Source organism: Molothrus aeneus, chromosome 6, assembly GCF_037042795.1.
Source record: "Molothrus aeneus isolate 106 chromosome 6, BPBGC_Maene_1.0, whole genome shotgun sequence".
In the NCBI taxonomy this organism is placed as follows: Eukaryota; Metazoa; Chordata; class Aves; order Passeriformes; family Icteridae; genus Molothrus; species Molothrus aeneus.
In genome coordinates, this window is record NC_089651.1 from 6,328,788 (window position 1) to 6,472,966 (window position 144,179).

Sequence of the window (144,179 nt, forward strand, 5' to 3'; positions counted from 1 at the left end):
CTAATGGCTTCATCTCTTTTTATGTTGTGGCACCCAAAACTGCCCCAGCACTCGAGGTGAGGCCACCCCAGCTCAGAGCACAGCAGGACAATCCCTGCCTTGCCCAGCTGGCCATGCTGTGCTAAATGAACCCTGGTTTGGTTTTTTTAACCCTCTGAATGACAATATTTTGTAGTTGTATTTTGAAGTAGCTAATAAAGTACATCTAAACCACTAACATTTTCAAATCCTGATTCCTTGATCAGCCTTGTGCATGACTTTGCATGCTGCTCAGCTCCAAGATCCATGAGGATGAATCTCTCAAACCTTGCCTGCTCAGCTCATCCTCATTCAGAGACAAGATTGTGTCTTGTTGAAATGCAGAGGAGCTGCAGATGAAAGGTTCATCACAGTGTCAAAGAAAGAAGTTAATTTGGATGAAGGTGCAACAGCGTGTTGTGAGCCAGGACAGAGGAGCAATATCACTCTGTTAAATTGCACTAGTTAAATTCTGTGTCATCTTTGGTTCAAAATTACTTTCAGCTCTATGATTTAGACATTTCTGTTGCCCTATGACTGCTGTACTTCCTTTTTCAGATGCATCTCAGTAAGGTTTTTGCTTTAATGTGGCATTTGCCAAATTTCTCATGTGCTATTTGATAGATCTTTCTCTTGTTGTTGGTGTAAGTTGGCAGTGCTCAGGTAGAAGAATGTGTTTGTGTACTAGGAAGTGTAAAATGCCTCAGCTCCAGGAAGATGCCTTCACTGTCTCCTCCACGTGGTGTTCTTTCCTGAGAGCTGATTACCTTGATGGAGGATGGATGGCCCAGGTTTTAAAACAGGACTTCATCACATTTCACATAAAACAACCCAAGTAAACCCTTCTGCTGACAGCTCTGATAATTTCTTAGCTGGTGTAATAGTCACTTCCCAGAAAAGTGATTTCCCTTTGCTTAAGTCCCATGTGGCATATTTCAGATGAATCCACTGAGCTAAGCTCCATGTTCATAATAAAACCTTACCAGCAACAGATGCTTTCTATTGAAGCTTGGTTAATGTGGGATTTTTTTTTAACTTTATATGTTCCTTTTCAACGCTCATGGAACGCTTGTGTCTCTAAATATTCAGAGTTTGTTTAAAATATCCATGCAGCAAGCGAAACGTTCTTGTTCTATTTTACCTTCAGGATACAACTTTGCAGTGACTGGGAAAAAATGTCAAGCTTTGAAAGAGCATTTGCTGTGTCTATGAGAGAGAACTGCATGAAACTCAGGTAAGAAGGGTCTGGAGCCCACCCTGGTGCTGGGAATTTGTCTGTCACTCACATCTCCTAATTAGCCAGCATGATGCTCCCGGTGAACTCGGAGTTAGGAGCTATTCCCTGCAGAACTGGAGTCCAGCAGGAAAGAGCCAGGTAATGGCAGGAATGTGAGACACAGGCCTGGCAGCAAGGGCTCCCCATAGAGCAGGGCTGGAAGGAAGTGTTCCATTACAGCTCTCTGCTCTCACACAGCCACATTCCAGGGTGTTTGCTGCACCTTTGGTGACACAGAGCAACTTCCTGCAGCCACTGAAGAGAGTGGATTGGATATGACTCAAACCATTACCAATGCCTCCTAAAAATGGTGCTCATAGTTGATAGAAGAGTAATACAAGCTGGAACTTTGAACTGAGTTGGCTTTGCTCATGTTTTTGGGGTTTTTTAGCTGTAATGGCCTATCTGCTACCTACTGACTTGGCATCTCTTGAGATGATTCAGAGTAATATTTTATTTATTGCTGATTGCCTTGTGGTTTGTAATACTGAGTAATTCATAGAAAGAATAATCTTACCACTGTGACCTTAATAACTTTGGCCACCAGGGAAAGAAGTACATTCAGGAAAGCAGTTATGGAACTAATTGTTCAGATGGGTTTTTTTGCCTGCCTCCTATTTGTATTTACTTTTTGGAAAAGAGAAATTAAGTTTGTTTCAAATTGTTGTCTAAGTTCTGTTACAGGCTTTTTTTATCAGCAGTACCTTTGGGTTAGATACTTATTTTTCAAACTGGATGCAGAGATGGGCTGTAGTGGTTTTGCTTTGTTAATTTGAGATTTTATTGATTTTGAGATTTTTTGGTTAATGTATCAATGAGCGTGGTGGGTTTGGTGTTGGTTAATTACTAGTGTATTTATTTTTTGCTGTGAGCTAGGATTAGGACTAGGTAAAGTAGATTTAAACTTTTAAAGTTTTATTAATAATTAAATATTTTATAATTTTATTATTAAATTATTTCTATAACATCATTATTAATAAATAATAATGATAATTAAAATAAAATGTAGTAAGAATTCAAGTAAATTTTTTTACAATTTTTAATAGTTTCTTATTGATAATGTAAAGAAATAAAATGTCAAATTTTTAATTAGTTTATTATTTTGAATTTTTGGGGTTTTTTCGTTTATTTAGGGAGAGAAGTTTTTTGGGGTTTTTTTTTGGTTTTTTTTTTTTGGTTGGTTGGTTTTTTTTGTTAATGTTATGAAAAACTCTCTATGGAGAGCTTTTCAAAATAGAATACAGTTTTCCAAAATTATGACATGGGCCCAGTATCAAAGCTATGTAATATTTGCATGTGTTGAATGATTGATAATTCCAAACCCTACCAAAGAGCTGCAAACTGAATTAAATTCCTTGTAGGCTTGAGAAGGATTCTTTTGCCAAGGTGCAGGTGTTACACATGCATGACCTGTGGCACATGTGATGATGCAAACAATATAATAATGTGATAGTTTAAATCAAAAAAGGCATGCAAAAAAAATAAAAGTTCATTTAATGAGATCTCAGACTATGGAACACTTTAAAATTGCATAACCAGGCAGCCTATAACAAGCTGTGATTTTAATCAAATTAATGAGTCTACAGATGAGCTCTGCTGATGACTCAGAAAAGTCTTTCCCTACAGCACAACTTCCTAACAACCCTTCATGTATCATTCATTAAACTCACTGGAACACCACCTGAAGCAGAAGGAGACACAGGACAAGGGATTTTGGAAGTGTAACCATACACAATTTTGGAAAAAACAGCTTTATATCAAGTTCTATAAGAACAGTTCCTTAGTATGCTTGTTACAAAAAATCAACTCTTTGTCTTCACCCCTTCTGTGAGCACTGCACGTGTCCTCAAGTTTCTTTCTATGAAATACTCATATTCTCAGTATTGTTACTGCTTGTTTCAAACATGAGAATTTTGAAAATTTTATTCCACAACTTTTTTCTTTGTTTAACTAAGTTCAATATTGACATAAATTAGCCAAACCATCAGAAATCTGAGACAGCCTCTAGCCCAACAATGAAGCCTGAACTGAAAGAAACACCACCAATATGAAGAAAGCTTCCCTGAAGGGTGGTTATATTTGAAGAAGGAAGTAAATTATTTACATTGAATTCAGGTTTATTTAGGTTTTTTTATTGCCCCCCTGTGCTCTCTCCTGCTTCTGATAAGTTTTTAATTACTGAAGTTGCCATGAATCCTATCACGTGGTTAGATTTCCAAACACAGGGTACAATTACAGCAGCGCAGGCTCCTCAAAGGATGTGGAAGAGCTGAGTGCATGTCTTTAACTTACAGGCTGCAGAATTATCATCCAAGTGCTGAGATAAAGCTGTTTATTGTTGGTACTTCTCCAGTAAACAGGTTGGTGTTCGATTTTTGAATAACCAATATTTAATATAGAACTATTTTGGATGGAAAAGAGCAAGTACGCCTTGGACCCAGATCCATTTTTAAATCGTTGAGGGGGGTACTATCAGCTTCACCTCTGTGGTTTTGCAACCCTGGTTTTATTTGCCAATGTGAAGAGCTGCTTCTCTTCAGAACTGGCAAGGCAACATAGAGCAATGTCTTTGGCACCTTGCTGAGGTGATGTTTCCAACACCACTGTTCCACTGAGGCCTCAGGTTCAGCTTTTCTGTTTTTCCCATTCTGTGCTGCTTTAGTGTGTGGGCCTGAGCTTCATATTCAGGGATGGTGAGCTCTGTGCACAGAGCAGGGAGACAAAACAATTCCTGCTCCAGCTGGGCACCAAGGACAAATGATCCCAATCTCAGCCCAAGAGCACAAACCCCGTGGGCTGGAGAGAGAAAAACAAGCAGGGTGGGACTGCAGGGGCTAAAGCTGGAATGGGACAATGAACTGCAAGATGCAAATGGAGCAGAACTGATCCAAGGCAGAGAGCCCGGGAGCGCTGGGGCATTTTGGGGCCATTTTGGTTCATCTTGGGTGCAGGCCTGGCTGGGCTCTGGTGCTGCCCAAGGTGGATCCATGGAGGAGATGCTTTGAATCAATCCCTGCTTGATTCTGGAGCTCTGTCCAGCCCCTGCTCTAGGGCAGCCTGCACAAGGCATCCCCACAGTTTGCAGCTGCCACTGGCTGAGCTCCCTCCTCCCAGCAGGATCTCCCTGGGAATGTCCCCAACATTCACAGCCTCACATCCTTCCCCAGAGTGCTGCCTGACTGGGGAGCATCTCATAGAGTTTGCAGCTCTGGGGAAAATTACAGAATGTGCACTATTGCTGTGAAGGACTTGGTTAACAATGCCAGTGCACAGCCAAAGATGATTATCTTCCTTTTAGGATACTACAGAAATTTCACATTTTCCATAGAGGAAGGCTGAAAATTGTGTATGTGACATTTATACAGGTCTGTAACGTGCCATGGTCTCCAGAAATCTGCAGGTATGAAAACAAAAATTAATGAAACTTTATTATGTGATTCTCATGGTACAATTTATAAAATGAGCAGATTTTGAAGGTGGTATAAATTATGTGTTCCTCTTCACCATCCTCTGCAAGCATGAAATGTGCTCTGATTTTTGATAGCATTGCAGTGGTACTAAAATGATATATTTAATATTTGTTGTGTTTGGGTTCCTTTTTTTTTTTAAGCTAGTGAGAATTTATGCTATTTAAATTTGTATGTAACACTAGTTTAATTTTGAAGAAAACAAATATTTCTTAAATGTGAGCGGGATGTTCTTCCCATCAAAGACAAAACTGCAGTTTGTAATTCTGCAAAATTCAGACAAAACTGCAGTTTGTAATTCTTAATGGTTTTTTGTTGCTTAACTAGTCATCTTTTTGCTCTGACAAAATACTCTCATTTTATGTGTGTTGTAAACTTCAGATTAGGAGTGTAGGAGTCTAGTTCCTGAATTTCACTGCCCGCTTTTATACTGCATAAAGGAAGTGTTATATATTTGTTTCGTTGGTTTTTAACAAAAAATTAAACCAAAACCTAGTGTTTTTCCATTTCTGCAGTGCTCATCTGTTCAGGTTTCATTTGTCATTTTAAATCCAAGGTGACAGAATTCATGAGCTACACAACATTAGACTCTGAATTCTGAATTGTTAATTTTTATTTTGTTGTTGAGTAATTTTTATTTTCCTAGCAAGTGGAACTGCTAGGCATTTTTTCAGGAATTTTTGGCAAAAAAACAAAAGGGGATTTTTGGGGAAAATTGGGAATTGTTGGGACAAAAGTTGGGATTTGTGCTGAAACTTGTGGCTAAAATGACAGAAAAAGGAATGTACCATGCCTTCACAAGTCATGTTTCTGAATTGAAACAATGGTACTTTGCTTCATGGAAAAAGTACAGGAGTTGCCCTTTCTGACAGGTAAATATATTCTTCTTTATATTGATATATTCTTTATTGGAGTTCTGCATCTTTTCATTCTTGGCTAGAAACATTTTTTTGTGTGTTAGAAGCCATGTTGGAGAGAACCCCTCTCTTTTTTTTCCCACACACATTTTTTTGTCTCTTTTGATGTCACTTTCAGGAAGGTTGCAATTACTTTCTTATCCCAAATTCTAATTGCAAAATGCAATAAATGTAGGTGGAATAATGGCAGCTGAACAGGGAACAGCATACAGGGAGACAATATTTTAAGATGCTCTCCTGCTGTAATGAAATAAATCAGTCATTCTGTATTTAGTGAAGAAATTTCTAAGAATTACATCTCCCCTTTTCCATGGCAAGGAAGGAAAATGCTCTGAAATTTTCAGTCTATTTTATTTTTTTTCTGGTTTTGAATGAAGAAGAGTTTGTGATTGTAAGCTTTTGTGTCCCACACCATTATGTTGTGGTGTTGTGGGTTCATTTATTTTCTTTTTTAATTTTTTTTTAATAGTATAACATGCATTATGTTCTTCTATTTCTTATTATGAATAATCTTTTCTGAATGGAGCTTCATCATAATTCAAGTGCCCACTAAAATAAAGGTTAGATTCCCTGTATGTAACTTTGGTGGAGAAGCTTTTATAAATGACTTTATTGTTCCACAGGCCTTGGAGAGTGCTGCTGTGGATGGCAATGAGTGTGACTCATCTGGCTATAGAGCTGGAAGTGTAATATTAAAGAAAATAAATAACAAGGCTGCAAAGAGCAGTAAATGAGGAAATGAGGCATGGATGTGTGAGACGGAGGTTGGTCTGCTGCATGGAAGTAGGTACCACCTAATTACTTGGGAAAAGGAACTTAGTGAGGGCAGAGCAAGACCATGAATGCTCTGGAAGCACTGTAGGACATGCCTGGCCTCTCAAAGCAGTGTATATGGAAGGGATAGCTTGAAAATTCCAGTCTTGAAAGGAAATATGTTAGAATTGTTGAAGAAGAGATTTGTGCTATCTTTTTTTTTTTGGTTGATTTTACTGCTTTTTCATGTATCTGCTATTATAAGGAGGGTTTTGCATTGTGCAGGAACAGCTCATTTTATTCAGTGTCAAAAGCTATGAGGTTTACTTCTTTAAAAAAAAAAAGAAAAAAAATGCCCAGAACATTCCCTCAGTCTAAGTTTTTACTCAGGGAACTTTTAACAAACTACAGCTGGGAACTGTAATGTAAATTTTGTTGCATGAAAAACGGATCTGAGAGCCAGCAATGCCCCCTGTCACTCACTGCAGCAGGAAAGGCATCACCACTCTCATGGTAACCCCAAAACTGTGCAGGACTTTTGGGCAGTCCTTGCTCTCTTACCACGCTCTTTTTTTTTTTCTTTTCTCCCCCTGGAACTTTTATTCTTTTATAGAAGAGGAAAATAACTCTTCCTGCTCTACAAAGGAGCATTCCATGCACAAACTTCTTTTTTTTTTTTTTGTTTTGTTTTTAGTTGACCATTGACTGTGGGCAGAAATACTTTTCCTGTATCACTCAAATGTGTTTATGTTCTTAGGTTAAAGACCACCAACATCACCACCCTATGCAATAGAGAAATTGCTTGGCAAGTCTGAATGTATTAAACTCTACCTCCAGTAAGTTTATTTTGGTAAAAAAAAAAATAAATTAGGGCATTCTGTTGATGTGTGTTTGCACCAATATTGATGAAAGCACTGACGTGGCCAAAGCTCTAAGACATGTTACTTAGAGAAGATTGAAATCAGTGGCACTCAGATCTTTCCAAATTCAGTGCTCACATATTCTAGGAACTAAGGGCATACAATGAAACTGCTGAATCATTTCCATGTGGAACCTTGTGATCAAGTTGTGTCCACAAAAGACACAGACTGATAGGGGTGTGCTCATTAACATTTTGCTGTTTGAGTACAGTTTTTACTCCTACAACCAGATGAAATATTTTGCAGTTCATTTTTTGAGATTGTGAAACTGTCATCAGCAAAGCCTGCTGGGAAAACCAAGAATAAAATCTATATTATAATTTCATTGATTGAACATATTAATGTATTAATTATTTATTAACACATTGGATCGAATTATTTCTTATCAAAATGAATTAGAGGGAGACATTTATTCTGTAAATCGTGTTTTGGATTTTGAAATAAGCAAGAATAATATGTCTAGGTGTTATCTAAATATTATATCTCTGATATCTATTTTTACAAGAATTTTTTTTGTTAATGAGATGAGCTGTGGCAAATACATTTTCCAAAGCTGCTTCATACAAGCTACTGGAATATAACTAAATCTGGGGCCTTGACAGATAAAAAGATGAAGGTCTTATAGAGTTTGTTATTGGCCTTAGAAATGATGAATTATTTTCCTTATAATGATGCATAATTACATACATAAGTAATATATATATATGTATAAATATTATATATATAATACATTGTATGTTCAAGATACAATATTATATAATACATATATATGTATATAATAATACATATAATACAAATATATATAAATATATATTAAATATTAAATCTATATGTATATGTGTATATATGCACATACATTTATGTGTGTAAATATAAATAAAGCAAAAAGAATGGTTTGATTCTATCATTTTTATAGGAAGCGGACCATTTCTCAAGAACTAAATAAATCAGTTTCAACAATGTTTGTCAAGAACTGTAAGTTAGAAAGTAAATTTAGAGACACCAAGGGAAAATACATTTTATATTAAAGTATTGATAGTGGTTTCTGAAACCATGTTGTTTGTCAAGTGACACATTTCTAGTAAAGATTTGGCTATTCCCAGGGGGGGAAAAAATTCTAACAAATTGGATGATCTGGGGCTTGGGTAGAGCAGGATTATTGTGGCTGTCACTTCAGATATTTTCAGTGCTCAAGCTCAGGTAGCATCTGGATGGAGAATATCCAGGAGTTTTTACAGGCACAGATGCAGAGGATGATCCAAGTCTTGTGCTTCCTGCTGCAGTTTGTGATGGCTGGTGGCAGTTCTCCCAGCTCAGGAAAAATCACTGGACATATTGGAATAATTGCTATCTTGGAATAACTGTATATATTGGAATATTGGATGTTCACGTGAAAGGATGGTTTAAGCCTAGGAAGAGGGTTTTATTAAGGAGAGCTCTCCCCTATTCTGGCACTTCTCTCTCTCTCCCACCAGCATTTTCCATCATCTTGCACTTCCATGTGGCAATTTCCTCTGTGGTGGGAAGTATATGTACTATAAATCTATTTAATATATGGTGTAAATGTGCATGTTTCTTTTATTCTTCTTTTTGAAAAACATTCTTCTTCAATTCTGTTTGAAAAATATTCTTCCTCTATTCTTCTCATACTCTTCTTTTTGAAGAATATTCTTCTTCACTTCTTCTTTTTGAAGAATATTCTTCTTTAGTTCTTCTTTTTGAAGAATATTCTTCTTCAGTTCTTCTTTTTGAAGAATATTCTTCTTCAGTTCTTCTTTTTGAAGAATATTCTTTTTCAGTTCTTATTGAAGAATATTTCTTCCTCTGTTCTTCTTGTTGAAGAATACTCTTCTACTTTTCTTGTTGTTGAAGAATACTCTTCTACTCTTCCTGTTGTTGAAGAATACTCTTCTACTCTTCTTCTTTTTGAGAAATATTCTTCTGTTCTTTTTAAAGAATATTCTTCCTCTCTTCTGCGTTTGGAAGAATTTTCTTCTTCTACTCTTCTTTTTGAAAAATATTCTTCTCCTCCTGCTGAGGTACTGAAATCCAGCTGCAGAGGCCTGTAGGTAATCTACTGCTCATCTCCAGCAAGAGACTGTCAGTCAAATCCAGGTTAGGGAGTCCTGGTTTGACCAGCTACAAAAGTTACAGAAAGAACTCCCAGGAGTATTATAAGAAAGTAAAAATTCTGAAAAATAGATAAAAAATAATAGGTATGGGTCTGACATGTCTTTACACTTAAGGAAATGAAGAACTGATAGTATTGATAAAGAAAACAGAACTGCCAGTTTTGAAAGGCACTAAGAAATTTCACTGAGCTACTTAAAAACTGCTCTGCTCATAAAGCACCAGTCCCTGCTAAGTCCCCATCACACACAATGGGTAAAACCAGGGATGAGATATTTTCCATGTTTTTTGTGCTCTTCACCTGCTATTTTTCATTTTACTCTTTTCTCCCTGAGCTGCACAACAGCAAGCCAAGACCTTCTGAGCACCCTTGACTCGATCTCTCTTCTCAGAAAAGTGTGATTCAGCAGCAGAAAATGTTACAGGTAGGTGCTTTTATTTTATTTCTCCTTCTTAGAAATGTCAGCTGCAGCAAACTTGAGCGCATTGTCTTTATTCTAGCAAAGACACAACCAATTATTATGGATTTGACCTGGATGTTTTCATTTATAGAAGGATACCTGTCTAGGATTATTTTATTTGTAGCAGTGTTTGTTCTTGAATTCTTCTCAGCAAAAATTCACCAAATGCAGCAAACGTTCTTTCTTGTGTTCAGCAAGAAAAAAATCTCTGTCCTATTAGTGATAAACAAAACTGAGATTTGTGTGTACAAACCAAAACTGATCCAAATATTGTCACTTGAGTGTTGCAGTTAGTCTCTTCCAACAAAAGATGGCACTGCTCAATTTTCTTCAAAACTCATCTCCATTCATTGAAATTAAATGCTCCTAAAAAAGTTCCCTTGTCTTTGTCTAGAATCTGCACACTTAGATGAGTATTTGTTATTACCAACCAAGTAATAATTTGGCCTCAGATATTTCTAAAAATATGTTTCCACAAAAAATCCCAAGTGGAAAAAAACCTAAGTGCCAATAATTCGCAAATTACTCTTGCCACTTGTTGAGCTTCAATTTGAAGTCAATAATTATTTTATGGACGCAGTTTTTCTACAAATAGGAAATGAAAGGAAAATAGTTTCTAAGATTGTCTCAGATCTATTTTTGTTTTCTTGTAGGCAACACACATTAACCGTTTAGATATTAATTTAAATGCCTTTTGGTGAAGGGTTATCTTTTCCTCAGAAGTTTCTGCTTACATTTTGGTTGTACCCAAAAGCAGGGATTTTACTTAAATTTGAACTTCTCCAATGCCTTGTATAAAATTAGACAGCTCTATACTTCAGAGCTTTGCTAGATTCAGGTATAGCAACCATCCAATGATTATCATAAATTAAAAATTAGGGAGGCAATAAGGAGAATGTGGAATTTATTATTATTTATTACTTATAAGAACACATAGAATTTATTTAGTGTAAAAGTCCCCACAGACAAATTTGCAACAGGTCTGTCATACCTGTCGCCATGACTGGAATGTAAAAAACCAAAAGCCAAACCCAAAATATTACATATACAAATGTCAGAAAGTAATTTAATTAATTCAGGGAATAAAACCTGAGATACCTCAGCATAATGTAAAAATACACAAAATCATGCATGTTTTTTCCCTTGTCTTATTTTAATGCAATCTGAAGTGTCAAATATACAAAGATAACAGAAATTTCCCACAGTACCCAGAGTGCTCTGTGTTAAATGGCACCAAAGAGGTTCTGAAGGTTTTGGATAAAAGGTAAAATTTACTTCCTGACTTTGTTTTGGTTTTAGTCAGTTGTGGGGAAATTTCTGTATTTCAGGAATGGCATTTCACATAGTTTTTTCAGGGGTTTTTTGAGTTTTTTTCCTAAAAATACTGTAATGCTGTGCTTTGAGAAACACTCTGCATTGCTCTTTTTCAATGCTTTCCATGCTTCCCTCAAGGGGGAACAAAAAAAACCAAGAATGTTTAGATCTATTATTATTATTATCTTCTTATTACCTTTTAGAAATAAAATTACTAAGTGAGAGATGCTATATTTCCTAAGAAGCTTCTTCAACCTGACAAAATTACTTTTTTTTTTTTTAGAAAGAAAGAGTCAGATGTTGTTCCAACCACAAGAAATTATTCAGAGCACAAAAAACTCCCCAAAAATAAATGCCCTCCAATTCTGGTGGGCATCACTTTGGATGGGATCAGCAACAATAGCTGGGAAAACTAAATTTAAAAAAAAAAAACAAACATGACCAAATTGTAATCTGTAATTCAAACATGATTGTGGAAATTTATGATAATGGCTTCATAGCAATTCAAACAATGAAACAATTCAATTTCAGAAGGGCAATAATGAATTTTTTATTGGCAGAGGAGTCCCTAGTTCTTATATGTAGCTCACTAGGTCAGTCTTAGCAGCAAATAGGACAATGAAGCATTGATAAAAATTCATCATTATCCTCATTGGGTGGAAAGAAAATGGTGTTTTTACAGGTCTAGGCCCATTTTCACAGCAAGAAATCACCTTACCTCATTAAAAATACATTAGCACTTTGTTTATCTGCTCAGGAAGAAGGGCTTTAATGAGATTCATCTTAAATTACTGTTTTGAGAGAAACAGCACATTAGGTACTACACACATATTTCAGCATATATGCAGTAAATATAAAAACCCCTTTAACCAAAGGGAAAAAAACACATAATACACTAAAAATTAAGAGGCAGAAATCACTACCTTGTGGCTTTTATTCCCCATTGTGCATGTAGAATTTGTTCTAATATGCCACTCTTGGAGCTGGGAGTTTCCCCACATGTACACACTTCAATACATTTGGCTTTTTTTGCCCCACATCTCTTGGCTGCGCAGCGAATTCCACAGTAACTCTGTGCCAGCCCTGTCTCTGAGCTCTTTGCCCTTCCTGTGCTCTGACTGCATCACTGCAGGGCTCTCTCTCTACAAACACTCACGTCATGGCTGTGTTTATTAGAGCTGGAAATGAAAAGTGTAACTTCTCCCAAGGGACACTGCAGGAAAAAGTCATCCCGAGGAATTGGACTTTTTGCTCCCTCCTCGCTCATGGAGAACTCTGCTGACTCCTGTCACAACCCCAGCTGCCAAGAAGTGACCAAGCAGGGGCTCAACTCAGAAATTCCTACAACTTTATCACATCTGAGGTACTGAAAACATTCAATCTACTGCTGATGTGCTTTTGGAAGGAAAACCCAAGTGATAGGGAGTAACAGGAGAGAGCATGAAGAAGGGATTGAATGTGATGGTCAAGGTGAATGCAAAACTTTATCAGAAGGTCAGTCCTGTGTTGAGTGTGGATGGTAGTAAACTGAATTGCAAACTTTGCCACAATGGCTTAAAAATGCATCTGGCTCTTTCTAGGAGGGATGTGATTTTCCTGGCGTGCTGCTCCTTCATGGTTCTGCATCAGCAAGTGAAATTCAGCAATTTTATGAGGTGGGTGGCTTGCAGATGTTCTCTCAAAACTTGGGTTCTTTCACAAGTGGCGTCACAGTAATATGCAGTTAAAGAAGTCAAAATTTCATCTAAGTCATCTTTTTTTAATAAGCTAATTTAGATGTACCGAAAATAAAAAGCAACAGTTAAATTTTTATTCGTAAAGTGAACATTTTAAAAACAATGCGGAGATCATGAAGGTATTCCAGGCAAAGGTTGTTTTAATTTTATACATTCCAGAAAAAGAACAAATTGTGGAAATCTTTGAGACCACCTTAATTTCAAAATACCCCATCTTCAATGAAGCTACCTCACCATATACCTAAAAATATCATTCTGTGTTCTTCAGGATGTCAGCCAAATCCATATGGTGAGAGGCAAAGCACAATAAAATGTAATGGAAAGCAGATTTTGGAGTATGGTATGTATAGTATAGTATGTATAGTATAGTATGATGTTTGCAGCCAAATTCCTGAGTAAACCTTGGATCTCTTACCTTCAGCTTCAGTCCTGTGCTCTGGGGCTGCCTGCAGACCTTAGTGTAGGTAATTAAGGATGTTGAATAAGTGGTAAAAACTCTCATTTGGGCAGTTTGATTGCTGCTGCTTGTCACAAGATTCACAACTCTGTTCAGCAGAAATTACAGATTGAACAAGAGCTGTACCTTCCATGATGCCAAAATAGCATCAGCATGGGAAAAAAAGGAATTATTCTTAAGAAACATTGAGCACAATGTTCTTCCAATAAACCCTTCTGCTCTGAGAAAATCATGGCAAATATTTGTTAAATTATCAGAGGAAAAGTCGTTTTAATTCTTATTCCATCTACTGCTGCTCCTTAAGTTCAGGAGCAGTGCCTCTGTATGCTTGGTTTGCAAAAAGCTCCTCCTCTTCCTTGCTCCATATGTTTTGGCCTGAATACAGAAGGTTTTTGTTTTATCAGGAAAGCTCTTGGCACAGTCTGCCCTGCCCCTGATGCTTCCTGATAAATTTCTATTTGTTTTCCTCTGCCCTGTTTCCCAGCCCGGTTAAATTCCAACTTGATACACATCATCCAGGTATTTAGGGCACATTTGGTAAAGGCCTTAGCTGTCTAGGATAGAAATGAGAATTTAGATGCCTCCATCTAAACCCATTGCTTATGTGCTTTTTTCAGTTCTCTTTCTGGATTTTCTAAAAATACTTTGTTGTGCTTTGAAAAACAGTTCTTCAATCCTTTCAATGCTTCCCTGAAAAACAAGGTTTCTATTATTATTATCATTATTTTATTATTACTTTTTGGAAATAAAATTGCTAGGTGACAGATTCTCTACTTCCTAAGAAGCTTCTTCGACACAGCCAGTGCAGAAAACAGGAAAGCAAGGATAAGAAATCCAAGACTTCCAGGAGCACGTCCCAGCCCCTAGCCACAGAAATAGTTAAATAAGTGAGTAAAACCCACTCCCACTCTCTGCCATGTGGAAGCTGCAGGCACCTGACTGCACCTGAATCTGTAGGGTTTGGACCATGCTTGTGAAAAAAGTCAATAATAATAATAGGAGACCATAAGTCAATAATAATAATAATAATAAAAGACCATAAGTAAGAGAAAGGGAAAAAAAGTAATTTGATTTGCCCAATATGAGGTGTTCTCTGTTCTGCAAGAGTATTATTTGACTTGCAGAATAGGAAGAATATAGTAGGAATTCTCCCTTCCTACTAGAAACAGTAGAAAGGAATATTAGAAAATTTCTGAAGCAAAATCTGTTCCTCATCCTTTCAACTTCTATAATGAAAACAAAATTTATCTGGGCTGCTAAAAATCAAAGTCAACACTGTTTGGATTCGAACTCATTGGTATCATATAAAAGCTTTTTATCACTAGGAGCTTCCTGAGCACTTAAAACTGCTCATTATAGAGAACAGAATGTTCTTTCAAGTTCAGGTTCATTTAATGGAGGTAGGAGTTTCTTTGATAAAACCATTTTATTTGCTTCAGTGTTTATTTAAAACATTATGCTAACATTCTTTGACAACCCAAATGAGAAATATTGATAGTATAATACTATTAAAATAATAAGAAAAAATAAATATAGTCTTCTTCCATACTTTCTATTTTTATTATTAAAATAAATAATACAAATTAATGAATTAAAAATATATGATATAACAATATATAATGATATAACAATATATAATAATATATAAAAGAGTCATATCAAAAAGTACAGTATTTAGATTGCAATATGCAAAAATAAATCCAATTTCAAGTGTTGCTCACTTGCAACAGGCAATTAGGAGTCAGTCTCTGTTTGCATTAAATGCAATTTCCTTGTGGTCAATTCATAACTTTGTTTCTTTGATAAAACCATTTTATTTGCTTCAGTATTTATTAAAAACATTATGCTAACATTCTTGGACAATACAAACCAGAACTATTGATAGTATTAAAATAGTATAGTATTAAATAGTATGAAATAGTATTAAATAGTATGAAATAATAGTATGATAAATAACAGTGTGATAATAGTATTAAAATAGTATGAAAAAATAAATGTAGTCTTCTTCCACAGTTTCTAATATTTTTATTAGAAAAATAAATACTATAAATGAATGTATTAAAATATATAAGAAATATAACAATATATGATATGAGAATACATTTAAAAATAAATCATATTAAAAATTACAGTATTTAGATTGCAATATGCAAAAATAAATCCAATTCCTAGTGCTCGCTTGCAACAGGCAATTAGGAGTCAGTCTCCATTTCCATTAAATGCCATTTTCATGTGGTCAATTCATAACTTTTTCTTGTAAAATCAGGCAACCCTAAGAGTTTGGAAGCCTCAACAAATTATGTGATTCTGATTTCTATGCAGTCAAAGAGAATTACAACTTTAATTTTTACTTTTTTGAAAAATTTACATCATTAGCATTAAAAAGTTTTAAGGCGATAAAATACTGTAACTTTAAAGTACTTTGAAATCTGCCTGCATTTATTTAGTTCTGTGTTATAGCTTCTCTTATATTCCTGAATTTAGAGTGCTGGCTTCTATCACCTGAATAGAAAAATGAACTTTTTCCTCTGGAAAAGAGGAAGATGGATGAGATATATATATAAAAATATATATAAATATATATATATAAATATATATATATATGAAAGGCCTTGAAAGTATGCAGAAGAGACACCAAGTTCACATGTTGGGGTTTCACAAAATTGTTCCTGTAGTTTTGAAGACATTTGAAGGCAGGCTGTGGCAATGTAAAGAACTCATAGTAAAGCAAAGGAATATCAAATGTTCCATTTGTTATTCCTGCTTTACTGTTTCCCCTGTCGTTATGGCTACCAAACTGGCTCTTTGCTAGTTAAATAAATAAGATTTTATTTTTCCAGCATAGCCTTAAAATGTCATGTAGATTGTCCCCTACACAACCTGCCTTTTTGGAGCTTTTTAGGAGAAAGGAATTGGATGGTCCTTTCAGGACCTCATGAGTAAGGGTGCAATCCTGTTAAAGCTATGCCAGTGGGTCACTCTCCTCCTCCTCCTTAGGATCAAAGACCAGCATGTGCTGGTCGATGACACGGACCACCCTGCTGAAGCTGCCCTGCTTCTCCTTCTGGCTCTCTGGGCGCACCCGGACCACCACTTGGACATGGCTGCAGACATCTTCTTCCTTGGCAGGAGTCATCCCTTCTGCTCCCCAGCTCCACTCCCAGCACCCTTTCAGATCCAGCAGCCGAATCCTTTCTGCAGCACACAAGAGAGGTTTTATTTGCAAGAGGAGCCTTTCACTCTTCCAAGCAGTTCACGCGTTTGCTCAGGCCCCTGTGCTGGGCCCAAGGGCTGCCCCAAGGAGACTTTGGCAAACTCTGCAATGGCCTCGAAAGGTGCCTTAGCTCAGCACAGCTTCCAGAAAGGAACCAACCAGCACTGCCCCAGGGAATTCTCGAGTTTATTTCAGAATGTGAAGTACTACATGGCCTACAGGCTTTCCTTTATACAGACCAAGCTTTCAGAGGAGGCGCCGCATTTCTGTGGACCAAGGCGAGCAGTCTTTTTGCTCTTCAGCACAAAGAGGAGCTGCCCGTGTTGCCCTCCCTGGACTGACCCAAGCACGTCGCGCGTACATTTAAAGAGAGTTAAAGCGGGATTTACGTTAACGTGCCCCGCAGTACAGGGGATGCAGTAACCGGCCCCAAAGCCGAATTCCCTTTAAACAGCCCATTGCTGCTGTTGGCAGCGCGCTGCTGGCTCGCCCCGAGCAGGGACACGGTGCAGGCTCCCAGCGCCGCCGCTGCCGCTCCAGGGCCGGCTCGCCTCCCTCAGCCGCGCCCTTCCCAGACCCGCCCGGGCCGTGCCCTCGGCCGTTCCCGGTCTCTGTCAGCCCCGGGCCGTGCCCTCGGCCGTTCCCGGTCTCTGTCAGCCCCGGGCCGTGCCCTCGGCCGTTCCCGGTCTCCCCCTCTCTCTCACCCCCAGGCCGTGCCCGCACCGTCCCGGGCTCTGTCTCTCGGTCGCTGTCCCGCACCAACCACCATCCACCGGCCGCGCAATTCAAACACGGGCAGGCCGCGCTCCTCGCCTCCTGATTGGCTGTGCGCCGTGACGTCAGCTGAGCGACGGCGCCAGCGGTGAGTGCGTGGGACCGGGCGCGCAGCGGCGTGCGCGGGGTCTGAGGGGCGCGGGCGGCGGCGGCGGAGCCCGCGGGGTGGGCAGGGAGGCGGCACGTAGGGAAGGGAGGCTGGGAGGGAATGAGGGCGGCCGTGAGGGAAGGGCGGCGCTCCCGGTGCTGCCGGGGAGCGGCCGCCTGTGGCTCCGCGTGTCCGGCTCCAGACCCCCTGGGCTCTCCTCGCGGCGCTGCTCCGGCCGCCTCCGATCCAAAGCGCTTCGGGCTGGGGTTTCTGTCCCCGCCGCCTTTGGTTCTGCTCCAGCGCCGGTGCCGGCCCGAGGGAGCGGCCTGCAGCGGTGCCCCTCAGGCCGCCCCTCCGGGCGTGCGCTGTGTAAAATGAAATAAAACACAAACTCTGCGCTCGCCGTGAGGAGGAGATGCCCGGGGTGCAGGAGGAGGGGGCTCTCTGTGGGCAGAGTCCCTCGCGTTCCCCCAGGGCAGGGCAGGGATGGGGGCACTGCCGGGGCTCAGCCGCTCCTCGCCCTCAGCGGAGGGGCCGGGACAGAAGGGGAAGGGAGAAAAGGCACAAACTCGGCGGCTGCCATGGAGAGAGGCGAGCAGGTGAATCAGAAGCTGTGCAGACAAGCAGGGCAGAACAAGGAAAGCCTTGCCATGGGCTCAGCCATCTCCGGGAGAGAAGGGCCCATCTCAGGTGATAATTAATGGTCACCATTGTTGGGAACAGCGGTGCCACCACCCCGATCCTGCTCTGCCCCTTTCTGTCTGGAGCACGGTGTCCTTTGCTCTGGGGAATCCCTTCAGTGCCTTGGGTCACTGCCCCAGCTGTGTCTCCTCGCTGCTGTGCCCAGCAGAAACCCAAAGCAGCCCCAGCTCAGCCCCTGGGGAGGAAATGAACTCCAGCCCAGCCAGAGCCAGCAGAGCACACCGTGGTAATGCTCATGTTTTCTGTAGGCACACCGGGGATTGTTGCAAAACACACATCCGTGTGTCTGCTCAAAGTTAGTGATGTGCACTTTCAAATTTAAGGTGGGGGAATTATGGCCCTGTTAAAGCCTAAATGATCAGCAGAGTAACTTTATCAGCATATCCTTATGCAGGCAAAGTATTGGTAGCCTCTGGCAAGGTAAAGTCAACAAAAGCACATAGTAAAATCTGATGGTGAAAAGAATCTACTTACTGCTTGAACATTATTGATTTGTAGGTAATCTTAGAAGTTCTGAAAACATTTTGCTGATGTGACATATCTATAAAGCTGCCCAACTTTGAATGTGTATAGCTTTGCCTATAGCATTTCCCCTATGTTATTTAGACAAATGTTTGTTTGAAAGTAATTCCCAACATCTACTGCTCTTCTAGGCTGATCAGCTCCAAAATGTTACCTCAAAATCTGTGCCAACTTTGCAAATGTTTGTTTCTGAGTAAGTTGAAACTGAACTCAGTAAATGTGGCTGGTTTGGCCAGAAGGATCCATTCTTCATCAGAAAAGCTTTCTGACTCTGAGTCAGAGGAACAAACTGTCCAGAAATGTGAAACTGAAGAGCTGCCTCAAAATACAGAGAACAGTAATTCTGGAAGATTGCACGTTCCAGTGATGCTGGAGGAGGTTGTTAATTGTTTATCCCCTCAGCCAGGTCAGGTGAGTTAAATGATTAATTGTCATCTGTGATCCATTAACAGTGCAGCAGACAAATTTGTGGAGTGTGGACTTTTGTTTAGAGGAATAAAGGGATGCTCTTAAACAATCAGCTGTATCTTTCAAAGGTTCTCAATTGTTTTGAAGTTCCCATTAAAACTCTGTATTCAAACTAATAAAATTCTGGTGTCTGTGTGCCTGAATGCCCAGGTAGGTGGTGTTTATTAAAACTGTCATATTTGACTCTTCTGTTGCTCTTGTGCTTGTCTTTCTGAGTTGCACTTGTGTGTTCTTAAGGTGATGTTAATCACTCAGAGGAGAGTTCTCATGTGTGGTTATCTCATCAGTTTTTGAAGAGCCCTCTTCCTCTTGGATAAGAGGTTGTAAGTATGTAAGTTTTAAAAACTGTTTAGCCTCATTGGCATGGAGAGCTGGTTCAAGCCTTTTGGTTTGGGTATGGTACTGAGTGCTTTGCTTTTGGTGTTTGGGGTGGTACATGGTTACACCTGAAAAAAATTGAAAAAAAAATTATACCCAGGGAAATGTTTTTGTCTATGTGGTCTCAGTATTAATTTGAAAGGATTTTTTGAATAATGTAAATTCTTAAATAACGTTCACATTTCAGGTACTTTGGTCTGTGATTTTAGTGCTTATGTTAGCTTCATAGAGTCTTCTAGTTTAGGCTTACCAGTGTGTTGTTTTACTACAAAGACTGGAACAATAGGCCAAGAAGTAGAAAGGTCAAAGTGTGCATGTTTTTATTTTTATTTGAGAACAGCAGGATCCCACAGTGGCAAAGTGATGTAGCAAGTTTGAGGTGGATTCAGTGGTCAAAAATTTGCAGTCAAATCTTGTTGTGTTGCTTTGTGTATCAATTTTAAGTCTTTGAAGAAGCAGTGAAAATGCAGATAGTGTTGATACACATTAGCATACAAATTGCTTCAATTGCACGTGTTCTACTGTTGAAGACACCTAAATTAGAGAAATACATAAGGAACTTGGAGTTCAGATTTTATTCTGATGTCAGAACTGTGATGACATTTTCACACATTAAATGAATATATAAACTGTGATGCACTATGTGAAATATTTTTTCCAGTTGTGTAAGTTTTTTACTTTGATAAGAAGAGCCTGATGAAGTCAGTGTCCATTACACTCTCTTTGTTGATGTAGAAAATCTTACTTGGCAACAGGACTTCTAAAAGAAGCTCTCCAAGGTTGTGAACTGTGAAGAGTAACTGTTACTGCCCCTGGAGACTTTTTCTAATTTAAATATTTATGGTTGTAAAATAGCTTATTATTGGGATGGGATTTTTTCAGGTCTGTGTATGCAGATTTTTCAGATTCCTCAACTGGTTGTGAACCACTTATGACTGCTGTAAGAGAGCCCAAGTGTGTTTGCCTCAAACACAAGCATTTATAATGCTGCCAACCTGTTCAGCATGACTGCAATTGCAAACTGTTCAGCACTTCTGTTTTTCTTTTTCTGCATGTATTCACAGCACTTTCTGAAGCCTCGAAAAATAAGTCGTGTGCAGAAGGATGCAATGTGTCAGCTGAGTTTTGCTAGTGTCAGTGAAAGTCTAAACAAGTTGAGACAGTTCCTCACTAACCCTAGTGATGGTTATCAGTTTGTACTAACTTTCATGTCAGCTGGGAGAGTCACACCAATTTATATTTTTATGATTACAATCATGACAGGAAGTCTATGAACGCTTGGTTTTGTGGGCAGGAAAGGCAGTGCTCTGATCTTGAATTCAGTTTTTCTGCTTTATTTCCTCACACATAAAGATTTCCTTTGCTCAGCTTTAATAGAGTTATATTCTTTGTTATAAAATAGCTGATTTGGGCCTCTCGTTCTTCTTGTGTCTTAAGACAAGGAGGTACCAATATAAAAAAATCTAATTAGAAAGATGATGTTCTCCCTGTAGTTATGGTCACTGAATGGGATTTTCATTTTACTTCTAGAGGTTCTTAGGAAAGGAAATGTTACTTAAGAGTGAGTCACCGCTGAGATAAAGATGTTAGTGCCCTCCCACTGAATATTCTTGTTGACTGTCTCCTTTGGGGAATCTGTTTGTCAGGAGTTGGAGCAATAATACTTCCATTTATCTTTGAATCCTCTTTTATTGCCTTGTTTCACAAAATCCCTGTAGTAGTCCTGTCTTGAAGCAAGGACTACCAGTTAGGTTTTACCAATCCACCTCACTGCTCAATGAAAAGTCTTTTGCACTCAGTCCACACATAAGCAATTTCCTCTTGAAGTTTACTGTGTTGATTACACTACCTTTTCATCTTGTCAGTCCATGGGTGTTGTTATACCTGCAAATACCTGACCAATGTTTTTGCAGTTGTCTGGGCAGTTCTCTGTTCTCTTAAAGAACCAAACCTATTTTGAATCAATGTTTGGACATCCAGAAGCATGTTTCCCCAGTTTTCAACCTATTTTGTCCTGTTTTTTTCCTTTGCAATACTCATGTTTATTTTAACTTGAGATGTGGATCTTTTCCACATACTGTGGCTGTAATGTTAAGTAAAAGAACTTCAACAGCAAGGAGTTCTAGTATGAATGCCAGAGGATGAAACTCTGAAATTTTAACTGTTCTTATGAGAATCTTAAAGGTTTTTGAGTTGCAAAGGTCTAGGAAATGATAGTGTTCCAGCACCAACAAATACTTCTAGATATAAACTTTAAACTCCAACTAGAAGAGAAGCAAATATTATGCAAATATTACTCATTATATGGGGAAACCTGTAACCTGGTGACATCTGTGGTTTTATGTGATTGATTTTATCCATGGTTGAGTATGATCTAGAAGAGACTATAATGGAGATACTATAAGCTCTGCTAGTATGATTTACTTTATGATAGTTCTAGAAGCTGGGCTTTTTTTAGTACTTGTAAATTAAATGGTAGGTGGTCAAACTTAGGGTGAGAAATAATGAATGAGACCTTTCCATTTTCTCCAGTGTTTAAGTGGTTAAGCCATTAATAGTAGATGATTTTTTTACCTCATGATGTTAATTTGTATTAAAAAAAAAAAAGAAGGCAGGTAATTTGCCCCAAAGAGATCTGATCTGACATCATCTTGACTTAGCCAGGACTTACTGTGGATATTTCCCTTTTGATTCGCCATGATGCTATTCAGATTGGTTTTGCTACTTGGCATTCATTGAAGGAGGTACCCTCTTTGTCTTGGAAATCATGAGTTGCTTTCTGGAAAGAGACAAGTATTTCCTGAGAACATGCAGCTTTGCCATGAGCTTTCCTTTCACTCTTCCAGTTACATACTGCTTTGTTTTCAGGATAGTTACTATTTTCACACATCCAAACATCAAATTATTCTCTTTCAGAAGGAGTGTGAGCATGGACTTGTAAATTAACAGGAAGGAAGTGTAAGACACTGCTGACAGCCAGACATTGTTTTGTTGTGAGTGGAGTTCTGCTGGAGCTCTGGGGTTCAGGTTTGAAGGCAGCTTTTCACCTCCTGGAGGTCCTTTTGCTACTCTTGGGTTTTGATGTGGAGCATGGTTGTTTCCTTCCTTTTCTGCAGAGCTAATCAGGCAATAGAACACACCTGAAGGAAGCTGAGGGAGACTGCTGCTGGGAGAAAGCAGAGTCACTTCTGGAGTTGTTCTCTTTCTGTTTATTCTTGTCCATACATCAGTATTCCCTCTGTGCCTTGTACCAAGTGTAAAATGTAAGGCAGAACTAACCTTTCTCTGTACAGCACCCTGCAGAGGGGACTTCTGTTCTGTGGCAGAGCTTTCCAAGTGTTGTGCTGTATAAATAGTTACATGGTCGTGCTGGTGACCAGGCTTCTTCTCATAGCACCTCCCAAGCCATCTGCAAGTCATTTCTAACTGCAATGAGCCATTTATGCTAGAGGTGCTCAAAACTGAACTTTTCTGTTGGGTGCCCAAAGTAAAGAGGAATTGAAAAGGGATCTGGAAAAATTAATTCTGACTTCTCAAGTTGTAGGAGTGTTTTGGTAAAATGCAGCCAAAATACCAAGTTTGGAAGGGAATATTAGTTGCATCATCAGGTAAATGATTAAATACTTGTTTTGGAAAAGCACTACAGACACGTGGACGTAGTAAAAGTTTTTAATGTTTTAGCTTGTTTTTCACTGGACTTGTAAAATGAATAAGGTGACATAAAGCAGTCAAATTGCATAATGTTCTTTATTGTAGAAACAACATTTTTTATGGGAAGCATGCTGAAAATATCTTTCCATATGCAAATTTTTTGGCTAATTTTTCTCTGTCAGCAGCACAGTGAGCTTTGTAGTGTTTGTTGTAAAAAAGGAATGAAGATAGAGAAACTTGCGAGTCAATAAGTTAACATGGAGTAATTCTGAAAATATTCTGGGAATTCCAGAACACACTTTTTTCCCCGTGGTACTTGGGTGTTACTGGGGCATATTGAGAGCTGTTTCAGTTGATCATGTAGTTCCTGTGTGTTTTTTCTGTCACTCTTACCTTGCCTGATGTCCTGGCTGCACATATTGTACATTTACAGAAGTGGCTAGCCAGGCTTCAGATCACAGCCGTGTGTGGAAGTGTGTAATAAAATGTCCATGCAATAAAATGTGTATATATGCAAAATATCTTTATTTTTGGGTGTATCTACTAGGAAACTAGTTAAATGGATTCTCATCAGATAGCACTGTTTAAAATACTTGGCTAAAATCATACTTCAAGAGGGATGATTTTAGTCAAGTTAGCATTTGAAATTAGTGCATGAAATTGGAAAACATTCTCAAAATAGTTTTGACTAAGATGTGCAAAAGATGGTGCTTCAGGTCTTTATTATTATTTTAAATACTGATATTGTCTGGTTTTGCAATGGTAGTGTATGCATGCAGATTTGGAAGAGCAGACCCCATTTGCTTACGTTCCGTGACTTAGAACCAGTTGCTCTTTGCTGTGACATGCAGGCAAAATCAAATGTGCTAAGGGAGAAGGAGTGTTATTGAACAGTGTAATGCCAACAAATGTCATGTGTGTTTTACAGTATCTGCATCTGTGTGAGTGCCATCCCAAGGTGAGAGAGGACAGAAGGGGACTGGGAAGAGAACAGGACAGGAGGGGATACTCAGGAACAGCTTGCCAGTTGAGGAGGCAGAGGAGGTCACGCTCTTCAACTGTCTGCTTGTTTTACTGACTTCTCTAGTGGGCTCTCCAAAAGTACAGGCATCTTAAATTCCATATTGACGGGTGACTGAAAGCATGTGTGATTTATCTGAGAGCACTGCATAACTGTTCTCTGTGTTGAAGCTGGTACTGCTGAGTGATTAGACTGTGGTACCAGGAAATGAAACATGTCCGTGGGTTTGGATCTGACTGATGGCAGGATATGAATGAGGCATGCTGAAGAAGTCCTGGCAGATTTTACTTTTTTTATCCTTCCAGAATTAGGTCTTCAGAGAGGAAGTAACTAGAATACTTGGATGAGAGGAAGAAAAAGTTGATGGCTATAGCTGCAGAGGAAAGAATGTTCAGGCTCTGTAGTTGTTGCACATCTGCCTGACCCCCTCATCTTCCCAGCTGCATCCTGGCTCTCTGGAGCCATACCTAAATGTTACCAGTGGCCACAAGCAGAAGACCTCTCACCAACTTGCTTCTGCATCTTTCTCTGTGGCGGTAGAGGAAGGACAGCCTGCAGCTGCTGTATCCAGAGAGACCAGCAAGGGAGCAGGGGCTGCCTGCTGCAAGCAGCTCTGCAGATGTGCACATCTGCTTTGATGGAACATCTCCTTTGCTGTTCCTGCTCTATCACATAACAAATGACAGCCCTTCAGGAGGCTGCTTAAGATGCTGTGTTATAATAAAGGAAGATTCAGTGCTTTGGGGTGACTCAGCTTGCAGTGACGCTGTGTATGCTCTCCTTTGCTGTTGTGACAGCATTAGTCTTTGCACCTCTTGGGGAAAACTAATAAAATTCACCAGAAAGTAATCTAAGCCCTTTAAATTTTAACTTGAGTGAGCCTGTGTTCTCAGAAAGGGTGATAATTAATATATGTAGCTACTCATTTCCTCCTCATCTAGTACTGTGTGTCTTTAGTCAGCCTTTTGGCTAAGCTTTCTTATTAAATATTTGAATTTGAGTTTGCAAACAGAAATGCAGACTTTTTTTCTATCACACAGAATATTACTAGCAATTGAAGATAACAGGTGGAGTATGGGAGGTATCTGCAGATTTTTTTTTCTTATTTTGTGTTTTATACTGTTGGGAGTAGTTTTGCATAGAATTAACTTGGGTAAAGAGATGATTAAGAGGTTAAGCTACTAAATTTGTTGTTTAAACAGGTATCTGAAGGTTCATACACATATGTGATCTGATTTTTTTTATGTTTTTTGTTTTTTCCCAGACTTCCTGAGCATGTTATCTTCATTCCAGTGATGTTTGCTGATGCTCAGCATCTTGGCAAAATACTTTTCTAATAACTGTGTTTTAATAAATGGCAAATTCTTCTGTTTTAATAATGTCCCTGAAATAAATGGATATTGTTTCAGGCTGAGTCTGTATCAAAATGGTATTATTTAATGTCAAATTGCTGTAGGAACCTGGCAGCCAAGGCTTACCAAAAACACATCCATGGCTTTTTTGGAGTTGGCTAGCCATTAATGATAAAGAATTAGATTTTTACTTGAGCCTTTGTAAAATTTTCATTACATCTTAAATATCTCCTCAGTTATAATTGAGGAAAGACGTTTCTTGTTAGGCAGAGGAAGTCAGCTTTTTCTTTTTAAGTCTGATGATTAGCTGAAGTCATTGAGACACTGAAATTTTAATTTCCTATGGAAATGTTAATAATGGTGTGTTTGAGTCATAACGTCATTAAATCTAATTCCAGACAACATTACTCTTAGGAAAATGAGTGAAGTAAATAATGCATAGTGAGGCAAGGTCTGCCAGTGCTTTCTAAAAGCAGGTGGCAGAGGCAGGTGGTGGTTTGCTTCTCTTACCTCTTGTGCAAGGGGGAAGGGGCTCTAGAAAATGAGTAAGGAGTGCAAAACAGAGCAGAGGTAAAATGCCTTTTTCTATGTCTTCATACAAAACCTGTTCAGTTTTGTTCATGTGTTGTCTCATGCTTAGCTGTAATCAGAAAATGAAACCCTTGAGAAGAAAATACATTGGAAATTATTTTGAGGCATTAAGTGGTGGGTGGCATGATGGGTGCTGCAAAATGTGTTCGTAGGAATCTTGTTTCTCCTCTGTGTGAAATGATGAAGAGATGGTTGGTGGTGCAAGTTCCTGAAATTCTTGGATATGCCAACTTAGTGATGTTATAGATATTTCAGCTGTACACTAATACAATCTAGCAGCATCCTCTGTTGATGTACCAATGGGATGAATGGGAAAAATGGGAACTGATGCTCGCATTACATTGAATTGCTGAATAGGCCAATACTGGGAAATCATTTTATATTGTACTTAATGCGTGATCTGAGGAAGCTGTTTTCCTGCAAAATGCCAACTATTCATTTATATTCTCTTTGTGATCTAAGTTGTTAGACTTGGTGTGTAAACAACTTTTTTATCATTTCATAGTCTGTCAAAAATTACTTGTGGAGAAACATTAGTCCAGTTGTGTTTTACCTATCAGGCCGTATTTTTTGAAATTACAAGTGATAACTTTTTACGTAGGTGAAAGACGTGAACTGTACAGAACTGATAGGAGACATCTTTTGCTTGACACCAAAATTCTTTTTTGCTATGTACTTAATTTGATCACTTCCTTTTTGTAGGTGCTAGAAAAAAACCAGGTTTTTTGGTGTAATTTATTACCATTAGCAAAAATAGAGAACTGTAAATTTTTGCTTTTTTGGTCAACTTTATTTTCTGGCAGGCCATGTCATCCTGCAGAATACCTTTTAATCCCTTTATAATATTTTCACTGATAAGTTCAGCTCTTGTTTACTTGAGCAAGCTTTGGATGGGAATTATGCCTGTATGGGTCAGTAGCTGCTCATAATTTTCATAGTGGTGTTATCTAAAGCACCTTATTGGTTTCTGGGTCTACAGATTCGTATAAAGCTTGTTTACCTTGTGTAGGTTTAAAACATTTTCCAGTTTACTGCAAGGAAGCCTGTAGTGAGGCCTTGCTCTACAGGGTTACCTCAACCACTTCTTGCTGCAGATGTTTTTATTTTCCAGAAGTTGCTTTTTTGCTCCTTTTTATTGTTAAGGAGTTTTATGTTGCAGCATGGCAGTGTGTTGTTAGTGATTGACGTTGAGATGACATCAGAACGTCACCTCTCATTTTTAGAGTTCTGACAGAAGTAACAGAATGCAAATGGAAATTGCAGCATCTCAGGATGGGAGCATAGCACAGCAAGGTGTCTGTGGACCGTGTGTGATTCACTGGATTTGTAATATTATTTTCCCTTCTGATTTTGAACAGGTGATTAAAAATCAAAGTGCTCTAGTTGAAAAACAGCTATGTCTGATTTACTTCACAGAACTTATTTGCAAAATATTTTGAATTCTCCTAAGAGAAAGTGAAGGTTATTAGCATGCTGAAGCCTAAATATTGCTTCTTACTAAATTTGAATAAAATTGTATGAAAATGCAAGAATAACTTGGTCTCATTGACCTCTCATTTTCTTAGTTCTGGGATAGATTTTCTTTTTTGCATATGAATAGCAGCAAGGTATGTTTTAATAATGTTTTCTTCTGAGACTTTGGGTCTGTGTAGTTTCTTAGATCATTTGGAAAAACAGGACAACTCTTCCAGCATTTCTCTAAAAGTACATTTATCTACTAACAAATCTTTGTTGCTCTCTCACAAGTAATTTATGTATCATGTCTCACGATGCCAATAGATTTTAACAATCTGGTTTATTTCATGTAATTTCAAAAACCCTGCCTGTTGTCAGACATATAAAACAAGTATACTGTTTTAATTCTTGTATATTTAATGGGAATTGAGGACACATTCTTAGGTTGTTATGCAAAAATTAAAATACAAACTTTTCTCTACATGTTTGATCTGTGCATGCATTAGGTAGGACATAGTGGTAGGTGCAATAAATAATTTTGAGATAAATTGGGAGGACCCAGAATACTTACCCATTTTAAGTCACATCTTGAGTCAACTAAAGAAACAGTGCTTAGGATGGAGAAATGCAATGGCAATTTGTAGACACATGCTTTGGTCAGGGGTAGGCATGCTTTGAGCTGTAAGATTTAGTCTGCAGTCCTTGTTCAGTGGCTTTGAGAAGCTGCAGGTATTTCAGCTTACACAGGTCCTGTTCATTCAGCAGAGCTGACTTGTGGCAGAGCAGAAGGGGAGGAAGCTCCAAGGAAACTCGGTTTTCTCCCCCTGGGGGCTGAAATGCTAAGAAGGAGAAGATGTCCTATTGCTAAATCTTCTAATCAGTATTTTTGCTTTAGCAGAAGTAGTTCTAGATTTAGAGTAGTTCTAGAAACATGATCTGATTTAGTAGTTTAAGTTTTGATAGATGCCATTATTTACAACCAGCAGTATTGCTATTGTGAGTTTGGGAGTGGGCATACATAGTGTGTATTTTGTTTGTATATATTGTTTGACTTCTCTCTTTTTTGATGAAGAATTTTTTACATGGGTAATTGGTGAGCGGGATTGAATGCTGACCTCTGCTGGCATTGAATTTATAAGCAAACTGTAATCTTGGGACACTATTAAAAAAAGAAAATGACCTTGGAAATGATCTGGAATAAAACCTACTGGCCTTTTGTGCAAGGGCCCAGACAAAAGGGTGGTTCTGTCCTTTGAGACTCTCCTTCCACTGTTCAGGTAGGTACAGCCAGACAGTGCTGGGGAAATAAACTAAATATTTTGTGCATGGGCATGTCTTATATGCTGTTTACTGTTCAAACTCTGCTTTGAATTTAGACTTTTGTTTCTTAAATTATATCCCTACAACCTTTAAATCATCCACAGATTATCTTTATAGGTGAATTAATTCAAATTCATTGCACAGAATTTATGTTTACAGCTCTCTTATAAAGTAGCACAGTAGTATTGCTTCCACTTGGCAGAATATAGAGGCAGCAATGCTGAAATTCTGCTTTGAGTGCCCAAGCAGGAATGCCTCTGCCTGTTTTTTCCAAGAGGTCAGCATTTTGGTGGAGAGCTTTGCAGCACATTGGAGGGACATCCACCTGCAGCTGGTGAGGTCACAGCATGTCTGGGAAGCAGATTCAGAGTTTCTGGGTTTTACAGACAGAAAAAAGAGGAACAGCACGACCTACCTGCTTGGTGTGGTGACCTCCTGAGTGTCACAGGGGCTGTGTGGCCAAAGTTCCAGTGTCCCTCTCTCAGCTGGCTGCATTTCTCAGTTACTGACTTGAATGTTGCCATTTCCAGTGTTACTCCACTTTGGGAAAGAAAACTGGAATGGAGGTGATGGATTGTTCCTGAGGGTTTGCTGGAGGAGCCAAGCCGAGCACAAAGGCCAGCGGAGTGATGCCACTGAAGGGCCAGGTCCAGTGTCCCTGCTCCCGACTGTGTCACCACCTCCCTTCTGGGGTTTTGTGTTGCTGAAATGGCTCCTGAGGTGTTAGAAAGTCTTTTTTTCCCTGCCCCACAACCAAAGAAGAAGTTGAGATTCCTCAGTTCTGCTTTTCAAGGTTGTTTATTTGCTCTTATCTATTCCATTTTTTCTCTGACCTGCTGAGGTCTGTCCAGCAGGTTGGTTTGTGGCACAGTGACTGCCCTTGGGGTGGTGTTAGCTTTTTATACTAAAAAATACATGTACTTTATTTACAATAATTTTCCAATACCTATCACCTATGCTACACAGTTTGTCTCTACTCTAAACTAATCCAGAAGTGCCACAACCGCAGCAGAAGGTGGAGGACAAGAAGAAGAAGGAGAAGGACAGGACATGCCCAGATTCCTCCATCTTGCCTCCTGAATCCCCATTCTAAACCCCCAAAATTCTACTTTTTCACCCTGTGACAAACTCACTATCATTCTACTCAAACCCTTGTGGCTTGTAAATCTTCTCACAAAGTTGGGAATTGTTTCCATGGGCTAAAATCAAAGGCACAGGTGTTTGTGACTCCATGCCAAGGTCTCTGAGCCCCCTGCCAGGGTCTCAAGTTCTCCAGGGAAGCCAGAGGAATGTCCTGGGTCCTGACACTCCCTGAGCTCCTGTCTCTCCCTGACCCCTGCACATCAGCTAAACACACCCCCATGTCAGAAAAAAATGCAGCTTTCTCTCTGTATCTCTTTTTTTGGGCCATGTTGCTGAGTTTAATTGGCTTGTGAAAGTACACAGTAAACACCTGTGCTGAGAGAAATTAACTGCAAGAGGGAAAACACAGGAGAAAATAATGCCTAATTACTCCTACACCTACCACTTCACATCTTGTGCAACTTGGTAGCCTAACTGATTGGTCTTGTACCAACGTTAGGTAAGTTGTCCCTCTTTGTCTTTGCTCTGAGAAGATGACATGTGCCTGTTCTGAGTTACAGCTTTTTCACCTGCTAAAAACTCATGTTAAATACTGAGATTTGTAGGTTCTAGTGTAGTTCTGGAGAAAACATGCTTTAATTTAAAAATATTTCTTAATTGCAACATTCATGCTCATTTTAACCCTCAAGAGCCTTACCTGTTCCTCCAATTTCTTCTAGGCCTAAAATAAAACTCTGAAGTTCTTAGATCAGATGAGAATAATTAACACATCCTTTTCCAGGATCCTGCACTTGCAGCTTTGGCATCATAGCCTGGCACAGAAGTCTTGCTTGGAAATCTTAACAGGTTTCTGGAGGTCCATGTGAATATCACCAGAAGAATCTTTCACCCAGGATTATCTTCCTGTTGTTTTCACTGCCAAACTTGAAAATCCCATTACTGTTTAGTGCAATGGTAGAATTGTTCAAATTCAGAAATCTAACCACAGGGTTGGTTTTTTTTCCCCAAAACAAGGAGATGGCTGAAGACATTTTGTCACTCTTTGCCACCCCCTTCCATCAGCTTCCAACTTCCAACATGGAAGAAATTTCAGCCTTCAACTGTGCAAATCAGCCAGGACTCTTAAGTGACAGAAAACAGGATTTTTGATGGTAGATATTTTTATTAATAGTAAATAATGCTACTTGAGCAGCTTAAAAAAAACAAAAACAAACCCCACCATATTTAGAATGTGCTTCTTCAGCCTCAAACTGTACAAAGCATTATTTGTACTTTGATTTTTTGAGATGTTTATCTGAAATGGAGTTAAAACAGTGCTCCTGAAAGTCTCCCTTTCAGACAGCCTACTTGAGCACTTGTGTCACTATCTACTTTTGGTCATCTAAATTTAAAACAAGACTTTTGCTAAGAAGGTCAGTGTAAGTACTTTCCTTTTGATCTTGCATCCTTGTGGGTGCCCGGGTAGTTGTGTAGGAAAGTTTTCCTGAATGAGTCAGTGCACTGAGTCATAGCATGAAGCCTGTAGTGCTGCAGACTAACTAATTGGTAACAGTCTCAAATGTAATTAAAGCACAGTTGTCAGCTCTGTGTTACTGACTGCCATCCTACTCAAGTGTTTTGGTTTTAGCAACTTGGATTAATTGTTCTTTGCTGTTAAAGTTTGTGTGGTGTAAGATGTTTCTGTTGAATAGACCTGTTGTTGTCATTATCTTTTACTATCCTCTCTGATTTTTATCGTACTCAGTTTGGATTTTTTGCTCTGTTAGGTCACATATTCAGTAATTATGCTCTTTACCCTGCCTGTGCATTTACAGATGTTTAGAATCCTTTGAGGACCTTTTAAACTTGTAGTCATTAAGAACTGTCCTATTAGTACTGATTAATGTTTCTTCACTATTCCTAAACTCTTTAAAGCATCATTCGAGGCTTTTTAAAAATCAGACTTAAAAATAAATAGATTTTTTTGTGTTGTCTTGCTGATTATGTTTTCAGTGTTGGTAGTTTTCACATCTGATGTTCATCTTGTGTTCTGCCCTGTTTTATAATAATAAATGGCTTTTTTTTTGTCCATGTGTGTGCCCACCATCCCCAGGTAATGAGCAGTGTTTTCCAGGAGCATTTGGAGCCTTTCTTTCTCCTGTTCCTCATTTCCTTTGTGTGTGTGTTTCTTAGCATCATGCAGCTTGAGGCAAAGGGCTGGATGGGGCACATGGGACAACAGGACATGTCTTGAAGCTGTCTGTTTCATTAAGGAAAATAAAACTACCTTAAAGCATTGGGAGGACAGCAAGGTTTGATTTGATTTTTTTTTTTTTTTTGGTCATTTGCATTATTAGAGAAAACAGACCTTGCAGGCTTCGTGCAGGACTCCTGCTTGTTCCCACTGAGAGCAGAGGACCGAGAACATGAATGGATGGTTGCAGCTGAGTTTCTTATTTCTAAAAACTACTGAGACAGTAATTTTGATCTGTAAGAAAGGCATATACAACTTCCATAAGTGATGAATGCTGAAGCTGGGGTGGTGAGCAAAGGCCTCTTTAGTGATTGGAGGAGGTGGAAGATTCTTTGATGACATATTCTTTTTCTCTTGAACAGTTTTTCTTCTCACTGAAGCTCTTTAGATGGAAGGACACTGCTGAGTCACAGGAGCATCAGTGACACAGCACTGGTTCACATCAGGAGTGCGCCTGGCCAGGTGTCCAGTTCCTGGCACACCCAAATTCCATTGCTGCAGGTGCTTATAGAAGCCTGAAAGAAGGGGAAGGGAGAGAATTTTTATTTTCTACCCGGTGCTACCTTCACCTGACAAAAGTCATGGAAGGACTTCCTTGCAGGGGGAACTTTGAGGGTTGTACTTGTATAATATCATTTGTGGGCACTGAGTTTGTGGTGATTGGGAGTAGGGCTGAGTATATAAAAAGCAAATATTTAAAGTATTTTAATTATTTAAATTTCTTTTATTTTAATGCTTTAATAGATTGCAAGTCTGCACAGTGTGGGTTTAGTGCTGGTTAATGACTAGTGTGCTCACTAGAATGCAGTTGTAGGAATAGAGATGGTGGTGATCCCAGATTGGTGCAGCTGTGCAGGACAGGTGAATGCTATTGAAGGTGAGGAGCCATGGAGTGCCCAGGGGTGCTGAGCAACCACACAGGGAGCAGAGGGCTCACAGGGGCAGGGCATCAACAGGAGGGCATAAAAGGCTGGGCTGAGGGACAAAAAGCAGCCACTTGCAGCCTCCTGAAGAGGTGAGGTGTTCCTCTGCATGGGCTGACTCTTGCAGCCTCCTGAAGAGGTAAGGTGTTATTTTTATGAGTTGAATCTTTCTGAAGTTTTCTGGTGTGCATTGTGGCCCTCTTGACTGTGGCATGTGCTGGGACAACCACTGGCCCTGTGTTTTTTCTACTTCCATCTCTTTACAAAGTGTGTTATGTACTGGACTTCTCTCCACATTATTCATGGTTTCAGTATTTGCATGAAAGACACTTTTTTATTTGTTCTAACTTGATGCTTGATAATATCATCAAGTTCCCTGAGCTCTTTTATTTTGAGATAAGTGAATCATACCATCTGCTGCAGCTGTATAAAAACAATTTTAATAGCCCTCCACAGAAAACTGCTGGAGCCTTTGGATGTTTTATTGGACCAGAGAGATGTGTCCTAAGGGAATTCTTTTCCACATTTCCTATTTTCTTGTCCTCATCTAAGCCTGGTTTCATATAAAGCAGCAGTGATGGAAGGTGTTCTGCTCTCTCCTGAAATGATCAGTTGGCTCTGAAATTTGTTCTTTGAATGTGATTTTATTGTTTTTCTGGACTGGAGATTTCCCTCATACCAACTTTCTCCTAGGAGTGTGAGCCTTACTGATGCAGGTCTTTTTTCAGCCTCCCTCCTTTCTAAAGGATTTCCTTCTTCCTGCATTTTTCCTTTGTTGTCTTTACCTTGGTTTTATCTGGCTTTGCTCCTTTTCTAACAGGTTTTTATGTTTCTCCAATTTAGTTTTATTCTCTATCAAAGTTTTTATTATTTTGATTTTGCACGTTAGCAACATTTTAAAAACTAAATTTTTGAGTAGTTTTATGGCTGTAAGTCTTGTCATGTAGGTATTTATTCTATTTCATCAGTTGTGAAGAAGCTTAGATGTTTTGAATATGGTCACCAAAATCATATTTGTCCTAGAGACTAGCAATAGAATTAGTTCCTGAAGAGTAAAATGCAGCGTATTTCAAAGCATCTTTTTCAATTTGAAAGAAAGCAGTAAAGATTTAAAGCAAAGTATTCACCTGAGGAGAATAAAGTTCTACTTGGAAGTATTCTGTTTCTAGGTAAAATCAGATAAGTTTAGCTGAAATGGAAGATTTTTTTTTTCTTGCTCTGTGAAGGAGATGTAAGAGAAGATTGCTGTGGTGGAAAGTTGTAGCTTGGATTTTGAATTTAGTAATTTGGGAACTGTTGTCTTGTGGTTTGTACAGTAGTACAAGCTACAGCAGTAGTTTTGGTGATAAAGTTGATTAATTTGTAAAATAATATTCATGTAATCCTGGTTATAGAGGTAAAAGTGGTGATAATTCCCTATTTGTTCTCATCCCATTTCTCACACACCATTAGCACATATATTTTTTGGGTTTTAGCACTTCAAAATTCTTTGGATTAGGCAGAATTTGCTTGGCAGAATCAGTCTGGTCTAAGCTGGAGTACTGAAGATAAACAAGATTCCTCACCTGTTAATGGGATTTTTGTATGTCAGTAGAAAAGTCTGGAAAATCTCACCACTAGTGGGGTTGTCATTTGCTTTAGGTAGAGGAACTTTTCAGGAGTGTTCATGTACACTAATTAACAAACGATGTTTTTTTGAATTGTGTGGGACAATGCTTTCTTCGTAACACCACCAAATTAATGGTGATGACGTACTTGGAACACTTGAGTGCTCAGAGGTTTTCTTCTGTGTACAGGGACATATTGCATGTCGCAGCCAGTGCTTCTGCCTTGCTGTGGTCCATGGATTGCTTTTACAAATGGTGCACAAAATTTCTAGTGGGCTACTTTGTTCTTCCAGGCAGGAAGGGAAAAACTAAAATCACTAAGTGGCATCAGCAGCACCAGTCTTGGAAGTATTTGTTAGTCTTTTATCTGCTGGTGGAGAGAATAATTAGAGACTTGAGACTTCATTTCAGCAAAGGTTATAAAAAATTCTGTCTTGTTGACCTGGCTCTGAGTGGGCACGAATAAGTGCTCAGAACTTGGCATTTGGAAAATCCAGAAGATAAATTTTAACACTTACTAGGGCATGAAACTATTAAGGTACCAACTTTAGAATAGTTTCAAGGACTGTAATAGTTAAAATAATTTATCAAACAGTCCAGTAAGTGCACTTGGAAACATATTCTTAGTCCTGTGGTTTTTATGGTTCTGTAAAGCATTTTCCTGTACAGTTTAGCAATTTCATTATTTTTGCTCAGCAAGTCAGGTTGCTAGTTTTCTATTTGAGTAGTATATTAAAATATATACATGCTGAAAGCAAAAGAGTGGAATGCAAGGGCCAAGTTAGCAAAAACAACAACAACACGGAAAGAAAAGCAAGAAAAGCAATAATGGTGCTGGGTTTTGCATTGAGGCATTTGACCTTTCCATACAGAGATTTTTAGGGTGATGACATGTATTTAGAGTAGACATGACTATTCTTGAGTGGTTCCACTCATGGAAAGGGGGTGGAGGACAACTCAGCTGTGCCCTCATTTTTGTGGTGCTGGTATAGGCAGAGTGCCTGGGTGCATCCACCTGCATGAGGATGTTCTGTGTTCAGAACAGAAGAGTGCTCCCATCTTAAAATAAGCTTAATAACATAAGAAATTACGTGAATTTCAGTAGGAAAAAAATGTATCCCACTGAGATAAACTCTTAATCCTGTGTCCTGTTTGAGCTGTTCAATGTCTAACATGGATTAGAGCACACTTGGTGGCTCAGGTTCTGCTTGTTGAAGAGATGATTTAAAACTGTAATTATTTAATTATTCTCTTCTTGTGCAACTGACTTTTGGATGAAAATACAGGGTAAAGCTAACAGTTACAAAACTCACAGGCCCATCTAGCTGTGCATGTTGATTCCAAGATAGCTAAATAAACACAATTAATTGCTTTGTGCTGAAGGATGCAACTGCTTATCTGTAATTGCATGGAATTGGTACTGCTATCTGCATGGTCTTCCCTACTCTGTCATATTCATTTGTTTGATCTTGAGTTAGATAACAGGTTTGCTTGAAAAGAACTGCGTTCTGTGTGTGTGCAGATCATAAAGCAAGTCACTTTTGCTAATGGTAATTGCTTTGGTCTCTAATAAAGGATCATGGCATGCAGGCATCACCATAAAAAACTGAGTAAAACAACTTGTTTGCAGGCAATAAATACCAGACAAAGGGGAGCAAGCAAGTTTACTGGATTTATACTCTTCTTGTGGTAAAAGCTGTCTTATTTTCTGTGTGTTTGTAGGCATTTTTAAAGCAGCTTTTTGCAGTAGGGTGTTCAGTGTCATTGGGCCCATTTGTTGAGTTTTCCAGCGCTGCTGTGTTAGAACCAGCTAATTAAAATACTGTCTCTATCCAGTCTGTGTAATTAGATGTAATCCTTGTTTCAGCCACTGGGAACTAACAGGTAGGAGCCAAAGCCAGCTCCTCCTTGTGCAGCATGCTGCCACAGGCAGTGCTTTGTTGGTAAACAAAGTGTTCTCAGCAAGTGGAGTTGGCTCTGCTGCCTCTCCCCAGCTTTTGGTTCATGAGAGCATCTCCGCTGCCACATGGAAACACAACCAATTGGCTCAACAGCTTCAGCCCCAAAGTGTGGTTTCATGTGTATTGATCCACTTGTTTATGCTTTCTGCAACTCACAGCTGAACGTCTTGGTTTTTTAAAAAAATAAAACCTCCACTCCAAAAATTTGCTTGATTTCGTCGTGCCATTGCATTCTGGGATTTCCAGCATGGCATTCTGTAGTTAAGTGCACAGCTGGTGGAATTGAGGATGTTTTTGCCTTAAAATGGAAGCAAAGAGACCCTTGTTCAGATGGCAGATTGTGCATGCCCCTTTTTTTTCCACTGGCTTGCAACAACATTTTAAAGATATTTCATTGCTATAATTGCATTCTGCTCAGACTTTTTATGCCACTATTGAACCACCTGGGCAGTTTCCACAAGAGGCTGGGAATTCCTGGTCTTGGATTTTATGCTCTGAAGGGCCAAGTAATCAATAGATTACTTCTCTAATCAATAGATTATATGAAAACAAATATAAATATGAATATACTATGTAGATTATACTGCATAGTTCTACAAGGTTTTTATTCTCAGTATTTTTGTCAGGGGTGATTGACAGTTTTTGTTTTGATTGCTGTATTAATGTAATAAAGGGTATAAAAGCACATTACAAGTCATGCTGTTCTCACTAGGAGTTGGAACTCGTGTTTGTGGTAGGAAATTAATCTGGTTTTAATTGCCTGTGAGCCTGAAGTATGTTCCTTTTTGTAAAGCTGATCTCACATAAATATAAATCAGTAACTGCCTGTTCTTTAATTATGTATTAGTGTATAGTATCTGCATGCTGGATGAGAATATGAGCATCTCCAGTTACAGTGTACTGGAGGTCATTAAATCTTCCCTGTTGGATGAAGTTTAGTAGCACTGCATTTCTAAATACTGAAAAACGAGCTGTGCTGCCACTTGTTTTAGAGTGTGACTGTGTTCAGCTATAGTTAGTTACCTTATCAGTGAAGTTATAGGGTTTTTTTTACCATGTGGTAAACAATTGCTGTAAAATATACTATAAAATTGCAAAAGAAAATTAGGGTAGTTGTAAATTATTTTGAGATATTTTAATGCAAAATAAAGTAAAGCCTTTGAGAATATTTGTTGGTATTTCATAAATATATGGCTGAATTCTACCATGGTGCAAAAATATTCTATAAATTTTTTGAAAAGAGGGCTAATGTAACCTGCATTCTTACATGAGTTACAGAGAATGAAAGTAAGTGGAGAGAGAAGAGAATTCACTGAGTTGGTTTCTGGAAAAACAGTTAATAAACTTATTGCATGAATGATGTTAAAATCAAATTGTAAATTATTCCCAAATGACTGCCTTTTGACTTGCTCTTGGAGAAGAATCATGTATTTGAAAATATGTTGAGGTTTTTTGTTTCGTGGTTTTTTGGGGTTTTTTAATAGCCATTACTTAATCAGTTGGGAATGTTAAGTGAAATAATATTACTAAGAGAAAACTGTTTAAAATGTTTGGATGAGTAGTTTTTTTTGATGTTGAGGGCAAATTACTCTTAACAGCGACTTTCATTCATAGTATAATTGAGTTGGTAACTTTGTGCAAGTTATGATCTTGGATTTACACTTCAGCCCAAGATGAACACAGTAAAAATACATAATTTTTCAAGGAGAATAGGAGAATGTGTTCTTCTGGAGAGGCCTGGGGGTATTGGTTGAGGTTTTTTGTGCGTTTGTGATTTTCTTTTTTAATTGGTTGAAGCTTTATTACTCTGTTACATTTCAAATAAATTGAGCATTGTTAGAAGAACTAATAATGATGATTAAGATAATAAATAAATAAAAAGTCATTTTTATAGTAAGAATTTAGAATAAAGGTGATTTTTAGCTATTGGCAGGAGAATACTTGTGCGGCTTGTACACACCGTGGGGTTTTAAGCATGCTGGCCCGATCAGAGCTGTAAGCTGAGTCCAGCCATGAACTTGAGTTGACAGAAAAAAGACTCCATGTGTCTTTCAGAGGAAAAGTGATCCCACTTCCATTAGTCTCTCTCCAATGGATTGTTTGTTCCCATAATAAGGTGTCCCAAAGCCCACACTGAGCTGTTGGATTGCTCTGTGTAACTGAGCTGCTGGCAGTGGCTTTACCTGGCTGTGACTTTGCACTGGCACTGCATTAATAGCTTTGGGGTTTTTTTGGTTTGGAAGTGTTTGTTTACCTAGGTTTTTCAAGAATTGCTTTTTATTTTATTTTTATTTTTATTAATACATAAATATGTTCACAGGGAGTGGTTCAAAGTTCCTTTTGCGCCAAGTTCTTTTTTATTTGCTGCACACACTGACCATCACAGTTTGTTCAGAAATTATTATGAGCAACTTAAAATGCAAAATGATGCCTGAAATAGGTTCCATGTGAGGAGATTTGGAATGGTTTCCTTTCTATCTCTGACAAAATTATACCTTAAAGTTATTACACAATTAAAATTTAGCTTCCTGTTGGTTATTACAATTTTCTGGACTTGTTCAGAACATATTTTAAGAGAAGACAGTCCCATGTTTTTTTTCTTTTTCTTTTCTATTATATTTGTCCATGATCTGTCCAAACTGCTTCAAGACATGTGGCTTCAAAAGTGATGAGCTGCAGAACCAAGATTTTCTGCATGTATCTCACATAATAATTTTAGACTCACGTGTTTTGCTGTGCTTTGCAAAAACTGATAGAGAGATTTCTTTGAAAAAGCTCAAAGTCCATGTAGGAAAGGAGATGAAATGGTGACTCTGATTTAGTGGGAAATTATGGACAGAATTATATGTAGTGCACGTATAGTGCTGTAAGAAATGCAAATGTTGAATATGTGGTAAATGTTTAGGAGATTTTTTTTTTCTTTAATGTAAAAAACTTGATTGTTCAATTGCTGTTTTCAGCATATCTAAACAATACTTTTAACATGTTTGCCATGTCAGAGAGCTCCTGGGGATTATCAGTGCTGACATAAGTTGATTCACAATCAGCAGTTTGTGGAAATCTGGATTATAGCTTTGTGTTGTGCATGCCTTGGAGGTGACCAGGAGAAAGAGAGCAGGAGAAATATAGTGTTCATTTTGTTGGTGAACAACTTCAGCAGCAAATGAGATTTAGATCAGGTATTAGGGTCAAAATACATAAACCTGACGCTTTTGCTTTCTTTTAGAACACTTTGCTACAGAACAGGTTTTTTTTCCTTTCATTCATTTTTTGTGGAAGTTTGTGAATTAGAGCATTACATCCTCTGAGAATGTATTTTCTGTTAATTAAAAAGCATTTTCTGTAGCAGGTATGTGGTTTTGGTAGTGTGAGAATGTTTTAAATAACATTGGTCCCAGAAATATCTTGGCTGGCTTACATGTGTGTGTGGAAAATCACACTGTGGAAGGGCAGTGTCCACAGAGGAGCCCTGCAACAATCTAATTTATTTGAATAAAGCAAGAGATTCCACTAGGCCATAACCCTGAGAGGTGTCTCTCAAGGTTTTTGGGTGATGCAGCCTCCTTTTATCCTGAGCTCCTGGCTGCCTGCTGCCCTCCCCTTTTTCTGCTGCCAGACATTCCCGCTGGAGCACTTGGCATCTCCCTGTGCACGTCCTGCATGGCCATTCAAATGTGCCTTCAGCCCACCCTGGGCAGAGAAGGTTAATATTGCCCCCATTGAATTGGCCCCATTGAATTCATCCTAGGATGAATTCATCCTATTGAACCTGTGTGCTTTTGCCCCAAAACTTTGAAGTTCAGTGTGCTGGCCCCTGCTTGGCTTGATGGCCATAAAGACCCCATTTCTGCTCTTCCAGGGCTTTTGGAGTTGTGAATTTGGGTTTTTGGAGGTTGTGAATTAATTTGGATGAAATGTTTTTTTTCTGCTTTTTTTTTGTCGATATAGAAATATAGAATATATGTTGGGCTTTTTTTTTTTCCAATCCTGTAAAAAGTGGAAAGAATAGCATTTTCAAAACAAATATGTTCTGCAAGTTTCTTGAAAATATACTAATTTCATAATTGTAACATTACATGGTACTTAAAGTTACCAAACAGGATGATTTTAGAGTTTGTTGATAGACATGTCCTGAACAGAACTCTCTATATATATCATCTCCTTGTGCATTTCAAATAGCATTAAAAAGGGAATAATCGTATTTTTCTGTTCCTAGAATTGTCATTTAGGATGTTGCTGCATGCAGTGACCTGGAAAGTTTTTTTCTGAAAAAAATTTTTGCTTCTCTGTCCATTTGGACAATTATCTTAAAATGAAAGCACTTCAATATCTCCATGGATTCCTGCTTTTTAAGGTGCATCATGGTCAATCCAAAGTGGTTTGATGACATAATAAAGAGGTGGAATTAAAGAAAAACCTCAGCAATATACAAATCCTTGTACCTTTTGGCCATCTCCCAAAGAATAGCTGTTAGAAAAGCCTGAATGACATGTTAGTAACTCAATTTGGGTGAAAATTATGGATTTCAAAGCAATAGAACTTCTGCTCCTGTCTGGTGCCATATAGACTTGATGCGTTATAGGATGAAAAATCTTTGCTCATACACTGAAGCTGAAGTTGGTCTTGAAATTGGAAGAAAAGAGGTTGAAGTTTGGATGTATTTTTCCTTACTCTTAGAAGGAAAAGATTATAGATTTCATTTGTCCTTTGTATTAATTTTCTCTCTGTGTTTATTGAAAACATAGGTTCAGTGATGTTGGTCTTGACAAAGGCCAGCACTAAACATGAATTCTCAATTTTGAGCTTTGCAGAAGGAAAATAAAATCCTGAGGAACTGAGAAGAGATTGCCTTTTCTCACAGTGGACTTTCAATATATAGTCCCAAACAATAGTCTGTGTACTTTATTCAAGGAACACTGACAACAGTAACTATTTTTACAATGTCTCTATTCATACCTTTGCAGTAATTAGTTGTGAAAGAAGTGATAATAAAAGGATAAAGCAGATCAACTATTTCTTGGGGAAAAAAAATCACTGCTAGAAAAAGTTCCTATAGAATTTGTTGTCAATGCTCCCCACTTCAATTCAGCTTGTTCTGCCTAGTGTATATTAAATAGTTGAGTGCCTTAAAATAGTAAGCTGTAGAAAAACCCAAGGTGTTTGAACAAGAGGTCAGATGTCCTTTATTGCACTTAGAGTTGATATTTGGAAAATAAAGCAGAGTGGAAAACAAGTTGTGTTGTGACAATGACCAATTTCTGTTGTGAATACCAAGGAAATTCAGACAGCGAATTTAGAGAACATGACTCATCGTAGGAACACTAGAAAAATGAAGTAGCAAAAAGCATCTTGCAATGTGTTGATTGTTTTGTTTATATTGCTTTTCTGCTCTCAGGATTTTTTTTTCCACAAAGAGATGGAATAGATACAAATAAAATAAGAAGAAATACTTTGATACAGACCAACAGTGGCTGGCAATGCAGTAATAAATATTTATTGTTAGCCTTAACAAACATCCTCGTGTTTTGACCTTCTTTGCATTTTCAAGCAAACACTAGCTCTTATTTCAAGTATGAAAAATTTATTATTGTGAGAAATGTTGGCTTGTCATCCCACTGAGGAAGATCAGTAAAAACAGAGAGGAGCACTGTGATCTAGCTTTGATTGGCTTGGAATACACTAGTTGATGGTGGCTTTGATATTACAGAAACACTACAGAACCTAATTGTCTCATCATGTTTTTCTTCTTGTGCACTTACCTTTGTTAGACTACTCAGTATAATAATAATAATAATAATAATATTACTCCAAGAAAAAATATTGTTACTTTGACATTTGCATGAATGCCAATTGCATGAGAGAGTCTCCGTTTTATTTCTCTTTCTTCAGGCAGCAGTTTCCAGGTGTTTCCTTTTCTTCTAGGGAGCTGAAATGTTAGGCAGCATAGCTTGGATGCTAGCTAGCTATTCTCCAGTTTTTCCTTTGTAGTATGTTTTAAATAAATCAGTACTCTGGTTGTGGGTGCTTTTTCCAATCCTGTCAAAAGTGGAAAGAGTGCCATTTTCAGAACAAATAGTTCTGCAAGTTTCTTGAAAATATACTCATTTCATCATTGCTAAAACTGAAACTATACTCTTTTCATCATTGCTAAAACTGAAACTATACTCTTTTCATCATTGCTAAAACTGAAACTATACTCTTTTCATCATTGCTAAAACTGAAACTATACTCTTTTCATCATTGCTAAAACTGAAACTATACTCATTTCAACATTGATACAACTGAAAATATTCTTATTTCATCATTGTTGTTCTTTGTAACTTTTCTGGGAGATGAAACATGAGTGGTGAGGTGCTGGGGCTGGGTTCTCAGCTGTTGCAGCAGGGTTTGTGGCTGGATTTCCTTTCTCCCACAGCAAAGTTCTGGGTTTCTAGTTTATTTTCTAAAAAAAATCTGATTTCTGGTTTCCTAGTTTCTTGACTTGTGGAGCCCAGTTTTGGGTGGAAATTCTCCATTTGGATCACTGTTCAAGTGTTATCTATGGCATTGATGTGGTACTGGCTAAGGGTGGGGTTCTTGCAAGCTAATTTTTCTTCTGATCATATTTCAAACATGGCATTCATGTTGTTGGGTGATTCTTATGAGCATTTAAGTTGGGAGGAGTACTGCAAAATGCTCTGCTCACTGTTCTTGAATGGCTGCCATTCAATGAAACGTTTTTCTTAGGCAAGAAGGGGACAAATGCCAACAGCAGGAGCTTCAGAGGGTAGAGGAGTGATTGTGGGGCTGTCTCTTGTGGTTCTGTATTAAACCATTGCAGGAAGGAACAGCATTTTCTGGGAAGGTTGTTTTGAGGCTGATTTTTATTTATTTTATTTTTTATTAGAGAACTTGGAGGGAAAATGGTTTAGCTGATTGCACTTGCTGAAGGCACCCAAAGTGGTCACTGTCAATATGGATTTTTAATTTTTTATTTCATAGAACAAGTGTGGATAAACAGGACTGGGGATTGAATAATATAAATAGAATTAAAGAATCGAACTAAATAATATAATTAATTAATAGAATTAAATAAATTATATTAATAATAATTAATAGAATTAAAGAATTATTCATTGCATGGTCACTTTTTGGGGAAAACAGCCTTTCTGGTTTTAGAAGAAATTAATTCTGTGTATTGGAAAGAGCCATGGGAAATGCCTTATGTGTGCTTGCTTATCACAATGTGTTAATGATCTTTATCACAGTGTATTAATGATCCAGAGAGATTGCCTGGACAAAAGAGACATGGCAGGAGTTTGTCTCATGGAGTGGGGAGAGAGAGGCTGCTCATGGGGCACTGATGCCCAGGACAGGAGGTTGTTTGGGATGTCCTGTACCCCTAACTCAGCCTGTCTTAGGGGTTTTGTACAATTTGCCACAGTCGTTTGGGGATGTTGTCCAGTATGTCAGAGTCCTCTTTCAGACAATGTCAGGGTTGTGAGAGGAAGAAAAAACACTTTCTGAAAGATCATCTGCTGGAGTGCTTGAAGTAATTAGGGGAAAATGAAGTCATACATCTAAAGGATCAAATTACTTAAAAAAGAATATAAAGTTCTTGCCTTTAAAAAATAAAGAAAGAAGAGAGTGGAAAATACTGGAATTGTGAGCTTTTAAAAGCAAGCATTATGATGTTTCAATTTATGTGTCACATTTGAGTCTCAATTTTGTGTTAAGTTCTGCAATCTCATTTTGTTACACGGCAAAGGAAAAATAATCACAAAGGCTGTCAAGTGTGTGGAGTTAAGTTTATTACATGTGGAACATGATAATTACAGGAATTCCAGATCAGCCATAGTAAAATGAAATGCTTAAAAGGTATTGTTTATGGGAGCTTTTCTGTACCAAGTCTTGTATACCAAAATGGTGAACCCCAACTCTTTGTGTCTCTCCAACTGTAGTAGATCTAGCTGCAAAATGAAAGCTGGGAGATTTTAGTTTGTTGCTCTCTGTGTGTCATGAGAGAGCCAAATGCTTTCTAAAACGTGCAGTCACAAACTGATTATGAAATTCCCAGGGGGACTCTGATGGGACTATCGTAATTTAACAATGGAATGATGAGTCACTGCAGGAGAAATTCATGTAATAATCTTTCCCAGTATTTATAGGACCGGGAGGATAAAATGTCATTTAATTTCATTTGATTAAAAACTAGTAGGCAAGAGAGAAAGAGGAAGAAAAAAAAGATGTATCTTTTATTTCAGGTGTGAAAGATGGAGGGAATACGTTAAGAAGCATATTATGAAGCAGGATATTATAGTGATTAATTTCTAATCTGATCAATGCTCCAAAATGGACATGTTAATATCATAATCATTCTATTTGCTAACTTAAGGTGATAGGTTTTGGTTTGTTTTTTTTTTTCATATTCTAGATGCAGAGTGTAGCTTTTGAGTGGAACAGCTGGGTTGTGAGGAGGTGGATGTGGATTAAATCTGGTGCTCTCAGGTTAAAGACCATGGCTGGTGTTGCTTAAAGGTTTGGGGTGGAGTGTGTTGGTTCTTTCAGAAAGGGGAATTGAGTGAGTTTGTGTTCATTCCCAGCAGGTCAATGGCTTGCTTGGGTTCTTCACTGAAGCTTTCCAGTGCTGTCACAACATTGGGAGTTTGTCACTGTGCCATGGCACAACCACCCCATCCTCTCTCTTCTCCTCCACCTTGCATTGCCAATGTTTATTTTTGGTTTATCTTCAGCATCTTCTGTGTGGTTTGTTAAGAGGCAGGGTGTATAAAGGGCTTGTCAAGCTTCAAGCGTATCAAATTGAAAATGAATGAAAGCAGAAGCAGGTGTCTGTGAGGAAAGGTAGGACTATTAAACAAAATACAAGTATTCTTGAATGAGCTAGAACATCTTCAAAAATTCATCTGGAAATAAACATCTCAGTGTTACGTGTTGCTTAAAAAGCAAAATTGTCTGCAGGTTTGGCCAAAAAGGTCCCTAATTGACTTTTTCATGTTCTGCTGTTCAAACATGATGGAACCAAGGACTTTGTAGAAGTGGTGGTGGTGAAAGAAGCGTGACATGTGTTCAGTACTTTGTAGAGATGACCAAAGAAGAGTCAGATGTTTAGAAGACAAGCAGACATGCAAGAAGTAAGTAAGTAGTTAAACATATTAGTGGGAAAAGACTATCTTCTGGAAAGTCAGTTTGCTAGTGAGTTTAAGTGGAATAAAATTATTATTTCAAATTATTTTACTTTCAACATAGAAGTAACTCTTCTGACACTTCCTATCCCTTCCATGACTCTTCCTGCCAACACTGTAGGTCAGTTTTAGAAAAGAAAATACTGATTTTTTTCCAAGTTTTCATCCTAGTTTTCTAGCTATGATAGAGAACAAGAGCATTTGTTTGGTTTTTTTTAACAAAACAAAACAACCAAACCCAACCATGAAGATGTGACTCATGCTGATTAAACTTTTTTTTTTTTCCAAGAGGAATTATGATGTAGTTTAGGTTGGTTTTGATTGTAATGTGTTGCTGCACAATAAGTGCAATCCTAAATGACACTTGGGACTCCTGTGATTAAGTTTTTGAGTGCATTTCTGAGTGGGTTAATCTTATGCAAAAAAAAAGCTGGTTTTAATTTTCTGTTGCTCCTCCACATATTTCTAAAGGGATTTTCTAAATGGATTTCCCTACAGAGCTAGAATATAAAAGCTAGGGGTCTGTTTATTGCTTATGTACATTAGTTCTGGTAAGGATTAAATGGAAATAACTTGAGTGGAAATCAAAGCATGACAGATATACCCTGGAAATTTTAAAAGTAATTTAGGAGGATTTGTATTTTAGATATTTAGGATTTTTATTTTAGTTTTCTAGAATGTATGTTCATTTTTACAATTTGCTGAACTAAATGCAGAGTGAAAAATTACATTTTTATATTAATTTTCGTTGAAGGGAGATAATAGATAAGTAGCTAATTAGTTTAATATCCCACTCAATAGCCAGTGTTGGAATTTTATGGGTGCAGTAGATGTAACAGTTCAATGCAAAGAAATCCCAAAGTGATTGCAGTCTTTAACAAGAAAGCTTCTCTGAATCTTGCAGGTATGTGAGAACTTATAGAGAACATGCTTCGAGTTTTTAGCATATGCAAGTATATCTAAAATTTAGCTAAATTTTTCTGTTCAGTTGTGTTAAAGGAACAACCATATTTTTTAACTGTCTGTTTGGTGTTTATAAATTGGTTTCAAGGAGCATACTTTTGTTTTTGTCATGGCAGAAGATAAACCAGAATGCTTAAAGAGATGGTTTAGAATGGATGGTGTGTCTTCTGTAACATAGATTTGTCCTGTAGATACTGCTTACAAAACATTCTGGGGTCAGTGCTTTATTTCTTCATCTGAGTGATGCAATTTAATATTGGGTGATCACCCAGCTAAATTTTGTTTCCTTCATTAACTTTGTAAAATATTGTAGGGAACTTTTGCTCATAGAATGTAGGCTTAGGAAATGTGATAGTATAGCACAAAGAAATTGTGTTAAATAATTGTTTCAGCCACAGCAGAGTTAGATTATTAGTCTCAAAAGTATGTTATTTATTTTTTGGGGGGGAATTTCATATATAAGTCTCTGTTTCCTAAAAAATGTTTCTGGAAATATGTTTGGGTCTTCATTGCCTTTGAATTTCTGTTCTTATCCAATGGAGTTTGTGATTGAACCTTAGTTCTTCTTCATTGTCTTTGAATTTCTGTTCTTATCTAAAGGAATTTTTGGTTGAATCTTAGTTCTTTCAAGAGTCAGATTGGATGATTTCACTTAAAAGGTATTTTTACCCTTGGGCTCTATAATTTGTGAGAATAAGTTTAGTTCATATCAATTTCTGTTGAATATGATTGTAGCTGATAAATAGTTTTCAAAACCTGTTTCACATAAAAAAATAATCTGAGAGGTGGAAAAAAATCCCCATGCAGATATTAATATTGAAGTATATGGAGAATTTGTTTTTCAGGTCTAGCTTAAGTTTCCCTCAGTCAACAGAGGTCAGTTCAATCAGGGCTGAGAGAAAAGATTTATGGCAATGCCAAGGTGCAGAGAGTCAGTCACATTTGTACTTTGGTTTAGATACAATGTCACAAAAACAATAAAAATATTTTTTTTTTCTGTTTGCTAGTATGTATTCCCCAGACTATAGAATTCCACTAAGAGGTTTGGGGTTTTTTTGTTGCGGGGTTTGGTTTTTTTTTGGTGTTTTTTTTTGGGGGGGTGGTTTTTTGGTTTGGTTTGTTTTGGTTTTGTTGGGGGTTTTTTTTGGTGTTTTTATTTATTTGTTTGTTTGTGGGCATTTGGTTTTCCTTTTTGTTTTTAGTTTTGTTTTGGTGAGAGATTATTTTGTGCAGAATTGCAATGATGTCAGAATACAAGAAACATTTCCAAAAAGGCAGCGGTGTGTTTCCCTCTAGTACACGAGGGGGATTTTCAAACTTAAGTTCTACACCAGCCCTCAGTTTGTCAGTGCTGTGAGCTGAAAATGTTTGTGTTTTCCCTCCCCAGAGTTTCCTGGATATGACATTTGGAGCTGGAGGCCATACAGCAGCTCTCCTGGAGAGAGCCAGAGACATCACAGTGTATGCCCTGGACAGGGACCCCACAGCTCACAGCATAGCTCTGCAGCTGGCAGCAGCCTACCCGTAAGTTATCTCCTCCTGTCTCAGAAAAATGGCTGGGGTAAGGTGGGTATTTTGGTGTTTGAGCAGTAATTTAATATATTTATATATATTATTACATAATATATAAAATATAATATGTAATATAATATATAAAATATAATATATGAAATATATAATATGATATATATTATATATTAATATATAATATGATATATATTATATATTAGATATATTTTATATATTATGTAGTCTTAATGTCTTGTTGTGGATAGTGTTCTGTGCTCTGTGCACCCTCTTGAACAGGAGATCCAATTCAATTTGTTTATGAGTGCATGCAGCTGCTTCTTGGGTTTTGGAGTTAAATGTGTTCTTTTAAGCAGGCATCAAGTAGCTAATTTTATATTTTAAAAGGGATTTTAAAAAGATTCGTGTGTTCTGCTTGCCCTGAGATGGTTCTGATTGCATAGTAGCACAAAAACTTATCTTGGTGGTATGAATTTCACAAAAATGATGGAATAATAGGTCTTAAAATAATTAGGTCATTTAAATATGGATTATGAATATTTTAATTTTAAAAACCTCAAAATAATTGTAATTCAGTATTGGGTTTGCTAAGTATTTTGCCACTGGCTTCAGAAACTACTGAACAATTTAATAAGCTACAGTTTCTGTGTATAGCTTATGCTTCAATTTTCTTTTTAAATAAGAGTGCTGAATTTGCTAAATGAACAATTGCTAAGTGCAAATTTTCACATCTTTTTTAGTTATGCAAAGTTCTTGCTCCTTTGTTTAATTCAGGAAAGAACCCAGTCAGAACATCAGTGCATTGGTGCAAAAGTGTGCAATATATGAAGTTAAATGTGAGCTTTTCAGAAAGTGACATTTTCAGATCTGACCAAGAAGTAAAAATATGTAGATACAAAATTAAATACCGTGGAGTAGTCAAGACTTGAGAAATTTAGGTGAGGTAGTAAGGAGAGAATACTCACTGTCAGGTTGAAAACATTATTTCAAAAAGAGCTTTAACATGAAGGAAAGCAAATATTTGCAGTGAGAAGAGATCTGGAAGAGGCCGATGAAAAACCACCTGGTTCAAGGTGTTCCTCAGCTTTTCTAAGATAAAGGGCTAAACTGTGCATTTCAAGTGTGTTTGACAGAGACCCAGTGTGAGAAATGCAGGCATGTGCCAGGACAGCATAGCTTATTTTCTAGCCATCCTGCTCTCTAAGACCATTTACATCTGTTTCTTTAAATTTTCAGTTCTCTCTCTGGGCTGAAGTGACATGCAGTGTACCCTTACAAATTTGTGGAATGCCTCTCCCCTCTGTTATTTCTCCAGAGAATACTTTTTTTGACAGAATGCTGTGGAGAGTATTGTCAAGGAAAGTCCATTTTCTTTTAAACTAAGCCTGCAAACATGTTCTGCCAAATGTCATGGGAAAACTGGTCTTTGAGAAACATTGCCACAACGTAAACCAACAATGAGCAGTCCTCTGACTCTGTAGAAGTTTATCTCAAAGTATCCTATGCAAACCTGGATGTGAAAAGTTCATTTTCCAGATAGATGAGGAGAGTTGACAAGTGTTGGGTGCTCCTCTGACAATAATTGACACCAGTAATTTTCTGCTTGCTTGGAAAAGATGAACTTTGCATAACGCTTGATGTAACTTAGGATGGTTTAATAGACAAAGGAGGTCTGGGTCTTAGTTTTGATGCTGGTATCTACCTTAGTGGATGCAAGTTATCCTTAGAATGAAGTGGATCCTTAAATAACATGGTGTTCTTGGTGAACAGTCTTAATCATTGAAAGATGACTGCATGTCACCTGGATATGTATTGAAGGATACAGAGCCATATTCTTATTTGCTCCGGTGGTTTTCCCTCATTTTCTGTCCTTCCTATTGGAAAGAATAGGTGAGTCCTTTTTCATAAGGTAAATACTATCTTTTCTTATAATAGTTTGTATTAAAATTTATGGCAAAAGAATGTTCTGTATGTGCTAATTATGAATCTGCTTTCCCTGGGAAGTCAGTTGCATAAACCATTGTCAAATTAAGAGGAGAAAGGAGGTATAAGGATATAATTTATAAACAGGTAGTGTTTGCTTACAAATTAGTTGAGTATAAGGGATTTATTTCAGAGATATGGAGCTTTTATGAATGGATTTTTTTTCAATATTTGTTAAAAGATAGTTGGTCTAACATTATGGGATTTTATTGTCTATTTTCTGCACTGTGTTAGAAACAAACCTTGCATCAGTTGAATTCAAATCCGCATGGGCATCAAAAGCCTGGGGAATTGATCTGGGTGACATCTGTATCTGGTCAGATCTGTTCTCAGGTGAAACAGCAGCCTGGCTCACCAGGGAGCCACAGAAACAGCTGTGCTACCTTAGAAATGGCAATGGCAGTTGGAGAGAAATGTGGGGCTGTCCCTCTGTGAGAGGCACAGCCCTGCATGTACCTCACTGAAAAACTGCAACACAGGGCTGGGAACATCTTCCACTTCCCAGGCAGTTCTCCACCTCCTCTGTTTGGCACCCCTGTTCAGGGAGAGGTTGTTTGACTTGCTGAAGTGGCTCCTGTGCTTTGGAGGTGACAGCACCAAGCTGGGCAAGAGGCTCTTGTGTACCCATCACCAGTAAAATCTGATTCCCACTGGCTGAAGCTGTGATTGCAATGGGCAAACTGAAAGTCATGCTTCAACTGAATTTTCTATTGCCATTTTTTCCCTGCTTAAACCAGAGTGCTGCACATGTTATTGGTTATTTTGGTTAGATGGCAGTAATCTTAGTGAAATAATTTTGTTACTCAGTGTGTGGCTTGGTTTGCTGATGGCCATAAAGTAAAACACAACAAGTGCCACCTGGACATGAGGAAGAACTTGCTTACACTGGGGGTGCACACCTGCTGCAGGTGAGCCTGTCTGGGCAGGCCAGCTGGACTGGGTGGTCCCTCCAACCTCAGCATTTATTTCTGTGATTCTGTGAAATACAGCCAAAGGTTCTGTGCCAAGAGCAGGATAAATATGGATAAATTAAGGGGGTTTTCTATATTCAGAACTCATAAAGGAAATCCTCCATATATTGAACTGAAAGACAGCGGGAATAATAAGTCACTGGAGGAGAAAACTGAGGAAAAAGACATTTGATGTTTGCGCTTTAAATGTGCCTCTATTTTTTGCTAGCGGTTTTTTTTCAGAGCTGAAATCTGAAGAGGGCAGAGGAATTCCAGCTGCAGCTCTCACATTCATTTGGTGTTGCTGCTTATTATTTTTCTTTTTTTTAAAACATGTAGTGCTGCTTTAATAAGGCAAAAATGGGTCAGGGTCTGTTAGATATTCAGTGTGTGGGTGGGAATCCTTTGACGTGCTTTCTGGGGAAGCCACCAACTTGGGAATTGCTGCTGAGGATGCAGGAGAAGAAGATAAAACTCAGGCAGTAGCACCAGATATTAGAAATAAACTCTTTCATGCCCACTGAAAGGAGGAGGCTGGAGAGGTGGCTGAAATTTGGCCATTAACCAACAGCATGGAAAATTTTTAAGTATGAGAAGATCTTGCAGAGGGAAAAAAAAATGTGTGCTTTGTAATTCTTTGAGCAGAATGAGAAATTTTGCTCCAAAAGTATGGATAAATAGTACAGAATTCATCATAAAATTTAAATGCCTTTTTTTAAGGTAAAGTGATTTTGAAGTGTGAGGGTGCTTGTGGATTTTGCTTTCAGAATTACACCAAGTTTGCAGAAAAAAAAAGTGATAGATCAGCTGTGCATTGTATGCTCGGGGGAAAATAGATTTTTTTTCCCCAGTTCTAGAAAAAGCAGCTCTCTTTTTTTCAATTTTGATAAGCTTTTCTTTGTGTGCTTATGAGTTGTAGCTGAGTATTATATATTGGTGCTTTTCTTGCTATGTAGTGTTTTTTTTTTAGCTTTTAACTGTAGTTGTGGAAGGAATACAACTAATTGCAGTCAAGGTATATTGATTATAATGGTGCCTTAATTGCATATAAGTATACTTAAGTAGTTAGTGTTAGGGTTATTTCTTTCTAAAGAATTCTCCATGTATGTCAACATCTGACTGTCTCCCAAAAGCAGGCAACGAAGAGAAGTGAGTTACTTGAAATATGAAGTGGAAAAAGTCAATTGAGGGTAGTTAAAAGACCCTCAAATGCCATTAACATTCAAGTATTACTTTACTGGCTTTTATTTTGTTTCCCAAAACATTTGAATAGGAAAGCCAAACATATTCCTGTACCAAAACATAATGTCATTTTGATCTGAGTGCTTTTGAATAAGCTGCTTCATCATATTATTTTGGTAGGACCATCTTAGAAGAGATGAGTTTTACATTAAGTGAGGTTCAGTTTTGTGGATAACTGACATTTATCACTTTTGGTTCAGTTTCTCTTGCAATATACCCTGGTTCCAGCCAGGTTAACTTTGGCAGCAGCCAGGAGGGGCATGGCCAGGACCTGGATGTCATTGCCCACCACCCCACATCCTGAGCAGGGGTGGGGAGGGAAGGGGTCTCCCCCAGGTGTGGGTGGGTGCTGGGGAGCCCGTGGAGTTCCATGTGGTCCCACACGCCTGTGTGTGAATTGTTCACCTCTCCTGTATGCCCTGATACTGGAATGGCTGCCAGGGCTGCACATTTTCTTATTTCATTTGCTGCTTCCAGTAAATTGTTCTCAGCCCAGCCTGTGATCTGCATCTGCTGTGCCTGCAGTTCTCCTTTCCATCCTGCTGCAGGGACAGGGGGTGTGGCAGTGATGCCTTGTGCAGGCTGCCCTAGAGCAGGGGCTGGACAGAGCTAAAGAATCAAGTAGGGATTGAGTCAAAGCATCTCCTCCATGGATCCACCTTGGGCAGCACCAGAGCCCAGCCAGGCCTGCACCCAAGATGAACCAAAATGGCCCCAAAATGCACCAGCGCTCCCGGGCTCTCTCCCTTGGATCAGTTCTGCTCCATTTGCATCTTGCAGTTCATTGTCCCATTCCAGCTTTAGCCCCTGCAGTCCCACCCTGCTTGTTTTTCTCTCTCCAGCCCACGGGGTTTGTGCTCTTGGGCTGAGATTGGGATCATTTGTCCTTGGTGCCCAGCTGGAGCAGGAATTGTTTTGTCTCCCTGCTCTGTGCACAGAGCTCACCATCCCCTCATGTGAAGCTCAGACCCACACACTAAAGCAGCACAGAATGTGAAGCATAGAAAAGCTGAAACCTGAGGCATCAGCAGAAGGGTAAGTTAGCCAGCAGTGGATGGTTTGGAGCACCAAACTGGGGAGTGCCATTCCCAAACTGTGCCACAATCCCAAAACCATTCCCACACAAAGAGAGCTCAGGATGTGGTCAGGTCCAGCCTCACACTTCAGCCCCATCAGTGTGATCCATCTGCTCATGCATCTGGATTATCTTGGAGAGCTTCAGATGTCCTCAAACAATGGAGGGACAGGTCAGGCAGCTCCATCCCTTTCTGGCTGGAGAGGCTGCACCTTTTAGAGCACAGGTGTGGATCAGGAAACAAAGAAACACCAGGATGAGTTGGTTTTCTTCCATCACAGTTTGTTTTTCTAGGAATACTCTGAAATGCTAACTCCTTACATGTGGGGTTTTTATTTGTTGGGTTTCTTCTTTTATTTTTTTGGGGGTTAGGATTGAAAGTTTTTGGTGTGATAGTGTGTGTTTAGATTTAGGTGATTTTTTGGTTTTTTTTGTATTACTGTTATAATTTTACAGCAGTGAGTTCTGCAGTTTTTTTAAGTAAGGTATAAAATGGTTAATTACTTTTTGTTACAAGGTTTTTTTTAAAGTTAAATTATTTAAGAAATTATACTTAATTTTTTAAAACTTAATTGATTATTTGAAGTCCACAATGCAGACTTTTTTAGTTATAAAATATTATTTAAACTTAGGAAGGAGAGGGAGGAAGAAAGTAAAGAAGAATAATTTGTTTCTGTTTTAAAACCTCTATTTTGCTTCATATTTATTACTATATTCTAAAACCCTAAACTTGAAGTTTTTTACTCTGTGATATTATCCACTTCTAACCAACTACACACCCATAATCCTAGTGCCACTAATCAACTTTGGAAAACTCTTTATAGCTTTAGGTCAAACGTAGTGTCCTCTTGTGAGTTTGTGCCTCTCACCACAGAAAGCTCAAAATTCTCAGTATTTAGGGTTCTAACACTTAGAGAATGAGAGAACCATCGTGTAAGTTGATAGAGAGTGTGGTATTCACATTCTCTGAAGAGAGGAAGACATAATTCTCTCTCCCAGGATTTTTGCTGGAGAAGGCAATGAAAATGGTAGCTTTTTCCACCTTTTTTTTTTTGTTTTTTCTTCCAGGAGGCTTTATAAGAATATATTATTCTTTATTTCATATATATATATATATATATATAAAATATTGTATTTTGGTTTGTTTCGGTTTTTTGTTGTTGTTGTTGTTTTTTTTTCTTCCAGGAGGCTTTATAAGAATATATTATTCTTTATTTCATATATATATATATATATATACTATTGTATATTTTTATATATAATATTGTATGTTTACATTTATATATAATATATAATATTATCTATAATATTATGTTTTTATATAATGCTATATTTATTAGTTATATATTTATATAATTATACATATTATATTATATAATATTGTATTCATTTAGAATATGACATACTATTATATATTGATATATAATATAATATTCTCTATATAAAAACATATTATATATTATACAATATATTGTATATTATCTATAATTTTATAATATAGATTATTATATATATTATATAGAATTGCTTTATTAAAATATATGTTATTACACTAACACTGTATTGAATTACATACTAAAGAGATACTATATTAAAAGAGATACTAAAGAAAAACCCATGGCTGTCTGAGTCAGCCAGGACACAGCTTTGACCCAGTTGGCCAAGGAATCCAAACAACCCTCAGCAGAATCCAGTTGACAAATCACTCTGGGTGAACAGTCTCCATAACACATTCCACATGTGCCAAACACGAGGAGCAGTGGGTAGAGATGAGAATTGTTTTCTTCTCTCTGGGCTTCTCCAGGAGCACAGTGCTTGGGAAGTTGTTCCTGCTGCTCTCTGTGAAGAGAGCTGTGGCCACGAGAGAGGGGTAAGAAGCCTCTGAAATAATTTCAAACAAGGGCAAACCCCTCTGTGTTTTGGTTAAGGAGATGGAGCTGAATGTGAGTAATTTGAGTTCCTTTTTCATACAAATGTCCAGATCCTTAATTTATTTTTAAGGACCTGTTATCTCAGTTGGATGGATTGCAATATCAAGTGTTCCTTTAACCAGTGGTAGTTTCAGACATGCTCATGATATTCTCATTCTTTAATTCATCTGTATCAGTGTGGTATGAAAGTGCTCAGGAAATCTTTAAAGCTTACTGCTACAGCTTTTAAACTAAGAGTATTTCTAAGAACAGTTCTCTGAGGCTTTATTTGGGTTGTAGATTTTTTTTCTAAAAGGAAAATGTGTTTTCAGTACCCATCAAGTAAATAGCTACCATACTGAAATAATCTTTGCATTTTTTTGATCTGTAAAGGAGACATCAGCTTTTTCTTTCAGCCAATATTCCTTCTTCTTGGTTTTGATGATAAAGTTTCAAATAGGTGTTTGGATGACTTAAGGAATTTCATACTGCTTTTGTAACCATCTCGTTACGAAAATGATTGTAGAACTTAAATTCTAATTATTAACACTTTATAACGTATGCTTCAAAAATATTTAGAAATATCTTATAAACAGCTGAAGCATTTTTTTCCCAGATGAACAGTTGAGTTCTGGATTTATTTTCATTACAGTAACAAGGGTTTACAGTTTGATTTTTATGAAAATTATCCTTGTTTCATAAAGGACACTGACACAGTACTGCTTTCATATTTTCTAAAATTTATTTCATAATAGCAAAACTCTTTCTGATGGGAAGGCAGAGAGGAAGGCAATAATTTCCAATCAGAAGGTTTTTGTACCTGGTGGCTGGTTGTCTACAGATCTTTTTGTCTTGATAAGAAGATACTATTTTCATATTCCTTAGCAATTTTGTACCCGGCTGCATATTTCGCTTATTTTTGCTCACGCTGACAATGGGAGGCATTAAAGCACTTTGCACAAATCAAGAGGACATAAACTGATTTAAAATACTCCTCCTTGTATCAAACAATACAGACAAAAGTTGGTTTCATCAGTAGATAGATGATAATCACTGGGGATAGAAGACAGCAGCAGTTTGCTGTGAAGGTGGAAATTATATAAATGTGTGGACAAAAAGATACTTGTCACTTACTGAGAGAAGGTCAAGTCATGCTGGTATTTAAGATAAACATATTATTTACTAAGTGGCTAAATTAACCCAAAAAAAAGCTGATAATCTCTGATTCGTAATCTTATTTTTTCTGCTTTGATAAAAAAGGAAAACAAGTAACTAAATGAAAATATTTGTAAACAGATTTTTGTATCACAACTGAGCTTCACACTTAACTATGAAATATAACAATGTACAGAGAAATTCAGATTATTTTTTCTGATTGAGTCATTGGGTTTCAGATACTTTTATTCTTAGAAGCATTAGGATCATGCATATAGGTGACAGAGACCATAAAAATGAATTACTTTGACTACATAATTCTGGTTTTTCCTTGTCATGATAATAAACATAATTTGCATTTTAATTTGATTCTAGCCTTCATGACTCAGCTGTACCAAGTATTGTACAGAATATTGAAAGGGCTCAAAGTAAAATCAGGCAGTTAATTGCTGCTTTGTATTTGGATGCCTGAAAAATACATCAGCTTAGCTTGATCAAGAAGCAAAGATTTGGGTAGAGAGATTTCAGAGAGTTTCTGTGTAAAATTCAGAAGAGTTTCTGTGTAAAATTCAAAAGAATTTCAGTGTGAAATTCAAATGAAATTCTGTGTAAAATTCAAAAGAAATTCTATGTGAAATTCGAAAGAAATTCTGTGTAAAATTCAAAAGGGTTTCTGTGTAGAATTCAAAAGAAATTTCTGAGTAGAAATCAAAAGAAATTTCTGTGTAAAATTCCAAAATCAGTAATTTGGAATGGAAGTTGCCTGTGGCCTTGCCCCCGCTGAATGGTGCGAGTGTTTGAGACCAATATTGACTGAGTGGTGTTGACACACACAGAGATTGATAAGGAGCAATAGAGGTGTCAAATCTCACCAGCACAAACAATCTGTGTTATTGGTGCTCTTTATGCTGTCAGTCTCACTGTGGTCAAGAGAACTTCGAGGCTGCTGCAATTTAAATATTTAAAATCTCCTTCACCTGAGTATTAGGGTAACTTTTGGCTCCTTGCACTACAGTCTGGACTGAGGCTGGAGTGATGTGTGACTCCCAGCGTGTGAGTGGATTCAGCCCCTTCTGCAGTCTGCTTTTAGGTGGATGTTAGCACCCAGTGAGTACAATATTAAAATTAAATACCTTCTGGCATTCAGTAGTGTTTAAGGCAAAAGCTGGTGATGCATGAAATTACGCTAATACGTTTTGGTGTTCCAAAAATAAATAAGTAAAACTAATTTTCCATAGATAAGTAAAAATTATGTGTCATGGCAGGATTGAATGTGTAGTTTGTTACTTTTCCAAATAGCAGGACCAAAAGTGTGTGAATATTGCACGTTGTGTGAACGTTTTGAATAATCAGTAGTGTCACTTTGTTAAATTTCATGCTGCAACAAAGCTGATTTCATTCAGAGTGAGCTGACCATCTTGGATACTGGCTCTGAGAGTATAAAGGGCAACTTCTTACTTCAAGCTAACAAAATTTGGGTGTGTAAGGTGAAATTTTCTTATGCAGAAATTTATGTCCTTCAGGTTAATCTGGTATATGTGTCAATACCAGCAGCTAAGGAAAGGCTGAATACAAAGGTTAATGCTAGTGTGGTAATGAAATTATTATCATGGTTATTATCATGGTAATTATCATGGTAATGAGGGGGAACCCCACAAATAGGTTTACTTTTACAGTATGCTTAAGGTAGGATTTTTGTGGCTGTGGTTTTGTGGCTGTGGTATGACTTGTGTGGTTCAAATCATCTTATTTCTGCCTGTTTGGAAAGCATACCGTGCCATGAAAAGTATTTAGATTTCCCAAAATAAAATGCATAATCAAAATAGCCTTCTCTTTTGCCTTCAAAATAACCCATTGGGTTTATTTTCAAATAGATTTCAAATAGAGTTTGAGAACTTTCAAATAGATTAAAAATAAGATTAAAAAAGATTAAAATAGACTAAACTTTCAAATAGATTAACAGTAATATTAGCTAAAATGGCTGGTAATAATGAGAACATGACATGACCTGTCACAAAACCAGGCTTTGAGCAGGTTGTAGTATTTGCTGTGTAGAACCAAGTGGATGAGACCTCTTGAGTTATTCTGGTGACAGAAAATTGTGCAGAATCACAGAATAGGTCAGGTTGGAAGGCACCCCACAGCAGGTTCTGTCCAACCTCCCTGCTCAAGCAGGGTCATTGCAGAGCACATTGCACAGGGTTGTGCCCAGATGGTTCTCAGATATTTCCAACGAGGAGACTCCACCCCTCTGTGGACAGTCTGTTCCAGGGCATGGCCACCTGCCCAGGAAAGAAGTTCTTACTGATATTCTGGTGGCACTTGCTGTGCATCAGTTTCTAGCAAGGAAAGGAAAGGAATGATAATAAAATCTTGTGACTGCCCAGAGAGTCTGAGACAGCTGGACTGTGATTGGCCATTAATTAAAAACAACCACATGAGACCAATCACAGATGCACCTGTTGCATTCCACAGCAGCAGATAATCATTGTTTACATTTCCTTTCTGAGGCCTCTCAGCTTCTCAGGAGAAAAATCCCGGCAAAGGGATTTTTCAGAAAATAGCATGGGGACAATCAGCAAGCATGCTGAGGGGGCATCTGCCCCTTGGTCCAAGTCATTGATGAGTGACACAAGGAGTGACTGCACAATTCTGGGACCAGTATTGAACCTTGGGGGACACCAGCAGTGACAGGCCTCCCTCCAGACCCTGTGCCCCAGCGCTTGGGATCTGTTCTGCAGCCACCTCTGCATCCCCTCAAGTGTCTGCTCCTCCAGCCCAGCTCCCTGAGTTTGCTCGTGAGGACCTTGTGAAAGCTTTGCTCAAGTCCGGCCAGACAATATCCACTGCTTATTTCCATTCTGCTCTTCCCAGGTGTTTGGACTGTGGTGGTTTTATGGGGAATTTAGCAGAATAGAGCAGCAGACATGGCAGACACTGGTTTTCTTGGTCTCATCTTGTTTCTTTGTCTTGCATGGTCACGTACTTGATGGACAGGGCACCAAAACGATGTCTGGAGGAAACCTTGAGTTGTATTTCCTGGGATATTTTGCAGATAAAAAAACGGACTGAAAAAGAAATCCCTGTAGGCTTTTGATGTTAATTTGATGTCTTTTTTCATAGTTCTTTAGTTGAGATACTAGATTATTATAAATTCAGATCTGTCGTAGCAAGAGCTGTGAATAAAAAATGTTACTGAATTTTAAAAACTTAAAATTCAATACTCCTTTTGTGCAATGACTTCATGGCTTAAAACAAGAACTGAATCTCATTGTATAATCAGGGGAATTTCTTGCTTTCAAAGGAATATGTTTCTATTTTAATTATAATAATTATTAAGATATTAAACATTGAAAAATAGAAGTGTGCAGAACTAAAAATCTCTTGTTTTCCCCATCTCCATTGCTACAGGAAGAAATGTCCATATTTCTGTGCCAATCTGGAAGCTTCTCAATGATTTGGTGTTGCACATTTCATAGAAGTAGATAAATATGTAATATAAAATTATGGTACATAAAAATGTTTATGGATTAATTCTGCATTCAGAGAGGCAGTATAAACCCTTTCATTACTGAATCTTGCTTTTGAGTTTTCAACCCAAAATTGGATCACCCTGGCAGGTCGGGAAGGTTTTTGTCTCTGGAAGGAAACTCTCTCCTCCTGCTAGACTTTGAGGTGCAAGTCACACCTTGATCCATTGCACCAACAGCCCTTGAATCCAGATTTTTGCCCATATTTTGTGGCTCTAACATCGCCTGCCAAGGTAATAGAGGAGAAAAACCAAAAGCTGTATTAAAATGGAATTAAATATACTGTTTACCTGCTATCTACAGAGGCAGGCACTTTGTCTTAGATTTATTTAAGGTAGAGCACTCCTGGATCAACCTCATTTATTTCTATGTTGCCTGTTCTCATCTTGCTCTTCAAGTTCTGGCTAATAGTTTTCATGCAGACTTCATGCAACGTGAAATGATGAAGGAAGGTCTGCCAGCCTGTGGTTCCCTGGAAAAACCTTCTTGATGCTTTTTTGACGTTAGGATGGCAGTGAGTTTGTCACAGTTATCTTTTGGGATTTGCCCAAAAGCTGGCAGAGCTTTGACATCAGCCAGCTCTCCTGACACGCTCTGCTCTGGTGTCCGTGTCCAGCTGCTCTGTGTGACACCCCACTGGTCCTCCTGTGCTGTGGTGCTTGCACTTTTCCCTCCTGGGTTAGGACAGTGGGCACATTTTGACGGTAAATACTTAGCCAAAGGCTTTAATTGCCTCAGCCTTTTTAGTGAAATTAATTACCTGGTTACCTGTGCCATTCTTCAGTGTTTGATATCTTCATGGTTTATCCTTTTGCAGTTTCTGCTTCAGGCAGATTTAGGTGTTCTTAAATCCAGCTCAGGATTTCTCTGAAAGTAGTTTGCCCTGCTTCTTCCCCTTGGCCCTGTTCTCTTTGACATAGCCAGCATTTCCCTGTTCAACCAAGCTGGCATCTTGCTGTGGCTTTTTGTTTTCATAGGAGTGTGGATTCCTATGGATTCCCTTGCACCTGGCAGGAATTGTTCCTGGGCTTTGACCTGTTGTCCTGAGTTCCTTCTCATGCCAGGAGGGGCCTCTTGTTTACCTGTTCCCTCAAAAGGCTGAGGTCTCCTGTGTGAGAAACGCCAATCACTTGTTTTTAAAATTTTTAAAGTTTAATAGTTATAAAATGGCTATAAAAATAGTAATATAATTAGAGTAATAATAATTTGGAAAATTTGGATCAGGACAATATGAGACAATAGAGACAAAGAGTTACGGACATCTGGGTACCTTGTCTGGGCAGCATAAGCCTGAAAAAGGACCCATGTTTAACAGAGGATTAACCCTTAAAAAGAAAACCTGTTGCACATTCATACACCTCATACAGGATACATAAATTCCATTCAAACACAGGATTCTGTCTGGACAGTGTCAACTTCTTCCTCTTAATCCTCAACTTCTTCCTCCTAATCCTGAGGTGTGTTCAGGGCTGAGCAAGGCAGGAAGAAGTTCATTTCTCCTGATAATGGAGCAATAAATTCGTTTTCTCAGCAAGATTTAGGTGTCCTGTGGCTGCTATCTTGGTGCGAGTCCTCTCTTTAAAAAAATATCTTACATAGCATAGTTTCTATTTTAACATTTTGTTATAAGCTAAAACTATATTTAACCCACTACTTAAGAGAATTAATACAGCATTACTTTCTAACATAACACATAATATTCATTTTAATATTTGCCAGAAGCCAATCATAAAATAAGCATTTTTCACATCCTGGATCCTGTGGTTTCTAGTTTGTTGTCTCCTCTGCTACCATCACCAGTTTTGCAGTTTTGCCTCAAGAGTTGGATTGCAGGGTGTCACTGTATCTGGGATCAATGGTCAAAAGTATTATTAGACCCTTGTATTGTATTGCTTCCATGAAAAATAATCTGTTGATGCACCCTTCACTGTTATTCCTCCAAAATCTGTTTGAGGCTGTGTCAGGAGCTGTGACACCTGAGGTGTCAAATATTTGTGGAATGCTTGTTTCTTATACCAGAAGGTTTTTACCAACTCCTTATTTTTGGTGTTGTGTAGTTTACTACAAGTGTTCCCTCTTGTCCTATGTTAAACTGGCCTAGCACTTTGTTGCTGATTAATTTCATGAAATGTTCAATTCCATTTTTAAGTTAGAAAATGAATATAGTTTCTGATACTCTTAGTCGTGTAAAGTTTCAATTGCTTTTGAGAAATAGAAGTTGTCATTTATTTGTCTTTGAAAGATGCTGCAGTAGGAGAAACGTAACTTGCATGACATATTAAGTACAAAAATGATCTTTTAAGATGAACTTAAGTCAGCTGTGTCACTGACAGCTTTGTTTAAATTCATCAGAGAGCATTATACTTGTCAGAGATGAAGTTGGACTTAGCTTCTATTTCTTTTAAAAGTATTGTTTGTATTGTGAATATAAATGCTGGCAAACCCAAAAATGAGCTGAAGCTGTTTGAATATGCCTTTTAAAGAAAAAAAACAAAACAAGGAAAAGCAAAACCTGTATTGTAAATAATAAGCAGCTTGATGATAAGTTGAAACTCAGTTTTTCAAAGAAGATTATAAGGTTTAAATGAGATTTTTTCGTTTGAATCACTGGAGGGGTTTTTGGAAGGTTCCTGTCTAAGAGTCAAGCAGGGAATGAATGGCATCTTAGAACTTGGTTTCTGTGATAAGGTTTGGGGAAAAAAGAGTTGTGGTTCAGGGGTTCTTAGTAAGCATTGCTGTATGGGGAGGGGGAGCTCCTCTCTGAAAGTGGCCTGTGGTTTTGGGCTGTGCTCTCACCTGAGCTAAGAGGGGATTCCGTACTTAGATTTGACTTTGTTCTAGAGTTAAATGATTTAAAGAGAAAAGGGAATTATAATTTACTGGTTTAACTCATACCCAGAGTCAACACAGTTCATCTGCAATGCTTGGCCCAGTCACAACTTAACACACAAGTTTAACACGCATCTAAAGCATTTTCATCTTGGAATATTTTAATCTTGAATGACAATTTCAATAAGAGTTTTTATGAAAATGAATGAGCACCCTTTAACTGGAACCAGAATGATGTTCTTGTTTTGGCTTTCTGATGTCTTTCTGCCCCATAATCAACTTTAGGAGGTACTGCAGGTGGTTTGGAGTTTGAGTGAGTTAATAATTAATAAGGATTTACATGGCCTTTGTGTCACCTTTTATTTCCAAATCATTTGCCAACAAGTCACCTAAGGGCTTAAAGTTGACCAGGACCATAAGCAGCAGGAGCCTGTGGTGCAGTTGATGCTGATGAACAAAGAAAATAAATTGTAGAAGCAAAAATGAGTATTACTGGTTCACTTAATAGTATAAAAAACTGCTTTCTTGTAAGGAATACAAAGAACCAATTCAAATGAAGATTTTTTTTTTTGTTGGTAGTTTTATGTAAAACCTAAACCTTGCTCTTCATATTTACTGCAAAGATTATTCAATTTATCAAATGTTACTGCTTATGTTACTGCTTTGATTTTGCTCCAGAGCATCCACTCAAATGGATGTCAGTATTGTGTAATTTTTGTTTTCTTTTTTTCTCTTACTTCTAAGTCACTCTGGAGATTGCCATTACAGCAGGAAGGCACCAAACAGTTCAGGACTAGAAGAGCACATACTTTTCTATGACCTATAGAAGGTTTCTGACTAAAGGGTAGAGTTTCTTCTGGTCTCTCTCTCTCTCTCTTAAACCTTGTGGTCCTTTCAAATCAGAGCAAATATTTAGTAAACATTTAAGTAATGATAGCTACTGCCTTTGAAAGAGACCAAGTTTTGTTGTATGTGAAACAAGGGGATTTTTTTTTTTTTTTTTTTGCCACACTCCCCTCCAGGTTACTTGACTGCATTCAGTTATATCTAGGCAAATCTTGGTTTTTTGAATGACACTTGTGGCAAAATTTCCTTTCTCACTCCAAAATTTTCATCATAGATTTCCTACTCTAATACTTAGACAATTTGATTACAAATGCAGATTGTTGCACTTGGTGCCACGCTTTACTGCCATTCTTCTACAGGCTCCTATAATTATTAAATCTTTCCTGCCCAAAGATGAGGTCAGTGTAGGTAACTTGTGAGTGTTCCAGCAGCCTTTTACAAGGGTGGGATTTCATGTGTGTCATCTCTGATCTGCAGTGCTGGGAGCTCCTTGAATTCCCTTTGCTTTGGAGGCTGTATGGAATGGTACAAATGTCTCAGTATCCTTGAGCTGAACCTTGGAGAGCCTACAGGTCAAAAATGACAATTATCCCTATTCCTACACTGCTCTGGAGTTCATGTGATTTCTTCTAACTTCTTTCTAGCCTTCTGTCTTACCCTAAGAGAATTGTCCTTTCCTTCCCTGTGAGTGCAGCCATGTCTGCACATCTAAAACTTTTTGTTTGGTTTGGTTTAGTTTGTTGTTTTTTGTTTTTTTTGTGTAAAGGATTATAGGATTACTTAGATTGGAAAAGACCTCTAAGTGCCACTGTTAACCCAGCACTGCCAGGTCCACCATACCCCTAAATTCAAGTGTTAAGCACTGTGTGTTCAAGTTCCTAAATGGAAATATTCAGCTCCATCCATGCACCACAGCTTTGTCCATCAGCTGGGGTTGCTGAATCCCTGAACCATTAAACTCTTATTTTTACAGGCACAGCTCAAGGTGTCATCTTGTACACAATGAAAGGGTAATTTGTTTAATTGCTGCACTGCAGAAGGAATGGAAAGACAAAGCTTCTTTGCTACTTAATGTGTTTATTCAAGCAGGACTCAGAGATGTGTTGTAATGCAGATTTTTTACAACTTGGGTTTTACTATGCTGTCTTCTGGGTAAAGGTACTATAAATACTTTTTAAATGTCACTTTCACTCAAAATTGCTTACTCTGGTTTTGGCCATATGTTTTGAAAAACAAAAGAAAAATTGTATCTGCCTCATTTTTCCCTCTCAAATCTAAGTAAAAGGATATTATGAGGTAGAAAGTACTATTTTTATACCCTCTGTCACCTTTGTTAATATTTTATTAGACATAAATCATGTAGTTTCAGGCTGCATAGTGGCAATATGGTTCACTGTGCGTTCTATTTTTATAACTTTATTTAAAACTGACATGTAACTTGCTGTACCTGAAACCCCAAATGAGCCAGTTATTGGAGTGTAACAAAGTTCTGACGTCAGAACTGCTATTTATTCCACTGGCAACCATTAGAGATGCATTACCCTTTGGCACTCGTGTTTTCAGAAACACGGTTAAATTTTTATGACTGGCTCTAGCCAATTAGGATCCTTTCTCAAGATAGAAATAAGGGAAGGGATCTTTTTTATGACTTACTAAATGTAGCTTTCCAGAAACAACATAATAAAAAAAAAAAAAAAAAAAAAAGTGAATGGTTGCGCTCAGAGCTCCCAAAAGGTTCTGTGGGGCCACACCTGGGCTCTCCTGCTGGCTGCACACGTGTGCTTGGGATGCAAGGGTCCAGCCCTGTCAGAGGCATGAGCCTTCATCAGGATTTAATGTCATTACAGCTGAGTCATCCTCTCAGCTCAGTCTGGGAGCTTCAGCAGGATGTTGGAGGGGCCAGGTAGGGAGAACTGGAGAGATGCAGTCTTGTACTTGTGAGGTCGCCCGTGAGGAAGGAAGGAATGATTAATGTGACTCCATGTTTTTGAAGGCTAACTTATTATTTTATGATACTATATTATATTAAAGAATACTAAACTAAGCTATACTAAAGAATACAGAAAGGATACAGACAGAAGGCTAAAAAAATAATAATGAAAACTTGTGACTCTTTCCAGAGTCCTGACACAGCTTGGCCCTGATTGGCCAAAGAGTCAAAACAATTCGCATGAAACCAATGAAACAATCACCTGTTGGTAAACAATCTCCAAACACATTCCAAAGCAGCAAAACACAGGAGAAGCAAATCAGATAATTATTATTTTCCTTTTTCTCTGAGGCTTCTCAGCTTCCCAGGAGAAAAATCCTGGGCAAAGGGACTTTTCAGAAAATGTGAATGTGACAATGCAGGTGGTGTGGAGGGGCTGGGCTGGTCACAAACAAATGGGGAGCAATTTCACTGGGGGTTTCTGATGCTGCCTTTTTCCTCTAAAAGCTAAACTTTAGCAACACTTGAGAGTTTTTGTAGCATATTTTTTTAAGCACATTTTGTAGCATATTTTTTAAGCATCTTTGTAGACCCTACACATCAAGAAGGGATGGAGCAGCTGTATGAGAAGGTGCTGTGGTATGTGATTCCTCCTTGTTGGTTCACTGCATGAGAAATGTGTGCAAGCAGGACTTAGAAAACACCAGATGTGCTTTCCTTCTGTGTGAGGTTCAGTGATCTTCTCCTGAGGGCTTGGTGATCTGCACTGTGCATTCAGGCATGAATTCAGAGCTGCCTGTTGACTGAAGTTACAAAATGCTTGTTTGTACTCGTTGTTTTGCTGGTGTGCTGTGGATTCGTTTGGAAGGGAATGCTCTTTATAGAAGGTTATTATTCCATTCCTGCACTTTATTAATGGTACTGTGTTCTTTGTATCAGTAGTGAAAATATCACCAGCTTTTGTCATAGGTTGTTCCCTGCAAAAACTGCTTCTCTTCAAGGCTCTGATCTTTATTGTAAGGGGGCGCCTTTAACGTGTTGTGTAAAAGGTTGTGGCTGCAATCTAAATTTGGCAGCTACATCCTGATTTTCCAAGTAAATAGAAGCTGCTTGATCTTAAAGTATCAGCTATCTGCATTTATGTGTCATTTAGTTGTAATGTGATTTCCAGGCGGACAATTGTTTTTTGAGCAGCCACAAGAGGGAAACTTTTTGGATATTCTGTTTCTGGTTCTTGTAGTTCGCATGTGTGGAACCTTTGACATCCCTCACTGCTCTCTCCTGTAATTTGGATATTGACATCCCTCACTGCTCTCTCCTGCAATTTGGATATATAAAGGACTTTTACCTGTCTTCTTTTCTTTACCTGACTTTTGTTGGGTTTTACCAAGCTGTAACCTTACCATGTTAATGGGGACAAGCATTTTCTTTGTGGCTGAGAAAATTGTTGAAGGTAGAAAAAAGTAGTTGTGAGGCCCTAGAAAGAAGGGGTTGTTTGAATGGAGGGACTGTCCAGGAGATGGCAGAATTTGGAGACCATTGAAACAAAAAGGAGAAAATATTCCAGAAGAGAAGGAAAACTGCAGGAAGTGTTTCCTGTTGCTTTGGGGAAAACAGGAAGGCAATTAGAGAGGGAGAAAGCATTTAATTGCCTGGTAATTTTATGAAGGAGGCATTAGGTCTTCCAGAAGGCCTTGTTGTTCCTCCTGGGTGCACATTTGTCCTGAATCTCCTCTCAGAGCTGTGCAGTCATTTGGGTCTTCACAGCTGTCATCTTCACACCTGGGCAGTGAAAGTTTGTCACATCAAAAATCTCAGTTGTCTTTCTGAATGATCCTTCCAATATTTTCTCTAAAAAAAAAATAATTTCTGGTGCAGAGACCACTTGTTTCTGCTTCTTGGGTGTCAAGAAGGAGATCAGGAGCAGCCTTTTCTCCTTGGAACAGGCACCTTTTGGAGCTCTCTGTTGGCTAGTTGCTTGCGGGGCCTGACTGGGAATGTGAATACAGGGCTGACTACTTCTGGAAGATGGAAAGCTCCTTTAAATCTCAGATTTAAGAGTTACACTCCAAGGTTAATCCAGCTTTAAAAGTACAATTCAGTATTTCAGCTGTGTTTTCCTGGGTTTTTAGGCCATATTTGGAACAGTAGTTTTTGGATATCTCAATAGTGATTGTAGACTTTCTCCTGCTACTACGCATGCAAAAATTGAAGAAAAGGTCTCTTGGAGAACATGGTGTAAAAAAGGAGATCAGGGTAATGATTGCTAAAGTTCTGAAGTAACTGGTCAAAATGAATTTGTGTTTAGGCTGTCACAACCTGCAAAAAATCCAGCTAATTGCAATGTGGATATCCCTAACAGGCAATTTTTTTTAAAATCATGAGCTAAGGTTCTTGTATGTCATCAGTAGTTGCACAATTTCACTGTAGTTTTAATTGCTGGATTTTCTTCATCATTCCTTCCCCCTTCCCCCCACTCCCCAAGAGAGATACTTCTGTCACAAATGCTGGCTTCTAAGATTAATCTGCTTGACAATATTCATCTCCTTCAATACACTACATTACCCTGTATAGGAGAATATCTGTAATTCAGCCACCCTGTATTCTCATGGGCACGGGAATGAACAAAGTCTCTAATACATGACACTGATGATACACAAATTAATTTCAGATTAATTTTCTTAACATTGGCTGTTCCATGAGAAATTGGATTGAGCTAGACATGCAAGAGTCACAAGTGATTATTTCAAGTCCAGTCTGTGAGCTGTGGTAGTGGAGAGCTTTTTGGGAAGAACTGAATCATACCTACAAATCAGAGTTTCATCCCTCCAACTCCAGTGGTTGGTTGGTAAAACATGGTTTAACTACTGAGCTAAAAAGGCTGATTTTCATTTGTGCAGCACTGTAAAATGTCAGGGATTTCATATCATTTAGGTAGGATTTATTTGTAATGAACGTGAATATGTTCAATTTGATCACCATCCGTATCATACTGGAGAAGAAGCCTGGCTCATAACTATTTGTTTTATACATTGGTAAATTAGATACAATAGAAAGAAATAAGCATCCTAAGTAAAGACAAAATTTCTTATTCCTAGGAAGTGGGAAAAGTTTTCTATGTGAAGCTTTCTGTGGTAAACACTTCTTTATTGTTCACAGACCATGGAAATTATTATGTTGCAAGAATACCTATGGGATTGCCTTGATAGATGTAGAAAAGCAGTGGGGAAGAATATGGAAGAGAGCAGGGAATGAATGAACATGTGGAGAATTGGGAAAATAGAGCAATTGAAGGGTAAAAAGCAAGCCTAGAGGACAAGAGCTATGTGTAAGTTCTGTTGAGAAAAATTCCAAGAAAACAAGTGGTTTGAATAATTCATGATTGAAGGGAATATTAGGAGATAGAGATAAAATGAATGGAAGAGATGCAAATATGGAATGTGACAGGCAAAATGCAAAGAACAGGAATGAAATATCAGTTGGCCATTGGACAGCAGCAGTTAAATTGATGAGTAAGTCAGGGATAGCCAAAAAAGAGCTTGATGTGAGCTTCAGGGTACATCTTCAGGGGGATGTATTGAGTGAAAGACAGGTTTTGGTCTTTTGTTTAGAGGGAAAAAAACCTGAAAATTGTGCATGGTTGTGCATTTCAGCCTAGCTGCTTCTTCTACTCTACAGAAACATATATGGCATGTCTTAGAGTTGCCATGGAAAGTGCTGTGGCTTTGCACCTCTCTGTCCACTTGAGCATTAAATCAATCAGTGAAAAGGCTTCTAAGTGTACTCTGCTCCCTTCAGACTTGACTGGAAATTAACCACCTTTTTTTTTTTTTTTTGGTTTATTTTGTATCATCTATGTTCATATGCTCAGCTTTGAGCTAAAATTTTCAATTTCGGAAAGAAACACGGGTTCTGTGTTATGCCTGTTTAAAAATAACCCAAATAATGACTCAAAAAATAGATTTGGTTGGAAGAGAACCTTAAAGATTGTCTGGTTCCAACCCTTGCTCCATGGGCAAGGATGCCAACTATCTGTGTCCTTGTTGTAATATGAAGAAATAAAGATACTGGTAAGATAAAGAAACCCCTGATGCAGTTACAGGAGTATCAGGAGATAAGACAAAAGAAAGAACAGAGTGACACAGGTGAAAATTTCATCACTTTTCCAAAGATGTGAAATCAGATGTCACCAACTTCAAATTTAACTTGCCAACTTGAAATTTAACTTCAGATTTTCCTGATCAAACTTAGCAATGAAACAACTTAAACCCTGAATGATTTCCAAAAGAAAATTTAAATAAAATAAATAATGAGTGTTGGAAACTAGGGGTTTAAGCACTGTCAAGAAATTGCAAAATTACAACAAAATCTAATGATCTTCTGGAATTCCTAAACAGTGTTTGCCTTTCCTCTTCCTAGAAGCATTCCATAATAACAGGAATTGCATAAATATGTCTTGGTGATTTCTTGTGGTTTATACATGAAGAAATTTTCCCAATGTCCATCTCAGAGCTCCTTTTCTGCCACTTCAGCCAAGCATTCCTTGACTTGCTGTGGCTTGGCACGCAGAATGGCTGAATGCTGAAGCCTTTTTAATAACTTGGTACAGAGATAACCATCAGATCCCCTCCAGCCTCCTTATTCACAAAGAAAAACAAAACCAAGCCCAGCTTCCAGCGTTTCCACATGACTCATGTTTTCTACCTGCTTCTTTGCTTCTCTCTGGATCTCTTTCAGGTTGTTTGACTCCTTGTCTTAAAGCACTTGCTGTAAAATTTGGCCCAGTACTTGAGGTGATGCCTGATTAGTCCTCTGACACATTGGCTACTTGACTCTTAATTTTGATTATTAGACTTTTGCTAATTGTACTGTGAAGGTGTTTGCATTTTTTCCTGGTGGATGCATCTATAAAGAAGCAGTGCCACACCCTTGTTGTGCAGAATGTGGTTCTACTCTCTTCTTCATTTCAGACAGAGTGTTTGTCTAATACTTGTCAGAGTGATCTGCACGTTTTGAGAAGACCCCAGTGTGGCTTTGCCGTGATTTAAGTCTTTGCCTGAGCTGTTTGGCTCAGCTCCTCCTGTGTGAGATGCAAGATGCCAAACAGCTATAAAGAGGTGAAAATGCCTTTTATCCCCCACATCTGATGGCACCAGCACTCTCTGACAGCCCTTTTGGCAGGCAGTGTCTCCCACGAGGCGTTAATAATCTGTGTGTCAGATAATTCACCCATTTTATGGGCTGTGATGTGAGGAGTCCTGTGGGTAGGGAAGTCAGCACAAATGCAGGAGGTGCTGAGCAGTCAGACCCACAGTGAAAAGTTCCTGGGCCACAGTTCCTGGGCTCTTTTCTGAGACAGAACAATAGCTCTGGGATTGTCGGAATGCAGGACATCCCTCTGGCTGTCCTGGATTGCCAGGACCCCTGCCAGGGGGCTCAGAGACCCTGGCACAGAGCCCAAGATGCCCCTGTGGGTTTGATTATGACCCATGGAGCAAGTTACCACCTTATATGAAGATCTGCAAGCCACAAAAGTATAAGTAGAGTAATAATCAGTTTGTCACGGGATGAGAAATAGATTTTTTTGGGGTTTTTAGAATGGGGGTTCATGGGGCAAGATGAAGGAATCTGGGCATGTCCAGCCTTTCTCCTTCTTCTTCTTGGCCTCCATCTTCTGCTGTGATGTTGGCACTTTCAGATTGGTTAAAGGTAGAAGCTCACTGTGTAACATAGGTGATAGGTATTGGGAAGTTATGGTAAATAATGTACACGTAGTTTGATTTTGATTAAATACACAGTTACTACATCCTAATCGCAAGTTTGTCTTGGTAATTCTAGGGAAAAAAAATTAAAACCAGTATCAGCGATCCGTAGTTTTTTGGTTTTTTTTTTTTTTTTCTTGAAGACTTAAATAACTGAAAACCCTTTGCCAGCTTTGTGAACAATTTGCACTGGAGTTCTTCACCTGCCTGAAGGGCTGCCCCAGAGCTGGAGTCTGGTGGAGGTTCTGAGACATGGGTTAAAAGGCAGGAAATTCCCATTATAGTTGGCAGGGAAGGAGAGGGCCAGAGGGGCTGTAGTACTGGAAGAGGTTTCCTGGGGAATATCTTTGGGGATGTCCAACTGGACCTGGCCTTGGGGAGCCCACCTAAGTTAGGTCTGCACTGAGCTTTGGGCTAGAACGCCTCTGGAGGCCTCTTTTGCTAATTGTTACCTAGTTCTGTGATTCCTAGGTGAAAAGATGGCACCTAAAAAAAAAATCCTCTGCGACAGTCTGAGCATTCATGGATCAAATGGATTCTTGCCTAATTCCAGTTTTGGAAAGCTTGAGTTTAAACAAATGCTTGAGTGGACTGTAGTTGTTTTCTGAAGGCTGTCAGGATCATGTTGTGTTTTCTGGCAGCTGGAAGGGCATTCATCTTGATGTGAAAATTGCCTGTAATTATTTTACTTGTAGGATCTTAACCTGTAGTGACATAATAGAAAGTAGTTGGCTAATTGAGGAATCAGCTGCTTTACAAAACAGATGGGAACCAGCTGATGAGCATGGAGAAATAAATACAGCCTACAAAGTCCCAAGCCATGCAGCAGAGGGTTAAAATGTTCTTAGAGGTGCCCATTCTTCTTTATTCCACTTGGATAGAATTATACTTAAAAATAGCACTAAAACACCTTGGGATTTTGTTTGGGAGTTTCTTTTTTATCTCCTTTTATATCACATTAAGTTAATGCCTTTAGACTATTTTATTGCATCCTATGGAAAAGCAGACACTCAACTTTTGAACTATTGAACTCTTCCTTCAATAACAATCAAAAGTTGTTGATCTTGGGATCCTAATTATTCTTTTGTGGCGGCAAATGGGTTTGGAAGTTCCTTTTGGAAATTCCTTTCTCATCTTCTGAATTTAAGAATCAAAAAAAAAAAAGCTAAAAAAAATGTATCTGAGAGCAGTGTATTTTTTGAGTTTTCTATCAGAAAATAGCAGTTGCCAGTCAATATCAAGGTTATGCTTGGTTAAAAGTTGCCCAGTAACTCATTTGGGTAAAATTAAGAGAAAGAAGCCTTTTCAGTGCCAATGTTGTATTTATGCATTCAGTTAAGGGGTTTCTAAAAATAAAAGGAACCATTTCTACCTAAGGGGTAAGTTATTCTTAGGTTGGAGTATGTTTATACACATGTAAAATGTGTAATGTGTATATGTCATGATAAGTTTGCATAAACATTTTCAGGGTGAACTTTTCAGAGGAGAATTACAATAGCTGTTCAAATATAAACATGCTGTAAGTGACTTCTACAGCACTGAATCCAATTGCATGCTGTTATAAGCCACTGCATAATTTAATCTCCTCCTCTGTGCTCTATCTTAAAAGTAATTAGGAGTTCTATATGCAGTGCTCCAGCTATTCCAGAGTCTAATTTTTCATTATTTGAAACTTTTTTAAAAAAATTTCCAGTTAAAGCAGTTACCTATTTTAATTTTAATTGAAGAAAATGAAGTAATAGTTTATTAATATCTCTTAGCTCTTTTCTCTCCTTGGCATTTTAAAATACTTGCTGTAGAATATTGACATCTATTCTTGCCCTCCTTTTTTTGTATGCAAAACAAGTCTGGGGTTTTTTAATCTTTTCATAATCTCTCTCTTCTGCTCATCCTGTTGCAGCTCCTCTGTGCCAGTTCCACTCTGAGCTCTTCTGTTTTAGACAAGGCTCCTGTAATGTCATACCAAACTCTGGATGAAGTCCTACTGTTCTATTTTAAATACTTCTCTATTCCGATTGAGACTTCTGGCTTCCATATTGTAGGGTTTTGTTTCTCTTTTCCCAGCTGTTTGCTGTTCATATGGCCAAATGAAGCTTGCTGCTCCTTTTCTTCATGGTTATGTCCAGGTGATGAACTTTCAGCTCAGGCAAGGGGGGTTTTTTTCAGTTTTTCAAGGTTTTTTTACCATATTTAGTACATATTTTCACACGTGGCGCTTTGAGCTCATCACATTTCTCTTTGGTAATCTTTTAGGAACTTTGCCATCCTTTACTGGGGCACAAAGAACAAATTTAGCTGGACTGACACTTCCCTTTCTAGGCTAGAAACTTGCTGCAAATATTTTTTTTGGTTTATGGAGTTGTAAGGATCATATCTCATGATGCTTTAGGTGGGGTTATGCAACAGCTTCTGCTCTCATGGTCTGCCACACTTTTATACTTCCATATTACTACTTCTCTATGGTGTCTTTATGGTATCTTTTAAAATGTTGATTATGTGCCTGTTTCACTAACTTGCATATTTGGCAGAGCTGACTCACAGCTTTTTTTTTTTTTTTTCCTCAGAATGTTGTCTTATTTCACTAAAGGGGTGCTTTTCTGTTCTTTTTTTTTCCAGTGTATCTCAACTGAATATATTTTCCCATTAGAGAGAATCAGAGCAGTAATTTAAAATTGTATGTGCACTAATTAGACTGCACGTAGTCTCTGTGCAGAAAAAATAACATTGTTGAGACTAGGGTATTTCAGTAAAAAAATAATTATTATTGCTGATATTGACTTAAAAGATAATGTGCACAATTTCTGGATGCTCATTTTATAGGAGGGAAGTTCATTTGAATGCAGCATTTCATGAGTTGCATCAAGTAAAAATGTCAGTGCAGGAAACACTGAATGTCAGGATAGGTTGTCACTGGTGTGATGCATTTAAATTTCCCAGCTCTTATTACAAGGCTGGGATTATTACAGCCTTGTAATAACATTATTACATTTATTACTTAATAAATGAAGTAACAGAAGGAGACTTTAATATAGAATTGTCTGTATAATTCTACATGGATGCTAACTGGTGGTGTCCAAGATGCTCGTGGCTCCTGAGCAAACTGGTTTTATTGTTATGATTCCTTTCTGAAATTGACATTTTTAAACTGGAAAAAAGGTCAGGGTCACTGGGGAAGTGAATGGCTGCCAACTTGTGTTTAAAGACAGCATTTTCAATCAAAAGCATTCTTAGAGTTGGTAATGTATAATAATAATCTTTTGTGTACCCTCGGTAGTTTTCCAAAATTTAATTTCCAAAATGTAATGCTTACTGTAGTAACTGAGGTTTTCTTGAGGGATATACCTAAGTTTGCATATGCAGGATTTGGAAATCATGACTCTGGAGGTTTTCATTTGATTAACAAGTTGATTTTTATTTTTTTACTTGTAAAAAAATACTTTACAATATTTTACACATATCTTTTCACTATGCAGATACGTGTTATAATCTTTAGCAGCATTATATTGTTATACATGTTATAATCTTGAGTAGGGTTATATTATTATACATATTATTATATATTATTATACATGTTAGAATCTTGAGTAGAATTATATTATTATACATGTTAGAATCTTTAGTAAATTACATTATTATACATCCTATAATCTTTAGAAGGGTTATACTATTATACATGTTATAATCTTTAGTTGAATTACATTATTATACATGTTACAGTCTTTAGTAGGATTAAGCACATTACTTTCCTCCCAAGATTGGATTGTAATGTTCTGAGAAACAAATATAGATTTAATTTTGATTTTAAAGTGTTTCATACTTTGGAGCAATTTTCAGAGTTGGTAAATACAGATGTAACAAGTGCAATTTAGCAAGGTAAAGTTGTGTAGAGAGTGAGTAGTGGAAGCAAAGCAATCTTCTGGTGTGGATTTTCTGCCTGAATTTAGGGGTCACTCTGATCTCATTTCAGATGATCTCACCAGTGCAGTGCCACAAGGATGTGTGGGTGCAGCATGCCACTCTAGTTATTCATCACTTATCAAAATAAGCCAGTATATTGGTGGGTTCTTGGTTGGTTCTTGGTTGTTGATTTTAGCCTATGTTACCTAATACAGCAAAAAATGAAGCTTTTTTTTTTCTGGAGAACTGCAGAAACCCCACAAGGCAGCAGGTGGAAAGACATGGAGTTAAGAGGTGTGGCAAAGCATGTCAGGTTCATTCGTGTGGGCGTTGAGCTGACCAGAGGCAGGTGAAATTCTGGGCTTGTCCTGGGAACCCTAATGCGTGGTGGTGTTCACTGCTGGGTAAAAGAGCATGCTAAAAGCCACTGGGAAAGGAACAGAGAACAAAGTACTGCCTGTTGGCCTGTCTTTTGAGCCCATGATGTGATGGAATTTGTAATTTTATGCAGAGCTCACGTTGCCTTGTCTGGACAAGGGTGAGACTTGGTGTGAGCCAAGGCACAGGAGAGCAAACTGCAGTTGTGGCTGAGTGATGCCCCATTTCCCTGCTGTCCTAATTTGCATTCCTCTCGTGTTCTGCCTCTCTGATTTCTCCTCCCCACAATTAGGAGCATGGGATGCTGTCCAAGGGACAGGCAGAGAGTTTAGTGCTTGAGGTGAGAGTCAATTCCAATTGTAGATGTGTTCTTCTATGGCGCAGCTTAGAAAAGAAGAACAGGAAGGAAGAAAAAGTTACTTGTTTCATCTGTAATAAATGAATTCTTGATGCTGGATGTATTTAGAGAAAGGTGTTCTGAGGTTTAAGTACTGTTTCAAATAAGGAAATGGTTTGTCAAAGAAAGGATAGTTGATTATTTGTGGTGGTGTGAGGTCCCTGGGATGAGGTGAGAGATGAGAATTTGACTCCATGTTCTTAGAATTTATTAGAATTAGAATCTGATTTATTATTTTATTATATATGAAAAGAAACTCTATACTAAAACTATACTAAAGAAAGGGAAAGAAGACATCAGAAGGCTAGAAAAGAATGATAATAAAAACCCATGACAGACTCAGAGAGTCCGACATAGCTGGACTGGGATTGGTCATTAAATTAAAACAATTCACATGCTGGGTAAACAATTCTCCAAATCACGTTCCAAAGCAGCAAAACAGGGAGAAGTTGAAGCTTCCCAGATTCCCAGGAGAAGAAATCCTGGTGAAGGGATTTTTCAGAAAATATCACAGTGACAAATTACTGATTAAAGTAAGACAGAAACTGATATGTTGCAGTGGGGGACAGCAGGTACTAGAGGAATACACTTTTTGTTCATTTAACAAATGAGACAAAACTGAGGCAAGTTCTTGTCTTTTTAGACTGTAGCATATTGCATTTTGGTCGTTGTACATACTTGATCACAGTTAGTCAGTAATTGATCAGTAAAGCTGACTGAGTGATAAATCTGGGTTTGTGCCTTGACTCCAATCTGCAACACTCAATACAATTTTCTCAGATTGCTCTGAGACTGTGTGTTAACCCTGGAGAAAAGAGATCTGCCCCTTTCCTGCATGTTGGAAAAAATTCTGTCTACAATGCTTGTTGCTACAGATTTTAGTGTTCTTACCTTCATGGACTGAAACGTGTTCATATACAGCTTTTATGTTCCTGGTGTTAATTTGTACCTTTCAACCTGCTGGTGTACATCCAGAATTTCTTTCTGTTTTCTACTGGCTTTGGGTAACTGATTGAGACAGAACTTTCCTTCCTTCCTTCTATGGCCAGTAGCAGCATTGCTTTTGAGTTCAATTAAGTACCATGGTGTCTCTAGTGAAAGGGTGAGTTTATGTGTGGGTTGTTGTGGACTGGAGAGGCAGTTTTTATCCAGCTGTCTTTTAAGATGCCAATAGAAAAAGAATACCATTATTAAGATTGATCAACTCTAAGAAAACTTGCTTTGCTGTGTTTTCTTACAGTGAACAAATAATCTTAGAACTTGAGCGATGAGCTGGATATTCAGCTTTTAAAAGTGTTTGTGCCAACTGTCAGCAGAAAGGTCCAACAAAACTTCTTGCAGTAATTGTTGAAGTGGTAGTAGTTTATAAGGAGAGGTGAAAGAACAGGCACATTCATCTGGTTTGTGCTGGGGTGGTTAAAATTGGCAATAAAGCTGAGGGGGGGGTCACTGCGTGTTTGTGAGTCCCGAGGTGGTGATGATGATGATGATAACAACTCAGCTGTTCCTGCTTGTGGCCACTGCCAACCTGAGATCCCAATGAAATCCCCAGAGAAACCAGGACTTTTCTGAACTGTTATGTCCTATGAGTGACAGGCAGATCATTCTGACAGCTTGGTTTTCTTTGCACATCTCAATGATGGCAGCATATTATGTGTGCCACAAATATTATGTAGTAAAGGTGTCACTCATAATGATGATATATATTTTATAGCAAAGGCTTTAATGGCTAGATGCAATTGCATAAAGTTTGCTCTTATTATGCAGCAAAACTTTGTGTTACTTAGGAAACTAAAAAATACTTTTTTTAGTGAGTTTTGGTGAGACGTGTCATTTTGAAATGCGTCTCCATTGTCTTTTTCTGTTAGTCTTTGGTTTTCCCAGAAAAAGAATTGCATCCTTAATCTGTAATTTAGCAGGACAAATTGTTCATTAGGAACTTAAATTTTCATACTTATTTTAATGAGATTGAGTATACCTGCTGTGGAAGATGTCTAATATGGCCAGATTTTGGATTTATACTCAACGGAAACCATCTTTGATGTTTGTGCTTTTGGTTTACAAGTTATATCTTTTCCTTTAGTTGGAACAGTGTCTTCTCCAGCAGTTTTTGCTGAAATTGTGTTCCTGGACAGAAGAGTGGAGTCCAGACTTCATATAGAAATAAAAATGAGCATTTAAACAGTGAGCACTCTGTTTGGAGCAGGTGTGCTTGAGAGAGGTTGTTACAAACTTCTGACATTAAACCTCTAAATTAAGTTTTGGGCTTATTTGGTGCCAATGGCAGAGGAGGAGTGAAGGGTTGCATCACTTGGCAGAAGGTGGCAGAGGAAGGAGAAGGGGAAATTTTCCTGGGAGCTGGAGGAGAAGAAGTGAAGCAGGAAATAACCAAATCCATGAGGTTGGTGTCAGAAGGACACTCAGCTGGCAAGAGGAGGCACAGAAAGGCACTCCTGGGATAACATTCCTGACAGTGTAAGGTGCTCAGTGCTCTACAAGTCCTTACAAAAAGGGGGGATTGTTTTTTGTTGGGAATTTTTTTGGTGTGATGTCTTCAGGTTATATGGAGAGAAGTAGCTGACTTTTCAAATGTATGCGTGCCTTTTAAATGTTCTCTGCTCTTAAGTGGGAATATGTGGTAAGTAAAAGTTGACCAATTTAAAAATACTTGAAATGGCATTTCAGGGATCCTCAGACAGAGTAAAGTTATCATTGTAGCCCTCAAATTTGAAAATCTAAACTTGGTTCTATGGAAATTGCTTTTTATGTATGCTTCTTCCAGTTCTCAGGCCTTTGTTAATCAGTGGCTGAGATTTCAGTTTGTAATTTTGTTGCACGAAACACAGCCTAGACTGAGTTGTTAGTTCTCAACTATCTACCTTACTTTCCATAGATCTGTAATTTATTTTTATATAAAACGAGAAATGCAATGACACAGTTGGTTTATAAGGCGATGGATGCCGCAGTTTTTGGTTTCCCTTTTTTTCTTGGTGCTGTGGCTTCACCCTGGCCAGATGCCAGGCACCCACAAAAGCCACTCACACCTCTCTGCAGCTGGACAGAGGAGAGAAAATTTAACAAAGGGTTCATGGATTGAGATAAGAACCAGGAGAAATTATCTGGGCACCTCTGCCATGGAGGTCCATCTCCATGGAGGTGCATCTCCTCTGCCTGGATCCCTGCATCCCCCCCCTGGGGATCCCTGCATCCCCCCCTGGGGATCCCTGCATCCCCCCTGGATCTCTGCATCCCCCCCTGGATCCCAATGGCTGCAAGGGCTCAGCTGCTTCACCCTGATCATCCCCAGGGTCTGCAGAGGAATCCCAGGTGGGATTCTGGCCCCTGAAGCACCTCCTGCCCCTCCTTCCCATTGCCCTTGGTGTCTCCAGGGCTTTGCCTCTCGTGTTCTCACCTCCTCCTCCTCCTCTTCTCTGTCTGGAATTAAAAGTGGCCCCCAGATTGCTTTGATTTCTTCTTCAATCTGTTATCCCAGAGGCATTCCCAGCATCTGTCCCTGTCCCAGCCTTGGCCAGCAGCAGGGACTGGCTCTGCTGGGCATGGGGGAGGCTTCCAGCAGCCTCTGACAGGAGCCACCTCTGTGCCCCCCACTGCTCAAACCAGGCTATGCAAACCAATACGCTTGGCAGGCATGAAAACCCCGCCAAATTTCCATTTGGCAAAGGCAATGTAAAGATTTTTGCAATTTTCAGGTACATTTTTTGAGAGGGATGTTGCACTGAGGTGCAGTAGCACACCACAGTTCCCAGGCAGGAGCACTGGAACTTGCTGGGGTTTATGGCTGGAATGCTTCACAGTTTGCCTCTGGGTGTGCCTGGGGCAGTGCAGCCAGGAGTGAAAATGACAGCTGTGGGTGACCTCAGGCAGGTGAGGCAGTGTCACACCAGGTCTGTGCCAGTGTCCTCACCAGAGCTGCGGCTGCTTCACCCCCTGAGTGTCGCAGACATCCTTTTATGGAAAATCCTTTCCTTAGGATTTTTCCTCCTGAGAAGCTGAGAGGCCTCAGGAACAAAATGTAAACATTGGTTATCTGCTGCTGTGGAATGCAACAGGTGGGTCTGTGATTGGTCTCATGGAGTTATTTGTAATTAATGGCCAATCACAGTCCAGCTGGCTTGAGCTCTCTGTCTGAGCCACAAACCTTTGTTATCATTCCTTTCTATTCTTAGCTTAGCCGGTCTTCTGATGAGAACCTTTTCTTCTATTCTTTTAGTATAGTTTTAATGTAATATATATCATAAATTAATAAATCAAGCCTTCTGAAACATGGGGGGTCAGATCCTCATCTCTTCCCTCATCCAAGAACCCCTGTGAACACCATCACACCCTGATGGCAGTCCCAGTGCAGTCACTGCATCCAAGCACCACACTGGTCTCCCTGTTTGGTGTGCAGTGCCAAGAGTTGGCTGGAAAACTTGGTTTTCTCTTCTCCTGGAGAAAGCATTTGTTCTGCTTGGGTGAAATGTAGTTTTCACTGCTGACAAGGGATGGGCGTGTGTTTATACACTGAATTTTTAAATGGAGCAATAGTGAAACATCAGGAGCAAGTATTATTATATAAACATAAAAAAATGCTGAAGCACCATCAAAGCATCATTGTACATCTCTATGAAATGACCTGAATGATTGATGTCATGTCAATGTCTGTGGCAATCAAGAGAAATTAGATGAGAGAAAAGATTCCATTTATTTTGTCGAAGCTGCATTAATGCTTTACTTTTTTTTTTTGCTGTGTGGATCCCTCTCAACTGAGTAAAATGAGAAATAAATATTTTTATAAAGCATTGTAGAATACCAGAGATTAACTGAAACCTGCAGAGCCTGAAATACCTTAGGAGACACTGAACTCTTTCTCATTCTGCTCTTTCCTGTGTTGAGAAGTGTGGATCAAGCCCTGTCTAGCAGAATTACTATGCTAGGTGTCACAATATAATAAAATACGGTGCTATGACCTAAACAAAGGACCTGAACCCAAGGTTCTGTATTATTTTCCAACTGTGTTATTTCCCAAGAATTCTGCAAGCTTCTGAAGTTGTTGCACAGGAAAATCTATTGGGGTCCCACAACCTTAGTGGCTGTGAATAACTTTTAATTCTTTTTAAAGCAGGCCAGGTTGTCCATATTCCCAGTGTTCTTTTGGAATCTTACATACATTTTTCTTGTAGAATGTCAAGATTACTAAAGAGGGAGTGAACATGTTGAATATTTTGAGAAGTTAGAGATTGCTTGCCTGTAGCAGTTGGGAATTTGCTGAAAAATTGCCATGCTGTTACCCCATACACACCCCCCCAAAATGAGACCTAATATGACAGGTATTTTCTGCTTTCTTACATCCTCAGACCATGGTTTCTGAAATTGTCTTAGCTTTCTACATGCTATCTTCAAGTCCTTAAATATTAAACCCTACAAGTCTTGTTTCTCCATTTATGAGAGAGGAGCTAAAAGCTCTTCATAGTTTTTTTATGTTTCTAAAATATTCTGTATATATAAAATGCTGCTCAAGTACCAAGTTTAAATCTTTTCTCTGAAACAAGGCAACTTGGTTTAGTCAGATTTTAACCTTCTAAGACTGCCTAAAATGATTACAGGGACCCTTTGTAGTCCTAGCAGCTTTCCAAGGTGTCAGCAGTGGTGAAAATCCCCATTCAGTCTTGCTCTGTGATGTTTTGGGGTGCTCTCTCTCTCTCCTCTCAGGCTTCTCAGAACTATAAGCTTGGCTGTTTTTCTTAGTGTTTACAGATGTTCTCTGGTTTACCTTGCCTGCTTTTTCCACTGAGCACTGGTTTTGCAGGAAATTAAGACAAGAAAGGGTAATAGATTTTCACACGAGGTAAGTATGTCATAGAACATAAATCCTCTCTTGACCAAAGAAAACATTGGAAGGCTGAACAAGCCAGTGGCAAGAATTCTGCACACCTGGGTAGAGCAGGAGGCATGTGACTGTAGGAAATAAAGGTTTTTAACACATAGTTTAAAAGTTCATTATTTATTATTTGTTTGAGATTTTTCTGGAACGTGGATTTACAGATCACGTAAATAAAAACCTGAAATTCAAAAGGAAGTTGAGGGGAAATGAATATTTTGAGAAGTCCTGTATGTAATGGGCAGGTTTTATTTGAATGTAAAGATAAAGAATGGTAGACTAGGGGAGAGTTTCTTTGTCTTCTAACAAATGTTCTGAACTCTTGGTAAAATATTTTATTTCAAATAAATGTGTCATGCTTATAATCTGGTAGATTAGGCCTTTTCATCGCTATCATCGTTACTATCTGAGCAAAAAAAGAGTTGATATTTGTGTTTCCTTTCATAAGGGGATAAATCTTTCATTGCTGTGCACTTGGTTTGATCAGTGGAAGGGTATGAGATAGCCAAGATGCTTCAAACTGTGTCTTCTGTTCCACAGAGAAACAGGAATCCAGAGAGCCGGCCTGAACCTTGAATACAGTCATTACAACCTCATAAAAACCAGTTGGTTTTAGTGAGAATTGATAAATTATGTATTCATATTATATTATTTTATACTAAAATATTTTGTATTATAATTAATTATAATTTATAATCACCAGGATTCCTGTATCCATCATCGGTACACACAGGGCAGTGCGTAACAAACACGTTTTATACAGAAGCTGTAATTCCACACAGCTGAAAGACTGACATCAAATGTCAACCTAATCATTTCTCAATCTTTTTTTTATTTGCAAGCTCCAGATTTTTTTCCAGCTGAAGCATCTCTCTACCCAAGAGTAAATTTCTACTTACTCAAAATTTACTTCTTTTTTTTAATTAACCTTTTCTAATCACAAAAGTTTGGCAGGTCACAAATCAAAAGCTGTCACAAACATCTTAGCTATCCACATATTTATCACTTGTTTAAAGAAATGTAAGAAAATTTATAGCAATAAAAAATAATGTTTAGAGTAATTTTTCAGATGGGTTGGCAGAGCACTACTTCAGAGCTCCTGACATGGATTACTGGCTGCTGGGGAACTGGACAATGGCAATTTATAGTTTTATAGTTTTATCCAGGTCTCATTTAATTTTCATCTCCCACATATGGAATTTTTAACTTCATTTATTTGCATGAGTCAGGAAGGTAGAAACAGTGCCCAGTTGGAAAAAGCACTGTGCATTTTCAAGGAAATTCCCCTCATTATGTTGGGGAGGAAACACAATCTCAAAACTTTCTAACTATGTAACTTAAATTGGTTTTAGTGTCTGAAGTGGGTCATTGTGCTTTTCAGGAGCTGTCAGTTCTTATTATGCTGAGTAGCTGTGTTCAGTTATGGGCTGGAGAGAAACCAATTCCACATTGTGTGCTCCATCATGATATCCCTGGTGGACATTGTCCATTCACGCTGTTTCCCAGGTTCTGTGCTGTGTTTACTGGGTGGATTTGTTCTGCTCTGATGAGGAGATCCTTGTGTAGCTGAGTGTTCTTCCATGTGGTTGGATTCATAAGGGTCTTCCTTTTAATGGAGTGTTTCCTCTCCACATCTGGAGGCCGTGGCTTCCAGAAATGTGTTCTGTTTTTCAGGTACTGCTTAAAAATGCAGCAATTTGTTGATGAATCTTTCTAAGTCTGTGAAATCCATTTAGATTTTGAGAGACAGATAAAATAAATTGTGTAATTGTAAGCCACCTTATAGAAAGGCGAAACCCAGAAGTTTGGGATTAGATACCCAAGAGAACAATGGGAAACCTCAGAGATGATGGAATCACATCCTGGAGCAGACTCACCAGGATCACAGAGTCCAGGACACCCCAGGAACTCCATCCTGAGCATTGTCCCAGCACTGGCTGAGCTCTGTGTGGTTGGACACACATGTCTGTGTGCCCAAGGTGTGTTCTATCCTCCCTTGCCATTCCTCTTTTCCTTGTCAGCTTGGGAACATTAAGAAACAACCACTTTGAATCCAAGAAAGAGCAGTAAGCACAAAAGTGCATGTTAAACCACTCTCTGCAGTCATCAGGTGCCTAAATCCAAAATGCACTGAGGGTTTTGCCTGCTTGTGATTGAGTGCACCTCGTTCTCAAAGTTATCTTTAAAATGACAAATGCCACCAAAAACGTGTTTGGTCCCATGGCAGGAACTTGGAATTGTTTTCCTGCTGGGTAAATACAATCCACAGGGTTGTGCCCTCTTGTTCCATTTTGTCTGCTTCTCTAGATCTTTTCTTTCTTTTCTGCACCTTGGCCTTGCTTTACTAAGGGCCCTGCTGAGCAGGGCAGGTACTTCAGTAGTCAGGACATTGCTGCTCAAGGTGTCCTCTTCAGTTCCTGCATACTGAAAAAAGTAAATTTTTGTCCGTTTTCTATTTCTTTCAGATAAAGCAGGAAAAGAGTAAAGAGTTAAAGCTAAAGCAGCAACTGAGGGGTGTTCTGGACCAGTTTTCAATGTTGGCATAAGAAAAGACATAAACTATTACTTGGGGAATAGCCCTATTGCTTCTGAGACAAGTTGAGTGCTATTATCTAATTCCTGCTGTGCAAGGGGGAGAGATGGCGTTGTTATAACTAAACTTGGGGCTATTCATTTGTTCCTTTCTTACAGGAACCAGCTTCAGCCTCTCCTGGGAAGGTTCAGCCAGTCAGAGGCTTTGTTAATCTCATCTGGGGTTGAGCCAGGCACTCTGGATGGAGTTCTCCTGGATGTTGGCTGTTCTTCCATGCAATTAGACACACCTGAAAGAGGCTTCTCCCTGCAGAAGGATGGGCCCTTGGACATGAGGATGGATCACGACAGGTACACTATAATAGAACGTTTCTTCTTGAACCTCAAAAACTGGCTGCTGTGCAACCCCTGTGCGTTTCCTTTCCTCTTAAAATGGAGAATTCTTATCCTCAGACCACATCTGATACTGCACGAGTATCCTGTCTGTCTTTTGCCAAAAAGCTTTTTTCTGTCTCAGTGCTCAGCCCTGGTTGTTGCCTTTGCCTTCTTTGAGATGAGGGGAAGGTTCCAGTGGTGAGTGATTAAACCAGTAATGTTTTATTAACTGCACCTTTAAATGGTAGCATTTTTGGAGCGTGTGGTACACAGTCACAGGAACATCTCTCTTTCAGAGGCCTGTTATTTCCACAGTTTCTCTGCCTGTACTTGATCTGCAGGCTCACAACTTCTTGCTGCAGTCCATTTCCTTTTCTGCCACACTTGCTGTTTGTGGAAACTTCACTTGAGCAGGTCCAGCTGCTCTCTCAGAAAAGGAGCAGCATCCCTCTTTCGTGCAATGATCATTTGATCCAGTTGCTTCTCTGTGAAAGGAACATCATAAAAATAAATAAATAAATAAAATCCTGTTGATTATATCTGCTAGGTTAAATCAGATAGCCACATTGCTTGTAGCATGCTGGTGTGATGTTCTCTTCCATGCCCATGGGTTTGTTGTAAGTTCTGCTCAGCAAAATTATAAGCTTCCTTTCTCTTTGTGTAGGAAGCACATCAGGCTTAATTAATTGTCAAATTAATGGTTACTGAGTAAATCACCTGTATTTAAATTTGGATTGGTGTTCAGTACTTTCAAGAGCATGAAAATTAGTCGTGGAGTGATAATTTCCACTTATGCAGTGTTTTTCATCTTCAGACAACCTGATGTATTTCTGCAGCACTCTGCTTTTTGCACGAGCAGCCAACGATCTGTCTTGTCTGGGTGATGGCTGTGGTTTCATGACACATTACATGACAGAGAAGGGCAATTTTTTCTTGGTGTTTTGATGAATGTGGTGTCTTAAGAAATGCCATTTGTTCTCTCATTGCCCGCAAGAGCCAATGGGAAGCCTCAATTTCTAAGGAATTAGTTTACCATATTAATGCTAAGTTTTAACACAGCAATTTCATGATACTTGCTTTTTCTGGTCTTGTGCAAAATGCTCCCATGGTTCTCCTGGGATTCAGTCCTCAGATTCCAGGAATCTGAACTCCAGGCTTACGTGTAATTCGGATGCATCATGAGAAAACAAACACAGAACAGGAGCCTCAGAACAAAGGGTACCTGAGGCATAACAAAAACCTTACACTGTGGCTGTTGCTATGATACTACTTGCCTCCAAGTTTTTTTATCTTTTGTAAGATACTGCAGGGGACTAAAAAATGCCTGAAAGCAAAGAGGAGAATTTATTAGGTAGTTTGTCTGTTTTCTCTGATTTGTAAACCCACAGATGATGTTCATAAAATACCCTGAACTATTTCAGTAGCCAAGTGAGAGAGATGTAAATACATAGATTGAAGTCTTACATTGTTTAATTGTAATAAGTCCTGTAGTTTATATGACTAGGTAATTTCTGTTATCTAAGGAGAGTGTTCCTATATAGATTCTTATGCTTTTTAGTGAAAAGTAATGTTTAATTATCTTCATTAGCAATTGTTTTCATATCAGGAGATTTGAAATAAAAGATCCTTGAAATCAGTTCTGGCTAGAAAACGACATATTGTGCAAGGTTGCTGAAATGAACCTGTAAGAGGCAAGTTTATATTCTAAATCTGGCTAAAGAGAAAGGTCACACATAATTTTCATCCTAGCACGATACTGGAATATATTTATTCTTAATTTAACATTACTTTTCACTAAAAGGCATAAGAATCTATATAGAAATACTGTCCTGAGATAATAGAAATTACCTAGTCATATAAACTACAGGACTCGCTACAATTTAAACAGTGTGAGCCTTCAAGCTATGTATCTACATCTCTGTCACTTGGCTACTGAAATAGTTCAGGGTATTTTATGAACATCATCTGTGGGTTTACTAATCAGAGAAAACATACAATAAATTCTTTATTCTAAACACTTAAGCATAGTTTATGATAATACTTGTTAGTTAAAACTGTTCTAACTGAAGTTAAGAAACAAGCTCCACCTAGACGAGTGAGAAAAGGGGATTTAAAAGGCAGAAGCATGGTTTATAAGAATACTTGGAAGTTAAAACTGTTCTAACTGAAGTTAGGGAGCAAACTCCACCTAGACCAGTGAGAAAAGGGGATTTAAAAGGCAGAAGCATGGTTTATAAGAATACTTGGAAGTTAAAACTGTTCTAACTGAAGTTAGGGAGCAAACTCCACCTAGAGCAGTGAGAAAGGGATGTAAAAGGTGCAAGCATGGTTTGTGATAACACTTAGAAGTCAAAACTGTTCTACTTGACGTTGGGGAACAATCTCCACCTAGACCAGTGAGAGAAATGGGTTCAAAAGGCAAAAGCATGGTTTATAACAGAACTTGTAAGTTAAAACTGTTCTAACTGAAGTTAGGGGACAAACTCCACCTAGAGCAGCGAGAGAAGGGGATTTAAAAGGCACGAGCATGGTTTGTGATAACACTTAGAAGTTAAAACTGTTCTACTTGAAGTTAAGGAACAATCTCCACCTAGACCAGCAAGAGAAAGGGGTTTAAAAGGCACAAGCATGGTTTATAACAGCATTAGGTAGTTAAGAGTGTTCTAACTGGAGTTAGGGAGCAAAGTCCACCTCGACCAGCGAGAGAAGGGGATGTACAAGGCGCGAGGTGTTTCCACAGCGCTGCCCCCTCCACTGTGCACCCCTCCCAGGCAGTGTGCACAGTGTGTCTGTGTGTCTGTCTGTGTGTGTGGCTCCATGGAAGCTCACCTCTGGCGGATGGCCGCTGACCTCAGGGCACTCACTGGGCTGATGGGCTGCTGTGTGTGCAGGTGCCCCGGCATGGCCACGGCCGCGGATGTGGTGAACGCGCTGGACCGGCGGGCGCTGGCGGCGGTGCTGAGCGCGTACGGCGAGGAGAGGCACGCCAGGAGGATCGCCTCTGCCATCGTGCAGGCACGCAGCATCTACCCCATCACCAGCACCAGGCAGCTGGCCAGCATCGTGGCAGGTACCCGCATTAATTCTGCACAGGAGGGAAGGAAATATTAATCCCCACCAAGTCCCAGAGGGATCTATTTGTACTTGGAGTGGCGCGGGGTCTAATCCTGCCCCTTCTGCTCTGATGTCAGCTCTCTTATTTTTTTATGTTTTTATTTTTGTATTTTAATTTGACAATTAGTTCAATAATAGATTTAACATAAAGTGATTTATCATTTTGTCCACCACAGAATGACAGCAGCCTTGGGTATTCTTTATCCTGGCTATTGATCCTTTCAAATATCAGATATGTCATATCTGTCCTAGTTTTAAGTGTCTGTATCTTAATATTTCAAGGGCAGATACTGTGGCAGTTTCCAATTACCAGTAAAATCAGATCATTTCTGTTTTTCTAAAGAATCAGGAAGCACAAAGCAACATGGCTTGCTTCAACTTGTGCATGCCAACTAGATCAGCCTGAAGAGACCATTGAAACACTTCATCTTGCTTGCTCCTCACTGTAAACAGCTGGAAGAAAATGCAGTTAGGCAGGAGCAGTGCTTGCATCAAGAACCTTTATGTTTGTTTTCTCAAGTAAAAATTTTTGTAAGACAAAAATCCTGGTCATTAACATTATATGTAGCATCACTATGTTTTTATTATTTTACCCAAATGATGAAAATCACTACATCTTGTCACAAATAAGTCTAAACTCCTGACTTTGAATACAGACCTTGAAAACTCTAATCCAAACTTAACAGTTGCTAAAGAACTGTGCAAAATATTTCATTGGTATCTTGAAGAGTATCAAAAATTTCATGGTGTTCTTAAGAACTTGTATTACTTAAACTGGAAGTCTAAGGCACTTAAATTTAATGATGGAGAAATTAGAAAGTCTGTATTTGTGGAAGTCAGAATACTTTAGCCCAGTCAACCAAGGCTCAAAGTTTAGCTGATATGATAAAAGGACCTGAAGACACTGCTTGCTCTTGTAAGGCCCTGCTCTAAATACAGTGAATGTAACCAATCTTAAAAAAAAAATAAAATAAAAGAGACAAAGCACTATGAGGCTTCTATAAACTTTTAAATTTTTAATGTCATCATTCGCAATATCCTGAAATAACAATTGTGAGCTTTGTCATATATATTCCATGCTTTTTGAAAAAGTGTTGACAAGACAATGTACTACCCCTGAACTGGAAGCAACTGTCTCACTGTGCTAAAGATATAACATATTACACACAAGCAACTCAGTAATTCTGAAATAATTTGGTGCCATAGCTGAAAGTAAGGGAATGAAAATACAGGCGTATGCAAGACAGCAATTGGAGATCCCTTCATGTTTAATGGGCTGCATGTGAGCCAGCAGTTGATGCTCCCTTGCTGTGACCATGAGAGGGATTTTTTTTTTTGTCCTCACTTTAAATTCCCTGCTATGTTTGAAGAGGTTCTTGATCCACAAGTCAGGTATGCATCAGGTAGTGTACATGCCAAAAAACAATGAGTCCAGCACACATCTGCCAAGACAATAAATATGTGTGTTGGGTGTGCTTTTCTGGGAGTACACGAGTAATTGTAACAATTTTAGAGCTGTTACACTGATCCCTGTTTGCATAAAAGTTCCTCCAGTTTTAATTTGGTTCATCCAGGAAGGAAGCACTGTGGTGGATCCTATCAATTTTTGAACTGATTAAGAAAAACCTTAAGGAAATGTTTCATAATTGTGATATATTTTGATTCATTCATCATCTGTAATTAACGTGTATTCTTACATGGAATTATATTGGTGAAGTTATTGGGATAAGCCAGAGCTACAGTGCCAGAGACCACAGCTACAGGAACCTCTTGATGGCACAGCCCAAAAAAACAGACTAATTCAGGACTTGACCAGAGTAAGATTTATGACCTATTAGTTAAATGTTATGTCTTTTAAAAAATAAAATATCAATTAGAATAGTAAAATCTTGATTTTAGATTTTGCAGATTCTCTGCAAGCCTGATTATCTTCCAGAGCAGGGTCATCATTTTTGCCTGGTATAGGAACCAGAACACAGGCAAAAGAATCTAGCCAATGAAGCTGGCTGTCAGCATCTGAGAATCTGTGTAGTGCCTGTATTTCTTTCTCCTCTTATTGATTACTGTGGCTTCAGATGTTCCAGAGCTCCCAAGTTTTATCTTAAGGTCCAGCTGATCATCAGAATTACAGTGGATCTAGACTTGGACTAACCTGAGCTTGGAAAATTTAATTTCTTTTGATAGAATGCTAGATGTCTGGTCTTTCCTACCACCCTCCAAAAGCTTAGAACTTGTGTTGCAGCTCCTAATCCATTGGGAGATAAAGGTGAAGGATGTAGTTTAAAAAAAAAAAAAACCCAAGGAAACAAAACAGCATTAAAAATTTGGTCTTGCTCCTGGTGTTTATAAATATTATCCAAAAGGCTTCTGATCTGGTTAAATAAGATCTCTAGGAGCTGTGGAATCTGCAGTAGGAGGAGTTTGGGGAACAGCATCTTCTCCTGCAGCACAGTGGAACTCTTCTCACTGTCTGTAATTTTCACAGAGCTGTTTGCAGCATTGAGTGCTCTGTAAATAGTGAAAATCAGTAGTTCTTAGCTGAAGAGTAGTGAATAGATGTGTGAAAGTTGATTAAGAGGCACTTCCTCATGTCTGTTGTTGTACCTCATTGAGCTGTTTGGAAATACTAGCTCTGACTGCATGTGCAGGAAAACTCATTAAAAATGGTGAAGTTTTTTTAGGATGTAATTTTCATATGCTTTTCCTGTGCAACTAATGGTCTATTTTGATTTCTTTTCAGGGGGCAATATACCCTTTTATCTATTAATTTTTGTTCAAAACTTATTTTTTCTGAGCATTATTTAGGTACATAATCGAGGAACAAACGATTTTGAGATCATGTGATCATCTGGCCTTAACTTGAAAGGAGTTGATGATGACATGTTAAAAAAATGTTCAAGATTTAAGAGAACTTTAATTGGTGAAATCAATTTCTTTCCGACCGGCTCACTTTTACAGGCTTTAATTATCAGTTTGGAATTTGTAATATTGCCTGCATTTCAGCTGGGTGAGAATTAGCACTGTGCTGAGGGAGCCCAGACAAAAAGGACATTGGTTGCGTCACAGCAACTTATTAAATGCAGTGCTAATTCAACAGACAAATTCCTGCCAACAGGTGCAGGCTCTGAATTCATTCTTGCACTCTCCCACTCCCTCACACTCTGGGGACTTGCATAGTTCCTATTGACAGGCACAGCACACTGCTAACTCCATTCACAAGCTTTTCAAATTTCAATATATTTCAATGTGAGAGCCTATTAGATTTTTTTAAAGTGTAACTATCATCAGGGCATCCTGAAACTAAAAATGGATATTTCTCTCACTGGGATTCCAAAGCAGTCATCTAGCCAGAAGCGTGGTGTTTTTATGAATGAAATTCACTTTGCAAGCTTCCCATACAGATTTTTTTTTTTAATTTTTAAAATGTTTTTGTGCATTGAACAGCCAGTTACCAGGAAGGATTTTCTTTAAGTGTCTTGGTAACTGGAGGGGCCTGGGTGAGAAGTGATGTGCCTGAGTAGAAAGCACAAAGAGATTTTGATTTAACTGAACTAGAGGAGTAAGAGTGATAGGAGAATTTTTCACCCTATCACCTTTTCATGGAACTCATGGAACATAGATCAGAATCTATTGGCTTGGCTAAAAAGCTGAAGACCAGTGTGACAGAAATCACATTTAATATATAATTTATTTAATATATAATTTTATAATATATAAAAGATCAGAATAATCAGAGATTAAATTTATGAGTTAATTGCAGTCTTTGAGAGTAGACCAGTAAGTCTTTGAACATGTAAACAGTTTGATTTCGGGTTTAGTCTGGGAGGTTTGGGTTGCATAAAACTGCACCAAGTGGCTGCATTTCTTTACCAATTTCCTGAATTACATTTAATATATAATAGCAAACATTACCAATTTTCTGAATTAAATTTAATATGTAATAATAACCAGATTAGAATAACCAGAGATTACATGTATGAATTAATCCCAGCCTTTGACAGTAGACCAGTAAGTCTTTGAACATGTAAACAGTTGGATTTTGGTTTTAGTCTGGGAGATTTTGGTTGCATAAAACTGCAAAGTGGCTGCATTTCTTTACCAATTTCCTGAATACTAGTGTTCTGTGCTTTATTATAGGAGCTGCAGTGCTCTTTGTGTGTGTTCAACTGAGGCATGTAAGGTTGTGTTATACTTACAGAATATATCTGGGCTTTAATTAATTTTTCTTCAGTGTGTGATAAATTATTCATAGTGGTAAATTAATGTCAGAGTTAATTGTCACAGAAGGTTATTGTAGGAGGAAGCTGCACTCAACAGCCATGGCAGGATTAGTGGAAGAACCTCCCAAAGACCTGTTAGTGTCCTAGTCATGCTAATAGCCTCAGTGTCACTGTTCTTTTACTCATCTGTTCAGAACTGCAGTTGCAAAATATCAGTGTTGATGAGCAGACCAATGAAAACCTGCCCAGATACCAGCATACTCTATCCATTTACATTTTTACAAAGCCTTTTGAAGTTGAATTTAGATGGATAGGATGGTTTAGGTTGGAAGGGGCCTTAAAGCCCGTGCTGCCCTGCCATGGATAGGGACACCTTCCTCTAGACCAAGTTGCTCCAAGCCTTGTCCAGCCTGGACTTGGACATTTGCAGGAATGGGGAATCTACAGAGCAACCTGTTCCAGTGCCTCCCCACCCACAAAGGGAAGAATTTCTTCTAATCTGATTCATTCCATAGTTGTGAGCATCCTATCAGTGCCGGTGGCTGTTACTGGACCTTTAAACCAAGTTGTGTTTATTTTGCCTAGCACGGTGTTCCTTAGGCTATCAGACAGTTCTCATCACACACAGCTGGCACTCAGTGGCTGTTCTAAGGGGTCCATTCTCAAAGAACCCATTTTTAGGTATGCAAAGAGACATAGAAACAGAGGCTGTGCCAGTAGGCACGAGCTTGGTGTGGGTTTCTTGGGATTCCTCATGCTCTGTGCCTTTTAGCTCTCCTTTTAATTGAGGTCTCTCATCAAAACAAGCTTTGTGACCTCATCAATGAGAGCACACATTCTGTTTGTGGTTCATGGTCAGTACAGAAGGTTATGTTCTCAGGGACAGGAATTACATTGACCAGCTAGTGTAGCTTTTTCTGGAGTTGGTAAATGATGGAAAAGCCTCACTCCTGCAGGCTGCATCTATTTATTGTTTGGTGAGACAGCTTCAGACTACAAATTCACATGTACTCCTTGGCTGGGACAAGTCTATCCTCTTGCCAATTTGTGTCTTGAAGCATTCAGACTATAAGGATTGGAAGTAGCCACAACTACAACGGGGTCTCTTCAGTGAATTTAGGAGCTGTTAGCTTTGGACATCAGAGGAGCAAGGTAGGTAGGAAAATGAATTATGCAGAAACATAGCTTAGGGACATAGCATATGTGAAAATAGCTGTGTTAATACCAATTGACTTTTAAAATCCCATTATTTTCCTCTGCCTTTGCTGAGGACTGAGATTGCTTTTGTGTTTGTGATGTGCTTTGTGAACGCTTAGGCTTTCTGACATAAGTAAAATCTTATCTTTAAAAGCCTCAAGAATTGCACTGATAAATTCTTCTGTGTGAGCCTCTCATGGGTAATGATATCTCTCTCAATATTTTTCAATCACCCATGCAAATTTGAATTTAGACAACTAGTTTCAGAGGTACGGTATTGCCCTCTTTGACTTCACTATGTAGAATAACAGTTACTTGATTGTGAGCTGTGTTTACTTCCAACTCTTTGCTTCATTATGTTGTAACTCAGCACTGACATGAAATTGGGGCATTCTAATGCATACATACCAATTGTATTGCCTCTTGTTTAGAAAAATAACTGTCCACTTATGTGCTAGCATGATTTATTCAATTTATCTTTACCAGACTCCTGTGGTCACTTAGGTAATAGATGATAAATTTACTCAAGTTTCACAAATATTGCACTTTAGTTCCTCTGATCCATCAAATCAGGTTTCTCTAGCTTTTTGTTCTGTATCCATGTAATGAAAGTTCAAGCTTAAAATACATTAAATATTGATATATTAAAATTTCTATCAAAATTTCAGCCTCTGCAAAAACTTTTTTGACTCATAAGAATTTTGGGTAAAGGAAGAGGAAGTTTTGTGCATCTAACTAAAAAAATATTTAATGTGGAGATTTTAGGTCTGACAAACCTTGACATATTCTGCTGTGTAGGCACGTGAAAACAAAGCAGTGTCAGCTGCATTTTCTAAATTTCTCAAGAGGTTTTTGTGAACATTTGAAGAAACACAGGTGTAGTGTTCAACAATTTCTGTTTCCAAACAAGGGTACCTCTTTTAAACTTCAGGTAGTTCATTGAATGATAGTTATTGCCAGGTAGACATTGTCTTCAGCCTGTGAAGAAATGCAGTTATCTGGAAGCCACAGGTAAGACTGTGTCCATTGTATATTAATTTTTTTTCCTTAAAAGTGTAACACAACCACAAATTCCAAACTGACATTGGTTACGCTGAGCTGTAAAGTGAGACTTGTCTGTCCTATCTTTTTTTTACTTTATCTGGATTTCAGCCATTATTTTTTAGTTTCAATTGGTGGTGCTTTTGGAGAAGGAACTTCTCTAAAAGATTCTAGGGAAAAAAACCCAACCACAAAGCATCTTAGTTTAATAGGCTTTATGTCCAGAGATGCGAATTCAAAACATAAAATAAATATGTATTATAAAGAAGGAAGCTCACTAGTCAAGGTTCAGTTTTTACTATGCTTTCCTTTAAAGTCATCTTGCACGAGTGGATGCCAAGATGTAGAACTATTAAGTTATTAACATGCATATTTTAAAATGTGTGACAGGTGCTTTTCCAGCATCAGCGCTCTACGCACGGAAGGACTTGCTTCAGAGACCTGTGCATGTTGCTACTAAAACTTTCCAAGGCCTGAGGATATTTGTGAATGATGAGCTCCATGAACTGCTGATAGGGCTGAAGACAGCTGAGAAGTTCCTGAGGCCTGGAGGTCGCCTTGTAGCCCTGTCCTTTCACTCCCTGGAAGATCGAATCATCAAACGTTTCCTTCATGGCATTGACATGACAGAGAAGTACAACCTTGGCTCAAAGCAGAAGATCAGACAGGCTCTGAAAAATGCCTCCAAAGGAGAAGACACACAAGGATCTCCCTGTGGAAAATCCAACTCCAAGTGGATTTCTTTACAGAAAAAAGTTCTCACACCCCAGGCCAAGGATATTGAAACAAACCCAAGAGGAAGGTCGGCCAAGCTAAGAGCTGCTATTAAACTCTAAACCAAAATATATGATTACATGATTGTGTCATTTCCTGAAATTCTGTTTTCCAGAATGCTAACTGGACAGATATGTTCAAACTGAAAAAATAAAAGGAAGGCTGTGAGAAAAGATTTCTTTCTTACTTTTGTCCTTCTTTGTGCTTTGGTTAGGAAGTAGTATAGAGCATGAAAATGTAAACAAAATGCATATAAGTGGGTGTCACTAATTATTACAAAAAAGACATCTTTTTTTAAAAGAGCATCAAACACCAAGTTTATAAAAATTGCAGGTTTGATGTATTTATAGTATTCCCTTAAGATTAATTTCAAAATCCTGGCATTAAGAGTCTAAATTCAGTAGTGAATTGAGATGTATTTTTATGGGGGTGGATTTCACACACCTGATTCAGATGTCTGGTTTAGTCTAGAGTAAGTTTAAACTAACCTAAGAATTGTTTATATATCTGTTTCTGTATCCCAGCTAACTTGTTGCATGAATGCCATTGGGATAAGAGGTAATTCTGACATAAAGTGACATCAGTGTGCCACGTTCTGTCCAGGAATTTGTAAATGGACTCTTAGCTTTTTTAAAGTAAGTATTTATGTCTGAGTGATCACCGGGTTGTTTAATGATAAATAAGACATGTATCTTGGAGGTAAAAAAGGGTTATTAAAAATCCACTGTTGGCATTTGGATGCTACAGTAAAGCAGTCAGATTTGTACTTGATCATCTGAATTTCTTCCTGCAGCCATAACTCCTGTGCACAGATCATCTTCAACTTTTAGGTACTGATGGAATTATAGTTAACCCATCAAAAAAGCAGTGTTGTGGGCCTTATGAAGTATTCTCCTTTGCTGGTGATCATTTATTAAGAGGTAAGTATTCAATTTTTTTAGGAAAGGCCCACTCTTAACACTAGCTTTCTGTTTGGGTGCTATACTCAGCTGTAGAACATTCAACATAATTTCTTGTTTAGTTACTATGAATTAAATTTAGTTTGTGGTTTATATTTTATCTTAAGAGACCACTGGTTTTCTAGTTTTATTTGCTACAAATGAATGGAAAATAATACAAGTTTCAACTTCTTTGACCTCTGACTCATCTCTTCAGGAAAAAGTCTTAATTTAGACAATCAAATTGGTACCAGGATTTCATTTGTGATGTTTGAAACTTAGTTGGTAGAATAAAAAAAAATGATGTTTCTGATTCAGCTAAATGACCACTACACTGGCTCCTGAGCAACTGACTGGATCATTCTGAACTTGACTTTCACCAAGCATCCTCTTTGTGTTGATGTAAATGATGACTTCCTGGTGGTTTTTTGGGTCATACTGACACAAGTTGATATTTAGGTTTACTGTCTAATTAGTGAAATAGCTGGATATTTAATTCCTTGGTAAAGGTAAGTCATATAATGTGTTCTTAGGTATAGATGATTGTGGCATTCATGTTTTCTGGAAAAATCCCCTCACCCAGGATTTTCTCTTGGGAAGCTGAGAAGCCTCAGAGAAAAAGGAAAACAATAATTATCTCATTTATTTCTCCTGTGTTTTGCTGCTTTGGAATGTGCTTGGACATTGTTTATCCAACAGGTGATTGTTTCATTGGATTCTGCTGTGAATTGTTTTGACTCTTTGGCCAATCAGGGTCAAGCCATGTTGAGACTCTTTCCAGAGTCACGAGTTTTCATTATTATGTTTTTAGCCTTCTGTCAGTATCCTTTCTGTATTCTTTAGTATAGTTTAGTTTAGTATTCTTTAATATAATACAGCATCATAAAATAATAAATTAGCCTTCTAAGAACATGGAGTCAGATTCATCATTCCTTCCTGCCATGGGGCACCACCCAAATACAATAGATGACATCTATCCCTAACCTGAAATAACAGTTAAATGATGATGGGCATTTCGTTCTTTTCTGAAATTTCAATATTTTTCCACTAGCTTCATTATACATGCTGCTTAAATAAAACATTCCACTTCAAATAATATTGCTTACTCTTGTCATCTTTGAGACACTGTACCCTAAATAGACAGATTTTTTTTTTTTTTGGTGCAAACATTAAATATAAATAGCTAAGGTTATTTTTAGCTGAGATTTTGTACTGGAATGCATTTCAGTTGTAGATTTGAAAAATTGTGCCTCCAGCATAGGCTCAGAAGAGTTGTAGTGCCATGCCGTGCCTTGTTCAGGACACACTTCAGGGAAGGACCATCCAGTTATTATAGCAGAATTGGTACCTCAGAAATTATATGAAACCATTAAAATTCCTTATGCTTAAAACATTGTTTAAAATCCACACTTCTCACACCTAAATTTAAAGGCACCGTTTCTTAGGATAACTGAACGACTGCATACAGGGTTGTGTAAATACACTCCCTCATTTAGGAAAAGAGGCTTTTCTTTGCCTTCAGGTAGGAGTTGCACAGCACATAATTTGTTGATTTTTTTTTTTCCCCTAAGAGGGTCTGTTTCTCTCCTCTCAGCATCTCCTCACTTTCAGCTTTGAACCTGACATATGGAGAGTCCCAGATTTTTAACCTCTGCTTACCTGAAAAAAAAGCCTTCTGGTTGCCCAGAAACACATCTGGTTATATTTGGTTAAAGCCTTCTTGTACCTGTAAGCATTTCACTTAATTTCATTTCATAAAAAAATATGGACTTTTACCATAGATATGCAGTGAGAGGAAAAGGGGAAATGGTTTTAGTTAAAAGAGGAGAGATTTAATCTGTTGTTAGGAAGGAATTGTTCACTCAGGAGGTGGCGAGGCTCTAGAATAGCCTGCCCAGAGGAGCTGGGGCTATGCCAGTCCTGGAGGTGTCCAAGACCAGGCTGGATGGCCTCTGAAGCCTGGGACAGTGGGAGGTGTGGTGACAGTGTGGTGTTTGTGAGGGTACCAGTATGAGGTGAGAGATCAATCTGACTCCCAAGTTCTTCGAAGGCTGATTTATTATGATATATGATATTATATGATATGATATATTATATTAATGCTATATTCATACTATATTATATCTATACTATATCTATACTACATTTATTATAATTATATTATAATTATTATATTATAATTATATTTATTATATTTGCTATACTAAAACAATGCTAAAGAAAAAGAGAAAAGGATTCATCAGAAGGCTAGACAAGAATGAATAATAAAAATTGTGACTCCTCAGAGCCTTGACACAGCTGGATGGTGATTGGTCATTAATTAAAAACAATTCACATGGAACCAAAGATGCACCTGTTGGTAAGCAACCTCCAGACCACATTCCAAATCAATCAGATAATTACTGTGTTCGCTCTTTTCTGAGGCTTCTCAGGTTCTCAGGAGAAAAATCTTGGGCAAAGAGGATTTTTCAGGAAATATCACAGCGACAGAGGTGTCCCTGCCATGGCAGGGGACAGGGAATGGATGGTCCTTAAGGTCCCTTCCAACCCAAACCACTCTGTGATGGTGTGACTTAGTGAGCCACGTGAAATTCTGTGCAGGGTATTGGACATTGATCCTGCTAGCAGAACACAAGTCTACAGAGCACACCTTAAATTTTTCTAATGTGGTGTGTGTATGTCATGTTACTAAAACTAACTGGTTTTTTGCCACAGTTGAAAATTATATTTAAGGAGGAGACAGCATCCAGTGGTAAACATCTCGCTGGAAACCAAGGCTTGCTGTCAAGGTACAGGTGATCACTTCTAGAAACTTCCATCCCACCTAAGCAATGCACATTTTAATACAGCTAAAGCAAGGTCATCTATCTATCAGGAGATAAAAAAGGTTGTGGGCTGTATTTGCAGGAAATGTGACAAGAATGTGGTCCTGTACCCAATGGGAAGGGTGCAAATATCCAATATTCTCTAATATAGAATATTCTATATTATATAATATAGAAATATGCAATAATTGTGGAGAGCATCATGTGGCAGCTCTGGTGCCATACAATATGTGCATGCAGAGCACATTGCTGAAGAGTGTATCTTTTCAGGTTAGTACTTTAAAAGAGTGGGAAAAAAATTAAAAAGGGTAAAACCTAGCTATAAAACTAATTGTATACATTGCAAACATGCATTGTATTGAATTTATTAAATAATTAGATTTAATTAGTTAATCCAAGTTATTGTAGGAGTTGGTATTCCGTCAGAAGTACCTGCCTGGTAAAGAAATTGGCATAGAATAATTATTTGAAAAGTAGGCACACTTATCCTGTGATTATGACATTTAAAATAAAAAAAATCAGTACGTTTAAAACATAATTTAACAGTATAAACACAATTGTCTGCATTTACAGCCAGTGAGGGCCTACTGACAATTATTGCTTCCTGAAGAAAAAGAATGAGTTTCATTGTTTCATAATGCAAGTGATATAAGGAATTAAGATCTCTGCAGTTTCGATTATTTGGAGGTTGTTTTTAGCTTTCACAGTTGAGTATTTCATCAGGAGTCTTTTACAGTTATGATTGCCACTTGACTAGAACAAAACCCCAGTCTGGAAGGTGAGTTTCTGTGAAGATGTGTGGAGGTATTTGAGCGATGGAAGCTGGAGGCAAAGGATTCCTAATGGGGCACAAATGGGGAAATGCTGACTTCAGTGAGCGCTCTCAGCAAGTGCCACCTCCAGCAGCAAGTGTTCTATCAGGTGCTTTGCATTCTGCTTCCTAGAGTAGCATGTCTGCGGTTATTAATGCTTCTTTTAATTGCTCTGAGATTGCTTTTTGTGCAGGGGAAGGCATGGTGTTAACTGGAGAGCTGTGTAACAGCAGAGTTGTGCCCTCAGGAAAGGGCAGGAAAGGGAATTTGATGTGCGGGGGTGGGGAGCGTGGCAATAAGAAGCCTTTGACACAGATTGTTGGTGATTTGATTAATTTAAATTGTAAAATAACTGTGTTGTTTTAAGTAATCAGTCGTGACTCACTGGTTTTAGTGCAAAAGTGCTGGTGAAAAATGACATAAATTTGAATAAACAGAGAAATAATGAACTCATAAGTCAGTTTTTTGCTGTCCACCTTACTTAACATCTTTAGCATAGCTCAGGCCTGGTTTCCTTGTGCTCTTCTCAAGAAAGAGCCCTCCACTAGATGTAGTACCATTTACAGCAGGGTTTTCAAGAGGATAGAAGTCTTTATATCCACACATTTCCTTTTTCATCAAGCACCTGCTTAAAACTTATCTGTGAGTTAAAATAATCTGAAATTAAGTTTATAAGTCTTTCAGAAATATAATCAAATGCAGAGACTGTTTTACACGGGAGTTATACTGCAATTAAAGCAGGATTTTGGGTATTAATTAAGACTTCATGCTACAAGTGAATCTTGCAAATAATTTAAATGAATGTAGAACAGCCTTTTCCCTCCTCCTTCACCTGGACTCTGTAGGAGATAGAATGGAAAAATATGTTGAATTTCAAAGATATAGGCAGTAAAGTTGAAAAGTCTTTACAAGTTTTCTTTATGAGGTTGATCTCCAATTTTAACAAAGTTTCACACATGCAGTATTCTGTTCCTTTTTCTGTTCATTGCTGGGTTTTGCCTGTTTGGGGACAAAGAGCAGCAGTGGGAGAGCTCAGTGTCTTCACCTGGATGCAGAGCATGGCTCCTCATGCATGGAGAGATGGAATAGTGGGAAGGGATGTATGCTCCTAAATATGACCTCTGTGTTTTCCCTCTGTCTCCTCTGCAGTTAGAATTGTGTTTACCTTTCTGGATCCTCTTTAAGCTTTTTTCAGGTGAATGAGAGGGAAGGGCTTTTCTTTTTTTGGTGAACCATAAAACCTGTCCTTAGAAGTTTATTCAAACTAATGCTAGATAATACCTTTCTCTTGACATGTTTCACTGATGACATGCCATGTGCTTCAGTATTGCCATTACATCACTAAATCAGGAAAAGGGGCAAATATTTGTTCATGGGAAATCAAAGCTAAAAAAACAGAGCAAGTCATCAGTTGTCTAAATTTCTTAATGGCATAGCAATATTTATAAAAACTAAACATTTCTTCATTGTACCATGATCTTTAGGCAAATCTTATTCTTCCTGTTGCTTTTACAAGTTTAATTTGATCGGCTGTAATGGTGAAAAACAAGCCAGAGGGTGTTTTTTAATTTGTTTTTATGGTTGCAAGTTCAAACTTGACAGCTTGTGTATAGATGTCTTTTTAAAGGGGAAAACTGGAGATACAGCTCCCTCTGTCTGTCCTGGGAGTGCCTCTGGTGTCTTTTGAGAGCACCTGCAGATGATCACAGGGGGAGCATCTTTATTGCCAACATGACAACAACATGGGGATAACTTGGTTTTACAGGTCAGTAGTTGTTTAAGTTACCTTAACTGGAATTTTAAAAGAATAAAGGGTCATGTTCTTAGCTGAAAATACTTCAATGGAGGTGCCTAATTCAAAACACAGAAAAACAAACCTGTGCAGTTTCTCAAAATTTATAATTAGATTAATATTATTAGAATGAAATATATATGTATAAAAGTTCTGTCTATTCTTTAGTGCCCATACAATTTTTACAGACATAACAGTGGCAAATACACTTCATGGTTTTGACCATTCATTTAAAAAATATGCCCAAGCTGTGAAACATTAGCGAATATGACAGAAACTGGAATGAAAATAAATGACATCTTAAATAAATCACATCTTAAAATTTTTACTTTCTGGAATACCTAAATAGAAACTTAGGGTTTAGGTACTCCATTGCCATCTCTTCAGTTCTAGTCTGTGGATGTGATTCTGGCAAAGAAAATGTAGAAAAATAGAATCTGTCTGTGGTTTCTATTTGTACTGAAGGTACACTAGAGCTCAGAATAGGTTTCTGCTAGACTTACCATGTTATTAGAACTTTCTATTAGCTGTAATTATACTAATGATATTAACATAGATACACAGCATCAACAAGGTCATAGCACAAGTTAGTAACTGTAAAAAAAAACCCTCGAAGCATCATGATAGCCTGTACACTAAAATCTGTGGAAGCTTAGTAATCACTTAGTCATCAACAATTCAGGCCAGAAGAGATTCTTTTTTAATTTGAACAGTATTTTAAGCTCATCCCTCCACATCTTTCTTGTAAATTATAGATATACTTTTTTTTTTTTAATCAAGTAGTTTAACACAGAAGAGTCTCTTGTAGACATTGCTAAGAACTGAAATGAGTATTGACAGTCTTGGCTGATATGTATTTGAAAATGGAGATTCCATGAAACTGTTTTGAAATACAGTGCAGAAGTCACATTCTCAGGAGAAATGAGACATTCATGCCTGTTAGTACCTGCCCAGCCCACAGCTGTGGGAGCAGCCTTGCTGTGGAACGATGGAGATGTGGAGGTTGGAAACGACCCTTCATTCATCCCAGCACTGCCCAGTCCATCCCCACAGCACGTGCCCCAGTGCCACAGCAGGTGTGACGTGTCTCTAAATTGCTCAGCCACTCCTTTGGGCAGCCTGCTCCAGTGCCTGGCAATGTGTTTGCCTCGTTTCTAAAGTGGCCCAAATGGAAATTGCAACCTTGGGGAGCAATGAGAGCTGGCAGAGCAGGGGTTAAGGTCGATAGGCCTCTCTGGAAGCAGAAGGTACTTGGAACTCTGCAAAGCAAGGTCTGCTGAGAATGGGACAGTGCAGGCTGACTGCCAGCACGTGTGTGATAGTGACTGAACATGATGATGCTGAATTGAACCAGTTCTGCATGTGGAGGCAGGTTCACAAGTGTAGGATATAGTGCATTCTAGAATGGCTTTGTGGGTTTTAGAAAATTCAAGTTAGGAAAATTATAATTTAAAAAAAACCCCTTGGAATTGAAGCTTGTATATTTTCTTTTACCTGCCTCTCTTTGGAAGGGCAGGAGGATGACAGAAAAATTATTTGAGATAAAAGGGTATTTAGTCTCTAGTGTTGCTGCACCTATTACAGATAGGAGAAGTTTCCACTGTTGTAAAAAACATGAGCTCTGTACCTCAGCAGCACACATCCTGTAGTTATCACTGTTACTCAGGCTGTTCAAAACTAACAGGGGATGTGAAATTGTAAAATAGTAGATGAATTAAATGAGCTTGGCAAATGCCCTGCCATGTATTTGTACTGCCCTGGAGAAGCCAAGGTGATGAAGGGATGGCTGGGGATTTGTCACAGCAGCCTTTCCCCAGCACCCTGCCCATTGCTCAGGTCTGTGTCTGAAGCAAACCCAGCAGCTCTGGGCTGCAGCGTGCACACCTGGGCAGGAGCACTGCTGGAGCCATCATTGTGATGGCTGACTGACTGACTGACAGGGAGGTTAAAATCTCAGCCTCCCCTTAAAGTGTGCCAATATCTTACTTTTCAGAGCACTGACTTTAGGCTTTATTAATAAATCTCAAGTTATTTGGAAAAGGCAGGATCAGCATAGGGGGCATTCTCTGATTGCTGGTTGGACTTGGTAACTTTTGTTCCTCCAGGCAAGCTGGCTGTTGTTCTATTGAATTAAGTGAAACATCAGCAGAAATCAGCATTTGTCTCTGAGACAAAAATAATTAATGAATCTAATTGCAGTTACCATTAGATCCAGTTGTACACCAAAGGGAGCACAGCCCTCCATAAATACCACATTTCCCAATAGTTCAGTAATTCAACAGCGTATTTAAAATGCTCTTTCACAGTTTATACGCTCCCATAGTTGCAGTTGGCAAATATTTTACTTGACCTAGTCAAGTTTTAGCTGTTTTCAGGATTCTGTTTCATTTGAGCACTCTTTGTACAGAAAAAAAATGTTACTAAGTGCTTGGGTTTCCAGAGAAAAGGCAATTCATTCTGTTTTTCAAATACAATCTTCAGCAAAGAAAAGTTTGCACTTTTTTGTTTAGTGTTTGGGGTTTTTTAGTTTGGTTTTTTTGTTTGCTTGGGTTTTTTGTTTGTTTCTTGACTTTGATGAAGAAATAAACATCTAAGCATTTGTGCCGTAGTTTCTCCTTTGAAGTAATTCATTATTCCTGTTAGGGATGCAGAATTAATGCTGTCTGCTAAATAGAACTGCTGACTGTCATTCATGTTCCCCCTCACACAGAGTGCCTCCTGACCTGGCATTGATCCCTGGCACTCCCTGTAGCCTACAGAATATCAGGCATTCCTCAGCAGGCATTCACAGTTTGCTCCTCTTCATTTGATAGTGAGGTTGTGCAGTATCTGTGCTGAACTTGGCTTTTCTTTTCTCTAAGAATAAGCCTCACTTGTGATTCTGCTTATTCTTGCATGTAAAGTTATGAGATGTTGTCGCTGTGTTCAAGTCCCCACATCAGATTCAGTGCTGACAACACTCATTACCTTTGTTGTTAATGGTGCTCCACGTTTCCCCCTGGGCATGAGAATGTCAATTCTCCTGAAACATTAAAGCTGAATCCCAGCCTTCATGGCAGCAGAGAAAACCATGCAAATTGAAGCCCTTTATCTTTCCCAGAACAATGTGTGATAGTCAAGTAAAATCTTTCTGCATTTCCCTTTTCCATTTTCCCCCTTTCTCCTTCCCTCCTTTAAGTTTCACTTTACTCCTTCCCACCCTCCATCCTCTCTCGCTTCCCTCAGGATGGCCATGGCATTTTTGGCCCCTTGATTCTGATTTTTAGGAGCTGCAGTTCTTTCCATCCTCCCCTGCTCTGTGTTTGCCACTCCAGGAGATGTATGCAAAGGTTTGAACTGGAGAAAAAAAGGCTCATTGCTACATCCTGCTTATGTGTGATTTATCAGCTGATCAGGTCATCTTCAACACACCCATTTTTGCTCTCTGAAGCATAAAAGGCTCTCTTAAGTGTGAACCTTTACAAATGCATCCTTGAAAGTATTTCTTATACTTTATATGCTGTGAGGAATTTTCAAAGAATTCGAGACGGGACCTCGGAGTTTTTTAGATGATGGGATTTATTTTTCTTAACTTCTACATAGAAAGGAAGGCTCAGAACTCCACTCTATGGCTCAGAAGGTCACAAGATCTTCAGCTACAAGACCTTTTAAGGATTTATTGACCAATAAAACCCTGCCAATGAGGATATTTATAAATTTGACCCAATCCGTCAAAATTTCATCTTATGGGCCCATGTTACAGTGTGAGCTTTCTTAGCCAATCTTTACCTTTGTAACTACTTTTTTTCTATATCTTAAACTCTAAACTTTCCTTTACTTAGCTGAATGTGTTTCTGCTTTAAATTATAAATCCACATTCTCCCTTCCAGCACCTGAGTTTGGAAACCTTTTCCGAGGTCTCAGGTCCAAAGTTCTGAGAATTCCCTGCATTTCAGATTCCAACAATATCCTGGTAAGGTTCTTGTTGAATTTAAAGGACTGTGTGAAAATATTTATCAATCCAGCTTTGTAATCACAATTTTTCCCAATGAGCAATTTCCTTAGTCTTGAATGCCAGGTCAATCCATTTCCAGAGGAGGCTGCTGAGTGACAGGATGTCACTGTGATATTTTATGAAAAATCCTTTTTCTCCTGAGAAGCCTCAGAAAAGAAATGTAAACAATAATTATCTGAGTGCTTGGAATGTGGTTTGGAGGTTGCTTTACCAACAGGTGCCTCTTGGATTGGTTCCATGGGAATTGTTTTTACTTAATGACCAATCCCAGTCCAGCTGTGTCAGGACTCTGGTCAGTCATGGGTTTTTATTATTCATTCTTGTCCAGCCTTCTGATGTCTCCTTTATCTTTCTTTAGTATAGTTTTAGTATAGCATTTTCATATAATATGATATGATATATGAAATATAATATAATTAATATAAATCAGCCTTCTGAGCACTTGGAGTCGAGATTCTCATCTCTCACCTCATCCTGGGGACCCTCAACAACACCCCAACAATTGGTGACCACAACAGGAGGCACTTTGCCAGCACCAGACCGGCTTTGGGGACAGCTGGAGATTTGGGGTCTGCAGTTGAGCAGCTCCTCATGCTGTCCCTGAAGCAATCCTGCATGGCAAAGAAGGGAAATGTCAGAGACAGCTGCGGCCTGCAGGGACTGCTCAGTGGTGCTGAGGGCTGCAGGATGCCTCTGGCAGGACGTGGTGTAATTGGTGATTGTGCAATTTACAGTTGCCTTGGGTAGCCATGAAGGCTGAGGGTTGTTGTTGGATAAGGAGGATCATTTCATCACTCTCAGAAAGAGTAATACACACGGCTTTTCCTGGGCAGGGTAAATTGCAGGGGTATATCTTCTGCAGTGGAGAGAAGTGTTTCATTTGAAAGATGCTTCTTTGGGAATATCTCTTCCAGTGATTAAAGTCGAGATGGAATTCAAATTGCCTGAGTCATGCTGCCATTTTTTTCCCCCAAATTATGCTATGCTGGTGGGCAGTTAGCAGTTATATGGGATCTGTCCCTGTGTTAAATCCAGCAGCTTGAAATGCTCTAAGGCTTTCAAGTGTTGTTGTGAGAAAAGTTGAGAAATGTTAGAATGTGTGTGACTGGTATCCAGTTGGCTTTAATAATTCTTATTAGCTCTATTTGCATTCCTGCAGCCACTGCTGCCTTTCCAAATCCCAAGGAGAAGGGAGTTGCAGCCCACTACATGCCCTGACAGCTTTTAGTAGCAAAAAGGGGCAATGGCAAAAAAATAACATTTTCCTTATTGCAGCAAAATGCAGGGGTAAAGCTTAGGCAGGCCTGAGGGGTTTTGAGATGCCTGAATGTGACAGGAAAAGCTGTGATTTCACTTAAAATAATGATCTTAAATACACACAATCTGTAATTACTTGATGTGGATTTGTTTTAATAGCTCATTTAGTAAAAACTGCACAGATGAATGTTACTCCTGGAAATGAGAGCAATTTAGTTAAAGCAGAGCTGTTAATCCTTGTTCAACAAAAATCTATTAGCTTGGCTATGTTGCAGCAGGGGCAAAGAAGAAGCCATGTCTCTCTCACAACCTTTTTTCCTGAACAGGCTGACCTGACTGTGGCAGCTAGGGTTTCCAACTCTACTTAAATAGCTCCTCAGCTGAATTGCAAGTATGTCAAAATGTCATTAAATCCCAATTCATGTTTTATCTTCAACTGCTTTCTTTGCAACGCCTGCAATTGTCTTTTTACAGCAATCATGGCACCTATCCCTCCATTTAGAATGATTTATAGTGTGTGATGAGCAGCAGAGGAGCACACCATGTTAAAATAAATCAGAAAGAGGTTGACAGGCACAGTTTTGGCAAATGTAATGGTTTGGGCTTTGGTCCGAGAAGGGTTGTTTGGTCCAAGAAGGTTAAAGACTGTTAGAACCCTGTTGTCTTTCATGTGAAATGGCCATGGAGCCTCTCTCCAGCAGCATCTCAACAACTATTTTTCACTTCTCCTGGGTTTAATCTGCTGGAGAATCAGTCATCTGGGAGAGATGTCTGTAAATAGAAAACCCTATTGATCTAGGGTTCATTTTATGCAGATATTAGCAGGCAAAGATGCCAGTTCTCCTCCATACTGAATGTAAAACATTGGGGTTTTTTTTTCTATCTAGAGAGAGAAAAGATGAAAGTTAAGGGGGGTTTTGGAGCATTTCTGAATAGCAGAGGTTAATAGGCTGGGAGTGTGTGCTTCCATTATTACCCTTGCTTCTTTCCTCTCATCTACACTCATCAATAAATAAACAAGTTAATTAAAAAGCTGTTTCTAAGGGACAAAGTACAGATCCTTAAGACGTATCAAAGTCTCAGTAAAAAAAATTAACCACCGAATTCCACCCAGGGTTATGAAGGAGGGATGAAAGCCCTCAGCCATGCTGGTTTTTATTGTCACAAAGCGCTGCACAAGTTGCAATAATAAATGGAGGGTGTATCTCTCCACCAGTGGGCCCATGGCAAGGCCCATCATGCAGAAAAAAATGAGATGAAAATCCTGGTTGCAAAACTATCCAAATATCCATATATATATATATGCTCAATAATAATCCCAATTTTTTGGAAATGTTCCAGATCACCAGGATGCATAGGGAAAAATGTTCAGAATCTAATTCAATGCCCATGGGAGATTCTATCTGATGCTCAAGCAGCAGTTTATGAAATCTGGGTCTGCATGCAGAAAGAAGGATATTATTTAATATTTTAACCCATTATTTAATACATTTTGCCAGGTTTTATTTTTATGACCTCTCTTTTCTGCGCTGCAGGCTGCCTGTGGCTGTTTTGCTCACCCAGGCATCCTGTCCTTCTCCTTGTCCATCAGGACCTTTGCTGACCAAACTTTTCTACTAGAAGTAACCAGTTCTGCTTGCAAAGTGCAGGTTGGGCTCTGGTGAGTGTTTTGCCTGTGGTTGTTCCTTATTTGGCTTTCTGCAGGGAATCAATTAAAGAACTTCATTGGGTTAAACACAGGTCTTTGAAAGGGACTTGTGAAAAGGTCCTTATCTCTATCTCTACACAACTGGATAAATTAGGTTAAATACTGATATTTCCAAGAGTATTATTATGATATTCAGAGGTGTTAACAGCCAGGGTAAGTAGGTGCTGCTGTTCAAGTACAGCCCAGCACTGCAGGTGGCTTTAATGTGGCAGTGATTCACTCAACCCACAGCAAGGCATTTGGTGAAGAGTAAATTGCAAAAGGAAAAAGGTTTATTAGCAAGCTTCACTTATCTGGGTGTCAAAGATGCACAGAAGCTGAAACTGTTAAAAAGTATTTTCAGAATGAGTGTTTTCATTGGTCATTCAAGGGGTCATTCAGGCTGTTTGAGCCCACGCAGTAAATTAAAATAGCTGTGGTGAACACTTGTGAGAAGTCCTCACTAGTGTTTCACAGGAGTCAACCCATACTCATTAGCAGAAAAATTTAATTTTGCCTGCTTAGGTTTAAAAAAAACCACAAAAAAGCAATAGCAATCAGGGAAAGCAAAGAGTGGGTGATTGGTTCCTATTATTTCTCTTTTTAATATGAACGTGAGGCCTAGAGCTTTGTGATTCAGTTTCATCATTTCCTCCCATTTAACCTAAGTGGCTGTTTGGGGAAAGATTCCTTTCCTTGAAGTGTAGTTCATGTGTGGGTTTAATATGTTCTTGCAGAAATTTATTATTGTTTTCTTTTATAATCTTGGCAGAATTTCAGTAATTATATCTTTCTTTATTTAAAGTTTTCCAGGTCTTAAAACTAACAGTGTTATCACCTGTTTCAGCAGTCTACTCTCTTTAAACTTTCAGGTATTCTTTTCTAAATGAATTAAATTTGTATTTAAAAATAGAGTTGTGGCACCTCTGCCTGTATAAACAAATTCTGGTCTTCCCATTAATAACAATCCATCTGCTGTAGATATTTCCAGTGCTCTGTAATGGGGCTCGTCCTCCTCTCACAGGGGAAGTAAAGTTGTCAGATTGAGGAAAAAAATCTGTGGAAAGGCATTGCTAAAAGTGGTACTGATTATTGCACAGGGCTGGAGTTATCTGAAATAGCAAATAGAGTATTTTTAAATTCCCTCACCTTCCAGTGTTTATTAGGGGGATGAGGAAACTTCTGGTGCACTTTATCTCCTTAACCTTTTAGTCATTTCTGATGAGGAAAAAGGGTAAATAGCAGAAATATGTAGTGATCATAAATATGGGTAGGCTTACACATATCTACAGCTATTTGCAAGTGGCAAGCGCATAGAGAACTAACTGACAGCAGAGCTGTTATTAATATAGTTACAATATAGTCTCTGCTGCAAAACTCTTGTGGCACCAGCACAGTCTCAAAATGGTATTATAGCTCTAACTCCAGCTTTATTAGCATGTTACTTTGTCTACAATATAAAATATCCACCGCATTTCTAATAAAACTCTGGTTTCTGTGTGTACGAAACACCTTCTGTTGAGTAAAGCATCACTTAGGCAATGAAATGCAAGCTCAAGTAACTCATTTGAAATTATGCTAATTGCCACTCTTTAAGTCTTTATTGGTGCTAAAGTCTTTAGATGCAAACTGAGGGGATAAACACATTGTCTTACACAGAGCAGTTTTCACGTGGTTGTACCATTTAGTTGCTGCCTCCCAAGAGCCAGGGCATTTTTTCTCAAATTCTCCCTTTTCCCTGCATAAATCCTATTTCTCTCTTCAAATCCTATTTCTCTCTTCCCTTCATGTCACTGAATTAAGGCAGAGCTTGTTGGAAACTCTTAGCTTGTTGCTAATGAGAATATTGCACTTCTTCCAAATGATGACCACTGGAAAATGCAAAACACTTTCAGTCAGAATGCTGAAGGAAATAGAGTTGCCTATGTATCTGAAAACAAGTATGGAGGTTTTTTCAGATTTCAAGTAGAAGCAAAGAAAATTCTGCTGGTTTCTTCAGTACCCTAAAATGAAGATACAGGAAAAATAAGTGGAGGAGGTTTTGGCCATTCCTCCATGTCTGATTCCTTTTTTTTTTCGGAATGAATTCTGCATTTTTTGTTTACCTGACACAGCACATGTATCTGTGCTGTTTTACCCAAACTAATGGTATGTGTTTGCAGGTGTGGTATGCATACAGACATATGGGCATATATATACGTACCATAAAGAAATATTTTGTCATTTGTTGTATTTGGATGGTGCTCTGTGGCAGGAAGGAATGATGAATGTGACCCCATGTTCTCAGAAGGCTAATTTATTATTTTATGATACTATATTCTATTAAAGAATACTAAACTAAACTATACTAAAGAATACAGAAAGGATACTGACAGAAGGGTAAAAAGACAATAATGAAAACTCGTGACTCTTTCCAGAGTCCTGACACAGCTTGGCACTGATTGGCCAAAGAGTCAAAACAATTCACATGATACCAATGAAACAATCTCCAAACACATTCCAAAGCAGCAAAACACTGGAGAAACAAATCAGATAATTATTGTTTTCCTTTTTCTCTGAGGCTTCTCAGCTTCCCAGGAGAAGAGTCCTGGGCAAAGGGATTTTTCAGAAAATATGAATGTGACAGTCATTATTTACCATGGCCATCCTTAGGGTATTTGAGAAGATAAGGCCTTAGTTCAAGAGGAAGAAGCAGGCTAATGAAGGCAAGTTCCTATGTTAGTGGCTTGTAAGCCCTTAAAGGTGAACAACAGTAATGGACTGCACTTGTAAATCCATTTATTGCAATATTGTCTTGCCCCTGTACCCCTGTGACAGCTGAGAGACTGGCTCACAAATGACCATTGCAGAGAATTGTGATGTTGGATTAGAAATAATCGGAATGTAGAAAAAGAGAGAGATGGAAGCAAATCTGGGGTGGTTTGAAGGAAAAAAAAAATTGCATAAATAGATTTAAGGGTGAATTTTATGTCACTGCCCAGGTTTTTCCAAAGGTGATGCATAGTTGGTTTTCCCAATAAGACTTGATGAAGAAATGGCAGCTATCATGTAAAGTTTTATTCTGTACTACAGGAGATTGAAATAAAAGAACACAATTTCTCATTTTAGGTCACTAGATTGCATTGACCTCTGGTATTTATGTTTGATACCTCAGTAGCTGGAAATAGAAAATGTTGGTAGTCACCTGCTTCTTCCCAGCCGTGTTCTGTTAGGGTTTTCTTTTGACAATAGTGGGAACCAGCACTCCCATTTTCTTCCCAGAAAGCCAAGGAGTTTGTTATGTTTCCTGTCCATGTTCAGCTGATATTTAGTTGAAATCAAGATGAGTCGATGTCTGTGTTTCTGCTGCAGTGTGATGTTCCTGTGGTTTGAAAGAGCCGTGTATCAACAGGAGTGTGGAGAAAATAATGGAACTAATGCAACTAAAATGGCAGAACTGAGGTGGCAAATGGCATTGCTAAACTCCAGCTTCTTTGTCTGTGATGCTTCAAATTTTCTTTCCCCTCTGTGAGGTGATTTTCGTTTATGTAGTGCTAAGTTTGTAGTCTGTATGGCACAGCAGAAGTCACAAGGAGGCCCTGTGTTTTCTCAAACTCTCTCCTGTAGTGCATCACTTCCCTGACATGTGAGTGATGCTGCAGAGATGTTCTGGGCTGTAGGAAATTGCCAGATCTCCTCTGGAAAGACCCCACCTGTTTTGGAGCTGTTTGTCTGCAGTGCTGCCGCTGCTGAGTCACAGAGCACAGATGTGGGCTCTGTCCTCCCATGGCTGTATCAATTATTCTTTCCTCCTCTATTGCTTAATGATACACCAGCTCTTTCCACAGAGCCTGCATGACTCAGGCCTTGCCTTTGCCCCTGAACTATTCTTCTCTTTCTGAATCACAGCTTGGACTCAGAAAAGATGTGGAACAGGGAAGGATGTGTTCGGGGCGATGCTTGAGGAGACCACGCTGCACCATGCTTGTAATATCAGGTGCAATTCTTAAATTGGCACTTTGCTTTAAACACATTTGTTATTGGCACATTGGAAATGTAATCTGGAAATGTTCAGGGGTTCAGCTTTACAGGAACCATAGAAGTTCAAAATTTCTGTCGAACCTCTCGTAACCCGAAAATACATTTTAGACTTAGATGGGATGTTTTCGTCATGAGCTGATTTGATTGAGTTCAGAAACACTATACATGAAACCTTCCATTCATGATTTTTCAGCGTTAAATAACCTGAAGTGAAATAAAGGAAGAGCTGGAATTTTAAAAATTTTATTGGCAAAAGTTTGGTAAAAACTAAGAATTAAATACCCTGATAATCCACACTTGCTCTTATCTTCATTTTTAGGTGTTTGAATGGCAGGCTGTTTTCTGGAGATTTTTTAGCTTTTCTTCTATCAACAAATAAATTTAGAAAGTAATCTAAAGTGAATCACAAAGACTTTTAAAATAACAGACATGAAATTTGTATCAGCCTACGTAGCCTGCATTGCTCATATGTTACAAAGTATTTTCCTGCAGGTTCTTGCCATCTTGTCCTACAAATTTGCAGTGGTTTTAAAGTAAGGAGACCAAAAAAAAAAAACATATCTAGGAATAAAACTAGCAATGTTGGAGGTTACTGTCACTTTAAATGCCAAACTTTTCAGCAGTGTTTTTCAAAGAATACTTTGATCAGGTTTTTTATTTTATCCAGTGGTAAGAGATTCAAAGGTTCAGGGTCTAAACCCAACGTTAATGTTGCAACTTTAGTATATTGTTACTAAATTATATATAATATAGATATAATTTAGTATTTATATATATAATATATATAATTTAGTATATTATTGCTACAACCTCATTCTTCTGTGTCTTTTTGTTTTGTTGGCTTTTTAAAAATTTTCCTAAATGATAACACACACTTTTGAAAGTATTTGTTATGATCATTCAAATTATAAGTCTCATGCACACCTTTGCAAGGCACTGATAGCAGTAGCCTATATTGTGTTTAAAGTAGACCTTAAAAGCCAAATATTCCAGGTTTTGCAACCTCGATTCTGGCCAAGATGGTCTCTGCAGCAATGCAGCTTTGATGTTTCAGGGTCAAACACGTGAACAGACTGTATTTGGACAGCAGGAGCATGTCTGTGATGAGGCTGTGCCTGATCTAGCTGCTGCTTTGGAGCCTCCCTGGATGTGTCTGCACAGAAGGTGGCCCAGGTCCTTCCTGGATGCTCCTGGCAGGTTCAGGTTGGAGTTGCATTTGACAGCAGGTCTTGGGTTTGTTGTTGCTGAAAGTGGCTCTCAAGGTATTAAAGAGTTTTTTTTTCTCAGCTTTGCAACTGAAGAAGTTGGAATTCTTCAGCTTTGGTTTTCAAGGTTGTTTATTTTCTCGTCTTTAATACATTCTTTTTCAGACTTGTGGAGATCTGTCTGGCAGGTTGGGTTGAGGCACACTGACCACCCTTGGGGCAATGTTATCTTTTTATACTAAAACTTACATGTACTTTATTTACAATAATTTTTTAATACTTATCACCTATGTTAGACAGTTTGTCTTTATTCTAAACTAATCTAAAAGTGCCACCATCACAGCAGAAGATGGAGGACAAGAAGGAGAAAGACAGGACACACTTAGATTCTTTTATTTTGCTTTTTGAACTTTCTTTCTAAAAACTCTAAAATTCTACTTTTTTACTTTGTGATTAATTCACTATCATTTTATTCAAACTTTTGTGGCCTATAAATCTTCACACAAAGTTGCTAATTGTTTCCATGGGTTAAAATCGAAGGCACAGGTGTTTTTGATTCTGTGCTAAGGTTTTTGAGCCCCCTGCCAGGGTCTTGAGTCCTCCAGGGCAGCTGGAGGAACGTCCTGGGTTCTGACAAACAGGGTGACCACAGACACATAAATCCTGCTGGGCATCCTCCAGACCACTTCCAGAGCTGGTCAGCTCTAGCCTGGTGCTGATAGATGTGCATGAAGAGGATCCACATGGGCAGTGATGGTGTGTGTGGAGCCCCTGACCCTCTGCTGGCAGTGCTGGGGAGAACTGCACACAGAACTCAGAGGGAAACCAGGTAAGTTTGCAGATGACACACAATGGGAAGGAGCTGCTGACTCTCCCAAAAGCAGGGAGGCCCTGCAGGGAGACCTCAAGGTGTTGAAGAGATGGGCAATCACAAACCATGTAGAGTTCAGCAAGAGCAGTGCCAATTTCTGCACCTGGTGGTGTAGGGAGATACAGTATGGGTAAATGAAGGTGGTATAGAATGTAACTTTATCCCTCAATGAGTTGCAGCTGGACCAATTACTAAAGATTAGGAGCAGGCCTGATCTTAACAGGCCACACCTGTAGCCAATAAGAACAAGTGGTATAAAAGAGTGGATTGGTGGCATCTGGAGTCAGTGACTACTGCAAGGACCAGGAACAGTCAGTGCTTAGAGGGGCTGCCTGCAAGAAACATCTAGAGGTACGAAACTCTGAGGATATGGAACCCTTGCACTATAATGATAACAGAACCCTTGATATCTAAGACAACAAATGCTATATAAGACAACATGGTGGGGACAGTCCTGGCTGGATGTGTAAACTGGGGAGCAGCCTCATGGAAAGGGACCTCGGCTCCTGGTCCATGGCAAGCTGGGAATGGGCCCTGGCACCAGGAGGGCTGGCCCTGACCTGGGGACATCAGGGACGGCATGGCCAGCTGGGCAAGGCAGGGATTGTCCTGCTCTGCTCTGAGCTGGGGTGGCCTCACCTCGAGTGCTGGGGCAGTTTTGGGAGCCACAACATAAAAAAGAGATGAGGCCATTAGAGACCATCCCAAGGAGGCCACGGGAAGGGGAAGGGCCCTGAGGGGGAGGAGTGTGGGGAGCCGCTGAGGGCACTGGGTCTGTTCAGCCTGGAGGAGACGGAGGTCAGACCTCATGGTGGCCTTCAGCATCCTCACCAGGGGCAGGGCAGGTTCAGGCCCTGATCTCTGCTCTGTGGGACAGGGACAGCACTCAGGGAATGGCTGGAGCTGAGGCACTGGGTCTGTTCAGGCCCTGACCTCTGCTCTGTGGGACAGGGACAGCACTCAGGGAATGGCTGGAGCTGAGGCACTGGGTCTGTTCAGGCCCTGATCTCTGCTCTGTGGGGCAGGGACAGCACTCAGGGAATGGCTGGAGCTGAGGCACTGGGCAGGTTCAGGCCCTGATCTCTGCTCTGTGGGACAGGGACAGCACTCAGGGAATGGCTGCAGCTGAGGCAGGGCAGGTTCAGGATATCAGGAAAAGGTTCTTCCCCCAGGGGGTGTTTGGGGCCTGGCACAGCTGCCCAGGGCAGTGCTCACAGCACCAGCCTGACAGAGCTCTGGAAGGGTTTGGACAATGCCAAGTGTTTGGGCTCATGATGTGACTCTTGGGGTGTCCTGCCTAGGGCCAGAAGCTGGACTCCCTTTGAGTCCCTTCTAACTCAGAATATTCTGTATTTCTGTGGATTGTGCTGTGCCTGTGTGTTCTATGGCTGAGTTTCAGAGGGACTCCTCACGTGTCTGGGGAAATAATTTCACAGGTGAGCTCAGCTGCAGATGGCATCAACCTGTACAACAATCTAACCACCTGTTAGCTGAGTTATCTCAGTCTCATCTGCTGGGGGCAGGCATTGGGCTGAAAACTGCAGAGGTGGAGAAGCTGGGGGCACCTAACTGCACTGTGTGCTGAAAAGGTAAGCCTGAAGTAGCCAAATGACAAAAAATCCTGATAGCTGAGAAAACAAAGTCTGCCTGTGACATAAATCTTGAGAAAAAAATCCATCAAAAAGAAGGAGAAGACTATGGAAAGGCTAGCAATAATCTTCACTGTGTGTATTTTGGTGTGAGCAATTACTTCATGCCCTGCTTTGCTGATTCTTTGTTGATGGAATAACCCATCCTTGCTGGGACACAAAAATTCCAAGGCAGAAGTAGCTTTAAGTCTGTATGCATCCAGCAGGCTGAGAACACTTGATTGTTTCATGTTGCTCTTGTTCAGTAGAATAAATTCCTGCTCTATGATTGTATCTTGAAATCTTGGATGCTGTCAAACTTTGGGGACTTGGAATTGCCTTTAGGAACTGGGACATTGTAAGACTCCAGATACTAACCAGATGAGGAGAAAAAATCAGTTCAGAAACACATCTAAACCTCATTTAGTTTTAATCTAAGCTTCTATGGAATTATTTAGTTATTTTAGGTGTGTAAGGCTTCTGTGTTTAAAAAAGAAGGAATTGGACAAAGATTTGCTTGGCAAAATTTGAGACTCTCCAGTACTGAGAGGTAAAATGCAGTGCCTGTGTTTCTTTATGTTAGCTGTCTTCCTAGTGGTTTTATTAACTTTCCTACTACTTAAAAAAAAATCATTTTCTGCTACATGTAAGTTAAGGAAAAGAGGCCAAAAACCTCACTATGGTTTCTGACAGATCCTGTCAATCATAATAATATGCCCAGAGTAGAGCAGCTCTTTCACAGGAGGGCTTATTCACACATAGAGGGACGACTAAGTGTACAGCAAGATGCATGGTTGCATATTACATTCCACTAAAAGAGAATATTCTACTTTTAATTCACCCCTTCAGTCATACCTAGAGGTGTGCAGCCACTCAAAGGGCTGCTGGAGTGCCTAAGAAAATCTACCCAGCTACTCAGGAACTCTCTAGCCCTAGGCAAGACTGGATCCAAGCACATGCCTCACATGCCCAAAAGAGGCAAGAAAAATGAGAGGTGTGTTTTAAAAGCTGGAGTTCGCTTTGTTTGTGGGTGCACTGGAACAGTGGATGGAGTGAGGGCTGCTCAGCACCGTGGCCTTGCTGGCTGAGCTGGAGCCTTGTCAAGGCTCTGGAGCTGAAAAGGGATAATCACAGGCTAAAAGGGATTTTCACAGGCTCCTCTGGGGCTGTTAGAGCAGGCATCAGCTCTAACTGAGGACTCAGCACCACTGGGAGGGTCACCTTGCACCAATGGGCTGCAAATCCTCTGCTGTCCCCTGCCTCTGCTTAGGACAAGCTCCTGGGCAGAGGAGGAATAATCAGGAAATTCTGATCAGCAATCTCTTGCATGTGTTTCACTGCTCATGGCATCACTGTAGCAGGCTGAATTGCTGCTAGCATGGTCCAGAGTAAGGAAGCAAAAAAGACCTTTGCATGGTATCCACAGGTGTTGAATTCAGCCACGTGGTGAGATGACCAGGTCCCAGGCACACGCACATGGAGGGTGTCACAGACATATTTTCTGAAAAATCCTTTTGCCAGGATTTTTTCTGCTGAGAGGCCTCAGAAACAAAATGTAAACAATAATTATCTGCTGCTGTGGAATGTGGCATGTGCATCTTTGATTGGTCCATGTGAGTTGTTTCTACTTGCTGACCAATCACAGTCCAGCTGTTTTGGGACTCTGGTCAGTCAGAAGATTTTATTATCATTCCATTCCTTTTTTTTTTGCTAGCCTTCTGATGAAATCCTTTCTCTTTCTTTAGTGTAGCTTTAATATAGCATTTTCTTTTAATATCAGACATATCATAAAATAATAAATTAGCCTTCTGAAACATGGAGTCAGGATTCTCATCTCCTCCCTCATCCTGGGACCCCTGTGAGCACCACCACAGGAGGGTCCAGCCTTCTCTGCCCAGGGGCCTGGGGGCTGGCCCTGGTCTCTGGGCAGTGCAAAGATGAGGGCTAGTCAGGGAATAGGGAAGGAGTGGCTCAGGGACACAGGAACAGACATAGGAACAGGGGAAGGAGCCAATGGGGTCTAACAGCTTTTTGAGGGAAGCTTCTTGTGTCTCCCTAGACCAGGCAATGCCCCCCCCACAGGGTCTCCACAATTCCCTGTTTTTTATATTATTAGGAAAGCTTCTCTGAAGGATCAACTGAATCAACACAAAATGACAAAAACAATCAAAAGCACCTATAAGACTATTTTTAAAAATGAAAACAATTCAGAGTCCCCAGTGTCCCAACAGATTTCCTGGAGTGTCTTAGAGCTGGCAGGAGGGATGTGGGGTTTTCTTAGCATGGTTTATCAGCAAACTGAGTCAGGAGAAGTTTTTTCAGCAGGGACTGGTCACGTCGCTGCTCGTGGCATCACTTCAGTGCTTGGTGCTTCCTTGCACAGAACCATGGAATGGCCTGGCTTGGCAGAGACCGCCAAGGTCACCTCGTTCCAAGCCCCTGCCATGGGCAGGACACCTTCCACAGCACCAGGTTGCTCAGAGCCCCATCCAGCCTGGCCTGGAACCCTTCCAGGGATCCAGAGGCACCCTGTGGCAGTGTCCCTGTGGTTCTGTAGGCAACAGGAACCTGCTGAGCTTGGAGCAGGTTTGTCTTTAGTCTTCTACTACACCCCTGAGCCCCTCGCTTGGTCTGGGCTCTCCAACAGATGGTGCAGGACAAACACTGGAGCCCAAATCTTCCTCTGAACTCTTCACTCTTCTCCTTTCCAAGCTCTTGGGGGCACTAAACTGATCAGGTCCTTTTATGCTTTTTAATTTTTTTTTTTAATTTATTTTCCTAAAGCGATGATGGTTTCTTTCCTCTTATGTCACGTTTATTGCATTTCATATAAATAGAGTAATATTAAAGTAATTAATGTCATGAAGCTGTTAATCTCTTTACAGGATTTGGAGCTCCTCAAGGAAAAGGTGATGTGTAAAGGCAAAGAAGCCTTCATGCTGATACTTTCATATGGCAAAATGTACTTGTGAGTTTCAAAGATAATATTCACCATATCCACCTTAGGCCAAATATTTTTTTCTCACCAATTCAGGATTTTTGGACTCATTTTTTATTCCCTTTTCCAGTAATAATCAGTTTCCTGTTGTCATGCAACATTCTGTTGGGTGCATCCAGAGTTTTACGTCTGATAGTGGTGCAAAATATTGTTCTCAGCATTTTGCAACTGTCTATGCATTTTTAGAAATTTTTAATGAAATTGACCCCACTTCTTGGTAGTGAGTATATACATTATATTTTCAGAACAAAAATATTTTGCATTTTCTTTTTTCTATATTTTTCCATCTAGGCACAAGTAAAATATTTTATGTTTTATGGCACAAACGAGTCCTGCACTTTCTCTTCAAGAAGTTTTTGAAAATCAGCAAATCGTGAAAAATTACTGAAAGTGACGTTAATGCTTAAATTCACACGTGGTTATTGTTCCTGAATGTTTGCTTTTGTATTTTCTGAAAGACTTCAGGAACCAGATTCCCATGTGGGGAGGCATTGCTCAGGAGAGAGCAAGGCAGATTTTCCAGTGCAGCCTTTTCCTCTCTGTCTCATTTTGCAGCCCGTGGAGCTGAGCCTGGGAGAGTTTTACCTCTCTTTTTAAAATCAGGGATGGTTTGTTGAATGAGGGAAGCATTAGCAGCTGTGTCTCAGAGGACCTGGAAATGACTGAGTGAATATTTGGCAGTGGGCTGGAAGAAAAGCAAAGGCACTGCTCTTACACGTAATGATCCACGTGCTGATGAACATTCTAAGGTGAGTAGGAGCCACCCATTCCTCACACCCATTCCTCACCATCTGCAGTGCAAGGAGCACTGAGGAAGCCTGAGTGCCAGAAAACCTGGAATTTCATGGCACCTCAGCACTTTTTTCCCATTAATTTTGTGTTAGCCCAAAGTAGAGAGGATCTCTCAGAAGAGGATGAAACGTGCTCTGCTGTTGGTCTGGGGTGGTGTCTCCATGGCTGGCTACTGAATTAAACACTTCATGCAAGCCTGAGAAAAAAAGGGTAAAATCCTCACAAAAAGAGGTGTAAGGAGTATGAGAACATTATCCTAAGTGTAAACTGTGTCCTGAAAGTGAAGTTATTTGCAGGAATCTGTTCCAGATGTGCGAAAGGAGCACCTCACAGCCAGTCTGTAAAAATGCACACACTTCACCACGGGGCTTCCTTCCCTCTTTGCTCTTGGTTATTCATCCTAGAACAAACTGTGCTTAGGTGTTTGGTCTCCTTGCAAAAATTCCCCTTATCCAAAGTGGCATTTCATTTCTATGGGTATTGGCAAGAAAACACCCACTGTTCTGCAAGAACTCATTAAACAGGGACATGTTAGTTTACAGGTTTAATCCATATGATATTTATTGGCTGTCCTACAGGCAGTGACAGGCAGCCAACACACTATTCAGTGGACTTTTCCACCCATCTGTTTATCCATCTGTTACTTGAAAAATAGATTTCTTCCTCCCCCCACCTTCCCCCCCCAGAAATAGCATTGTTCTAGCAGGCCAGCCAGATAAAGATGCCCTGGTGTATGGAACTCTCAACAGGGCCATCTGAAACAGCCACCAGTAGTATCTTGGTGTGAAATGCCACTAGTAACTCTGCCTCTGCTCCCCACACCAGTGCTCTTATTAGTGTATTATAAAAATAAACTCAGAATGGGCAAGCTGCATTTATTTTGGGTTGACAAGAAGGAAGAAGGTGGCTTTTTGACCATCTTCTCAAGGAGTATATTCACCTTTGCTAAGATCAGAATGCTTTGAAAAAGCTCATTCTAATTTTTAATCAAACTGTCAATATTCATTTGTTCATGTAGTAGGAACACCTCCAAAAGAGACTCAAGGTTTGAAATTTTCATCAGGGGCTTAAAAACTCCATTCAACTTATGTGAGCTGGTTTTGTAATACAGATTTCTGAAGCCTAAAATTTTAAATTGCTTAAAAATTTTATTCCTATGTAAAAAAAAACAACAACTAGGAATATACTTTTGTGGGAAAAAGTAAAGACTTGGTAATTTCACAGAGATGTTGTCTATATGGATGCAAACCAGGGATATTTCAGGCATCTTTAATATGGTGGTGCACTTATGCTGATGGAGACTACTTGTGTTGTCCCAGAGCTATTACGTCCCTCTTTGCTGGTCAGCTCTAGGAAATCTTTGTTAGAGTTTATTCTTTACACTCCATGGACTGACAGACTCACAACATTACCGGGGAAAGTGACTTAATAGCAGATTTAATATGATTTATTTTGGCACCACAGTTTTGTGCAAAACCAGGAATCGATGACCATGTCCAGCAAAAATTTCAGTGGGAAGACCTGTGTTCAGTTCATCACAGTTACTGTGCTGTCCCTCTGGAGAGGGAGGGAAAAGAACCTGCTCTTCCTTCAGTTTAAGGAGGTTTATCCTTAAACTGATCCAGTTTAGGCAGCAATGGAGAATAATAGGGCAAAGCAGGAAGGAATCAAAGCACTATAGGGCAGGCTAATCATTTTTCTTTTGCATTTCTGTTCATTTAGAATGGAGTAATTTGTTTATGTTTATTAGTAATTTACCAAAGTGGATCCATTTTTAATATTTCCTAAGATGGTTTATACACAGATGTCACCATTACAAATAATCTAGTCTAGACAAAGGTAGTATAGAATTTCCCTCTCTCTCTTGGGCTACTTGTAAGACTGTTTGTGACACGTTGCACAGTGGAACATCCATTGGGGGACACAACTGAGAAACAGTTTTTAATCTGGAAAACGCATCTTGTTTTCTTACAGCGCTGTGGAAATGCCATGAAAGAAAAGTAGAATGCAAGGTGAGAAAGAAATGGGCATCTTTTGTGTCCTAGTGTTTTTCTGGGATATGTATGCTGCTGAAAAAAACCATGGGACATCATTCACTAAAGGACTATGATGAGCATAGTGTTCATTTTTCTAGAAAATAATCAGTAAATTCAAACCACTCATCTCTGCAATCATGATCCATGGACAATTAAAGTGGACATCATGGTGTGAGTATGGTAAGTGCACAAAGCTGGAAAGCTTTTGGCAAACTGTAAGGAAGGACTTTCCTGGCATGAGTTTAAATTTGTAAGCAGGTTTAAGCAATGCAAGGGAATAATGTGTGTAATGCTGAGAAAGAAAACTCGAAGGTAAATGTAGAAATCAAGGAATCTGAGGTAAAGACACATGGCAGCTCACCAGAATTTTCTAAGCTAGGTCCCTGTGCTGATGTACTTGAGGTGCAACACACACAAAGTAACTTAACCCACCCCATGTAGGCTTTTTCTGACTCATTGGGGCAATAAGATCTGGAAATTTTAAATATATCATCCTTAGTCTGAGCCAAGGGAGTCTCAAGAGTCATTCCTATGGCCATACTCTGTAAATGGTTATTCCTATTTCTGACACAACAGGAAATCATCAGAATATCTACCCTTCTGAGGACTTCTTGGTCCTCAGAAATTACAAACAAAATTGTAGGTAAGGAGGTGCATCTAAGCCCTAGATGGCCCTTAAATTCTTTCACGTTTCACAGAATACCTGTTTCAGTTGCTGGTGAGCAAAGTGAAGCCCTGGTGTCTTTGCTCCTTCAGAAATGCAGGAGGAACTCACTGTTACCCTTCTTTGCCAGCAGCTGGACCTTGATTTTGAGATGTTTGTCCATATGTGTGCTATTCATGTAAGATCAACCTTTCTAGAGGGGCTGTGCCAAGGCTCAGTAAGGCCCAAAAAGTATTCTTTAGTAGGTCTTGTTCAGGTCAGATTACTTCAGGCCTTTGGGGTATGTAATGTGACTGCTCTTCCTTGGGTGTTCTCTGCAGTAATTGCTGGGGGAACTCAAAAATTTGGAGTCAAACTTTAATGTTAATTCTTGTATGAATGTGACAGTTTGGTAGCTGTTGGCTTGGAGAGAGAAGTGTTTGGTAGTAAGAAGAAAGGAAAGAAACTATAAACAGAAAGGAAAAACTAGAAGAAATGGAAAGAGGAAGAAACTAAAGCTGAAAGCCAGAATAGCTACAAAGGGGAAAGGCAGGTAAGGGTTAGGACGTTCTCTGCAGTAATTTCTGGGGTAACTCAAAAATTTGGAGTCAAACTTGAAGGCTAATTCTTCTATGAATGTGACAGTTTGGTAGCTGTTGGCTTGGAGAGAGAAGTGTTTGGTAGTAAGAAGAAAGGAAAGAAATTATGAACAGAAAGGAAAAACTAGAAGAGGTGGAAAGAGGAAGAAACTAAAGCTGAAAGCCAAAATAGCTACAAAGGGGAAAGGCAGGTAAGGGGTTTGGAACATTTTGTGTGCAAGCTGGATTATTTTAGCTCCTCTATAAGATGCTATAAGAGGCAGCTGCAGTGTTTTACATGGTGTCATGTCCCATCAAAGCTCCCCAGGTATCCCCTGATCCAAAGCATTAAATCATCCAGTGAAGAACTTGCCTGTCCAGGGGAGGTGGCTGGGCATTTCCACATGAACCTGTGTGAGTGTAAACCCAGGGTACTCTGTGTTTTCAGCCTTCTCCAGCCCCAGGTTGATCACTGACCATCCCTTCCACCCTCACACTGAAAGGACTGGAAGCTCCAGTGGGATGCTGGCAGGACCCACTGACTATCCCTCTGTGACATTCTTTCTCTTCCCCCCTCTTTTTTTTTTCTTTCTATCACTCCCTCCCCACCCACATTTACTGTTAGATATAAATCTTTAGTATTGTCTTCAGCATATCGGGATTTTTGCACCCTCATTTGGGCAGAGACCATTTGAACAACTGGATCTTAACACCTCTCCCTGACCACTCTGTGCTCTGAACTGGGAAAAATGGCTGAGCAGGGAATGGGCTCCTTTTGACCAGAAACCACAGAACCATAGCAAGGTTTGTGTTAGAAGCAATCTTAAGATCAGCCAGCTCCAATCCCCTGCCTGGGGCAGGGATGCCACCCACCACAGCAGCTTGCTGTTCCAGAGATGGGGCAGCCCCAGCTTCTCTGGGCAGCCTGGGTCACAGCCCCACCACCCCAACAGTGAGCAATTTCTTCCTAACACCTGTAAATGTCAATCTCTCCTCCTCTAGTTTCATTAGGAAGTTTCATTTTTCATTATGGAAAATGTAGCAAAGCCTTCTATTTGGGGGCTTCACTGTTCCTGGTGTCCTTTAGGATCTGTTTCTTTACCTGGGAATTATATGGGAATAATATGTGTAATGCAGAGAAAGAAAACTCAAAGGAATATGTAGAAATTGAGTTAGTTTGAGGTATCACAGCTGTGACATCTGTCTCCTGGTTGGTGATTTTTCATCTGTGCCCATTGCTGTCATTGGTGTATATAATGCAATCATTTCAAAAAGCAGTTTTAAAACAGAGTGGGCTTAAAAATATCTGTAATTGCTCCTCGTGCAGTGACCCTGAGATGATCTCAGCTGGTCAGAGCATGGTGCTGATAACACCAGGCTGCGGGCTCCATCTCCATGTGGGACACTCACTGTGGGAGTCCCTGTGGGTCCCCTCCAGCTCAGACTGCTGGGTCAGAATGCTGTGTGAGAGTGGCTGCAGGACACTGCTGGGGGTTTGTTTCCATCCTGCTACCCAAAACTGACACTGGCATCCTTTTACAGGACCCCAGCACAGCAGAAGCATGAAGGTTGAAATTTGGTTAAGTTGAGAGATATGTCTCACTGCTGGCAAGGTATGTGAGTTAACCCAGGGATCACACTGTTCACTTCCACTGAAAAAGAAGAAAATAAAATATAATAAGATCCAAAAGCAAATGTCAGAGAAGTTCATGCATGGAAGCTTTTAAAAGTCCAGGAAACAATCTTTAAGCTTATTTCATGCTTACTTTTCATCAGCCAATGCCTGGATCTCCCTTAGCCTTAAACCTCTGATATTAAAAGTTGCCCTTTGCTCTGCAGCTGCTCATTTATTCCACCTTCTTTCTAAGAAAATTGCATGCAATTCTTTATCTTGTGCACTTGTCTTAAGGGAATTCCTTAAGGGTGTTGGCAAAAGTTAAAAAATCCACAAGAATTGTGTAAGGCACCCAATTAGTTGGTTTGTTTTTTTTTTTTTTAATTTCCATTTGAACCTGTGTTTAGGATTTCAACAGGACTGTTTCTGCTTCCTTTGGAGATAGTATTGTGAGTAAAATGGACTGTGGACAACGGATACGAAATTAACCCTTTCCTGCACAGGCCTGCTTGACCTTTGGAGATAGATTTGCAAAGCTATTTGTCTCCTGGTAGTGAGACACTAGGGGAGATATTTTTGCACGTGGAATACCTGTGTATTTACACTGTGCAAAAACTTGTGAGACAGACCTAATTAACGTGAGATGGATGCTAATTAATCACATGTAATCAGTTCATCTGCTGCTTGTATCTCAGAGTTCTTACACATTCCAGGAGGGTTAAACAGCAGCAAAAGTGGCTCTACAGCCTGCTTTGGGGCTAGGTACTTCTTTCTTGCCTTTCAAAAAAGAAATTGGCACGGCTACTGTTGTGAGATTTGACAATCTCGTGACTAATTTTCTTAATTTAAAAGACATTTTGAAGTCCTGTTTAGTTTCTGGAATTATCCTGCAGATTAGTATGGTACTTGGAGCTGTTTCTTTATTTGTCTCTGGTCATAGTACTGACACCTGAAGTAAGAGGGGAGAGGAAAAATGACCTGTATTGATTTTTGTCAGTGGCTTGTTGGGTGGCTGTTATGTGCAGGGAGTAAAGAAAGGTGCTCTGGAACAGAGATTTCAACTTTATTGTGGCAGGACTGCATCCACTTGGAGTCATGATGATTCATTGTTTGCAAAAGGTCTATTTTTAGCTGGCCTGAATTATATGGAGATTAAAGAGAATCATTAGCATGAAAATCCCCTTGAAGCTCCTGCAGTCGGTACAATACAAAAGATTTGCTGAGATCTCCTCAGCCTGGCTGACTCTGGAGAATCCCTGAGTGCTGCAGGAGGCAGAGGGTGATTCCAGAGGTCTTTCGTGGCTCAGGGATCTATTCCTCTGGGCACAATGCAGCTTTTCCTACAGATTGCACTCCAAAATAGTGGGTTTTTTTGAAACAGCACTGTCAGAGGAAAGAGACTGAGAGATAAAGAGGGGAAAAGGGTGCATTTATAGGTATGGAGAGCATCCTGGTGCTGGGTTTTGCTGTCTGCTCTGTTCTCTCAAGAGTTCAGTGGGCTGAACTCTCCTTCACTTGACCGCTTCTGCCCAGTCTGGTGTTCCTTGTTGCATAAAGTGGGTGCTGCAGGTGCAGGGCAGAGAGGAGGATCAGCTAAGCAGGCTGTGTCAGCAGCTCTCCTCCTTTATCAGCAGGCCTTTATCACAGCAGAACTGGAGATGCCAGTTCAAGCACCTCAGCTGCAACAAGTGCAAAATATGATGAGCAAGGCTGAATGTGATAATTGTTACAAAGTGCTTTTAACGAGTCCAAGTTGCACATCATTATTTAGTGCATGTGTGCAAGGAACAAGATTTGCCATCTTGATTTTAAAAAATGAAATTGCCGTCTTTATTTAAATTATGTCTTTGGTGAAATCCAAAAGGTGCTAATGTGTTTTGTGCTAATGGAAGAAAATCTTAGCAGCAAACTTTAGAAATCTTAACAGCAAACTTCAGAAATCATGTATAAAGTGACCTCCATACTTGAACATACTGAACACCAAATCTGAATCATATAGATTCTCTTAATACAGTGAAATCAAATATCTTAGTGTATGTCATGATATCTCAACTTGTCCTACTGGCATACCAGTTAATTCTTCAATGAAGGTTTAATCATGGTAACAACAGTTTCTTCAGTGAAATCTTTTCTGAAATGCCCTTATTCTTTTGTTCTGAAAAGACACTTGCTTTCCTTCTCAGGTTCTTAAATAAAATACATTTGCTGTTAGAGGACTGTAATAAAAATAAGAGTGAAATCATACAACAGTCAGGAGGAATACGAGGGGATAAGTCTGAGTGTTCATTACAATTGGGCTGAGGTCCATTGGAAATTTATGCATGTGGAAAAATACTTAGGTAAAGAATAAATGCATTGCAGTAATTCCCAGTTACTGGAGGGACTGTTAATGTGTCTTTTCACATTATGCAAAAGCAGTAAACAAGAATAAGGGTCACAGCTTTAAGAAGAGTTGTTTGTAGCATCTGTTAGACTGAGCAAAATGTCACAATATGCAGTCTCCGGAAGGAGCAAACAGACCATTACATCTTGGATGGAAAAGGCAGGTTTTCAAACTGCTGCAGGTTTTTGTCTTTTTGCAATAATTACAGGAGGGCTTGGGGTTGTGGCTGTGATTATGTGAAGGCAATTGGACACGAGGTTTTAGTGGGACTGAAATTTGCCTCGTGGTGCCAGAAGGAAGGGCTGGTTTGAGAACTGTTCCATGTAGAGGAAGAGAGCCACCAGCTGCAAAGCAGGTGGCAACCCACCAGGGGCAGGCAGGTATGAAATCATGGCTCTTTATTTGGCTTGCAGTGAGAGGAATGAGGAAAGGATAAAAGGTGGAACAGCAGACTCAGAGGAGCAACCTCCTGGCTTTTTATTAGGGGTTTTATAAACAAAATTGGGATTAGGTTACGTGCTGGTGTAATGGAGATCTCAAATATTGAACGTGTAATGTGGGGCCTCTCAACCAGGTGCACGCCTGCTCAATGGGTTAAAAAAGTTCTCATTGGTGCTAAGATATGGCTTTGCATGATGTATTTATATCTTTTATATATCTGTGTGTATATATGCCTTTTATAGCTTTAGTCAGTGAAAATCACACTGCTGCTATATTGAAGGATCTGGTTGCCATTCAGTCCCCCACGGTTCCACCCAATTTTTTGGGTCCTTTTGAAGAGCTGTAACTGAAGAATGAGCTTGAACAAGCTGCTCTACTAAGGCTGCAAACAGCACATCTGAAGCTATTTCAGAGATCTCATGAGTTCTAGATCAAGAGAAAAGTCCATTTAAAAGAAGGTAATAATAATTTTTTCCCTGTATATTAGTTTATTGCAATGTTAATGAAAGGAGAGGCATTTCATGTGTCAGTTTTACAAAAGCCCTTATCTGGGCCTCAGAAATTTAGTGGAAAGTGATTGTGCACAAAATGGGGATTTATGGCTTACAAGCAGTAAAGCCAAGATGTAAATCCTGTCCAACAGTAACAGGGAACCTTTCCCAAAACTGGAATCTCAATTGCCTCAGTGATTTCCTGCTGAAGTATTCCTGGCCTCTTTTACTTGGCCTGCTCAGACAGTGTTTTCCCTGGTAGTTCCTGGGACAGAAAGTAGCTGCCTTAGGTAAGGGATCTCTCCCAACTGTTTCAGAAAAAGAAAGTTCAATAGTACAAAAGTAGGAAGACTTCTTCAGTGGCCATGGGGAGGAGGGAGCAAGCCCAAATAATATTTAGTTTAGTTATAGAAATCTTTTATAAAAGTCCCCCTTTTAAGTGGTGTGCTCTTAGCTCTTCCTGGAATTGGCCAATTTTGTCAGATAGGAAATGCAAGTTTTTTCCAGGATTGGCACAGTTTGCAAAGTGAAGGGCTGCAAAGTTTTACTGATCGTGACATGGGAAAGACACTAAAATTAAATTGATCTATTGATGTACACATTGAAATACCATTCTAACAAGTAGGGAGGGAACATAAATGCTGGGAAAGGAAGAAGTGAAAATGACTCTCCTAACTTATAGAGACAAAACAAAGCTTTTCAAGATGTGAGGTTTCAACACAAGGCATCAGCTCAAGCATTTCAGGAGCCTCTGAAAAGGCAGAGGGAAAAGCACTGAAAATTCTTTGGTCCTTTGTAATGTGAATAACCAAATCATAGCCACAGCCCTTTAGGGGTAGGCTTTTTAAGGTCAAAAGACAGGAAATCAGGCAAGGTGAAGTTTTTGGTGAGGTTGTGTCTGCACATTGCAAATAACCAAACACCATTCCTGCTTGGTGGAGAGATGTGTGATGGTTTAAGCAGGACACCACAGCCAGGAGCTGCCCAGGGAAGGGAAACAGGAATTCCTTCCCTAGGTGCTTGTTTAAATGAGATGCTCAATGTGATTAGCCCTCCAGAATCTCCTTGGGTGGTTCCAGAGAGCTGTAAATGTGCAGTGTTCTCCCAAATGAGCATTGAGCCCTCACTCTCGAGCAATAAATATTTACACTGTCCTGAGATATGTTCTACTGCAAACTGCTGGTGGAGCTTTGCCTGCAAGGAAGGATCGGTTCTTCTTCTGAAGCTGTTGTTTGGGCAGGTGCTTTAGAATGTCATTAATTACATTGCCAATATAAGAATTATCATTTGGGAATTTCAACACTGTCCATTACTGTCTACTGACTCTAAAAGAGCCATCTGTGGGTGTGTTTGTGTTATTTCACTCAAAAATAACAAAAAATAAATGAACAGACTGCATTCTGGAGCAAATAATGACTGGTTCCTTTTGTGGCTGGTCACTTCAAACCTTCATCAAATAAGCACTGGTTATTGAGTGTTCTGCATGCTTAGTGAGTTAGCCCAGGTTCTCTTGTCCTGTGAGTTGTTTTTCTCCAGCTCCTGCAGTTGCCTTTCCACCAGGGAGCAGGAAATACCTGTTTCCAGCTTCACTGTAGTGTGTTATTTGAAAACTTGCAGCCCCTTCTTGGGGTGCAAACCATTAAAGGCAGCTGATGGTCACTGTGCATAGAGCAAGTCGTGCTGTGGTTACAATTCCTGCTTCAGTTACCCAGCTCACAGAATATTAGGGATGGAAATGGTACCATTGAGCAACTGATATATTCATTTCAAAGGGTGTAATTAATTACATTTTAATTCTCTTTGATTACAGGGCAGTGCTGTGTGTCTGGAAGCCATTAAACTCTTTGTACAGCAAGGTAAACAAGTCTGTTTCTGGATGCCTAATGTGGACAGACCTGGTGAGGTTTTTCTGCCTACTCAGATTCTGACTTCTGATTCAGATTCTGACTTTGTCATTTTCAGCTTATATATAATAAATTTTTGGAGACACAAATGCTGCATTTTTCACTGGCCAAAACTGCATACACAGTTTTTTAAAAGTTCCTTTGTTTCTTCTGTTCAGAGATAAAAAATTTTAAAAAAGGAAAAAGCTGTTTATACCTAGTTCTATGTACACCTGTTACTACTTTTGCAGTCCAATCATTGCAGAACAAGAATGCTGGTCAAGAAAAAATCCCATCTACTACTGTAGTTTAAATGAGATTACAGTAAAATCTCCATATTCCTCAGAAGAATAGTCTGAAAAGGCAGTGAAGTTAGGCCACTGAAGCATGATGATATTGAAAAATAAATTCACAATCATCAACAGCAACACACACAAAAACCCATCCAAATATTCGAGCAAGGGAGGAATAACTCCTCTGTAACAGGGGGATGAACAGAGTAGGTCAAGATGTTTATTCTTAAATAAGTCTTTTTATTCTATTAATATTTATTTTAATTTTATTTGTTATTCCGTCCATCATGTTTGCTGGGCAAGAGGATGGAGATTACAGGGAAAGACAGAGATGGAAGTGAAATGGATATTTCCTCTGAGGAAGAAGGAAAAACCAACCAACAGCCACCAACAGCCTCTGCAATTTGCCAGCTGCCTGATCACCATGAGCCAACCTCCAGATGGGACTGGATGGCAAAGGGGTACTTCAAAGAGGCCAAGGAATATTTTATTTTATTTTGTTTTATTTTTATTTTTATTCTACTTTTATTTTATTTAATTTTTTAATTTTTAAAATTTTATTTATATGAATGGTATTTTATATTATTTTTTATTTAATTGTTTGAATTTTATTTTGTTTATATGAATGGTATTTTATTTTATTTTTATTATTTTTTTAACATTTTACTTTAGTATATTTATATGAGTGGTATTTTAATTTTTATTTTTATTTTTAATAATTTTTTTTAGTGTTACTTTATTTTATTTATATGAATGGTATTTTTTTTTTCCTGCAGGGAAAGAGGTTGTTCTTGTTGCAGAGTGAGGAAGAAAGAACACAGGTACCTGAGGGAAAGCAGATAAGTAGTTAATAGAAAATGGTGTCACTGAGGAAAACAAATGGCATTTTCCTAGAGAACACCAGCAGAGAGCTGATTGTCTGAGAGAAGGATTGGTGGCATAGCTGTTAATTCTTGTGACTTGGAAAAATAATCTCATGGGCTGGATTGTGAAATACTGCTCTGCCTTCCCTGCTCAGGCTGAAAGGACAAACACAGACAATGTGTGTGTGTGACTGCCCAATGAATGTCTTCACATCCAAGAATAATTCTTGGAAGGCAGTGTGAATATGGCAATTTCAGTGCTCAGGGGTGTAATTTGTTCAGGAGTACAGCTAATGGCCACACACACATGTATGCAGTCAGAGATACTGAGATGTAAAATCCTGTAAAATCATTTGGTTTGGGCTGCTCACCACAGCCCTCATTCTTTTCTACACTCCTGCTCTATCAGCTGCAAGATTTAAAAAACCCTGCAAATTCCCTCTGGCCTGCCCTGCTGCCTGGATTGCCCTGAACACTGAAAAAGCCCATCAGTGTGCATAAATTCCCTGTTTATTTTCATTAACTGAGGAAAGCAAGTGAGGGATTCCCATTTACAGCAGTGGAGCACTGGCAGTAAAGACTGAATTCCTCAAGAGAGATGTTTTCACTCCATCAGAGCAGTCTTTAGAAACAGAAACCAGTCAGAAACTGGAAGAGCCAAACTTGTGCTTACTGAGGGACAATTTTGGGTGCAATTTTCATTTCTTGTGCTGGCTCCTACATTGTTGGTGCTGCATTAAATGGCTGTGGGCAGTCTCTGCTTCTGAATTAAAGACTTGTCCATGCCTGGAGGTGAGACTCAGGGCAGCTGTGATGTCTATGGCAGAAAGGAATGCTGGAGAGTCAGGCCTTATTTAAGTTGATTTTTTTTTTTCTGATCTGGTGTTCAGCCTTTTTTCCCCACATGGCAAAGGAAAAATGACAGGTAAATTGTGACAGCAGCTAAACTTGAGAGACTGAAGCATTCTCAGTGTAGAAGGAACTCTGGGATTTCTTGGAAAGGCTTTGTGCATTCCAGTGAGCATGTGCAGGAGGTGAAATTAGAATTACTTTTGCTTTCTGTTTGTCTGAAGAGGCATGTGCTGAAAAACTCAGAGGCTGAAGCTGAAATAGTTTTTGGGAGAGTTATTTTAGTGAAAATACCTGAAACCAGCTGTGCTGTTTAACACTTTAAACTACAGTGAGTTGCAGTCAGTCTTTATAATGTTGGCAGGCACAATTGTGAGAAGAATTCTGTTTCCACATCTGTATCTCTAATATTGAAGTTACAAAAGCTACAGAAATGTGTTTCTCAGTTCCCAGCTTTAGTGTCTATTCAAGATGAAGTACTCCATTTTTTTTCCTTCACAGAAAAATTTACTGGGTAGATTGTTACCCTGATGGCCCTTAAATATCTAGGATGCTCCAAAGTGGAAGTACTTAGATAAAAACCCTTAAAAAGTGGTTTTTATCTGTACTGACATGTTTTTTTCCCGTGTAAACAGCTCCATGCAGTCCCAGCATCATCAAACACTCTGACAGGGGCTGTGTGTGAGATGGCCAGATTAATTTCTTACCCAGCAGAATTGATTTGGTGTTAGGAATGGGAACCTTCTGATGCATTTTTCAGATCAAAGCTAATTCTCCCTCAGCACACATGCTCTGAATAGCTGTGCCTGTGTGACAGCTAAATTACAGGAGTGCTTTACACACACATTATCTTGTCACAACACAAGAACATCCTACTGTGCTAAAACACTGCTCTCAGAAGAAACATATCATTTTCCCATATTGTGGGGGAGGATGCTGAACAGCTTCTTTCTTTTTACATAGCTTTTATTTTCACCTTCTACAGGCACGAGAGGAGCAAAATTCTAAAACAGAAAATTTGAAAACTCTTCATTTGAATTTCTCTGTATTTTTATCCTCTTCTTCTTCTGTGTGATGAAATGTGTTGATGGCTGAGCCTGGGATTACACAGAAAATGCAGGAGGAAAACAGTGGTTTCTTTTCAGAGTTTGGTTGCTTGTTTAAAGAAAATGATTATAAGTTTGCAAAGAGAATGATTCTAAGTTTTTTTTTTTCCCCCTCATGCATTAGGGAACGTGAATGCTTTTGAAGTAAAATTGTTTGTTTGGGGAAATTTAATGAGTATTTTGCAACAGCTTTGTGGCACAGCTTTACAATCCCTAATAGCTGATACTGTCTAGTCTGAGATTGGAGTTAGGTCAATCCAGGCTTTTGGAAATTTCATCTTTACTGAGCCAAGGTGCTGGGGAATGAAGTTGAACTTGTCTCAGTTTTTTGTAAGACAGTTCAGTATCTAGGGCCTGGGCTGGAAACAGGGCACTGGTGCCATCTGAGCTGGGGCAGGGGCTGCTGGTCAGGGCTGGTTTGGTTTCAGGCCATTGCAAAGAACAAGGATGCATGCATTCAGTTCCAAATTTAACCCTTGAAAAAAAAACTTGTTAAAATAATATTTATTTTCAACAACTACATGGTCCTCCAGGTAAATATGCTCATGTTGGTTTTGCATGGCCTGGTTTGGGCAGTGGGGGGCACAGAGGTGGCTCCTGTCAGAGGCTGCTGGAAGCCTCCCCCATGCCCAGCAGAGCCAGTCCCTGCTGCTGGCCAAGGCTGGGACAGGGACAGATGCTGGGAATGCCTCTGGGATAACAGATTGAAGAGGAAATCAAAGCAAAGCTGGGGGCCACTTTTAATTCCAGACAGAGAAGAGGAGGAGGTGAGAACACAAGAGGCAAAGCCGTGGAGACACCAAGGGCAATAGGAAGGAGGGGCAGGAGGTGCTCCAGGGGCCAGAATCCCACCTGGGATTCCTCTGCAGACCCTGGGGATGATCAGGGTGAAGCAGCTGAGCCCTTGCAGCCATTGGGATCCGGGGGGGATGCAGAGATCCACCCACAGGCCATGGACATCCAGGGGGGATGCAGGGATCCCTAGGGGATGCAGAAATCCACCTGCAGCCCCCCAGCCTCACAGTAAAGGATTTATTCCTGGTGTCTGATACAAACCTTCCCTCTGGCAGTTTAAAGCTTCACCCCTTGTCCGGCCATCACATGCCCATGTCAAAAGTCCCTCTCCAGTTTTCCTCTAGACTTTCTTTGGTACTGAAAGATGCTAAAGGTCTCCCTGGAGCCTTCTCTTCCCCAGGTGAGTTTCTCTAAATATTTAGCAGTTTAACACTCACCTTTCTATTTATTGACTATTTATATCAATATTTTATACATCTGTCTCCTCAGAGTACTGATTTAGCAGCTTCCCACGGGTTTATTTCAGTTTGTAGCTGAAATACACTGATATTTATTTCAGTCTGTAGGTACTGCTCTTTTGGAGGAGCTCCCCTGTGCTTGAGGTGGGGTTGGCAGTGCCTGGGATTTGCGCTTGCCTTCTCCTGTCTGCATAGCCAGGCAGTCCCTGGATAAATGGAACTGAGCAAAGAGGAAGAGTGGGCTCTGGAAAGAGCTGGAATAGCCCAATTTTCCCTGTTTTCAGTGTGGCCCAGGAGGTGTTGGTGGGCTGTGCATGGAGATGCAGCTTCACCTGAAACACTCATGTGACTTCCACTGGTGTGGAGCGGTGTTAGGGGAGAACTGATTTTTAATGCTGGCTAAAATGACAGTACACAAAAGCATGTGGGGATGTCAAGTTTCCTTGTATTGTTTATATAAACTGGAGAATGTTTTCTGGTTTTGTGTAACATGCTTTAACTTATTGCTGTATGAGCGATGAACATGAGAAAAGGAACTTCTATTTCTCTGTTTAACAAAGCCACTGTCTTACAGAATTTAATGACAATTCTTGTTTAGGAGCTATTCTTGTTTAGGCAGATTTAGACCATCCTCTCTGTCTCAACACCATTAAAATTTTCTGTGCCTATCCACCTGTGTTAAGGTCACACATCCCTCATTTCTCACATGAAAGTTTGTTGCCATTGAAAGAGCTAGATCCCATAAATGAATATAGTTTTTGTAAGAGAAGCTTGAATATAGGTCTAATACTATTCCAATAATGTATAGAAAAACATAAGACGGAATGGAAATAGGTAATATAAAAATAATTGTATATTTCTTACTTAATATTTGAGATGTTTGTATTGTAATATTACATCATCTCTTGTGCATACTCTGAAATACTGATTATCTGGCCTGGAACAGTGAAATATAGCATTGCAGTTTAGCTGAGAATTTAGAATTACTAATTCATTAAATAGGGCTAGGGTAGTACATTTGCAACAAAGGAAGCCTTTTCTTTAATTTACTGTATTCTTGTATATATGCAGTGCAAAACCACGTGCTTTTTACCAACTGATCATCAACTTTTGGTTTTGATCTAAGCTAATCACTGGCATTCCACTGTCCTACAAAGGAATGTGTTTCCTTTCTCATGAGGCTGGACAAAAGCATGCTATTAAAAGACACTCTTATGTAATAGGATAGTGCAGAGATGTGCTGCCTTATGAATGCAAGAAAAGTGAAACCATTTGGAATATTTTTTAGGGCCTGGCATTTTCACCATTTTCTCATGAGAAAAGCAGCCTGTCAGTGTTCTGCTGAGTGCACTTGATGGTGCTGTGCTCCAGATCCCCCTTTGTGCCCCGAGGTTGGGATAAACCAACCCATGTTTATCATTACCACGTGCCCAGTGGTTGTGTGCCTGGGGTCCTGCTGTGAAATGACAGCTCATGAGCAGCCACCACCAAGAGCCAGGCTTGACTAGCAAGAAAAGCTGTCCTTGCTGTTTGCAGACTAAGATAGTGAGCACCTTTTGGTTCGGTTTCATCTCATTTTGTCTGGATTTTTGTAGAGGTGGGTCTTGGGGGGTTTTTTTAAATTTTGGTTTGGGTTTTTTATTTGATTTGGGTTTTTTCCTTTAGTTTTTGCCTTGCTCTCCTTCTCAACACGTTATGTTCTGTGGATCACTCTTTGAGCATTTCTATTTACAGCCACAGCATCGCTTTGGCTTTCACACTGGACCAGATGGAGATTTTTGGGGCCTCACCCTTGACATCTAATGCAAGTTCTGCCTTTGTGTTTGGAAATTGAGGGAGCTGGGAGAGGTGAACATTGAGACTAAGAGAGAAAGAATGTGCTGATGATAGAGTACTGTGAGTGGCTTTGTTCCAGTACTGGTGTAAAACCCTAACTGAATACAAAATATACCCATGGTGCTGTTATCTGGGCCATGAGTTGACTATTGGATCAAGATTAAAGAATGTTCACAGGTTGCTGAGCTGTTCAGTTTGGTACTGCTATTTAAGTAACTCTTTAGTTTACTCCCACACAAAGTTATAGTCAAAGGTCTCTGCAAAGCATTTGATGGTGGAATTAGGAAATCAGGAATATTCTCATCTGTAAAAGGACTACCCACAAACAAACAAGTATTGTGACTGCAAAGTCCTTAATTTGAAGCATTTTGAGTTGGACTCTTGTGGCTATGAAGGGATCCTGATGAACTAGTGGCATTCCTGCACTTTGTCTGCAGGATAAATCCTGTCCTGGGTAATACTGGCCATGAGCTTTGAGAAGTAACACACATCAATAGTTAAATCGTGCTCAATAGTCAAATCATACCCACTCAATAGTTAAATCCTGCTCAATAGTTAAACTGTAGTCAATAGTTACATCCTATTCAATAGTTAAACTGTAGTCAATAGTCAAATCCTGCTCAATAGTGAAATCTGGCTTAATATTTAGATCACACCCAATCAATATTTAAATCATACCCAATCAACAGTTAAATCATGCATCAATAATTAAATCCTACTCAATAGTTAAATCATGCTCAATATTGAAATCATACTCAGTAGTTAAATCCTACTCAATAGTTAAATCATGCATCAATAGTGAAGTCATGCTCAATAGTTAAATCATACCCAATCAATAGTCAAATCCTACTCAATAGTTAAATCATACCCAATCAATAACCAAATCCTACTCAGTAGTTAAATCATACCAAATCAATAGTCAAATCCTGCTCAATAGTCAAATCCTGCTCAATAGTCAAATCATACTCAATAGTTAAATCATATCCAATCAATAGTTAAATCCTACTCAATCGTCAAATGCTACTCAATAGTTAAATCCTACCCAATCAATAGTTAAAGGTACCATCACAGCTGATGCTTCAGTTATGTCTCTCTTGGCACCCCATGAGTCAAGAAAAGCAGTGACAACAGTATGATTATTTTCAGAAATGTCTCAAGTAGAATGCACGAATGTTAAAATATCGATGGACTTTCTTTATTGCTGCAAAGCCTATTTTTGTGATTTCAGTGTTTTCATTGTTAGTCACTCCTATCCTGTGATGTAGGCTGCTCCTTGCTAGACTTTTGTGTTGGAGGAGCACACTGAGATTTCAGTTTGGTGAGCTTGGCTAAGGCTGTTCTCCATGTGATCGTGATCAGTACTGCCGGCAGTACAGCAGTGGGTGCTGCCCAAGTGTCTGCACAAGTTTGCCAGTGACACATGGAGTGACCTTATAAAGGAGATGATATTTCCTTTCTTCTGCTTGGTTCTCCCCCTGTGACAGGAGAACAATGTTGCTGACCTGAGAAAAGCTCCTTAAAGCCATTTATGCTTTGGTGATTGAGGTCTGGGTCCCACCGTGCTGCCCTGTAATGCAGTATCCTGTGAGTGCTGCTGACATGCTTGCTCTGAGAGGGAAAGTTCAAGATGAACTCAGTCAGGAGAGGACTTTGCACAGAAGAGTTCCCTCTCTGAAGTGAGCAGGATGTGCTGAGACAGGCATGTTTTGTTCTGCTTTACACAGCAGTTACTCAGGTGTGGTGGTGTTTGCCGGGGTCCCAGGACGAGGGAAGAGATGACAATCTTGACTCCATGTTTCAGAAGGTTGATTTATTATTTTATTATATATATTATATATCATAAAATATAACATATATAAAAGAAAATTATCTATTAAAACTTACTAAAAGAATAGAATGATTTAATCAGAAGGCTAGCAAGGAATAGAAAAGAATGATAGTAAAATCTTGTGACTGACCAGAGAGTCTGAGACAGCTGGACTGTGATTGGCCATTAATTAAAAACAATTAATGAGACCAATCAAAGATGCACTTGTTGCATTCCACAGCAGCAGATAATTATTGCTTACATTTTGTTTCTGATCCTAGCAAAAGGATTTTTCATAAAATATCTCTCTGACACTCAAGCTCTGTATCTAGGGTTACACAGCAGAGTAGGACAGGACCAAGGGCCCAACTAAACATTCAGTGCTTATCAAAAAAGTCTTATCTGGCTTTTGTTTGTACTCCTTTGGGTGCAACACTGCATGTCTAGTGATAAGAACTATTTGAATTAAAAGAAAAAAGAATTGAACTCTTGACAAAAAATCCCCACGGGACAGTGCATCATAGTTCTTCAGAATGGGTATTCTTCACTGGTTAAGAAATCCCTCTCCTGACAGGTATCTGAAAGAGCAAGTCTTAAAATTATGAGGGAGCTGGATCAGTATTTGTAATTTCTACTGCAGGACATTACACAAAATGTGCTGGTAAGTGGTGGATTAATTGGCTGGAGACAATGCTTCCTGTGCTGCCTTTCTGACAGACTGTGAAGCAGCAGCAATTAAATGCAAACTTTTGATGCACCTACATAACAGAATATTGAAGTGCAGACACTTTATGAACCTGGAAAAATGCCTGCTGGAACACACTACACTTCAAAAATAATTCTGATTGTATCAAAAATATTTTTTAAAGTGACCAAAAGAAAATGGGTTGCTTTGAGGAGGAGCTGAAAGCAGCATTAGGCCTTTCTCCTTGGTATTTAGATGTGTGATGTAAAAGTCTGTTCTGCTAATGGATATATTCATTTTTTTTTCTTTGTTGGATTTCCTGTTGGAGAACATTTGCATCTGAAGGTTTTTTCTGGGCATCCTCTGGAGATTACTGTGAGGAAGTCTGGATTGGAGGGAGGTTTTGTTAATTATGGATTTGTGCTAGTTTGAGAGCTGTCTGTATGATCTGCACTGTTTCCTGGAATTAATACTTTTCTGTGCTAGACAATCACAGTTTTTTAGTTGACCTAAACAGTACAAATTGGAAAGAACTGAGGTAGTACCATTATTTTTCCCTTGAAGTCATAACCTTTTGAAACTAAGGTGCTGACAAGTTGTAAGCTGAGTGTGGATGGGGAGTAGTGAGTGGAGTGACCACAATTAAGAGGTGGGGATAAAACTATAGGTCATGGGAGCAGCACCCACATCACAATTTTCATTCAAATTCTCAATATTGATTTTTGACTCTGGCAGGTTAATCGCAGTGTGATTTCCTGCCTATAAAAATTCTGAACAGCTATAGGCCTGGGAACACATTCAAAAGATGGAGGAGGCCAGATCCAGGTGATGTGTGGTAGGAACTGCTTCATTGTCCTTCTTGGGAGAAATTGAAATAAGGAGAAGGAACTCCTGACAAAACAGCAACCTTGCGTTCTAGTGATGGGGGATTATTTTTAATGTAGGCTAATGAAAAATTATATTCCCATGTCTGAGCTTGAAAACAAGATGTGAAATGAGTGAGAGGCAGAAAATCAATATGAGTGCTATTTTTATGGAGGGAGGTATTTTGCCCAGTTTAAGAAGCAAGTTATCACTATCAGAATGGGATGAAATGAAGATGTACAAATAATCCTTCAGGTTATCATAAGAAGGGGATTCAATTCACTGAGCAGACATCTTTGCAATCCCAATTTTGAGTGCTCTGGTGTACAGAGGGAAATGGAAAAAAAAAATTGAGAGATTTTTGTCAGCCTTTTTGTTGTCTGTAGTAGGTCCAAATAAAACACCTGATGATCAGGAAAAATGAGTATAGCGTTTATTAGTATGGACCTGAGACTCAAAAAGGACAGACCAGGCAGGTTGATGTCGGCTGTAATGCCTTAGCAGTTGGTTTAAAGGACAGACAAAATCTGGAAAAATCTGAAATTTGAAGTTCAGATTTTTGGGGGTTTGCTAAACTGGAGGAAAAAAAAAAGAGACCTGATTTTTAACAAGCAAGCATAGTGCTTACTATCCAAGTAGACTTGAAGGTAAAGACATCTAAATTGCTTTGAAGTTTGTCAGTTGAACATGTGTTAGGGGAAGGCTGTATTTTATTTATTTCAGGGTGAGGATGATTTGCCTCCCAGTTTGCTTGAAAGTATTTCTGATCAAACCAACTCCTTTCCCTACTAGCCTGAGCCATGAAGTGCTGCTCTTCTCCTCATTAGTGTAAATGCAGCAGCAGACAATTTAACTGACATGGCAGATAGGTAAAAGGGAGATTGCAGACTGGGGGAATGCAAAAGCAGAGCCTGTCCCCTGCTGAGAACAAAAACCTCCAGAGCACATTTGCTGCCTGTGCAGAGAAGCCAGAGCTGCTGTTTTTGCTGTGCCAGCCTAGCAAGCCACCTTCTTTTACATTGCTGGGTGACATGCCAGCAGTCACTGCAAATTTCTATTTCTATTAGTCCTGTCATTGCTTGGTCCTATAATTGCTAGTTGGGTTAAGAATGAACTGTTATGTATAATAAACTATATATTAAATATTATATACTGTATATGTAATATACAATATATAATATATAACATATAATATCTATGAGGTATATATATAGAATATTGTATTGAACATTAAGAATGAACTGTTATGCATCATAAAGTATATATTGAATATTATATAGTATATATTATATATAGACTTTAATATATTATTATATCATTATTATATGTATAATAAATTATATATTATTATATATTATGTAATGATATATATTATAATGTTATAGTATATATACTATAACTTTATATTATTATATAATAATATAACTATAATATAGTTAATATAGAAATACAGTTATAATTATATAATACATAATATTATATATTATATTTAAAGTATATATTGAATATTATATTGAACATTCAGAAAGAACTGTTATGTATCATAAAGTATTTATTTAATATTATATAGTATATATTTATGTAATATACATAATATGTAGTATCTAATATATTTTATTATATATAAAGTATATATTCAATATCATATTGAACATTAAGAACTGTTATGTATCATAAAGTATTTATTTAATATTATATAGTATATATTTATGTAATATATATAATATCTAGTATCTAATATATATTATTATGTATAAAGTATATATTGAATATCATATTGAACATTAAGAATGAACTGTTACGTGTCATAAAGTATAAATGTATTATAAATGCAAACCTCCAGTAAAACAACCAACAGCATCTTAAAATGTGCATATCCATGGCCCAATTCATCAGGGTTCATGTTTGTCAAATTCTCCACTGAGACTTACCTGCTTTTCTCCCTAACAAATCAACCTGTCCTTTTAAAAGCTATCACAGCTGTTGGCACTGGGCTCCTTTCTGTGGCTTCATAAATTCCTTGCTGACCAGCTTCCAGGTGCAGTCAGTGCAGCAGTTTTTGTGGAAACTAGGTGGGAATACTGTAATATAAGAGAACAATGATTCAAAAGTAAGCACAGGAGTGAGTCTGGAAAGTGTTGGTAGGTCAAATGTAATTCTTTGTCCTTCTGTGCCAAATATTTGAGTCTGAAGTGCCTTACAAGATCTTAGATTTGGCTGAAGGAGATGAAAATAATTGACATGAAATGAAATTTTTTTCTTTGACCCAACTGCTTTTGTGAAATTTTATACTGCTTATTATTTGACAGCATCTTTTTCTTTAGAGAGGGTAAGCTCCCCCAGCCAGACAAAGTAAAGAGCTTCAAACTTCCCCCAAGTTCAGGCTAAAATCCCTGAGCCAGAAATGAACTCATTTGGAGTTTTTGTGCCTCAGCCCTGGAAGAGAGGAAGACTGTGCAGGGACGTGTGCCACTGAGTGGGCAAGAGCTGACATCCAGACAGCTGGGTGATCCAGCCCTTGTGCAGCCCCCAGAAAATGCAGGCTGGCTCAGACAGAGTGTTTCACAGGCAAATAACTAGTTATTTTATGGGAATTTTATTATAGGATCATACTATTAAAGAAATAGCAGTTGGAAAATAGCTTAACTGAAGAAATAACTGTGGCTGTTCTCTTCCCTTTCTTTAGGTGTGTGGCCACCTCCTCATGTCTGACCTATTGGTGTGCTGCATTAGGTTTGTTGTCACTGCTTTGCTTTGATTCCACCCGTTGTCTACAAAAAATATTCATGTTTGCATTATTTTCCAGTGGAATTGGCTAGAAAACACTCTTGCTTTCCCTTGAAAAGAGCTACCCTTAATTTATCTGTAATTCAGTGCTTGGGCATTCATTGTTTTTATGTCATTAAAGAATGTGTATCAAGAACTGGATGAATGCTGTTCTGGTTTTGTGAATAAAAGGCTGGGAATTATCACTGAAAGAAATCTCCCAAGTTTTCAGGCTTCTGGACTGGTCTCAAGACAGACTTGTGTTGCTTTGATTTTGTGTTTGTATGTTTCATGTTAGTTGCATCTTACATATTTCAACCACTTTGCTAAAAATTTAAAAAACTCATTCTTACAATCAGCTTTAAGCTTGGTACTGTTATTTAAACAGGCATTGATAGTGGTGTCTAGCACTAAACAGAACCAGTAATTGTAAATTATTCACCTTAGTAAATGGAAAAAGAAGTGCATGTTTCAGAAAGTGGTGATTTCTTACACTTTATTCATTATACCACGAGTGAAAGTCACAAATTCTTTTTTGTTTTATTTTGCCCATCCCTGCAGGTGGCAGGGGAGACCCAAGAGTTAGAGTCCAATTTTCCTGCTTTGCTGAAGAGGTCTGTGAGAGGAGGCTGGACACTGCATGTGGTACAGAATGGAATATCTCTGGACTGCAGAAGGTAAAAGCTTTGTTTCCTCATCCTTCTCCATTTTGTAGTAATAATTCCACATTTTTCCTTAATGTGAGGTTCTGGTTTACTCTTTACTCTTCTGCTGGAAACATTCTCTCTGTAGGCAGTGGTTTGCAAGTGTGTAATTGCACAGCATTCTTCCATTACGTAGTGAAGAGAATATAACAAGTGAAAAAAAACTTCAGTTTTATTCTTAATGTGTTCAGGATTGGGATTTTTGCAGCTTATTTATTCTTTCTGTCTTAAATGTAATTGACAGCTGTTGGCAATTTTGGCCTTAGGAAACACCAGGTAGCATATTGCCATGCAAAACCTTCAGGAGCCTGTGATTTGCAGTGCTGATCTGCCTGTCAGTTTGTGTTATTATTATTTGCATTCTATCTTTGGGCATTGGGCTAGATTTAGGGAACATTTTAGAGTAAATATCCTGTTTGTATTGATGACAATGGATCAGTTCACAAGGTAAAATAGCAATACCTTAAAAATTTTCATTTGTGCTTTGTGGGGGGTTTAGGATCACAGATAGAAAATTTGCATTTCTGGGGCATGAATTCTTAGTTCTGAGTCAGCAGTTCCCAAAATTCAGCAGGCATTTTTTACTTGCACAAGATCCCAGCATCACATGTCACTGCAGGTGTGCTGATGACTGAGGAGCCAGCACAGTGCTCAGATTTGAACTGAGGATGGAGAGGGCACAAAACTCCCTGATAGTGATAGTGGTGGTCAAAGCTGTGCCCAGGAGGAAATGAGGAATATCAGAATATCACATCAGCCACAGAGCATGAGCTGAGCTGTTT

At 39.0% G+C, this 144,179-nt stretch overlaps 1 protein-coding gene across 1 annotated transcript; it reads left to right on the top strand.

Moving 5' to 3' along the window:
- The first annotated feature begins 17,437 nt into the window (after window positions 1-17,437).
- Window positions 17,438-95,657, top strand: METTL15 (methyltransferase 15, mitochondrial 12S rRNA N4-cytidine). The gene is made up of 6 exons (XM_066552222.1): window positions 17,438-17,525; window positions 18,881-19,160; window positions 48,325-48,461; window positions 84,921-85,112; window positions 88,028-88,206; window positions 95,099-95,657. The coding sequence occupies exons 2-6, from the start codon at window positions 18,897-18,899 to the stop codon at window positions 95,542-95,544; spliced, it is 1,218 nt and encodes a 405-aa protein (XP_066408319.1). The 5' UTR covers window positions 17,438-17,525; window positions 18,881-18,896; the 3' UTR covers window positions 95,545-95,657.
- The last annotated feature ends 48,522 nt before the right edge of the window (window positions 95,658-144,179 follow it).

Bases quoted from the DNA above. Each gene is read 5' to 3' on its own strand.
- METTL15 (XM_066552222.1), top strand. From the start codon at position 18,897: ATGTTACCTCAAAATCTGTGCCAACTTTGCAAATGTTTGTTTCTGAGT. The intron at 19,161-48,324 runs GTGAGTTAAATG...TTCCCTCCCCAG, and splicing joins TATCCCCTCAGCCAGGTCAG to AGTTTCCTGGATATGACATT. The intron at 48,462-84,920 runs GTAAGTTATCTC...CCTTTCTTACAG, and splicing joins CAGCTGGCAGCAGCCTACCC to GAACCAGCTTCAGCCTCTCC.